We start from the raw sequence: 121,896 nt of genomic DNA, 5'->3' as shown, positions 1-121,896 counted from the left end.
CTTTTTTTAAAAATCAAGCAAAATATCTCTATCGGTGTAGGAAGAGAGAATATCTTGAGAGGAACATTCCATTTCTGGGTTCCTAACTGAGTGGATAAACAGAGACATTAAAAAAAGCCAGCTGTTCTCTTTCATCTATTTGCAGTGCAGCTGGAATGATGCCCACAGAACTTCCATCAACATACTTTCTTTGAAAGCAGCTTGCTAATTGTCTTTCAAGGGATTAATTCCATATACCGGTAGTACATAAAAATTACAAACAGGAACCACTGCCACCTTCTGGTCATGGTCTGCATAGCTCTGAATTATACAAATGCATCTGTATGATAATAACATCATTACAATTATTACACTGATAGGGTACTTTGTAATTTGTTAACACCTGCTATGAATTTACATCAAAGCAGTTGTGGCAGGGATTGCACTAAAAGCACAGAAGAAAGTATTTTTCCTTTTCTCTGGCTTTAAAAATCCTGTTATATCTAAAATTCAAAATATCTAATCTGATATCTATATTTATTATATGCTTATTCTATAGAAGTTATAATTTATTAATATGAATTCCTATGCATAGTAGGGTTGTGAAAGATTCGCAAAGTATTTGGAATGTTTCTAACTACCTATAAGCATAGCATTTCTCTATTATTCATTAAAACAGCCTAATATTTTTGGGTTTCCGTATAAGAAATTTTCAAGAATGCACTTATTAACATTAATGCTATTCTTAAAATAGCATTTTTTCCAGGCTCACATAGAAACCTGAAGAAATAGTTCTGCTTTAATAAAATTCAGAGAAGTATGCAAGATCTGAAGCAATTCTGAATACTTTTATAAATTTGCACTTAAAAAAATAAGCTAGCTGGTTACAATTACTGGTATATATTTTTAAACACTGTACATTATATACTCTTCTGAATAATGCCATGGAAAAGATATAATTTACACTCATCTACTTAAAATACTGTTTATTTGTGATTTAACATTAATTAGCATTACATCTATAAGCAATTTCCAACAACATTTATATATCTTTTTCCACAGGACACAGTTGGCTGGCTCATTCATATGCCAAAGCAAGTAAATAGAGGCATTAGCGAAAAAAGGTGCAAATAGTTCACGGTTGCATTTTTAAAAAATATTTATGCACATTGCATTCATTTAGATATAGATTTTAAAGTTATGAAAAGCATAGTTCACAGGTTACTGTTTCTACATATGTTGTAATACAACACAAAAAATGTAGAACATAAAAAATTAAGCAACTTAGATAGTCCCACTATTTTTTAAGAAAACACACCAATTCCAGTATTTTGAGATATTTAAAATATCATTTCCAGATTTACTTCTGCGCTGCATTGCCACACTTACACAATCAAAGCTCACCAGCCCTGTAACATGCTATACTCAGTTTTTGCATGCCAAATCACATCCTGGCCATATTTAACCATCTATATATGGTAATATATTTCAACCGGCAATCTGGAAGTAACATTAACATTTAAGATATACTTCCTCTTGTGCCTATGGATGTAAAAAGGCCGTAGTTCGTTTTCATGTTTAGTGTGTATTTACAGATTTGTTTTCTTTTTCTATTTAACTCAAAACAAAATAAACTACCAGCAAGAACAAATGGCAGGATCAGCACTTACAAATCAGCACTAATTTGCTCTAAGATTCATTGAGAAGGCAAAATGCAGATTAAAATGATCCTATTACCTCTATTGTAATTTTAAAATATAAAACAGATGTTCCATCAATTTAATAAAAATACCCCCAATTCCATGACATATATTTTATGAAAAATAATCCACAACTACCCCTCATTTTCCTCCATGCCCTTATTCTTTCCATCTCACTTTCCCTTTTCCAGTTTTGTCTCTCTTATGGTTATGGTCTTTTCCAGATGATCAGTTTATAGTGCAACATAAATGCAGCTGCATCCAAGTCATTTCATAGGAACTACATATCGTTGCACTCAAATGGCGATACAGCCCCATTCCAGCAACATGAACTCCTCCCAATTACTGGGCTTACTGCTTTTCAGAGGACTATCCAAAAAAGTGACTACAGGACTGTCACAAGTACTACAGTATACTAATAGTGACATTTTGCTGCCTAGTGAGAATTTTTCATCCCTGGGTTTTGTCATTCTGTAGCCTCACCACCTGTATCTATCTCATATCTTGAGATTTCAACAGAAATTTCTGCAGAAATAATTAAGAAAGGCTAAATGAAACTAGGACACACTTTGAACTGATCTTCTGGAAGATCATATGTTATCAAGATTATTTTTCTTCATTCAATAATATTATGAGAAAAAAATATAGTAAGATTTAGAATTGAATCCAGTAAATTTTTACGCTCTTTATGTCTGATGTCAGAAATTCTGGATTCGTGAATTATATTTAAGTATATTCTATACCAAGCATCCTTGAATACATTCTACTGTTAAATGCTTGGTTTACATGCCTATAATACTTTATATTGAATGGTATACAAAAATTTCAACATATAAAATTCTTTTTCTGTTTTGCCATAGTTAAACGAAGTTATCAATGTTAAGTGTATAAAATCCCCTTTATTGAAAAATAAGGGCTTTCTCCCTGCCCCCAACTGATAGAATAAAAAAAGTTTTCAAAAATTCTATCTTACTAAAATGAATATTTGGCAAAAGTTATTATTGATGAATGCAACCTTCACAGAGTCTGTAAAATTCCAAATGCAATTCCTTTTACAGTTTCCCCTCCTAAAATTATGTGCCGCTATATAATTAGATGACCAAGGTTTGTGAGGGTTTGATTAGAGACACACCACCCTTTGAGGCAGGGACAAAATAAATGCCACAATCAAGATTATTCAAAAAACATCACCCAATTACACAATGTGGCAGTAGGTTAAAAACAAACACTATCTGATTATTCAATAGTGAAATTGCTGAAGACATTTTAATCAACAAAAATCTTCATGAGTAACTTGCTAGATAAGGATATCTGAAATTACTGTGGTATTATAATGGACCAATTGCCAGTGTTAGTTTGTGGTGGAAATACTCAATACTTACAAATTCTCATAATAATTTTGTTTGTACTAATTAAGAGATGAATTCTTCATTTAATTAATTAAAAACCCACTTTCTATGTAATTGTTTCCAGTTCTGTACTTAGGTTAAGGCCCAGTTTCTTGCATAACCCTACTTGACCATTTTAACAACTGAATAGATGTATGACTAAAGTGTCAGTGAAACCTCAGGCCTCCACTTTTTCCTTCTTTTTGTTTTTTTTCAGGAAGGACGGAGTACGGAATTTCTTCTTCTTCTTTGACGGTGATTTGGAAGGAGAGCCTTCAGGAGAAAGGGTCTCTTCAATCTTCTCAGAAGTCTTAATTGTAATCTCTATATTCTCTATAGTACTAGTAGTTAACTGGCTGACTCTCTGGGCCAGATCCTCTTCCACATCATGTACATCTTCTTTGCCATTCATGACAACAACTGGCAGTTCCAAAGAGGTGAGATTAGAATCCTGTAGGTAATTGTCATTATTTTCTGGAGAAGGGAAAAAAGTGATTATTTTATTCTTTCTTGCATTGGTGGTTATTAGAACAGATGGTTGTGTAACATTCTAAACAGGGCTAAATACAATCTTGGATTAGGAATTTTAGAAAATTATGACTTTGTAAAGTTTTGCAATCTGGGCTTCAGTTCCTTTTTTAGCCACCAGTTTTTCCCTTACAAGCTTCACTTTAAAGTGACATTAAGTAATATTAATATACGTTGAGTGTCTGGAATCAGGTTTTAACCAAGTTCCGGATACAATTGGACATACAGAATATACCTCTGACTAGAAGGTACACCTTGTCAAGCAACATCATTATCTGTTTGTTATGTTAGGCTGGCATTAGTAGACCAAGTTGTACTACATAATGCAGGGAACAAAGCATTTTTTCAAACAAACAAACAAACAAAAAGAAACTGTAATTAAAGCTAAAACATAAATTAATGGCTGAAACGTATCTTTTAGGAAGCCTATTCTGAAAGATACGGTAAATGAGATTAGGCCAAAATGACATAATAATTCGTATGTATATTGTATTGGGCTTCACATATTACGAGTTTGACTATATTTTCTATGATCGATTTTTGGGATTAAAGAAATAAGACTGTAAGGAAGGATTTGCAGGCCCACAATATTGTGCATGGCAAATAGCATTTTATACCTTCCAGAGTTGTAATATTGCACATGACATTACATTATATACCTTCTAATTTGTCAGGGACATTTTGTGGGGACTGAGTTTGAGAGTTAATTTGGGAAACAGAGGACCCATCATCTGAGTATAATTCCTGATCAGCATCTGTAGGACAAGAGCCTGAGTTAGTAAAAGCCATGCCAAAATAAGCACAACCCACACACACACAAAAAATATCAGTACATATTAGTACATACAAAAATGCAAACAGTTTGGCCATATTGACCTGATCATGCAAATGTTATAACATTGAATTATATAAACTAATATTATTACCAATCTATGATTATTACATGTAGCGTATATCAAAGATGGATCCAAATAGTTAGAAGAAAGTATTCTGTGAGAACATAGCTTCTTAGGTAACAATATTGTGATTAAAGTAGTCAAAACAATATATACAGTGTTAGTGTTGAAAATGCTAGTGAGAGACAACAGTAAATTAGTAATGCCCATATTATTAAAGAGCCTTATCAGATGCTTTGAATGAAAATGGGTGAAAAAAATGCTAAAATACAAGGATTTTTACCTTTGAATCTTTACGCTTTCAAAAATAAGAAATTGGAAGGTTAGAAGATTGCTTGCTATAACTGCAGGCAACAGAATATACAGCTATCAGACCATTTTGTTCAGGAATGATGTCTTTTGAAGATTAACATACTGGTTCAAGAATATCTAACTTTTATTCTGCTTTTTTATACTTAATTGTACTTATGTGCTTTTATATTAGTAATATACAAAACCAATACAAGTGTACGAGTACCGGTACTTTAATTTATCCAGTCTTATATATTTCTGTATAATCCTATGTAAATTGATAAATTATCTATGTTTATTACACAGTTTTCAGAAAGAGAAAATAGTGTTAAATTTATCCTAAGGTTACTAGAAAAGTATTCCAAAAATGTGGGAATGAAAAACAGACAATTAAAAAGGGAAGGCTGGGTCAAAGGTAATGTTGATTTGATCAGGGTAAATAGAGGAAATTGTAGTAGGTTTCCCTAAACATCTAAATGCAAGCATCATCATGATTTAATGAAGGTAGAAATGAAATGACGGAGAAGTTAGCTGCCAAGAGTTGAGAGAAAATAAACTGTAGGGTAGCCATCTTACCTAGAAATATTTTACAGTGGAAACAAGGTAAAAGTTAAAAAAAATGGACTCAGTTGCTTTAATATACAACTGATATAAGCAATGATCTGGATAATAAGTATGAGAGATTTATAGGTTTACTAATATATTTGACATAATTATTTATATAAAAGGGTAAGTAAGTTACCGAGGTTTGTAAGTTACTGAGGTTTCAGTTAAACTTATTTTTATGATACAATTATTTGTGATTTTTAACTGCACTGATCAAAACTGAATTTAAATCTCTATAAACATGACTGCACTGATGACAAATTAAAGAGATAACCCCCTCTTCCAAATCCTGAATAAATGGGGAAGCGGAGTTTCCTTGCTCCACTTGATATTTGCCTGAAGGAACAAAGGAGCAAAGTACTCCTACATAGGAGGAGGATCCTGGTCCCAACAAAGAAAGACAATTATCTTTTATATACATAGAGAAATCAAAGGAAGATTTGTTAAGAAATGTTAGGAAGAGCTAAATTGTAAAGCCCACAAATTTTTCTATTCATTCAAACATGTCTAGTCTTATTTAATGCCATACTACGTTAGGAAATAAATTCTTGCCAAAACACATTTTATGACTTACAGATTCAGTTTACTTATTATATTATTATGGGAAAAAATGCAAATGCATCTTCTACCAATTCACTGTCAAGAAGATAAGATAATTTCATATATATTGGAATATCCTGGAAACCAGAAATTTCCAACTTCTTGATTTATACTATAAATCAGGGGTGTCAAACTCAATTTCATTGAGGGCCGCATCAGGGGGCCGGGTGGGTATGGCCTGAGTGGGTGTGGCCTACTGGGTGGGCGTGGCTAGAGTGTGTATGGCCTACTGGGTGGGCATGGCCAGTTCTACATCGTTCGTATCAAGGGTGCCTATGGGGGCCTGGGCAGGAGTGGGACAGATCTGAGGGTCTCTGGCAAAAGGAGGGTCTCTGGGCCAGGGCCAAAGCAGTGGGGGCCGTTCCCTCACTGTTTCCAGAGTGGCTTCATGGGCCGCATGAAACCACTTCACGGGCCGGATCTGGCCTTGTGTTTGACATGTCTGCTATAAATCATGCAGATATTAGTCTATTAATCTAATTCATTCACCACTTCTACCCACATGCCCATTTCACATAAGACTCATCCAAAAATGAGAATTCATTTTAAGCACAAATAAAAAAATATAGGGAAGGTAAAGTTGAAGCTGTCAATGAATATTACTCAATTTAAAGCTTTTAATTAAATTAGTAATTCTGAATATTGATTTTTTTGAATTTAAACTAATTCCTTTAAAGCTTAACCTGGAGATGGAAACTCTGAGCCAACACCCACCCTCAGTGCCCTGTTGTCTGCGTTCGATTGTCTGCTTATACTCTTCCAGTTCCTTTTCGGTGAGATGACTGAATGGGTTAGGAGGCGCTGGTGGGGTATGCTCATCTTCTTCAAATTGCATGGGCTGGAAAAAAATTTTTTGTTAAAATGGAGAAGCAAAATTTATTTATATAATTATTTACTTACTGCATTTATATGCTACTGTAATACCTGATACAATATTTAGATATAACATTCATAACATAGACACAGAAATACACACACATACACACACACACACACACTATTCTCAACTGTTCATGCTGTTGGGATAACATCCTACAAAATAAGAATAAAGAAAGAATGACAATGACATTATACATTTTTACGATTTTTTTAAAAAAATGTCTGAAATCTACTTTTAACAACTGGTAAAAACATAAATGCACAATCCTATTTTTAATTAAAACACACTGCTTAAATTAGATGTATATTTATTTATTTATTTATTTGTTTGTTTGTTTTTATATACCGCCCTTCTCCCGAGGGACTCGGGGCGGTGTACAGAGTAAGGTAGGTATACAGTTAAACAATAGTAAAAAACAATAGTAAAAAACAAATGAAACCCCAAGAGCTATCAGGCCAGGCCGGACTGCTGGAACAGGTAAGTTTTTAAGTCGCGCCGGAAGGTGCGAAGGTCGGGGGCCATCCGGATTTCGGTAGGCAAGCAGTTCCAGAGGGTTGGCGCACCCACTGAGAATGCCCTCCCCCTGGGGGCCACCAGCCGGCATTCTTTGAGCGGTGGCACCCTGAGGAGGCCCTCTCTGTGGGAGCGTACAGGACGGAGGGGTGTTGACGTTGGCAGAAGGTGCTCCCGTAGGTAATCCGGACCCATGCTATGTAGGGCTTTGTATGTCATTGTTAGCACCTTGAATTTCACTCGGAAGGCAACTGGAAGCCAGTGCAGCTCACGAAGGAGAGGTGTGATATGGGAGTATCGGGAGGCCCCCAAAAGTGTTCGTGCAGCTGCACTCTGCACCAGTTGAAGCTTCCGAGTGGCTCTCAAGGGCAGCCCCATGTACAGAGCGTTACAGTAGTCAAGGCGGGAGGTCACAAGTGCATGGGTGACTGTACGTAAGGCATCCAGGTCCAGATAAGGTCGTAGTTGGTGCACCAGTCGAACCCGAGTGAAGGCCCCCTTGGTCACAGCTCCTATGTGATCTTCCAAGGATAGCTGTGAGTCTAGGAGGACACCCAGGTTGCGGGCCCTATCAACAGGGGGTAATAACTCATCCCCGATGTTAAGGGATGGAATGTTCTGAGTATCCTGGCATGCCAGTATGTACAGCCATTCAGTCTTGTCCGGGTTGAGTTGAAGCCTGTTCCTCCCCATCCATTCCCGGACTGCTTCCAGGCAACGGGACATCACGTCGAGGGCATCACTGATGCTGTTTGGAGTTGAGATGAAAAGCTGGGTGTCATCAGCATACTGATGGTACCCTACTCCAAAACCACGAATGATCTCACCTAGCGGTTTCATGTAGATGTTGAACAGGAGAGGCGAGAGAACAGACCCCTGAGGGACTCCACAAACGAGAGGCCTCGGAGTCGACCTCTGTCCCCCTGCCAACACCGACTGCGAGCGTCCCAGGAGAAAGGAGGAGAACCACCGCAGAACCGTGGCTCCCACTCCCAATCCCCTGAGGCGCCGCAGCAAGATACCATGGTCGATGGTATCGAAAGCCGCCGAAAGGTCTAATAAGACTAGGACAGAGGAATGGCCCCTGTCCCGGGCCCTCCAGAGATCATTCATCAGAGCGACCAATGCCGTCTCCGTGCTGTAGCCCGGCCTGAAGCCCGATTGGCACGGGTCTAGATAATCCGCTTCCTCCAGGACCTGAGGAAGCTGATGCGCCACCACACTCTCAACAACCTTCGCAAGGAAGCGAAGGTTGGAGACTGGACGAAAGTTATTCAATGAAGCTGGGTCTAAGGTGGGCTTCTTGAGGAGAGGTCTCACCACCGCCTCCTTCAAGGAGGCGGGGAAGTGACCCTCACTCAGAGAAGCAGAGATGACCGCCTGAAACCAGCCTCGTGTCCCCTCTCGAGCTGCATAAGCCAGCCAGGAAGGGCACGGGTCCAGTAAGCATGTGGAGGAGCTCAACCTCCTCATAATCCTGTCCACTTCCTTTGGAGTCACAGGATCAAATTCCTCCCAGATGACGTCGACAAGACTGTCCATGTCCTGTTCCTCAGACTCTGCCCAGTTGGAGTCCAGGCCGGTTCGAATCCGAGCGATTTTGTCCAACAGATATTGACCGAATTCCTCGGCTCGACCCTGTAAGGGTTCCTCCCTCACCTCTTGGTTCAGAAGGGAGCGAGTCACTCTGAACAGGGCAGCCGGGCGATTATCTGCGGACGCGATGAGGGTGGAAAAATAATTGGATCTCGCCACCCTTATCGCTGCGAGATAAGACCTGGTGAGGATTCTTAGTCGCAACCGGTCGGATTCGGATCGACTGGATCTCCAACGGCTCTCTAGGCCCCGTCTCCGACGCTTCATCTCCCGGAGCTCCGCGGTGAACCATGGGGCTCGCTGGGATCTGCGCCGGGTCAGGGGCCGCAGGGTTACCTTTGAGATCCTTATTTTGTGGCCCCCCAAATTTCCTAGATATTAACTGACCCATTTTCTGGTTTGCTTTGTTTTTTATTTTTCCTAGGATATCAAAGAAATAAGATATCTTGATATGCTTACAATCTTAAAGGGCAAAAATAAAATATAGAGTGTTCTTCAGATAAAATGCATAAACTGTCAATATCCCATGTCAATATAATTCTGTTGTCTGCTATAAAAATAAAAGAAAATGAAGGCTGCAAAATGATTGCCCCCATCCAGGGGGCAATGACTGGTTCTCCAAACCACTTTAAGTGTTTGTATATATAGAATTATTTATTCTGTAGAGGAATTGCATGAGTGGTATGTGTGTTTATTTAAAGTATTTGCAAATCTGGCTCTGTTTTTTATTGCAAAAAAATGTTTGGTATTCTAATTACTGAATACAATTAAACAACATATTGTTAAGTCCCAACAATGGATATACTTACAGTTGGCTTTTTATCCACTACAATTCCAGCAAGCAGCTGAGATTGTGGACCTGCAGTCTTTAAGTCATATCGATTTTGTTCTCGGATCTGGAGATTAAAAAAAGTTTTTAAAGTATCTAGTCCCAACAGAAGGCTTTCTGTATTCCTAAGTAATTAATTCATTAATTCAATATCGTGAGGCTTTCTTTCCATCTATTTAAATTCCTAATATTTCTGGGGTAATGTAAACATGCTGATGAATTATCACTTCTGCATTTCTTCTGCTCCAGAGTTTCTGCCATCATTAAGCAGATATTTTCAGTTTGACTAAGTTGAGGCACAAGAGCTTGCATTGCTGCAAGCTGTCATTAACTGTTCTTCTTTGAGAATGGCAAAACTGTCTTCTGTTGGCAACAGAGCATTTGTGAATCTGGACAAAATATTTTAAGCATAAAAGTACTCTGTTATAACTCTTCTGACCACAAAAAAGTAATTCAAACACAGCCTATTTCCCAGAGAAATCTGCATATCTAAACTTCTAAGTTAGTATCTTGGTGATATCCTTTCCAAGTATGACAGCAACCTTTTTTGAACCCAGTCAACAATTTTGGAAGAGTGGTATAGCTCTTTTATTACTACCAGATGTTGAACAAAACACTCTCAGACCCTCTGCGTGAAATTTCATGTTTCTGGCAGAACAATCAAGGGTGGATCTCAAATTTGAAGAACATCAAATAAAGCATTAGAAAAAGCAGCCAGCAATTTACGCTTACAAAGATTTCTTTAAAGTTATTCCTTACTGCCACTCTAAACTATATTAACTATATTGAAGCAAACAATGTGCTACCACGACAGACTTTCTCTTGTGCAAACTACCTGGCTTGTTCTTTGAAAACCAAAGGAAACTTCAAAACAGCATACTCTTAAACCAGAGCAAAAGGAAGTAACATTACAAGACTTCTATATTTTCTTGAAACATAGAAATTCAAAGCAAAAAGGGGTTCCCAGAATAGTAATATGGAGTAGTATTCTGCTGTCCTCCAAGTTATTTTTGAAGCACCAATAAAACTTAATACTAGGCAAACAGGATAACTTAACAAATCTCTGTAGCAATTGTTATTAAGAAGTAAATGTGGTCATGAAACAAAGCATACCTTGTTCCTCTTTTCCAACACATCACTTGGATTTGTATTCAGAGGAACAAACTGATTTGGATCTTCAATTTTTATTGGAGTTCCTCCACTAATCTTGGAGGAATCTTCAGCTTTTATCCACTGGGAAAAGAGAAAAAAAGAGAGAAGATTTTAAGAAAACAGGAAAAGGAAATGAGTGCAGTTTAATGACTAGAGAAGGCAAGGAGATTTTTGAGCAACAAACTTGTTATTTAAATATACAAAAAAAGGAAAATAATCCCAAACCCTAACACTTAAATGGTTAGGGTGATGGTACATATAGTATTTTATCAATAAACTTTTTCTTAAGTATGTTAAGTGTTATGGTCCCTAGTTTGAATAATTTTGTGTAGTTCTGTAAAATATTTAATGTATGATATTAAAATAATAGTTGCTTTGTGCAATATGTAATCAGGAACAATTCTATTAGGAGAGACTAAAATGTACACTTATCAATTAATTTCTTAGATAACTGTGTTCTTAATTTTGTTGTTTCCTTACAGCAGTACTTTATTAAGCTACTGAATTAAAAAATACAAAAATGAAAATGGGTGAATTGTTAAACCACCACCAGGTGGAGCTAATCATATGCTTCCATTGCATTACAATTGAACTGTATAAAGCATATTTTTATTTATGTTTTCTGTACAATACTGAGAAAACAGAGTACCAGGACAGTGGGGATAAAAATATTCTTTGTATCACAATACTGTAAATAAAAAACTATGCAGAAATTATTGAATACTTGTTTATCCTTGACCACAGGCAATCACCTAATTCAGTGGTTTACATGAAATTCTTTCTTTCTTGCCCATATTCCCCAGTTGTTTGTATAGCTCAGTCCTGAGGTCATCTATAGTTGCATTACATGCCAATAGTTCTCTAAAAAGACAAGATAAGAAATACAACAAACTGCCTTATACCAAGAGAGACCTCTGGTTCCTTGTAGTCAGTGGTGGGATTCAAATATGTGAACCACCGGTTCTCTGTGTGGATGCCGGAAGTCCATTCTGGGCCTGGGCAACAAAAAATTAGCTACCATTTCTGCCGAAGTGGTGCAAACTGGCTGAATCCCACCACTGCTTGTAGTTCAAAACTGTTCAGCTAGCTGGCCATACCTAGTTGATGTTGGATGAACTCACAATATTAAGCATGGCCAGATGTAGTTAGTATTCAGACAGGAGACCTTCAGGACATAAAAAAGGGCTGTTACTTAGAAGGCAATGGCAAAGCTCTTATATACTGTTGTGGAGAAGACGATAGGGAAATGTCCATCAAGTCACCAGGAATTAAGACTTGCCCTATATCTTTTAGCTGAGAGTAATCTTTATTGCTCAGAGGTATTCTGGCCTTCAGTTAGGAATCTACCTAGACCCATCTAGGCAGGCAAACTATTGCAATTCTTTGGATAAGCGGTACCTACTGTTGTTTTGGTCCTGGGGCTTGTTTCTCCATTTCGGGATTCTTCAGGAACATCCACTTTCAAATACGTATTTGGTGAGTTTAGCCACCTTGTCTTCTCCCTCTGTTGTTTTTGTGCTAGGAATTTCAGGGGGGAAATTGGGATTGAATCTTCATCGAAGGAAAACGCTGTCACAGTGGCTGGGATTTCAACATCACTCTTGTGCCGGGGTTTCTCCCTCACTAAGGGCTGACGATAAGCATAGCCTGTTCTGTAACCCTGGGAGAAGAAAACGCTCTCGTAAAATTGTAGGAAAAACACCCGTCACCCCTTTGAGGTAGTCCAAGCACCAACATAAGTACTAACGCTACCTTTACTATAGGTTTCTAGTAACAGAATCTTGCAAGACCAAAAACACCTCTCCTTTTTGTTACTTTCCCACTCCCAAGTAGAGAGAATTCCCAACCATCCCTCTTAGGACAGAGTTCGTTTATCAGACAGATTGTTTAAGTTGTAGTTCTTTTTCCTATTTCCCAAGGTCATTCTCACATGTCATTACACATTCTGAAGTTGCACATAAAAAAATAACTGAAATAAAGTGATTAAACTAAACACAAACATTTAAATACAGTTTATCTCATACAGAAATGACACAATTATCCTCTTTTTTTTCCCTTCAGGAGTGCCACTGGAGTTCATGTAATCCCTCAACAATCTCCAAAAATAAATGGAAAAGGCAAAGAGTAGTTTGAGCTCCATTCTTTCCTAGCCAACCAATTTTTCCTCTCATATTGGGGTGGTAGGGATAATGACAAAATCAAAGCCATTCTTAGGTAGACTGTAAGAACACAATGGTGACTTGGAAGCAAGAAAGGATTGATGAAATGACTTGAAATAGGAGTTGGGCAGGGGAAAAAAAAGTACTAGCAAGGAGCTGTGAAAACTAGCTAGGATGAGTGGAAAATAACTAAGGAAGAAAAATAAATTCTAGAAACAGTACTTTTTATGTGGACCAGTTCTTGAAAGCATGAAATTTAAAAGCCTAATCTGGAATGTAAATGGAGCAAATGCTCTTGAAAAAAGAAAATTATTTCATTATTTGAAAAAGAAGATATATATAAAAGAAGATATAATTTGTTTACAAGAAATACATATTAGAAGGTTAAAAATATTTGATTTACACCCATTTTTTATGTCATCGAGAATGAAAGACAAATGGAGTTGTTTCGTATATAAATCCTCAATTACAAACAGAATTGATATTGACTAATGAGTATGGTAAGTATGTTGGGGTGGAAGTTAATTTACATGATGCTAAGAAAGTTAATTTACAGGAACTAGGAACTTATGCCTGAAATGAAGATAAAATAAAAATTTATAAAGGAGTCTTGGATAAATTAATAGATATATTGTATAAAAATTGGTGCATAACAGGACATTAGAGTGGAATGATTTGCCCATAAAAATAAAAATCACCAAAAAAGCAATTTACAGGTTGCATGCTCATGGAGATAGAAAAAATGATAGTTTGAAAGAATTTACATACTTTATGAAAAACCAAAGATATTTTTCAAGAATGATATATTCTCGATTTCTAAGAATTTGGCCATCAGTGTTTACAGAGTAGAGATATTGCAAAAGCGCTTTTCAGATCATAATCCAGTGACTTTAGCACTTAAAAGGAAGACACTGGTTATTATCTATAAATTGCTTCCTAATATAGGGCCAAATTATTTAAGAAATCCTCTGTCTTCCATGCTATCCATCCATTTGGTAACATAGGGCAGACCTATTATGCTGCGAGTTCCCTGAAGCAGGTATTTTTTTTAATACACCACCTGCATTCTGGAATGATAGCTGCTAACTACCCACCCCATCTCAGTATTTATGTATATAGTTTCCATTCTGATGATGTTCCAGAAGGGTGGTTTTTTTTTAAGAAAACCTGGCTAGTCTCCTAGGTCTTGGGGTTGGATATTTAGTGTGTGATTTGGCTGGATGAACTTATTCCAAGTTCTGAGAATTCAGAAATCAGTCTTTTTACACATACCAGGTTATCTAACATCCTCATCAGTGCTTCAAACTCTAGTTCGCCTACTTTCCACTTGAACTGAGACGCCATACTTAATCCAGCTGCTGCAGCTACCTGATGTGTGAAAGGTTTATATTTCTGCAAGTCTAAGATAAGAAGATTGTCTATGCCACCAGCAGCCAAGGCATGTACCTGTGATATAAATGATATAGTAAATATAGAGCCTTCATGAATTTTCCATAATCGAAACATGTATTAGCATTCTTTTGGTATATTAGCATGCAACTTGTACAGAAGGTATCAACTAAATACTTGATTAAGGCCTATGTTATACCCAGGGCTTTTTTTCTAAAAAAAAAAAGGTGCCGGAACTCTCATCTTGTTATTTATTTATATAATTTTATTTACATATTTATTTATATAATTAAACAATTATATATTCAATTCTTAACATACATTTTGTTCCATATATAAATATAAAAGCATGATAGGCTTTGTATTTGTACGATGGCCGATTATCTCAGTGTGCAGAAACGTGGATAACTACAAACAGAAGTTGCAACCCCTCTCCTTTTCACTGCATGGGAGTTCAGACCTGCGATGAACTGGGCTGATAGATCTAGAATCTCATATAATTATTTAGTGACAGCAGTCTATTTTATAACTCTGTAATAATATCAGACACAGGTATGTGATATGCTGTCCAATTCAAAGATTAGTTGTGGATTCAAAGAAATAAGAAATACTGTCAGACTATCTATATGGATTCTTTACTGACCCAGATCTGTGTATTTGCATAGTGTGTTTTATCAGTAACTCTGATCACAAGGAAGGAGATGCATGATTCTGCCTCCTGGCCAAGGATTTAGTTTATGAAAAATGAGCATCTGTAAACTCTAGTCTGGCTCTTAAGGCTCCACTCCATGTGGCTTGGATTTCTGTGTTAGATGGCTGCATTTCAGACACCATTCAATAATCTGATTGATACAGGCCATAAAATTAGAAACTGAACACTCCAGAAGGTAGAGGTCAACCAGTAATTTATTGTAATCTAATGTATTGTAATCTTTGTGGTCAAGTAACAGGCTGTGTGAGGAAAGGAAGGGTGGGACGATGGAAAGGGATCAACCTGCACTGCTGAGCAAGGCAAGAACTACCCTATTTTTCGGACCATAAGATGCACCTGACCATAAGACACACCCAGTTTTTAGAGCAGGAAAACAAGAAAAAAATATTCTGAACCAAATAGTACCGGTATACTAAAACAGGGCTTTTCAACCTTTTCATCCACTGCACCACTTTTAGGACAAGGCAATGTCCGAGTACCACCAGTCGCCTAGTGACTGTTCAGTTACGACAGCACTGAAAAAGTGACTTATGACCATTTTTCACACTTATGACCGTTGCAGCATCCCCAGGGTCATGTGATTTACATTCGGATGCTTGGCAATCGATTCATATTTATGATGGTCACATTGTTCCAGGGTCATGTGATTGCCTTTTGCAACCTTCTGACAAGCAAAGTTAGTGGGGAAACCAGATTCACTTAACAATCATGTTACTAATTTAATTTCTCTCTCTCCCCTTCTCTTTCTCTCCCTCTCTCCCCCTCCCTCTTTCTTTCTCTCTCCTCTGTCCCTCTTTCTCTCTCTCTCCCTATTTTTCTCTTTCCCTCTATTTCTCCCTCTTTCTATCTCCATTTCCCTCCCTTTCTTTCTCCTTCTCTCTCTCCCTTTCTTTCTCTCCCTCTTTCCCTCTCCCTTTCTCTCCCTCTATTTCTCTCCCTTTCTTTCTCCTTCTCTCCCTCCTTCTCCTTCTCTCTCTCCCTCTTTCTCTCTCTCTATTTCTCTCTCTCCCTCCCTCTCCCATTGTCCCTTCCTTCTTTCATTCCTTCCTTTCTTCCTTCCCTCCCTCTTTGTCCTTCCCTCTCCACGTTAGAGCAGTACCTGCGGAGGCGGCCCTGCGGCCCTGCTTTCTCTTGCAGAAAGCAAGCTAAAACGGAGCAAGGGAGATTGCCAGGAACGCGAATCGGCTGATCTCGCGCTCCTGCAATTTCTCCCTCACTCGGTTTCAGCTTCCCTTGCTATAAGAGAAAGCAGGCTGAAACGAGGGAGATTGCAGCAGCGCCAGATCAGCCGATTTGCATTCCTGGCAATCTCCCTCACTCCGTTTCAGCCTGCTTTCTCTTGTAGCAAGGGATCGCGCAAGAACAGCTCCGGCTGCACAACTCAGAGCTCTCCAAGCGTCTGAGCGCTGCTTGGCATTGCCTCGACGCCGCCCAAGGGCTGCTTTTGGGTGGCGTCGAGGTGCTGCCAAGCAGCGTTCAGCCGCTTGGAGAGCTCTGAGTTGTGCAGCCGGAGCTGCTCTTGCGCGATCTGCCGCCGCTGCGCGCACAACCAGACATGATGGCGTTCCATGGGCCGCCCGCTTCACCTCCGGCTGGGCTGTCCAGGGCAGCGGCGAGAACGGCCCACCACTCAGCCGCTTGCGGGCGCCTCCAGGGTGTAGAAGCCCGCAAACATCTTCCCGGACTACAAATAGCGGCCGGGGCAGAAGAGCCGGGGCAGCCGGGAGCCTGGCGGACACTCCTCCACTTGCCTGCCAGGGCCATCGGCACCTCCCGAATGGACGCCCGCCTGCGCCGGCTAGGCCAACACACTCCACGATACCGCCGGCCGGGGCTGGCCCTGGGCAGCGGCTGCATGATGGGGGCTGCAGCGGCGCCCTGCAGCAGCCTGGTCTACAGCAAGCCAAGCCCCCTGCCTTCCCCACCATGCCAAGGAAGCTGGACACCCGCTGGGGGACTTCCTGGACATTGTGGCTATTTATGGACTGCAGGACTGCGAGGTGTCTGACACAGACACCCCGGGCTGCCTCCCTGAGCTCCCTCCCCAGCCCCTGGGGTTCAGCTGCGCTGCCCATTTGGTCCCCCTCTAGCAACAATGCCAGCTGCAGCTCCGTGTCTGGGTTTCATCACACAAGGAAGGCACAGCCGGGAAAGACCAACGTGGATATGGTTCGGAGACACATGCTAACTACCCCCCAGGTCCAGCACCGGGTAGGCCACCAGCTGGCTGACAGGTGAGCATAAGGAAAAAGTGCACATGCACTCTGCAAAACCCACATCCCACTCCTTGCCCTTTCTTCTTTACCCAGTTGAGATGGTGCAAAGTTCCTGACAACTAGCCTTTGCTGCAGACAACTTCTTTGTGCAAAGTTTGCTGGCCGGGTTTTTTGGTGGGCTCAGCAGCAATTGGCTTTCAAAATCCAATAGAGCTCCCTCTATTGGATTTTGAAAGCCAATAGGAATTGCTACACAGCTTGTTGAAAAGTTTTTTTTTTCCCCCCAAAAGGTGCCGGAATGCCGTTCTGAGCGTTCTATGAGAAAAAAAGCCCTGGTTATACCTGTCTCTTAATAATAATAATATTTCATTTTTAATATACTGTTTATTTTTAAAAATTAAAATATAATGACAGTACAAATTGGTCTTTCCTTCACTGCCACAATTTCCTTGAAATAATTGCTTCTAATATCAAGGAATCCATTAAAAACACACATTATCTGCGTATACTTTTTAAATATAATATTTTAAAATATTTAAAGCAGTTCATTTCTCTCTTCTTACCTGCATTTCACAGGCTAATTGCACATTGTAAATGTAGTGAAAGGCCTCTTCTAATGTCTCTCCCAGTGCTACTACCCCATGATTTCTCAAGACCAACACCTAAGAAACAGAGATACTTGTAAGTGGTAGAAACTGCAAAAGTAGTAGAAATTTTTTTAAAAATCCATTAGAATGAAATACCTTACAGCTTGGTCCAAGAACTTTCTGAAGATCAATTCTTTCTTCCTGGTCATCCAGAGATCCATGATAATCATAGTATGCAACATCCCCTAAAATCAGAGCCTCTTGAGAAATGGGAAGTATTCCACACTTCATGGAAGAAACCTGTTTGAAACATTTGAGATTTCTATGGTGGAGGAAATTTGAAAATATGGATATACAAACGTATTTGCCAATATGAGATGTGCGACAATATCTTTCAAGAATTCTACAACTCCTTTAAATCCCAAATAGCAGCCAATGAATTAGATTATGGTACTTGCAGTACAGAACATCTATAGGGGATTTTTTTATCAATAACTGCCATAAAGGAACAAGTCCAATTTTCAATTTCTAAAATATATGAGCCTCTAGGGTTATGTTTCATAGTAGATTTTGTCTCTATAGTATTATATGAATTCTTTCACATATGAATAAAGCTGAAAAATACGAGAAACTAAAAATAAAATGGCATACTTTAAAACCATATAATTCAATTCATTATAGTTAAATAATATATGATAATATAGTAAAAGGAGAATTTCAAGACTGTAAATGAGTAGCAATATAAAGCAGATGATCTAGTAAAGATTTTGAATAACAGTCCAGTGATGACTGTTTGTCTATACCCCACCTCATACCATATCATACCATCAACCTGTTCAATCAATTTATGTTCTACCACAATGCATTATTTTATTTTACTTAAGATTTTTAAATAATTTATAAAATTATTTTATAAATAGTTCAAGGCAGCAATCATATCTAATTGTCTTTCCTGTGCCCATTTCCCCACAACAATAATCCTATGAGATGAGTTGGGCTGAGTAAATGTGACTGGTTGAAGCCTCCAAGCCGGCTTTCATGACTACAGTGGGAATAGAACTAGAGTTTCCTGGTTTCTAGCCTGGTGCCTTAATCACAAGACTAAAACTTGCTGTTTGGTACTGTATTAACAGTAACAACAAAAGTATACAAAAATATATGATAAAAACTGCAAATACTAAAAATAGTTAGCAATTAAAAGCTCAATTAAAGAGGTGTATACGTTAGCTGATCTTTTAAAGGCAAAGGTATTGAGACTTGAATCCAATTTTTATACAACTTCACAATGCCAGACAATCCAGGCCTGAACATAATAAAGGAGACTTTTGATAAATAGTGAGTCATCATCATCTTCCTACTAAGTGAAAGAGACTTACTGCTGCTGTTGCTGGAGTGTGTATATGGATCACACATCGGACATCCGGGCGCATTGAATAAATGGCTGCGTGAGGACTGAATCCTGCAGTGTCAATTCGCAGATTGGTACTTCCTTGGTCAACCACTTCTCCTATGATATTTACTTTTACCTGAACAAAAGTTGAGGGACACAATAGAGTAAAACTCTTTCCAACACATTCCAATTGTCATTGCCAATCGCTAAGCCATAGGCTTTTAGAGTATATCAGGCATGAAAGTGGGAAAGAAGAACAATATGGAAGAAGATGAATATAGATGGTAGATTTTTAAAAATAAGAAAAACCCTAATAGAATTAAAATGTACAAAAATATCCATTTGGTCAAGTACATACCAAATTAGAAGCAGATGCTTCAGAAAATGAAAGGCCTTCTGGAATGATAAGAATATGATCTTGTTCTTTGCTTACTCTTACCTAGAAGTGAAGAGAAAGAAAATTGCAGTGTATATTTAATCTAAAACATACTGTTCATAAAGGTGAGAATTCTGCAATACATTTTAATGTAGTAGAAATGAGTGAATATGTTAACTTCAGGATACTCACTGTGATATATGAATTGGCTAAGTGTGCCCATCCAAATAAGTCTGTAAGCCTGTACAAACTGGCTAATTTACAACGAATATGTTTTTCTCCTTTACCAAATGTAGTGGTATCTATCCCAGGTAGATCATTAATAGGTGTTATCAGTCCAGAGCCTAAAATGATATATAAAAATGACTGAGAAAACTTTCTTCCTAAAAACATATAGGATATGATTACACAAAAACTACTATGGTGCAACTTTCAATTTCTTTCCAACTAAAGTTTCGACTGCTCAATATTATGTTTGAATAATACTAGTTTTCTAACTTTGAGGGGGAAAAGCAACTCTGAAGTCAGAAAGTACTTTGAAACATCATCTGAATCTCAAGTCCCTGGCTATGTATGCCATATGCTTAAAAAAAAGCTAACAGTGATTCATTATGATAAAAAAATTATCAACATGGAGAAAAAGTTATTTCAACTTTTAAACTAATACGGTTAAGTAATAAATAGCAGTGTTAGGGGTATTTGTTATATATAGAACACCAATTCTTTTCATATCATTTACCTCTATATATTTATAAAGAACATTTATCTCTATATTTATAGAGACTTTACCAATATCATATGGGCTGTGCAGTACCCATCAATTACTGCAGGGACAAGGAATAACTTGATAGAAGATCTCTAAAATAAGAAAGCCAGTCTTTTAGCCATTTATTTTGCTGTAACACTTTTACTTACTTAGAGGTGATGAAGAAAATCCTGCAAAAGAACTTGCCATTATGTAGTCTGCAATCTGCTGTAGGGCAAGTAGTCCGGTTGGGTTATTTCCTTTCTTCATCTGCTCTTGAATAAGACATTCCAGATCCTCCCGAAAAGCCTGTAAGATTATATTATCTATTACAACACACAATAGCTACATACCATATACAAAACCAAGAGATTTTGAAGAAAATTTTAAACTAAAAAGAAGGTTAAGTACATAGGGATTGTAGTGACTAATATGAATTGTATGTTGTTTCAGAATATCTATGCTAAAGAATGGAATCATATTAAGAAAGACCTAGGATATAGTTGTACAATGGATCTATGACAATTCGCCATGGCCAACTCATCACAGCCAACTTGCTGCTGGAAAAGAGTTACATTAATATTAAAGAAATGGTGGAATAGAATCATTAAAGAAAGAAAGGATAAAAAAGGAGGGACAAAATGAAACGTGAATGACAAAAATTAAAATATTGTTTAATTTATTTTAAATAATTAAATTGAATTGTTAAATTTTTCTGCGGTGAGTTGTCCTGCGATGAATTGATTGTGGTGAGTTGGCCACAGCAAATTGGCTGCAGCAAGCTATCCCATTCTGAGTACAAAGGTATCTATGAGCTATTGTGTTTCTACAATATGTTGTTAATTGCACTGATGTATGTACATGATGCTGTTACTTTGAAAGACATCAGTTTCTAGATCTTTACTATGTACATGAGTTCTGTGTATGCTGGTTTCTTTTTGTTATAATTAACTGACCAATGAAACATTTTTAAGGCTTCCTAAATCTCAACAAGAGACTACAACACCATGGCACAGGTGAGTACACCTCAAAGCTTAACTAATTAATATAAAGTTTATATTTTCTACACTGTGTGTTTATTTATTGCCCCAATCCCAGAGAACTGTGATTGCATACGAAAGTACCTAATCATAGTACCAAACATTAAGTTAAAAAGAAAGCACACACACACCCAATCACTAAACGTAGAAAGCTCACTGAAACTTCACTTGCTCAGGGAATATAGTAGGGCCTTGGTGGAGCAGTGGGCTAATGCCTCCTTAAGTAACACCAGCTGCCTGCAATTAGTGCAGGTTCGCATCCTACCAGGCTCAAGGTTGACTCAGCCTTCCAACCTTCCGAGGTAGGTAAAATGAGGAGCCAGATTGTTGGGGGCAATTAAGCTGACTTTGTAATAATGCCGCTTGGGGGGTGTATGAAAGCCCTAATAAGCAGGCATATACATAGAATGAAGGCTACTGCTAAGCTTGTAAGCCGCCCTGAGTCTTCGGAGAAGGGCGGGATATAAATGGAATTAAAAAAATAAAAAAAATACAATATGAGTTAAATGTACTCTAAAGCTCAATATCAACATACAGGATGCACACAAAGCTCAAGAAATCAACCCAGGAAACAATTTTCCATTTTAAATGCATCCTGAAAGCTTAATATTAACTGGACACAAGAAGCAATTTTGATATTGAGCTTTAGAGTACATTTAAATGGAGGCTTTTCAATTCCCCTTATCACACAATATGAATATGGTATAGCAAGGTATATTTTTTGCTGTTGCAATATTAGTTTTATTAATGTAAATACAGGCTTAGTTTATGGCTTTTATTTAGGCTAGCAATGGCAGCAAATGTAGTTTTGTAGCACTAATTTGTAATCTGGGGAAAAGAAAGGCAGGAACATTTTTTGCTCTTTGTGTATTGTGTATCTCCAAGTGCAACACATTAAATAAGGATCTCAATGTGAGCACTGTCAAAGTTTACTTTTTGCATAGTTTCCCATACTAAAAGCATAGTTGCTTTGAATTTTTTTTCCACTGAAATGTGTTCAACTCAGAACATACTGCTAGAGTATTTTGGAGGGCTTGTACTCTTGATTTTGAAACAAAACGTATTTGTATTTCATATACCCCTCTATCCTTATCTAAAAGCTAGTAATAAAGAAGCCAACCTCCCACCCATCACGATCCTGTTTCTGTGACACATGTATTCATGTGGCATGAATAAAAATGAATTGTTTAAAATAATAACTAATCTTCCTTTAAAATGAGATGATGTGACATGTATGGCTACATGACCCAAATATCTGCTGACATATGTATGTTGAACCTAAGCACATATTACAACAGCACTACTTCTCAAGTCCTGAGATCAGTGTCTTTGATAATGCTGTATTTTCTCCTTCTCATCTGCTGTCTTTCCACTGCATATGCTATCAGGAATTCTGAGAATGTTAGGTCTGACAGGGCACAATTTTTTTCACTTGATCAAACTAAGTGATTTAGTCTAACTGGACAAACACATTTAAGTTTTTCCCAACACAGGCCTGAGTGAACAACACATTATCTCACTATCCAGAATGCTGCTTGTTTTGCTTTGCTGTTTAATGTTAGCAATTTTTACTTTTTCTGAACAATATGAAAGCATAAACTGATATGGACTGGCGCGCGCGCACACACACACACACACACACACACACAGAGATGTCTAAATTTATAGTGAAGCAGATTATTTTTGAAAAAAATATATAATTTTTCTTCCCTTCAGGTAAAGTAATTACAGCTTATGCTGGGTTTTTCTGGATTTCAGATCCCTGTAAAGTGCACCTTTATATGAATGACACTATAGTTCAGTTGGTCATATTTTTCTATCTAAAGAATATTTCATAAAATGTATTCCACTGACATTAGTTATAATTAAAAAGCACCCTATATTATAATCTTTCTATAAGAAATAGAAATATTCTCAAGAGACAGGTTATAAATATTGCATTATTAACTATATTTACAGAACTCAAGTAATGGAGTAATAAATGGAAATGATGAACAAAATAGTTTAAGATAATAATTATAAATACACAGTGTTACTAAAATGGTAAAAGGAGAGGATAAGAACTTTTGGAGAAACTTCCAGTGAACACCCTGCAAAACTACTACTATAAGGTAGCAGAATTATACCTGAACCCCTTAATTATTTAAATGATTATCAACTCTAAATCATTTATAGTCACTCTTAGAATTTTTGTTAAAATTCAGGGTACCAACATTAACAATAAGCAGTAAAATTGATTTAATTGCTAATTATATTCTTTTATAAAACCTGTGGATCTAGATTTCACATTAAGATGGATTATTTATCTCAATGCTTTTACTTTCTTTCAACCAGCAAAATTATGTTAACAGCATTTCAGGCAGTTTCTAAATACAGAAGTCAAATGCGTGGAATGCCATTCTGCAAGAAAACGTCCCAATGGTTTGTATTTGTCCAAAGATTTCCTTCTCTTCCTTGTGACTAAGCAGCAATCAATTGAAGCGTAGCTGGAAAGCTACTTTTGTGCGGTGTTAATGAAGCAATGCTTAAGAGGAGGGAGGGAGCAAACGTTGAATAAAGGACTGTTTGTTTGGAGATGAAAACTATGCAAATACTGAACAAGCAATCCGCTTGTGAAAAGTTACAATCATGACATAGATTCTCCTATAGTCAATGAGGTCTTTCCTCCTTGTTCAGTCCACTTTTGCTTTTTATATATTTTTTTCATGAACACTTAAACATGCAGGTTTGGAGGGGGGGGAGGGACTTTCCTCTACGCTGAATCCTACTCACAGGACTCTGCAGTATCTGGGTGACTCTCTTTCTTTGTTCCATCATGTTGAAGTCTTGCCTGAGGTCAGGAGACATATTTCTTTCACGGATGTAGTCAGGGTCATTTTCATTGATGCGGTCAAAATATCTCTCTTTGTGAGGCACACTGGAGGGTGGAGGGGTTGTGATTACTCCCTGGCTGATCTCTGTACTCATGCTTTAATCTTCACCTAGAATGTTAAAAAGCCATGAAAAATTTAATAGCACATAAGAACTAGTAATCTAATTGACTTTACATGCATGAATACGTATAATTCCTGGAGCAGAATATCCTTAAAAATAGAATTACTAACATTTTACTTATACCTTTCTGGTAACATTGCCTTAATTTATGCCTAAAATTACTCACAACAGGTAGAAACAGTTCAAAGTCCCAAAGAAAAATGAAGGGGACAAATCAGGCATGTCAAACTCACGATGTCATGTGACGTCGCGTGACGTATCGGGACTTTCCCCCCATTGCCGGCAATGGGGTGGGTGCGGTTTTGGCGTGATGCATTTGGCCCATGTGGCCAGCAATTCGACATGCCTGGGCCAAATATTAGCAATAATAATGCCATCATCAATCCTATATGTATGGAGGTAAGGTGGGTCAAGACTAGCTCCAACAGACCGAGCAAAGCTTGTACTCCTGCATCCAGAAACCTATCCTATTATAAAACCAGATATGGTCCTTGTCAGCTGACACTCAAAAGCTACTCCCCCAGCACACTAGAAAGGACAGGGCATATAAAATGATGTTACAAATCATAATTCAGTCCTGTCTAATACATCTCTATTTCTCTCTTTGTTTTCTGCTATTTCAACAAATGTTTATTGCTGTTTTTATTCAGTCTATAATCTTTAAGGTATGTCAAATATCATAGTTATCCTTAAGGTGACACCCTGGCTGGTAATTTAGGGAAATTATAGTATAGCACTAAAGAAAGGAGCAGTCCCAAAATTAAAAGGGTTATTTTTTTAATGTCTGGCTAGGCCCATTATAGGAAGTTTTGATGAAATCACTTACAATAGTGGTCTCAAAATTCCATTATGTGACTACCATACCAAAAAATGTTGGAAATCTGTAAACGTGGCATCACTGATACATTATATGAATGCTGTAACTTTCATGAAAGCCAATTTTAAGTAAAAAGAGTAACTACAACCATTTCTGAACATAAACTCTAGGCATTTTTCAGTTCTGTTCAGTTTAGATCCTCTCTCACAAAATTAAATTTCAGTGAAAATCATTCGTCTTTCTTTGTGGAGGGCAAAATTTGATGTTTTGGGAGCATCTTCCTTCTGCCTCCTTTCCCTTCCACGTGATTTGAATCCTGCAGGTAACAGGCCTTTTTAACACAAGGCTCTACATTTTTCTTGGGAGCATGAAGCCGAGGCAATGCCGCTTATTAGGCTTAACTTAACCCCTTCCCTCATTCCTTATTACATTTTATATACAATATCTTATTCCTAAAAATTCTCATATGCCAGAAAAATCAGTATTTTTGTTTAATCATTTTTAACTGACAGTAACCTAACTTTGTATGTGTAAAGCTGAGCAATAAAAGGATTCAGTCCCACTCTGTTTGGATATGCTGGCAGCAGGACCATGTTCTGACAGGCCTCTGGCTTTATGTACAGATAGGGGATGAGGATTTGATTTGATGTTAAACTGGTAGCTGGCACACTCAAAACTATTGAGGAGGATCTTACTAGTTTTAGGGGGCGGGGCAGTCAGAAATAATAATTCATCATCTTAGGGAAATCAAGGCACCATAAAGTTGAAAAGCCCTGATCTAAGTTGTAAGAACATTTTCATAGACACTAATCAAGTGCTTTTGGAAAATAACTGTCATGCTACCTTCTGATAATAGTAGCCAACAACTGGAAGATACCACTTTGGAATAGGTTAGTTTAGTCCCTCTTTAAATTCTATTCTCCTTCCCCCCCACCCAATTGTTTTGGTGAAGCATACAATAAGGAACAATTAGAAAAATATATTAATTTTAGATTCCTTGGGAGCCTCTTAGGTTATGTAGGTTTATAAAATATCTTATCCCAAATGTCCTAATATAGATTATTTTAAATGGATATATCTATTAATAGGAATGTTTGCAGACTGCGCTCATATGTTTGTGCTATAGGTGAATGGCAGTGGGTCATGCTGTTTAACCACGAACTCACTGGTGGTTGGCATATTACTGACACAGGAGTGCTGCAGTTCTATTGGAGATTTCATGCATATTTTCTAAACATCAAAAATTAAATGTTTAGGTGAAGTCCTTAGTTTTAACTTCCAGGCTCTCTAGATAGTAAACTCCTTTGTGCCAGTGATGTGGGCGAATATTCTCATATTCTTTTGCTAATGGGCGCTTCTGTTCAGTGATTTACCTTGTGTTAAATAAGTGAATTGGAGCCTTATACCTCCATACAGCCTGAAGAAAATATGAAGAGAATCTATTGTGGCAAAAACAAAAGTTCTTGAATTTTTTGAGTGATATAGCATTTTACTTGCAATGAAGGCCTCTGTTATATGTCAGGATTAAATGTAAATTATTTAAGGAAGCAATCTCCTCTAGCCACTGTTAAGTGATAGAACCAATATGTTTTCAAATTACTGCTGTGTTTTATTTTAAGATTATATCAGAGATAATTAAATTCAGGACAATATGCCTTTCAATTTGGATGAAAGATGATATCCAGTTATAAATAAATGTAAATGAAATTTTCCTTGGTTAAAGTCAAAGGAACTGCATCTGCTCTACATGAAGAACTTACTGATTTCCTGCCTAAAGCCCTGGAAAACTGCTGCCAGGTAATGTTGAAATTGCTGACCTAAATAGACCCAATGGTTTTACTCTTTTTAAAAAACATTTTTATATTATTTAAGAATTGAAAAATTGAAGCATATTATTTTTAATTTTTGGTTTCAATTATTTATAATTCATGCGTTGAATTTGTTTATTTTTAATTTGTTAATTTGTTTATTACTGGTAGAATCTGGGTTTGGATAAATTTCTCACTACTGAGGAAACATATTATCTATTAAAAGTACATTTAATATCTACTTTGTATAATTTATTTCATCCAATAATACAATTTCCATTCCTTTTCTAAAAAGAACTGTATGACAAATCAAGACAGATTCACATGTTTTAGTAGTTATATGTTATATGTCAGTAATAGTAATACTCTATAAATACAAACTGCTCAAATGGTTTCAAAATCTATTACATTTAAGTAGGAAGCATTTTATATTTTCCTAATTTGCTGACCATTATTTTAGACAATCACCCAGTGTTACCAAAAATTTTTGGTTGGTCCTTGAGTTTACACAGGTTACCCAACAGCAGATCATATGAGCATGTGCATATGAAATGAATTATATGATCACAAAATTATGTAATCCATTTCATACTTTCTTCACTCCAGGATGAATGACAGAGAGAAAGGTAAATGGCCATAAGTCACTTTTTTTCAGTGCAGTCGTAACTTCACACGGTCACTAAATCAACTGCTGCAAGTCAAGGACTACCTGAACTTCATGAAACCACTCACTTAAACAAGATAAGCAAAAAAGTATCTGCCAGCAGACTGTTGCATTCTTTAGTAACATCTATTTTCCCTACCTATAATTGGTACAAGAGTAAAAGAGATTCTTGATTTCCTACATAATAGGACTTGTATTGCTAATTATGTCAATTTCAACTAATTTCAGTTAAACCAATAGATTTATCAATAGTCTTTGACTTAGAACCACAGTAGGGACCTGAATTATGGTGTTAAGCAAGCCAATTGTTAAGTGAGTTTTGCCGATTTTATAGCCTTTTTGCCACAATTGTTAAGCAAATCACTACAATTTTTAAGTAAATCACATGATTGTTAAATTAATCTGGCATCATACATTGACTGGGGTGTTTGTTAGAAGCTGGTTGGGAATGTAGCAAATGACAATCACATAGTTCCAGGGCATTGCAACCATCATAAATACATGCCGTGTGCAAAGTGTCCGAATTTTGCATAGATAACCATGGCTATACTGCAAAGGTCATAAGTGGGAGGACTGGTCATAAATGTGAGGAGTGGTCAAGTCATTTTTTTCAGTGCCATTGTAACATTGAATGGTCACTAAATGAATGTTAAATCGGGACTATTTGTATAACTTTAGCATCATAAAGGAATTCCATGTTAATTCCACAAATATATATAGAAGTGCTTCATAAATTCTAGTATCACTTGTTTCTAATAAAAAGTGAAGTGCCTATTTAGTTTTTCTTGAGTATTCTCTACATACAAAGAAGTCCTTCAAACTGGTTTATACAAAACAACTATACTTGTAGTAAAAATGCTTTAAGGCTTGCTTTCAAATATACCTTATAATATTAAATAATACCTTAAATATGCAATAGATACCAGGCTTACATTATCAACATAAATGCCAGGACAGATACAAATTAAGACCAAACATGCATTAAACAAATAGAAACTCAGAATAGGAATATAGTTGTTGTATTCTTAAGAGTAATACTCAAACATCTGGTACTTATGGAATGTGTCCTATAACCTGGGGTTGGGCAATAGTCATTAAATCTGGACTTTATACTATGTAAATTGGATTGGAGAGTGCAGCAGGAAAACCAAATTGTTTGAGTTGCATTGAAAGTTGCATGACATTTAATTAAGTTCCATTCTAGTCAAGCAGCTTCCCTGTTTCAGAAACGAATATGTTATTTGAGAGATCATAGTCAGAATTTAAGATTCAGCACTGAAGTAATATTTTACAATAACTCTCTTCAGCTATTACTTGGAAGAATAATCAATGGGGCATCAATTTAGTTTTATTTTGGGCAATAAAACGTTTTGCATTGTGCCTGTCATTTTTGTGCAGATCTTTACATGAAACATGCCCTCCTATTGTAGATAATTTTATGTTGTTGTTGTTGTTAGCTGCGAAGTCGTGTCCGACCCATCGTGACCCTATGGACAACATTCCTCCAGGCCTTCCTGTCCTCTACCATCTTCTGGAGTCCATTTAAGCTCACGCCTACTGCTTCAGTGACTCCATCCAGCCACCTCATTCTCTGTCGTCCCCTTCTTCTATTGCCCTTGATCTTTCCCAGCATTAGGCTCTTCTCCAGTGAGTCCTTCCTTCTCATTAGGTGGCCAAAGTATTTGAGTTTTAGCTTCAGGATCTGGCCTTCTAAAGAGCAGTCAGGGTTGATCTCCTCTAGGACTGACCGGTTTGATCGCCTTGCAGTCCAAGGGACTCGCAGGAGTCTTCTCCAGCACCATAGTTCAAAGGCTTCAATTCTTTGGCGCTCAGCCTTTCTTATGGTCCAGCTTTCACTGCCATACATTGCAACTGGGAAGACCATAGCCTTGACTATACGCACTTTTGTTGCCAGGGTGATGTCTCTGCTTTTTAGTGTGCTGTCTAGATTTGCCATGGCTTTCCTCCCCAGGAGCAAGCGTCTTTTAATTTCTTGGCTACAGTCCCCATCTGCAGTGATCTTGGAGCCCAGGAAAATAAAATCTGTCACTACCTCCATTTCTTCCCCATCTATTTGCCAGGAATTGAGAGGGCCAGATGCCATGATCTTGGTTTTCTTAATGTTAAGTTTCAACCCAAGTTTTGCACTCTCCTTCTTCACCCGCAACAAGAGGCTCTTTAGTTCTTCTTCACTTTCTGCCATTAGAGTGGTATCATCTGCGTATCTTAGGTTGTTGATATTTCTTCCGGCAATCTTAATTCCAACTTTTGATTCATCTAGATAATTTTATATGGATGCTTAAATTAATGCATATATCATAGCTATCAATTATATGATGTGGCAGCTATACAAGACATGTGAAGATTCAGTTTGTAACTTAAAATACATCAAAGAACTGAAAAATTGCTTTCAGAGATGGCATTTTCCTCTCATTGGATAGGAAGATTCTGCTGCAATGCTGGCAGCATGAGCTGCGTTGTGCTGCTGCACTGAAACTGCTGGCTGCAGTGTTTTTTGGTTTTCATGACCTCACTTATGTTCACTGTTCCTCACTTGGCTTGGATATAAGTAAACATCAGCAGATGGATAGAGAAAAGATGTCTGAACTGGGAAAGACCCAGCTGGGACTTTGAACGTAACATTCCGCATTAAATCCTGCATTTGGCAATATATATATATATTCTATTGCATTATATGCTGCACTGTTTTACTGAGAATTTTAAAATATTTATGTTTTGTTTTAACTTGGTAGCATTCTGAAATATCTAATTATGAAAGCTACAACTACAAATGTGTAGTTATTCTCTGCATTTGCTTTTACCTGGCTACTATAATTGTGTTCATTTGTACATAATTTCTACTAATGGACACTTTAAAAAAAATTATGTGAGCATGGCCCGTTTCTATGGTTCCATTGAGATAACCATGACACAATATTAAAAAAAATGCACAATACATTTGGTCTCAGTTAGACAGTTTTGGAGGCCAAGAGTTTGGCAATGTATAAATATTTCCTTTTAGTTCCTAGTTTCTTTTACACAATCAAGATCAGATTGCTTAATTCTCTACAAAGCTTCCCTTTGGAGCAAAAGGAAAAGTTTTCATTTACAATTAAGAAACACAAACGATGCATTAGGTGTAAATTTACTGTTTGGGTATATGGGATTCATCAAGAATTATATACTTTTTCAAATTACCTTATATCAGGGGTGTCAAACTCAATTTCATTGAGGGCCGCATCAGCATTGCGGTTGCCCTCAGGGGGCTGGGTGGGTATGGCCAGGGTGGGTGTGGCCTACTGGGTGGGTGTGGCTAGAGTGTGTATGGCCTACTGGGTGGGTGTGGCCAGCTCTACATCGTTCGCATCAAGGGTGCCTATGGGGGCCTGGGCAGGAGTGGGACAGATCTGAGGGTCTCTGGCAGAAGGAGGGTCTCTGGGCCAGGGCCAAGGCAGTGGGGCCCATTCCCTCACTGTTTCCAGGATGGCTTCGCGGGCCACATGAAACCACTTCGTGGGCCGGATCTGGCCCCCGGGCCTTGTGTTTGACATGTCTGCCTTATATAATATTAAAAATTCCTCCAACTTTTTTCATCATTTCCAAAAGTGTATAATAACATACTGAGTTAATATAATTGTTGAAAACTTTTTTTGATTTTATGGTACTTTTTATTCTTCCTTAAAAATGTAAGAGTATAAACAGCAAGATAAGTAACTGAAATGATACAGCAACTGGCAGATTTTACAAATGTTTACGTGAACAACTAATCTCAAACAACATTGCTATTCTATTTACATAATTCTTTCTATAGTGAAAGCCCATGTAGTTCTTCGTCTTTATCCACTTCACATAATATTTAACATTGGTCAATTATGTTAACAGTATTATCAAAAGTTCTACCAAAATGCTGCCACCTAGAGTTCATTTGACAGCATCTCATTTTGGAGGCCAGTAGAATCAACTGTCAACACAGCTAGAACTATTAGTAGCAGAGAAAAGACTCCAAATTTTCAGACAGGACTGCTGTGAACACAAGTCAAATTTTCAAATCTTTTAGGAAAGAACTTCCATATTCAAGGTCAAAATGTTGTAAAAAGACAATGGGAGTATTATTTCTTTGCACCAGTCTAGTTTTTTTTCCCTATCTGGGCTTTTCCCTTACTTTAAAAGTGTTCAAACAACTATACCAAATAATTTTAGTGTAAATAATTTCACTAAATATGTGTAGTTCTGTTAATGCCATTTATTCAGAGTCTGGTGCCTCATAAATATCTGATTTGTTCAAGGTCAATAAAGACTGGATCCAAAATTTATAGAAGAATTTTGCCCTTAACATTAATTTTACAATGCACTATAAAAGAAATGAGGCCATTTTCTATTACCATAGTACACGGTAATAAGATTGCAACACTAGTAGTATTGCATAAGTACATAATCTAACACACCACAAGAATCAGTCCTTGAAATCTGTTAAAATGCATCAACATGTAAACAGGCCTACTGATATGTTCTTAGACGGGCTCTCTTCCTCGAGTTACAAAAACTATAAATGTCAGATATTAGATTGGTAGCAAGAAGACATGGTTCTAGTCCAACCTTAGGTAGAAAAGTTTACTAACCCACCCTAAATCACAGGAGAAGAGGTGGCATTATATACATCTCTCTGAGCTCATGAATGAAGAGGTGGATGCTATATAAATCGATGTCTTTGGTTTTATATGTAGCTGATTATAGATATAATTTTTTCTCAAACAAACCAAAGAATACCACAAATATATTTTATGAGCAAGGCTGTCAAAGTTATTGAAGTCTGCTTTCTATAACTCTGAAATCATAAGTTTCATTCACAGTAATATACCATATAAGATTGTACAAGATAACATGAAGTAAGACAGAGTCCACCAAAGCTTACAAACGCCAACAACTAAATAATAAAAATGCAGTTGCTATTAAGAACAACTTTAGTAAAAAAATGATGCAATGCATCTGGGAAAGTGGGCATGCCTGAGAATCCACTGCTCATTTGACATAGCTCCAGTTCCTATTAACAGCTGACCTACTTCATTTCACCTGAAAGTAAACCCCAAGAAAAGATCGTTCATCTCACACACAGTTTAAGATGACAAGAATAAAACACAAACTTCCTGAGAAGCCACTGAATGATGTTCTTTCCTACATTTACCTTCTTTGCCTATAATCAGATGGGCTTTATGAATTATCAAGATCAAAGCACTCTGATGAAACAATAGGACTGACAGAATTTGAAAAACCTGTAGCATAAAATGTAGAAGTTTTATTACTTCTACTGAATATGAATCAGAAATTGAACAAGTCAAAGATTTTATGATTTAACAGATCCATTAGATGGACTGAGCCTTAAAACGGGCCAATTAATATGCAATGGGAATATCAGTGGAAATATTACTGCTACTATGAATATTATACTCACAGGTACAAGACTTTTAAATTATTATATTGGTGTCTAAAGAGATAATTTTTAATTTAAAATGTTGGAAATGAAATAAGGGAGTCTGCTTGGTCTACAAAAATAGTATTATTTTTGCTGGAACTATAATTTATCCAAAGTTAGACTTGCTCCTCATGGACAAGTTTTCAATTCATATTATTTTAGGATTTTTGCTATGAAGCCATTTTAAAAAGTATTAAATTTATTTTTGTCTCTTATATTACAGGAAACGGGACAGGAAACTTGCATGTTAAATGCAATGCTATTTTTAGCTAAATAGGAATTAGCTATTTAAACTTCCTAAAATAAAATTTAGTTGCAAATTACTGATCACATTAACAAAGACATTGAACACTTTAGGACAGTATTCTAAGTAAACGTTGACTCAGTTAGGATGCTTATTTAAAAATTGTATTATTCACCCACAGTTGCCTTGACCAGCTAAAACACTGAAAAAAGCATTTCCTGATAGGAAGTAAATTCCCCTATTTATCACAGGTTTTCTCCAAAAAGCATTTTTCCAGAGAAGGAATGTCACTTAAGTACAAAGTCTGACTCCCAAAAAAGAAGGTTAAAGTTATTGCTATAAATACCTGCTACCTTTCTCTTCATTATCTCATGATATGAGCTGGTTTCATCGGGATCTCTTTGTACAGAATAACAAAATTGAAAAATACATTATAAAATCTTTCTCACCATGAAATTACATAAAATAAATTCATGCACAGGTTTATCTATATTTGAGACTACCACATATTAGTAAACTTTATTTTTATTTCAGCATACATTTTATGTACCGTATATACTTGAGTATAAGCCGACTCGAGTATAAGCCGAGACCCCCAATTTCACCCCCAAAAACTGGAAAAAGTTGTTGACTCGAGTATAAGCCGATCCGCCGTTCTGCAAGCCTCTGCCGCCAGCAGAGGCTCGATCCGCCATTTTGCAAGCCTGAATACACAGGAATACCCTGTGTGGCCGCGGCTCTCGGGGAAGCCCTGGCTGTCAGCTTCCTCGCTCCACGCTGCCATTCGGGGCCCGCGCGTTCCCCGGGCAAATCGCGGCGCCCAGCAGGTGAGGAAACACGCCCGCTCCAGTCGCCCCCCCTTCCCTCAGGAGACGCGAAGCAAGTGACCGCCCGGAGCTTACCGAGGACTTGCTTCGGTGCTTCCAGGATCGCGCGCACCTCTCCCAAGCCGCCGCCGTCCGGAGACCTGCCGACGTTTGGGGAGGTTTGGGGAGGTGCGCGCGCACCTCCCCAAACGTCGGCAGGTCTCCGGACCTCTGCGCCCTGCCTGCCTGCTTCTTTCCGCAGCGGAAAGAAGCAGGCAGGCAGGGCGCGGAGGAACGGAGACCCGGCGACGTTTGGGGAGGTTTGGGCGCCTCCCCAAACGTCGCCGGGTCTCCGTTCCTCCGCGCCCTGCCTGCCTTCTTCTTTCCGCTGCGGAAAGCAGGCAGGCAGGGCGCGGAGGAACGGAGACCTGCCGACGTTTGGGGAGGTTTGGGCGCCTCCCCAAACCTCCCCAAACGTCGCCGGGTCTCCGTTCCTCTGCGCCCTGCCTGCCTGCTTCTTTCCAAAGCGGAAAGAAGCAGGCAGGCAGGGCGCGGAGGAACGGACACCTGCCGACGTTTGGGGAGGAGGCGCCCAAACTTTCCGCTGTGGAAAGAAGCAGGCAGGCAGGGCGCAGAGGAACGGAGACCCGGCGACGTTTGGGGAGGTTTGGGGAGGCGCCCAAACCTCCCCAAACGTAGGCAGGTGTCCGTTCCTCCGCGCCCTGCCTGCCTGCTTCTTTCCGCTGTGGAAAGAAGCAGGCAGGCAGGGCGCGGAGGAACGGAGACCCGGCGACGTTTGGGGAGGTTTGGGGAGGTGCGCGCGCACCTCCCCAAACCTCCCCAAACTTCGGCAGGTCTCCGGACGGCGGTGGCTTGGGAGAGGTGCGCGCAATCCCGGAAGCACCAAAGCCTCGGCCGCGCACAAGTCCTCGGTAAGTTTTTTTTGTTGACTGGAGTATAAGCCGAAGTGGAATTTTTCAGCCCAAAAAGTGGGCTGAAAAATTCGGCTTATACTCAAGTATATACGGTATTTATCAATCCATCAAATTTATATGGCTGCCCATACCACACAAAGTGACTCTGCATGGAGTACAATAAAACCAATCATTAGAATATAAAAAAAACTGTTAAAACAATTAAATTATTAACATGAGTAAAAGCAAGATTTCAAGAAGGGTTAATTAAAATGTTATATGCTGGTGTGGCTACATTTTTCACCAACCAAAGCTTCAGACACTCGTCAGTGGCAATATCATGTGCATTATAGTAGTTCATTTGGAGGATGAGAGTGCGAATAACCATAAACAGAGGCTAATAATCCAGGAATGGGCACAAGTGGCACACAGTATGTGCAAAGGCTCTCTTAGCTATGATTGCCATCAGCTCTTTGAGCTGGAGTCATGAATCCAGAAGGACACCCAGATTGTGAACTGAATCTGTTTGGGGCAGGGCAACCCCTCCAAAGGGATACAATTTGTGATAGATTCGAAAGGTGGTAAAACTCAAAGTCACTCAGTCTCGCCAGAGTTTAAGTGTGGCCTGTTGTTCTGCATTCAGATCCCTATAGGCATTGGGAAGACAACAACATTGCTTAGTTCACCAGGGGACAGGAGTGGAGAAGTATCACTGAGTATTATCAGCACAGTTGATGGTGAAGGTTGATTTTCCTGCAGTAGTTTCATGTATAAGATAAACAGGACACAGCACCAACACATATGGGTCAAGGGTCAGACCTATCACTTCCATCAACAACTTGTACCAGCCCCCTAGGAAGAAAGTGCTCTAGTATAATACAATGTCAACCTTTCCTAATTGCTGAAACCAATCCAGAATGATACCCTGGTCAATGATATCAGAAGCTATCAAGGGTCAAGAAGCACCAGAATAAATGAACTACCCCCATTCTGTCCCTGCCAAAGATCATGCAAAAATGCAACTAATCCAATGTCCAGGCATGAAACTTAATTAAAGGGGTTCCAAGTAATTCATTTCATCAAGAGTCCACTGAAGCTGCTACGTGCCCACCTCTCCACAATCTTCCTTAACAAAGGAGATTGGAAGAAAAGTTGTTGAGTATGGTGGGATCAGAGGTTGGCGAACTAATGTCTCCATAAGTGACAAAGGGATAACCTCAAGGATGAAGTTACTACCTCTCTAACCACTTACATGTCACTCTCTGGGCAGCCTTGCCCAATCAGGAAAAGCTTGGGTCTAAAAAGAATCATAAGAATCTTGTTCCAGGTTCAAACATTCCCAGGTAACAGAGCAAAACTGTGCCCCAAGCATCTCCACAAGGTTTACATCTAATTGGGAACAAATTCAAGCAATTTTTTCCCCAAAAGATGCTATGGCACTATATTACCAAAATATCATTTACATTTAATTAAACTTATTAAGCAAAGTATGATCAATGCTAGCAGAACAGAGTCATTTCACTTTTGATAAAGTTATCTTTTTTTCCTAAATACAAGGACCTGGCAGACAGTCTGATTATTTAATTGCCAGGTTATGTCTAATCTGTAATCAGTAATTTATTCTGTTCTATTGTTAAATAGAAATCATCCTATTTAATGATTAATCATTAAATACTACCTACACTTAAACAATGAAATATGTACTATCATGCTGTGATCATATTACTCCTATGTCTTTTTTTAGAAAAATGTGATGAATGAATGAATGAATGACTACAATTATTACTATTCATGTTTCTGGTGACACTGAACAAATAGTACAGTTATGTCCAGGGTCCCCAAAGTTTTGGCTGCTGTTTCATCCCCATGGTCACGTAATCAAAATTTGGTTGCTGGGAGCCTGCCTTCAATTTCCTCCACCTGTACCTCTCCTGCCTCATCTCTGCCCTTTTGGCCCTCCTGAGCTCTACTGACTTTGCCAGCCATGTGATCCTTCATTCCACCAGCTCCAGCTGACATTTGCCATTTTCTTCCTCCTACCACTGACAATAACTAATCATTTCACTGTAATTAGGATTGGTCAATAAACAAATATACTAATTATTTGTACTGCTTAAAACTATAATTTTTTCAGGAAACAATGGGTTTTCTTATTTTTGAATAATTTCTGAAATCTGACTTTCATTTTTGAGAGTCACTCTCATTTCTTGTTCCACATTTATTTTTGTCTGATATTTGTTTTTTATAGACTTTAGAAATAACTAAAAGCCAATAGAAAGAATATATGTGGTGCAGAGTTAAACTGTGGAGTTCTTGGTTATTTGCTTGGGGATGTTTTATTACTCAACTAGGTAACATCATTAGTGTGAGTGAATGTGAAGTTTTTATATACAATAGCTTCTCCTGACAGTGCTGGTAGGGGCATGGTTTTCTCTTTAGTAGTTCCTTGATTAGGGTGTTGTTTTCTGCTTATTTACTTATGTGTTAATTTCTGCTTGCCCTGTTTCTTCTTAGCTTATCTCTTTTGAGTGATGTGTAAATATGGTATATTTCTATGTGTCTATAGATAGCTGATTTGTCCGAATGCCAAGCTTCCAGGAATTCTCTGGCATTTTTGCATTTGGCTTGGTTTAGGATGCTCAGTTTCTTAGTTGAGACTATGGTTCTGTTTATCTATGTGTTGTGAGATTAAAGAATTTTCATCATGTCTTCTGACTGCTGGTTGGTGTAGATGGACGTTCTTCAAGTGTTCTGCCTGTTTGTCCTACATAATGGCTGTTGCAGAGCTTATACTGTATGTTGTAGATTACTCATGAGTCATTTACATTTAAATATGTGTGAATCAGTATTTGAATTACTACAGCTGAATATATTCATCCTGCTTTGAGTTTTAAATTTTCCCTTCCACAGCTGCAAAGGAAATGGCAAGAGAACAACACAGGCAAGCATAGATTGGCAATTAATTCCATTTATAATGGACCAAATGATTGCACATAGAAGAATCAGCTTAATTCCTTTAGGGGCAGTTGCAACTGAAAACTGATCTTGTGTTTTCAGAGGCACAAGCTGCTTGTAACATGTTAGGAATGTGCACTGATCACATGCAGATGAAGAAATCAAATCCAGATCTGTCTTTGCAATTTTTGTGCTACACATCTTAATTAAGAGACCAAGTTTATCCTCTGTTCACCATTCCCCTTGATAAAAGTGAATAACTCCCAGGTCAATCAGACTATGAATCTAGAGAGGAGAAAGGTGTTTTATTGACAAATGGAAAATATGACATTCTAAAATAAGGTATTAATGTAACACAAAATCCTAGTCAAAACAAATAAATGGCTAAGATAGGTTTCATGAAAGAACTTTGAGGATTACAGTATTCATAAATATCATAAAACTAAACCAAGTAAATTTTAATTGTGATGAACAAGCTTGCAGAAGTGCTTTTCATAGTTTCTAGTCCACATCATAAGTTAAAACAAAGATATTAAGTGGAATCAGAGTTTTAGTAAGCAGTACACTGTTTTTTTAGCAATATAATATTTTGCTAGGAATTTTTTAAATGTAATATGGCTGCTAATACAAAATTGACATGCCAAATGCTTTTCACAGACCTTTCGCTACCACAGAAAGGCGGTGCAGTGGCTCAGCAGTTAAGACCCTGGACTTGTTGGCTGGAAAGCCAGTAGCCCAGGTTCAAGACCCGAGGGCCACATGACGGGATGAACTCCCGTTCTTGCCCCAGCTACTGCCAATCTAGCAGTTCAAAAGCATGCAAATGTGAGTAAATAGGTACAACTTTGGTTCTGTGATGTCATACTGTCCATGATTGTGGAAATGTCTTTGGACAGCACTTGCTCAGTGGCCTTGAAACAAAGATGAGCAACCCCCCCCCGAGTCAGCAACAACTAGCGGAGTAAAATCTGCAGGGACTCCTTTATTTTTTTTACCTCCCTGTTACAGAACCACTGTTGATTTTCTTACCTTCCAGAACTTTATGAATAGAATGGTCTATAGCAGAGGTCCCCAACCTTTTGGGCACCAGGGACCGGTTCCATGGAGAGAGGTTTTCCCGCAGACCGGATGGTGCGTGGTTTTGTGTGCTGCCTGCATCCCGAGGATGGGGCTTTGCTTATTTGTGCGGACCAGTTGCTGGCATGCCACGGCCTGGTACTGGTCCACGGATCAGGGGTTGGGGACCTCTGGTCTATAGTATTGAATTAGATACTGGAAAAGATTTTCCTAACAGCATATGAGCCAGGCATATCTAGTGCATTACAAAAAGAACAACAATACATTTAAGAAACCTCAATATTTCTTTTGAGTAGATTTAATTTAATTTAATTTAATAATTTGATTTCTATACCGCCCTTCTCCCGAAGGACTCAGGGCGGTGAACAGGGCAACACACAATAAAAAACCAGATACAAAAATTAAAAAACCATTAAAAACCAATTAAACATCATGCCCATAAAATCAATACATAATTAAGTTAAAAACTAATTTTAAAAACCCAACCCCATCCCGTCAGACCAGGCCAGCTTGTTCAAAAAAGAATGTTTTAAGATCGCGCCGGAAGGAGCGAAGGTCGGGGGCCGTCCGGAGCTCAACCGGTAAGCTGTTCCAGAGGTCTGGCACGCCCACAGAGAACGCTCTCCCCCTGGGGGTCACCAATCGGCATTCTTTGATCGGCGGCACCCTGAGGAGGCCCTCTCTGTGGGAGCGCACTGGACGGAGGGACATTGACGCCGGTCGCAGGTGTTGCCGTAGGTAATCCGGACCCATGCCATGAAGGGCTTTGTACGTCATAACTAACACCTTGAACCTCACCCGGAGAGCAACCGGTAGCCAATGCAGCTCGCGGAGCAGAGGTGTAACATGGGAGTATCGGGAAACTCCCAAGACGACTCGCGCGGCTGCATTCTGCACCAGCTGGAGTCTCCGGGTGGACCTCAAGGGCAGCCCCATGTAGAGAGCATTACAGTAGTCTAGACGAGAGGTCACGAGCGCATGAGTGACTGTGCGCAAGGCATCCCGGTCTAGATAGGGCCGCAACTGGCGCACCAGGCGAACCTGGGCAAAGGCCCCCCTAGTCACAGCTCCAATATGCTCTTCCAAGGAGAGCTGTGAATCTAGAAGGACCCCCAAGTTGCGGGCCCTATCTACGGGGGGTAATAGCTCACCCCCCATGGCCAATGATGGGATAATCGGAATTTCCCGGGATGCCGGCACGAACAGCCACTCAGTCTTGTCAGGGTTGAGTCGAAGCCTGTTCCTCCCCATCCAGACCCGGACCGCCTCCAGGCAACGGGACATCACGTCGAGGGCATCGCTGGGGTGGTTTGGGGTAGAAATAAAAAGTTGGGTATCATCAGCATATTGGTGATACCCAACTCCAAAACCACGAATGATCTCACCCAGCGGCTTCATATAGATGTTAAACAGGAGAGGCGAGAGAACCGATCCCTGAGGAACTCCACAAATGAGAGGTCTCAGGGTCGATCTCTGCCCCCCTGCCAACACCGACTGCGAACGTCCCAGGAGGTAAGAGGAGAACCACTGGAGAACCGTGCCTCCCACTCCTAACCCCCTGAGACGTCGCAGCAGGATACCATGGTCGATGGTATCAAAAGCCGCTGAGAGGTCTAAAAGGACTAGGACAGAGGAACAACCCCTGTCCCGAGCCCGCCAGAGATCATTCACCAGCGCGACCAATGCCGTCTCCGTGCTGTACCCGGGCCTGAAACCCGATTGGTACGGGTCTAGGTAGTCAGCTTCCTCCAAGAACAAAGGGAGCTGATGCGCCACCACGCTCTCAACAACCTTCGCCAAAAAGCGAAGGTTGGAGACCGGACGATAGTTGTTTAAAATTGCTGGGTCCAAGGCAGGCTTCTTGAGAAGGGGTCTCACCACCGCCTCCTTCAAGGCGGCGGGAAAACTACCCTGACTCAAAGAAGCAGTAATCACTGCCTGGAGCCAGCCTCGTGTCCCATCCCGGGCTGCATAAGTCAGCCAGGAGGGGCACGGGTCCAACAAACACGTGGTGGAGCTCAGCTTCCCCATGATCTTGTCCACTACTTCAGGGGTCACAGGATCGAACTCTTCCCAGATTAAATCGACAAGACCGCCCGTATCCTCTTCGTCAGACTCTGCCCAGTCGGAGTCCAAACCGGTCCGGATCCGAGCGATTTTGTCCGACAGAAATCGACTAAACTCCTCGGCTCGACCCTGCAAGGGTTCCTCCCTCACCTCCTGATTAAGGAGAGAGCGAGTCACCCTAAACAGGGCGGCCGGGCGATTCTCTGCGGACGCAATGAGGGTGGCAAAGTGGTTAGACCTAGCCACCCTCAATGCTGCGAGATAAGTTCTCGTAAACGACCTTAGTCGTAACCGGTCGGATTCGGATCGGCTGGACCTCCAACAGCTCTCTAGGCCCCGTCTCCGACGCTTCATCTCGCAGAGCTCCATGGAGAACCATGGGGCCCGTTGGGATCTGCGTCGGGTCAAGGGTCAAGATCTCTTATATTTTTAAAATTGTAGCAATTTTTCTAAAGTGGAACACTTGGTAACATTGACATAATTTATGTTTAGAGTCAATTTTAGGATCTATTTAGGATCTAAATAGATCCTAAATCTAATCAAATTATATTACAATTTATTGATGCAAATATAGCTTGCACAGTATAAAAGTAGTTCACAACATAAAATACTTTTTTTAATCTTATATATTTCTATCTGTATCAATTTTCTCCTCTGGACTATTGGTGACATATTTAAGTACTGATGTGAAATTTTAACAGAACCAGCAGCTATAAACAATTGTTCACAGAAAAGTGTATGGCAGAAGTAGAATACATTGCAGCAGTTGCTACTTATAAAAGATGAGTGGACTTTCAGTCCTTGGTTCAAAGGCAAAACTGAGAAATAACCAACACAACTTACTGCATTTACAACTTCTAAAATATTTGTTATTTTTGAGAAGTTTATAGATGTAGAATCTAAACTATTACGTAATTTGCAAACATACATACTAAAGACATATGTACAATTATTTCTTTTGATTTACCCTTTTTAAAAGGCGAGCATATTTTTAGCTAAAGTTAATTATTTATATTATTAAATATTTAATTCAAACACAAATATGATGTGACTTGACTTGTTTTCCTTTGTAAGAGAATGTATACTAAGAAATTTAAGCTGAACATTTGTTTGCAATAGGACAGCCCCTTAGAGATTACGTAATTTGGTGCAGGTGAAGAAAAGCTTTCCTCTAGCTTAAGGTTGGCAGCCTGGAGTAGCTAAGGCAAGCATCACAGGAAAGCCAGCATGTTATGCAAATACTGCTATTATTAATACAATTCAAGGGATATACAGTTATCTCTCACCAGCTTTCTGTAGTTATATGTCAGAAGAGTCTATAATTTTTTGAGAGTCTAAATGATTTTCCACAGCATGTTTTCTATCTTGGCAGTCCCATATTCCCTAAAGAGGATGTTGTCAGTAACTCCCATTCAAATCTGCAATGTCTACAACTGCAATAAGAAGAAAAACTTTTACTTCTAGATATTAACTTGAGATGGTCATATATTAGGGAAAATAAATTGGCTATATACTTTTGTTATATATAATTTGGCGGCCCCACTGGAAGGGAAAGGGGGAACCAGGCTGCATGAATGGCAGGCCAGTGCACATGTGCAGCTCCACTTATGTGAGCTAGCACATATGCATGTGCGTGCCAGCCTGCTGCTTGTACAAGTGTAGCTGCGTGCACATGCCTGCTGGCCTGTCTCTCGTGCAGTTCGGTTCCAAATAGGCCATGGCCTGGCAGTGGGCCGTGACCGTGGCCACGGCCTGGTAGAGAGCTATGGTCCAGAGTTGGGGACCCCTGATATAGACAATTTCAAAGAAAAGGTAAATTATTTCATTCAACTGATTTCACTATTTTGTTTTCTAATACTGGTAAAGCAATTTTTCAATCACCCCACCACTATAATGTAATGAGATAGGAACAAATTTGCCAGACCATGCTAACTTAATTACACAGTCAAGCTGTGGATGGAATGTCAGGTTCCCCATCCTACTCTGATCAATATTCCTAAATTTTTATAATTTTAGCCATATTCTATGTTTTACTTTTATTTTTCCCCCTAATTTATTTTAGAGATGATTATTTTAACGTTATTATAGTTGATCTGAAACTTTATAACCTAAAATGAAGTTATAAACATGCAGATAAACAATCCCTCCATCCCAGTTGCCCAAATAAAATGGTTAGTTCTCTTATAAATTATCAGAAGGTTGACATTTAATAAGTTATGGAATGCAGCCTCTTGTTTTGATGTATTCATGAGAAAAGCGATTAGCAGCTGAACTATTAAAAACCAAACCTATTTTAGAATGTAAACCAATTACTAATTGGAATGAAAAACTTGCTGCTGTTTTAAAGAACTAGACTTCAGTAAAAAATATGAATAATATTGTTTATTCCAGAAGTCCCCAACCTTTTGGGCACCAGGGACCAGTTATGTGGAGAGAGGTTTTCCCGTGGACTGGAGGGGGCGTGGTTTTGTGTGTTGCCTGCATCCTGTGGATGGAGCTTTGTCTGCGCAGCCGGTTGCTGGCATGCCACGGACCGGGGACCCCTAGTTTATTCTACAGATATAGCATGGTTGTTCCTGTATATACTTCCCAGTTGAAGCCTACCTTTTAAGCATTTGGATTTTCAAAACAGCCAGAATATGTACCTAGAAAAATATCTGCCTCATAAAGTATGAAGGAATCCTAGGACACCATATAATTCCCAATTTGATATATTTAAATTACAATTACTGAACATTTGCTAGAATTTTCTTTCAACCATTGCTTGTATATATTAGCTGCTTCTAAAAGTATGGACTTATAAAGCAACAGAATATAATAATATTGTTCACTTCTATCATCTGTGGATCTACTGCACTGACATGTATTCCCCAAAGTTGGGGAGCTGTGTCCATGACCTCTTGCAATGGTCTGTTTTTCTTTTTTTAAATCTTGATTCTGATAACATAACTGAACTGAGTGAAAACAAAAACAAAACAAAAAACCCCTATAGCTGAATGTCTATGGAGATTTTCAGTCATCCAAGTCATGGTTGGACTTCGTATTTGCTTGAAGACATTTTGGTTCTCATCCAAGAAGCTTCTTAGGTTCTGAAGAAGTGAAGAAATCTTTTGGATGAGAAACAAAATGTATTCAAGCAAAAACAAAGGAAGTCCAGTTGCTCTTTGAAAAAAGTACCTTTGGGACCCTACAGCTAAGTAAAAGAAAACACTGGCTCTCCCAATACTACTTGATTAAACTTCAATTCACTTTATTATTTATTTATTTATTAGGTGGGTGTGTTGCCCATCTCATCTTATTATGAGACTGTCTTTAAAGGCTACTCAGAAATTGCAGTTGGCACAAAATGCAGTACTTCAGATTTTGAGATTTGTTTTACCTATGGAACACCTATATTTTGTGTCCTGCATTGGTTGCCAATAAATTTCCTTAGATAATTCAAAGTACTTATTTAAACACTTTGGTATCTTAAGAAGTGTCTCTTCATGGTAGAACTGTCCTGACTTTTGTTGCCCTGGATAAGGATGTTTTCTGGATTCCATATACAGCGTGTGAATGGGGAAGAAGGTCTATGTTTTTCCCCCCCCCCATAATAGCCATTGCAAGTTTCTTCTGCAAGGCTGCCAAGACAGAGTGTTTTCATGGTGCCTCTGGCTGTTATTGTTGCTGGGTTAGATGGGGTTGGCACCAATAATGTCTTACTGATTTTGATTTAGGGTTTTTAATTGGGATTGTTTTTACTTGTGATTTTGTATTTTATGAGTATTACATTGCAAACTGCTGTGAGTCATTTAGATTTGGCACTGTATAAACATACCAAATAAACATAATTGTGCTATAAAAATCATATTCAAGCCCAACCTCGTTTTATATATAAATGGGACAGATAAATGAACAAACATGCTCTGCTGCACTAATATGATTCTGAATTAAACAAAAAATGAACAGATGAGTACACTTTTTGATAAGCATTTCCTATGGAATGCTAACTGAAATAAATATTCAAATTTTGAGGTTAATTTTAATGTGAAAACTATGACTTAAATATGTAAAAAGGTTTTTAAAAAATAAAAATTCTATTCATGTGAGACAAACTGCATTCCTCAAGACATTCTGTTGATTCAATAATCCCATACAAACTAACTTAATGAACCAGGAGTGGACTAAAGAGAACTTGGACTCATAGCAGATTGCTTAATAAAATGGTAAACCAGTATGAACATAAAATAATTTCCATCCAAATATTTGGTCTAGCTTCAGTTAGGAAACACAACAACATGGTGAAAGTATTAAACTTATTTTATTCCTTTATTTAACAACATTTCAATCCCAACCCAATCTTAACAGATCTGGGTGGGGGAAAACCTAAAAAATTCTCACATGAACCATAAGCAACAGTAATAATTGCAACTCATTTCCCTTAATTTCTAATAATGACACCCCCAAATCAGTTCAACCCAAAGGCATGGTGAAACAGGACTAGTTTAACCTGCTTTCAAAATACATGCAAGTTATGAATGAAAGTTTCACAAAGTGGGGGGGTTACACAATGGAGATCTTAAAAGTGAAAGATAGTTCTGTAGGGATTTATTATGGATAGGTTGATATGAGCAGCTATATCATATAGAATCAATTGTGATAATTTGGAATTTTTAAAATATGACTAAAGCCCAATCTTAGCTTAATACTGCAACATCATGAAAACCAAAACACAACACTCAAATATTATATTTATATATGGAGAATAAGCAACCTGTGGCTCATACACTTGTAATTCATAAGCTACATGCAGTTTTTTTTTAACTTCTTGAACCTTTCATCCATCTGCCAACATCATACCACTGAATCACAAGAATGTTTTTTGTGTGTCTCAACATGGTAGTAAAATAGGAGTCTTAGGCTTTGGTAAGTTTAACAGCCTCTTTTACTAATCCCCACCATCTAAAAATCCATAAAAAGAATGCCAAACTTTCCAGTCTACCATCTCATATAATATCGTTACTGCAAACATCCATCCATTCTTAGTGGAAGTCTATATATACCCATCTACAGCTTGGGATAGGGCTTTTTCAGTTATAATGCCACAAATGTGAAACTCATTTCCCAGAAGAATACTGCCATTTACACTGGCCTCTAGAAAGGCTTAAAAACACATTTTCAAGTAATCTATATCTAGAGAAGTATTTTTACTTTTATTAATAGATTTATTGCCTTCAGGATGCTTGATTTTGTTACAAACTCAAGACATTTCTAGTTCTGTCTTTTTAATGGGTAATTTAAAAATAATAAACATTTAAATAAATTTGCTGCAGCCCCTAGTAGCCAAATTAAAATAAGTATTTAAAAAAATTAAAAGGTAGGCTGCAATTACTAAAGACTACCCTTTATTCAACCAGTGAAAATATCAGGTTGCCATTAACATTAGAGAACTCTTAGTACAAATAAATCCTAAAATACTAATCAGCAAAGTTTCTGCTCAGTGAATCATACTTATCTGTAACAGTGAGGCAAATTAAATGATTTTTCCCATGTGTGAGTGATCTGATTTCCATAAATTTTATTTTTAAGTTAAATTGATGACATACCTTTCTTATCATTTCAACATGTTTTTCCTTAATGATTTAATGTTTAATAGTGTTCTGTATCTGTTTTTCATGTTGTTTATAGGATTTAAGTTGTTTTCTGACTTTTTCTTTATGTAAGCCACCCAGACTTTTGACAATGAAATAAGCTATAAATTTTCGCAAATAAAATAAACAATGTAGAAAGTATATTATAATAAAAAGCTAAAAGGTACCAGAAATGATAATTTCTGGCTGGGAGGAAACTTAGGAACTGTGAGAAACAGCCAGAAGTAAATTAATCTATTGAACTATAGCTACAAAAACGACAACAATTTCTATTGACATGATATTCTGAGTAAAACAAACTAATGCTAAGAAATGTGTTAATAATTTATTTTATTTTATTCTTTTTAAAATGCTTTTGCGCTAACCTAAAACATCTTAATGTTATCAAAAAGGTGTAATGAGATTGCTAAATTGATAACACATGTTGACAACAGCTTACACAGTTTAATGGGGTAAAGAATAAGACTTTATCTGTTTACTACTTGTTTGCAACAGTCACCTATTTCTATAATAATTCATCACGTTTTTATGAAACTCTTCCCTAATGATGCTAGATTTAATAAACACTATGTTCTCTTTACAGGCATACTGTGTACAGGTAGTTCTCAACTTATGACCACAACAGAGCCCAAAATTTATGTTGCTAAATGAGACATTTGTTAAGTGAGTTTTGCTCCATTTTATGACTTTTCTTACCACATTTGTTAAGTGAATCACTGCAGTTCGAAAATTAGCAACATGGTTGTTAAGTGAATCTGGCTTCACTTACTGACTTTGCTGGTCGAAAGGTTGCAAAAGTGGATCACATTACCCTGAGACATTGCAACCATCATAAATATGAACCAGTTGTCAAGCATGCGAATGTAAATCACTTGACCATGGGGATGCTGCAATTGTCATTAAGAGTGAAAAATGGTCTTAAGTCACTTTATTCAGTGCTGTTGTAACTTCAGTCACTAAATGAACTGTTATAAGACATTTATAATATGTAACTGCATATTCACTGAGTATAAGCTGTAACAAATTTTAAGATTCTGTTGACTATTTTAAAGTCAAAAGAAATACTGTGAACAAACAAAACGTATGTCTCAAGTTTCTCCCCCTTAAATTACACAAAATTAAGTTTCCTTATTTTGAACAGCTATGAATATTAGCAGAGAACAAATAATTTATTTTCCCCAAGCCAGCTTTTGCATTGCAAATATGATTGTCCTTTGAAGAGGCTCAGAAAACCTACATCTCAAAACCTGAAATGTAGTTGTTATCAGGAATAACGGGCCTGGGTGCTAGCCACAGTGGCAGAGTGGCTGGGCCTTACACCTGCTACCCCATAGAGGTGAGAGCTCTATGGGGTATGCCTCACCCAGAGTACGTTCTGGACCACCTCCGGAAGCAGAGACACAACCCATCGTGAGAGGATGAGGAGTGGCCTGCTTCTGGGGGTTCGCCCGGCCAAGTGGCAGTGGCAGGGCGACGATCCAGATACGCACCTACCCGACTCGACCCTCCTGCAATTCACCATCCAGGGGACAGCCTTCCCGGAACCACCTGTGACTATGCTTGTTCAATACTCTAGCATAGCACTGCACGCCCTCAGGGGTTCCCCACTCTCCTGGGTGCGACCCGCCTGCATCACATCCAATCTTGATGACGGGCTCAACCACTGGGCCTCTGAGAGATGGCCGGGCAGGGTCAGGGGCCTCCAGCATAAGCCCAACAAGAAGCCCCTGATTAAGTTTTTAGTTAAGTTTTTTGTGGGGTTAGGGAGGGGGGAGGGAGGAGACTATGGTTGCGCGGGAAAGGCACGCCTTCCAGCCACCATAACGCATGCCAGGCCCACGGCCGTCCGCGACGGCGTACAACGAGGACCAGTCGCCGATAACACCCAGTGGCGTACTGACAAACGTCCCATCCCTAGGATGGTGGGGAATGGCAGAAGGTGCACAGACAGAGGGCCGTATCGTCACCGGGAGTGTCATCTCCGCTCTGTACAGGCGGTGAGACGCTCCGACCCTCTGTTCTCCCCCGGAGGACCCGGGAGCAAAGGTGCGCACCCTCCCATGCTAAGGCTGGTCTACCTGAATGCAAGGTCCGCAGCTAACAAAGCTCACCTCATTCGTGACCTAGTGGAGAGTGAGCATGCGGACCTGGCCTGCATCACGGAAACCTGGCTGGGCCCAGAGGGGGGTGTTCCTCTGGTTGACCTCTGCCCACCAGGTTTCCAGGTACTGCACCAGCCCCGGGCTCATGGGAGGGGCGGGGGAGTGGCAGTTATCATCAGGGAATCCCTTAGCCCGCGAGAGACCACCGTCCCTCAGATGGTCGGGTGTGAGTCTCTCCTACTGAGATTCGGCCCAGGGGCGCAGTTGGGTCTGCTGCTGGCGTACCTACCACCTAATCGTGCAGCGGCGGCCCTACCCGAGCTACTCGATGTCCTCTCAGGGTTGGTGGTTGAATTCCCAAGACTCATGGTCTTGGGCGACTTTAATCTACCGTCCCTGGGAGGATCGTCCGAACTGGCTCGGGAGTTCATGGCTTCCATGACGGCCATGGACCTGTTGCAAATAATTTCTGGGCCGACTCATGAGAGAGGCCACAACCCAGACTTGGTGTTCTTGTCTGGACGGTGGCGTGATGATGTCGGTGGGGGTGCCACAACTATTACGCCCCTGTCATGGACCGATCACCACCTCCTGCGGCTAGACTTCCCCCTTGCCACCCCCCACCGTGGGTGCACGGTGCCAGTCAGATGGTACCGCCCTAGGCGCCTAATGGACCCTGATAAGTTCCAGGCAGCGCTTAGGGACTCGCATGCACCCCCTGCTCACAACTCGGCGGAAGCCTTAGTGGAAGCCTGGGAAAAGGCAGCCACGGAGGCTCTGGACCGAGTTGTACCCTTGCGGCCTCTGACCCGGCGCAGATCCCAGCGAGCCCCATGGTTCACCGAGGAGCTCCGGGAGATGAAGCGTCGGAGACGGGGCCTAGAGAGCCGTTGGAGGTCCAGTCGATCCGAATCCGACCGATTGCGACTAAGAACCCTCACCAGGTCTTATCTCGCTGCGATAAGGGTGGCAAAATCCAACTACTTTTCCACCCTCATCGCGTCCGCAGATAATCGCCCGGCTGCCTTGTTCAGGGTGACTCGCTCCCTATTAAACCAAGAGGTGAGGGAGGAACCCTTGCAGGGTCGAGCCGAGGAATTTGGTCAATATCTGCTGGATAAAATCGCTCGGATCCGAACTGGTCTGGACTCCAACTGGGCTGAGATGGAAGAACAAGACATGGACAGTCTTGTCGACGTCATCTGGGAAGAATTTGATCCTGTAACTCCTAAGGAAGTGGACAGGATTATGAGAAGGTTGAGCTCCTCCACATGCTTACTGGACCCGTGCCCTTCCTGGCTGGCTATGCAGCTCGAGAGGCGACACGAGGCTGGTTCCTAGCGGTCATCTCTGCTTCTCTGAGTGAGGGTCACTTCCCCACCGCCTTGAAGGAGGCGGTGGTGAGACCTCTCCTCAAGAAGCCCACCTTGGACCCATCCTCTTTGAATAACTTTCGTCCAGTCTCCAATCTTCGCTTCCTTGCGAAGGTTGTTGAGAGCGTGGTGGCGCACCAACTGCCTCAGATCCTGGATGAAGCGGTTTATCTAGACCCGTACCAATCGGGTTTCAGGCCGGGCTACAGCACGGAGACGGCATTGGTCGCTCTGATGAATGATCTCTGGAGAGCCTGGGACAGGGGCCATTCCTCTGTCCTAGTCTTATTAGACCTCTCGGCGGCTTTCGATACCATCGACCATGGTATCTTGCTGCGACGCCTCAGGGGACTGGGAGTGGGAGGCACGGTTCTGCGTTGGTTCTCCTCCTTTCTCCAGGGTCGCTCGCAGTCGGTGCTGACAGGGGGACAGAGGTCGACCCCGAGGCCTCTCGCTTGCGGAGTCCCTCAGGGGTCGGTCCTCTCGCCTCTCCTGTTCAACATCTACATGAAACCGCTGGGTGAGATCATTCGCAGTTTTGGAGTAGGGTACCATCAGTATGCTGATGACACCCAGCTTTTTATCTCAACTCCTAACAATATCAGTGATGCCCTAGACGTGATGTCCCGCTGCCTGAAAGCGGTCCGGGAATGGATGGGGAGAAACAGGCTTCAACTGAACCCGGACAAGACTGAATGGCTGTACGTACCGGCAAGCCAGGAGATTCAGAACGTCCCACTGCTTAACATTGGGGACAAGTTACTTCCCCCTGTTGATAGGGCCCGCAACCTGGGTGTCCTCCTAGACTCGCAGCTCTCCCTGGAAGACCACATTGGAGCTGTGACCAAGGGGGCCTTCTCCCGGGTTCGGCTAGTTCGCCAACTACGGCCTTATCTGGACCTGGATTCCTTACGTACAGTCACCCATGCCCTTGTGACATCTCGCCTAGACTATTGTAACGCTCTCTACATGGGGCTGCCCTTGAGATCCACTCGGAAGCTTCAACTGGTGCAAAGTGCGGCGGCACGGACACTCTTGGGAGCCTCCCGATACTCCCATATCACACCTCTCCTCCGTGCGCTGCACTGGCTTCCGGTTGCCTTCCGTGTGAAGTTCAAGGTGCTAACAATGACATTCAAAGCCCTACATGGCATGGGTCCGGACTACCTACGGGAGCACCTTCTGCCGATGTCAGCACCCCACCGTCCTGTGCGCTCCCACAGAGAGGGCCTCCTCAGGGTGCCACCGCTCAAGGAATGTCGGCTGATGGCCCCCAGGGGGAGAGCATTCTCAGTGGGTGCGCCAGCCCTCTGGAACACCTTACCAACCGAAATCCGGATGGCCCCTGACCTCCGTACCTTCCGTCGCGACTTAAAAACTTTCCTATTCCAGCAGGCTGGCCTGGCATGATAACGTTAATTGGGGTCCCAGTTTGTGTTCATTAGTGTTTCTTATTATTTTATTGTTCGGTCTGTATACCTTCCTTCCTCTGTACACCGCCCCGAGTCCCTCGGGAGAAGGGCGGTTTATAAAAACTAATAAATAAATAAATAAATAAATAAATTACTTGTAATATTTCTTTAAAACACAGCATTTCTGAAAATAAACAAGCAAAGAAAACACAATCTGAGTTTCTTATTTTGAAGAAAAATGAGAAAGAATTCAATTGAAAACACGTTTCAAAAACGTTTCACCCTTCCACATTTAAATTACACTAGTACTCACTTCTACATAGTTTTTAGGTAAAACTATGGTTTTTTTACCCAAGAGTATAATCTAAAAGTTTACATTAACCTTATCCATCTCCTTTGTGTACTGTATTAAATTGCTTTAGCTCATGGCCCAGGAATCTGACAAAAAGTGATATAAAAATTTATCTACTGTCAGAAAATTGCCTGTATATGAGGAAGAAGGCAGTTTGTAAGATAAGTACATTATCATAATGCACTTATGTATTATTATACTATACAAACAAATAATTGTAAAAATAACAGCTATTTTGACAGGTTTTAAATGTCTAAGATTTATCTTCAAAAGATTATCTTATAAAACACATATAGGAAATCCTCTCTATTTAGATATAATAAACATCAAGGCATATAATAGCATTAAGATCAGAAATAAAGAAAACTTATTTAACAGGTGTCCCCCCACAATGAACATTTGATTAAAATATTTTTATTATTCTAATGTTCTTCTTGAGGAGATTATTTTCAAAATACATGTGAATGAGAAGACAAAACCTCTTAAGATGGCATCTGCAACCAAACAAGGAAATCTTGTGGCACTGAAGACCACACACAATAATTCAGTATATGCTATAGCAAAATAAGTGTAGCTGAACAAAAGGCCCAATTCACAGCTTAGCTACAGCTAAGACTGGATAAAGTTCAGGGCTGAATATGTGTGTCTCAAAGATTCTTCAGGAAAAAAAATTCTCATGATAGTAAGTATTTGTGTTTTAAGAACCAGCTACCGTCTTGGCCTCAAAAGGTATTATGCAATTCTGATGGATAACACAAATGCCTTTAGGTTAGAGACCAAAACTATTTATCAGTTGATATTCAGTTCACCAAACCTTTCCTTTAAACAAGTGTTCCATGTTTTATATCCAAGGCTTAAAATGAAACATTAAGTAAGCAGAAAGAATAGCATAGTAAAAAAAACTGCAATACTAATATCTTTGTAAATAATACAGCAATTAAAAATCATTTTTAAAAATTTCCCATCCCCAAATTATTTTTTTAATAATTCATACTATTTTCCAATTACGCACTTTATTGCTATTGGTACCACTACATTTTCATGCAAACAAAAGACTAATGGTCCTATTTAAGATTTAAGCTTTAGAAAAGGAGTTTTCAAAAGGTTACAATTAATGTTGCAATAATACATTTCATACAATGCAAATAGAAAGGGCCATGTTGACCCACTGAATGACTTTCCTGGAAAAATGGGATTCCAGGGTACATTGTCTGAACACTGGAGCTTTACAGGATTTAGCTACATTGAAAGTTTGTTTCAATGGAAGAAGTAATGGAAATGCAATATAAAGTTTCAATTGTGGTACTAAGTTGTAAAATCCACATGAATAAGCAGTGCAAACCAAAACTAGAATAACCATAAGCCTAGAAACATTATACTTGGGGTCCGTGCAGCAAAACATGCAAGTTTTCTTGACTGTCCCATTCAAAGAAGAATACAAGTGATTTTGGTATGGAATATTATTAAACTTCCCAAGAGAATCATGGATGGCAAAGTATTCAAAATGATCAAAGAGAACATTGTCCAATGTGAGATAGAAACAATGTTGGTGAACAATTGGATACAGTGAAATGTCTTACTTTTACTATAAAGAATTATTTTATTCCTATTGATGCTTTATTTTTTGAAGTGCTTCTCAACAAAGCCCAGCACCATTAAGAATTGGAATAAAAAAGCTGCAGTAACTTAAATTGAACCTAGGCATTTTTCCCCAAGAAAAACATCCACTTCAACAAGGACTAACTGTATGGAGAAACCTTCCATAATGCTTAATTTCAGTTAATACTTTAATCTGCAGAATTTCATTTCAACCTTTAGCGAAGCAAGATCATATTCCAAACAGAAATGAGCATCTGACACATATTGAAGGATGTCTTACGTTGCTCTTAAGAATTTGGACTGTGTCATGTTTAAGACTCTTATATTGCTATAAATACAACACTATGCTCCAAAGAACACAAGGCTTAGACCTTTAGCCCTGAATAATTTTATTTCAGCAGGCACAGAACAGCTACAAAACTGCATTATGGCTATTAAAAGAATACCAATGTTCAGTGTAGATTCTGTTTATTTTTTTAATAAGCAGTTCATATTTACTGAATAACTTTAGCTTTGGAATAACCATCGATTCATTTTCCTTCAGTACATAATAATAGTAAGGTTTGTAATAATAATAGTAAGGTTTGTTTTTACTTTATCTGTCCAAGTAAAGTGATTCAACAAAGAGGATGGATATGAATTCATTTGTTGGAACATAAATTTCATAAATCCCCAGAACATAGAATTAAGATGTTAAGAAGATATGGACACTTTTTAAAAACTGTTTTTAAAGAACCAGAAAGACCTCCAAACATGGTGTATCTTACATGCATACAGATGATTTCATGAAGCATCATAATTTGTCCAGGACATTATATTTACTTCTGAAAGTCCCTGCCCATAACCTCTCTGTAGATATTGAGTTGGCCATTTTTAAATCAATGTAGGTAACGTAAGTAGTTCCATGTAGTCGATTAGAACACTTTTCTGCATAATGCATTGATCAAAGGTTAATTTGAAAACACCCTACCATGAAATTAGCTAATCAACAAGCTTCCCAAGTTATAGGACAACACTGCTATTTTTTTCTTTCTTTTCTGTTTTTCTTCAACTTTTTTCTTTGCTTACATGTTTTGTTGTTACTGTCTTGATTTCTTTTTTCATTCTTATTTTTCTTAATTTGTTAAGTTTTTAGTTTACAATTTTAATAAAAATTATACATATAAAACATTATACAAAAAAAGAAAAACAATGCCCTTAATATCACATTAAAATATGCTTCTTTAATAAAATCAGATCTGAACTCTAGCCTATATTTCTCTGTAATAATTTTATTTGTAATAATTGTAATAATTTCCCCATCAACATAAAGGTTTATGTGCTGTCCAATAACTATTTTTGTAATATACCATTTTGTACATTAAAAAAATTACATTATCTGTGAATACTTGAAAAAAAACATTAAGGTAAATAAATAGGAGAGGATTTTTAAAGAAAATAATGTACATAATTATTTCTTCTTCATATTACTTAAATTTTAAACCCAATTTTAAATTTGCATAGATCTATATCAATAGTGGTCTCAATGCTATTTGCTTGGCCCAGAGTTGCTGAGAGTTTGACAGCAAACAACAACAACAACAACAACAATAAGAAGAAGAAGTTGGAAGGGACCTTGGAGGTCATCTAGTCCAATCCCCTGCTCAGGCAGGAAACCCAATACCATTTCAGGCAAATGGCTGTCCAGTCTCTTCTTAAAAACTTCCAGTGTTGGAGCATTCACCACTTCTGGAGGCAGGTTGTTCCACTGGTTAATTGTTCTAACTGTTAGGAAGTTTCTCCTTAGTTCTAGGTTGCTTCTCTCCTTGACTAGTTTCCATCCATTGCTTCTTGTCCTGCTTTCAGGTGCTTTGGAGAATAGCTTGTCTCCCTCTTCTTTGTGGTAGCCCCTGAGATATTGGAACACTGCTATCATGTCACCCCTCACCCTTCTCTTCGTTAAACTACACATACCCAATTCCAGCAATTGTTCCCTATGTTTTAGCCTCCAGTCCCCTAATCATCTTTGTTGCTCTTCTCTGTACCCTTTCTAGAGTCTCGACATCTTTTTTACATTGTGGTGACCAAAACTGGATGCAGTATTCCAGGTGTGGCCTTACCAAAGCATTGTAAAGTGGTATTAGTACTTCACTTGATCTCGATTCTATCCCTCTGTTAATGCAGCCTAGCCCTGTGTTGGCTTTTTTGGCAGCTGCAGCACACTGCTGGCTCATATTGAAGTGATTGTCTACTAGGACTCTGAGATCCTTCTCACAGTTACTACTATTGAGCAAGGTACCACCTATGCTATACCTGTGCATTTGATTTTTCCTGCCTAAATGTAGAATCTTACTTTTTTCACCATTGAATTTCATTTTTTTAGATAGTGCCCAGTGTTCGAGTCTGTCCAGATCCTCCTGTATTTTAAGCCTATCTTCTGGAGTATTGGCTATTCCTGCCAGCTTGGTGTTGTCTGCAAATTTGATGAGTTCCCCATCTATCCCCTCATCCAAATCGTTAATGAAGATGTTGAAGAGCACTGGCCCCAGAACAGTTCGATAAATTATTATTAATGGTTACATACTGTAAAATTTGTCCTATCCAAGCTTTCATTATTAATGTTTTCAGACATTCATAATGTTTAATAAATAGCAAAAGCTCTTATGTCACATTCAAGACTAACAGTTTGGCTTCATAGCTTTTAATGTCTACAAACTAGTACTGCTTTACTTTGGAAGTAGCTTCATTGATATTTATTATTATAAATACTAGCAAGACTAGTAAGCATAACAATTCTACAATACAATAATAAAACTAAAGAAGAATTGGAGCTGAGAAAATGCCTTGTTGAAGATCACTGAGTGGATTTATCATAAAGCTTTTAAACTGGGATGTTCTCAATTCACAGTTCAATCTTATTTTAATTTCTTTCTCATATACCCATTTTGTTGAATTCTGTGTCCACTGCATAATTTTAGAGTGAAGCAGGAACAGCTAAGACAATAAAACAGCTATCCAGATCTGATTATGATCCAGGTGTATGGGCTTTTGGCATTGTGAATATGAACATACAGTAATCCTTCCACTCTCTTTAAAATATCTGAAAGAAAATTGAAAATATGCTTTCAATGCCCCTGTATCATTCCAGACTGGCAGAGCTTGGCACAATTCATAAATGGTGAGTTTGAAATAATATTCAAGATACTATCAATATATGCAGGTCTATACCCTATTTCTTTCATACCATCTTGTATTTTGGAAGCTTAATAAGATAGAAAATAGAAAAAGGAAGATCTTGTTATCTATGTTACACTTCAGTGGGACAATATGGAGTTCCAACTTCCCTAGTGTGTCTATGCATTACTGTTATAAGATGCCTCAATAGGATCTATATAGCATTTTGACAGAATTAAAACTCTTAAAAACTTTAAAAGCATTCTTTAGGAATGCACAGAAAGAGAAATTGAATGTATCCATTAACTATCTAAGGACAGATCAAACCAGATCAAACCTCTAGTAAAAGTCATGATTGATTCATTAGCACTCACATCTTACTGTCTGGATTACACCTTCTCTTTCATATGTTATTGCTAATAATAGACAACCTCTTACAAAGTAGACCCTTTGATGTTAAGAGGGAGACCAACACCCTCTTAAAACATAAAAAAATCTTTATTTTATAGATTAGTCTCTATAGGGATAGAGAGCAAGAACATTAAAGTAAGCAAGTAAACAGTAAGGTAAGAGCATCTTAGTCACGATTACTCTTAAGCTGAAGGGTTGATGGACAAAGTTTTTGTAGTCTTATGAAAAAGAGAATATATATTTACAGGTTAAATAAAGTACACAGTCTCTTTAGATTCATTAAGAATTCCATTGTTACTGTGTCCTTCTTGATATATGTATTTATAAACTTGAATGTATACAGATTTACAAGCACATGTAGGATCAAAAGGACTAAAAAGATGTGAGTCAAAGCACAATACTTAAACAGTTCATTTAATGACAGTTTGAAGTTAGAATGGCACTTTAAAAAAATGATTTATGAACATTTTTCACATTTACAACTGTTACAGGATCTCCATGGTCACATGATTAAAATTCAGATGCTTGGCAACTGATTCATATTTATGACAGTTGCAATGTCCTGGGGTCACGTGATCATCTTTTGCACCTTTTGACAAGCAAAGTCAATAGGGAAGCCTGATTCACTTAACAATCATGTTACTAACTTAACAACTGCAATGATTCTCTTAACAAATGTGGCAAGAAAGGTAGTGAAATGGGGCAAAATTCACTTAACAACTGTCTCACTTAGAAACAGAAATTTTGGGCTCAGTTGTGATCATAAGTCGAGGGCTATCTGTATAAAGTGAGAAAATAGAAAATAATTACCAAAGGCACATATTTAGGCTGTGGACTGAATCCAGTAACATCACCAAAAGAATTACACTCAGAATTAGGATACTTCATCTTCAACTCTCTGAGTATTTTTGATAGCCCAGAGTACAAAAATCAATAAAAGTCCCCCTCCCACAACTCAAAGCATAGGAAAACAATATTTCTCTGGAAACATTCTACTCACAAAATAATACATCTGCCTGAATCTATATTTTATTTTTAATCCAAGTGGATTCTATACAAATAATTTGATTTCAGCAAAACTTTTGATAAGGTTTCACATGACATTCTCATTAACAAGCTATTAAAGTTTAGTTTGGCTAGCACTATGGTAAGGTGGGTTACAATTGGCTGGCCAACCATACTTGGGGATCAGGAGTAATGAAGTTAGAGAATAATTAGTGGTGATATGCATGGATCAGTTTTGAGCTCACTATTTTAAACTGTTTTAATAATGAGCTGGCTGATGAATTGATGATCTGATTTTCAAAACCTCAGGTGACACAAAAAGTAAAAATGTATTTATTTATTTATAGGATCTCTACCACTGCCTATCTCATATGAGACAGCTCACAACAACCATTAGAAAGCCCCTCAAAAATAAGAGTAGTTATTGATCAATTATCCTTGTAGCTCATTCCCCATTCTAGCCCAGTGCTGGGGTGGGGGGGGAGATAGCCCTCCAGAAGACCAAAGGGATATGGAATCCCTTGTATTTGAGGTGGGAGCTGTTCCAAAGATATTACATTTAGAGATAAATAACACAGGGTACACATACAAAATACGGAAATCATTCCTTTGAAGCATTGAAGAAAATTTGCATATGTAACCAAAACATGCATCAGCAGTGTTAGGCAATTATTAGAATAGTAAATGCAGTTGAGGAGTGCATCAGAAGACAGACTATCAAAGATGTAGGAAGTTATTCTTCTTCTCTACTTAGCACAGTTGAGTTAAAATTGTGTACAATTTTGGGATGCCATTTCTAGAAGATTATTGAGTGGATGGAGTAAGTTCAGAAGAGAAAATGAGGTAATACAGGAATTTGAGGACAGCCTGATGGACCTTAGTATGTTCCCTCTGAAGAAACTTATGGGAGACTTTATAGCCATGTTCAAATACATAAGAGAAGCTACAGGAAGATGATCATGAACTATTTTTTGTGGCTCCAGAAATTAGCATCAGATAGAAAAGTTATAAGCTGTACAGCACTACAACTGTCTACCTATGAAACTTGTGGGTTCTTCATCTCTGGAAGTTTCTAAGAAGCTGGATAAACAACTCTCATAGATGATTATATGGCTTCCTACATCCTGCAGGGGGTTGGATTAGAAGATCCTTGTGATCCCTTCCAACACTATGATTCTATTATTCTGTGATAAAGGCTACAAAATACAAATGCAGCTTGGATGATGCATCTGCTTCTCAGGGTTTGAGTCAATGTCTTTGTTTTGGTATTAGACTCAGAACTACGGTGATTACAGATTAAAAAAAGAACTAGAACACAACTGTATAGAAATAAAGCAATGGGTATTGTGCATCAGAAAAACTGAAGGACTGTGAGTCACCAGAGGGATAAAATATTAAGCATCCTCATTTTCAACTTTGTCACACAATGTTAAAAGTAATTATAGGCACAAACTACCCTTTAGCCTTCCTTAAGTCAGTGCTTTCCAGATATGTTAGACTATAAATAGTATCTTATTTAAATACAATGGTTATTGGTTGAGAATAATGAGAATAGCCGTCTAATTAATGGTATGAGGTTTGGAAAGGCTAGACTAGTCACTTGTTCTTATCAATTCAAAAAAAGGGAGCAGAATTTATTTATGCAATTTTGAGTATTATGCCTTTTGGGAACAAAGGAAAAGGCAGTTTTAATACAATAGTAACTTTTGATAATAATGGAGGAGCTGAATGAAACTTTATAAACTAATGACTCAAAAAGTGATACGAAAAAAAGTTTTAGTGATTGTTTTCAATTTGATAAATTTGAAGCAATTTTCGTAAGTATTTAGAAAAATTACAGTAAGCCTAAACATGATTAATGTGTAGAGTACATTATCTTGCAAAACACCAACAATGAAAGTAGGGGCTACAGAATCATTTTGAATTTTGAATCAGGTTTTAGACATGATAGGTACATTTTGCTAAGAAAAGATTACCCTTCCAGTGTTCTAAGGAAAATGTGTCACTTTGTGTAAATAAAGCAACAAGGTGATGTAAAATAAAACCAGGATACCCTAGCCTTAGAAATGTGATCTAGATAGCAAGAAAAAAATGCCAAGAAAGAACATCTTAAAAGCTAAAAAAATGTACCAGTTTTAGAGCTGAGAAATAGAATATGACCTTACTAGGCTCCAAGAGATAAAAAAAACAAGTTCAAGGACAGTACCTTCAGAATTCAGGATTACTTTTTTTTACTAAGTAGTGCTCAGAATATAGTATCACAAAAAATTAACATGAAAGCTAGTTTCCACATTCTTGATTGAGATAAAACTAACAACTGATAATGTACTACCCATTTAATCCATCCTGGAGACAGGAAATTTTAGTGTACAACTGTTTTTTAACCTTATCCTCTTAAATTTGCTGTTCAAATAGTTACTAGATTTTACACGTTATTAATTGTTGCATAGAAATAACAGCTCCCTTTAACCTAACAAATGAAAACACTATGTAACTTTCTAATAAATGGTTCTAATAAACTAGGTTCATACTGCTCTGCAATATTATTTCTGTGTAATTTTAATTCCTTTTATTATCAAGACTTTACTGTGCTGCCTTTTCTGAACTGGGATGGGTGCCGAGCAAAACTAAGCCCAAACCCCAGCATACAGTAACACCAAACATGCACCAAACCCCAGCATGCCCAAACAATTTTGAAATACAGAATTCTGAAATCAGTTGAACTAAAAATGATTATCCTACAGTCACTGTATGAGCTTGCGTACTGAGGATGAACTTGAATCTGGTCTATCTAGCTTGGATTAACTCATGTAAGCACTATGCACATTTAGATTTTTTTTAAAGGAACAACTTAGTGCATAGAGGCAATAGTTTTGAGCAACCTCAAAGTTTAAGAACCTTATAAGTGTATAACTATTACATATATCACTATAACAGTATTCTAATCAATGAAAAGGTATACTTATTTCCTCTCAGCTATGACAGCTTAAGTCATTTACATTTATTTTCCAAAAGAGTGAAAGGGACTTCATCCCCTTCCCAATGGAAGAGAAAAGCACCCACCACATAAAATATTCTGCTAAACAGCAGAGCAGTAACTGTTGCTTTCAGTGTTGCTATGCTATGCTATGTTTCATCTGCTTTCTCTGATAAGTAGGAGTGTTTGTTACAGGATAAGAAGGCTCAACTGATAATGGTCAGGATAGAGATGACACCTCTTCCTCAATTCAAGGCAAGGCAAAGAGTCTCTAATCCAGTTTTAGACTGCTTAAAAAAGAATATCCAAATGCTCATACCTAGTCACAGCAATACCGCCTATGTACATTGGTTTCTATTGTTTTAGTACATTCAGTTATAATAACTTACAAAAATTTGTGGAAACTTGTATTATCTGGACACTTTCCTTCCACATAGCTCTGACAAGTTTCCTTGATATTGTTTGCTAATTCTCCAACTAATACCTTAGTTTTATTTCATTTTGTTTCTCAAAATCACCCTGAAGATTTTGACCAAAAAGTCAAAAATGTTTTCAGTAGTGTTATCTCAAACATGGCACTTCCTAATGTTCTAAACAGGCTATGCTATTTGACATAATTTTTAGATCAGCTATATAAGGCATTCCCTATACAGTAACATCCATACCCGGGTGAACTATTTCTTTTGTGCCTCTATATTTACAAAATCAACATTAATATCACATCTGATCCAATGGCAAAAATGTCAGAGGTGCAAAAGTTTTGCATTAGAATCCACACTGCAAGTGATGTTACCTATTTTGGTAATACAATGTCTGTAAGAAAACCACCAAGCTCAGAGAGCACCAGGGACCCCACAATTCACAATGCTGCATCACAGTTGTGAACTCTGCTTCACAAATCCCCCAGAAGAGCAGGATCAATATAAGTCAGAGATGCTGCATATATCATTCTAAGAAAACACTTCTTATATTTGGCAACATTAACAAAAAACTGCTTATACATGTCTAGAAGAGACAATAATATATTTTATACAAACTGTGCAGCTAAAGACAGGACAGTGATACATTTTCCAGAAAATCTACAGCTATATTTCTTAATAATAATTTGCCAAATTACAACAATAAATTGAATTTGGGGCCTTGTGTTGAACAGAATATACAATGACAAATATTTTAATCATATTTTCAATGTGCCCTGATTCACCAAAGGAACCAATTGAGAATCAAGTTATGCTTTCATAATATTAGAAGGTGATTCTCAGTATAGTTGTATGACACGTGGCATAACAAATTAAATTACTCAGTGGTGATAATAAATATCAAAATGACAATATTTCATATTTATATTTGTACAAAATTATGCAATATGCTAATACTATTTTGGCTTGCACAGACTGATCCAAAGTACTTTTTTTTCCTATTTGCTGAAATGTCAATATAGACAGTTCTTGCATAATGCAAGGCTTGACCTACATAAACTGGACTTTTAACCCAAAGGATGAAAAAATGTTGCTCACCATTTGTATATACACCAATTTAAGAATTTTTCCTTGATATCGGAAACTTTCATGTCCTTGCACAAGTTCAAAAACCAAACACAATGCTAAGAGATATTCCAAAAGCAGTCAAAGGTAGTAGTAACAATTAAAACATCTCTGTGTATTGCAAAAAGTCTCAGCCTGCAGCAAATATTTAAATTAATTTTTCAACTATAAGCTCATATGTTATGCATTCAATAATTAGTAATACTAATTATAAAAATAAATCTTCTCCCAGGGCTAGCCATACCTGTTCTTAGTACAGATTTTCCAGCTGGATCATGTTGCAAATATCTTTAAAAGAGTTATGACTCCCACACAAAAGCACTTAATTGGCCAAATAGCTTATGATGAATTATGTCTACTTCATAGATCAGATGGAAAAGTACAAATTATTGGCTCAATAATTTACTGAAAAATATGAAAAAATATTCTCCTCCTTTTTTCTTTTTCCCAATCCTCAATCCCAATCTTAATTGCTGCTATAAAATAGTTTTATATTATGTTTTGGATATCTGCAATTATTTGTTTCTATTTCGATCACTTTATTTTTCAAAGTTTTTTCTTCAAAAACTACATTCTAAGTGAGCAGAATCAAATTGTACCTGGATGAAGAGTACCCCAATTGTTGCTGATCTAGAATTCTAATACTGAAAAGACAAGTACAAATTGATGCAAATACATATCAGTACTTGGTTGCTCTCTCTTCATTTTTACCAAAGGGACATTAGGGGAAATGTAATTGAAAATTGAAAATGACACAAGAGGTCATTTATGCTTTTTAAATTTCAAGGATATATTCCTAAATACATTTAAATGAACATTTTAATATTTTAAGAAAAATACCATGAAGAAAATAATTGGAGAAAACAACAAATGGGAAAGAATTTGGTTTCTGGCTAACTTATTATTGAATTATACTCTCTTGAAAAGGATTTCTGAAATAAGAACTGAAATTGGGTGAGTTTCTGGACTGAAGACCAAATAAAGATAGCTTTATCCATCCTTAACTATAAAAATCTGGCTTAGTCTTCAAAGGAAGAGAATATTACTGTTGCCTCTAGCTGACCCCTAAAATTATCAAATCAAATGCCACAGAGTGAATCTTCGACTTTTCCCAAAGTAGAAGCCATCAGCAGAAGATAACATGCCTTGATATGTACTGATTACAAAAATTGCTAGTTTAAAACTGAAAACTGTATCAACGTAAAACTTCCACAACAAAATAGTCAATACAGGGGTTTTGGGAAGGGGGGGAACCTTTGATGGTCCCAAATCTCCCAACCTTTCCATATGGGTTTTTAAAACACAATTAAAACTTTGGATGCATTAAGATAAGGTATAAGAAAGCAATTTGACACTGCATGATTATGAAACATACAAAGCATCATTTCAATTTTTCTTTTATTTATATGTTAAGATTTATGCGAGTAAAGATTGAAATAGCATGAGATAGTTTTAGCCTTTGATTTTTGAAATAAACTTTATAACATGACAAACTCCCCCTCCCTTTCTGTCAAATATCAGAACTAAAAAATGCTTAGCTCTTGAATAAAATGATTGCTATTGTTTTTTATTCTAGAACTAATAAACCATTCTAAACATAAACAATATACTGTAGTTGAAGGATTGCTTAAACAATCATATATTCATAAAAAAACTGTTAAAACTCTAAGAAAAATAAAAAATAGTAAATTACAAATAATTGCTGAGAAGAATTCTTTATTATCTGAATAAGTGAAATCATTCACATTATAAATACCTATTGTATAGTTACTTTCGCTTGTTGCTAAGCAAACAAAACAGGAGAAGCCACAGAATACAATAAATCTGTTTCCAGCTCAAGGGAAATAAAGATCTCTCATTTCAGGTCAATCTGTCTTACACCCTGCACTAGAATTCAGATAAAGGTTTCAGTTCACCATTATTTTATGGAAACTCAGGATAAAATTTTATATCCAACACAAAGAGAAAAAAAAAATCAAAATGTGCCAGTTTTAATGCTGAAATGTTTTTAGCTTGCTATATCTGTGGGAATATCAGTTTGAAATCAGCCACAACTGAACCAAAGTACAATTGCAAACTGGAGAAAGGTTTTGAACAACTCAGAGCCTTGTAAAGAATGCAGTTTCTTTAACATTACGAAGAGATACTTTATACAAGGCCACGTGTATGACAAGCACCTATTTCATATTCTTTGCACAGCCTAAAATTTATATAGATATAATGAAGCTTCCATTACTGTTCTAAAGATCCCTAGAAATACAGGGAGTGCAGAATTATTAGGCAAATGAGTATTTTGACCACATCATCCTCTTTATGCATGTTGTCTTACTCCAAGCTGTATAGGCTCGAAAGCCTACTACCAATTAAGCATATTAGGTGATGTGCATCTCTGTAATGAGAAGGGGTGTGGTCTAATGACATCAACACCCTGTATCAGGTGTGCATAATTATTAGGCAACTTCCTTTCCTTTGGCAAAATGGGTCAAAAGAAGGACTTGACAGGCTCAGAAAAGTCAAAAATAGTGAGATATCTTGCAGAGGGATGCAGCACTCTTAAAATTGCAAAGCTTCTGAAGCGTGATCATCGAACAATCAAGCGTTTCATTCAAAATAGTCAACAGGGTCGCAAGAAGCGTGTGGAGAAACCAAGGCGCAAAATAACTGCCCATGAACTGAGAAAAGTCAAGCGTGCAGCTGCCAAGATGCCACTTGCCACCAGTTTGGCCATATTTCAGAGCTGCAACATCACTGGAGTGCCCAAAAGCACAAGGTGTGCAATACTCAGAGACATGGCCAAGGTAAGAAAGGCTGAAAGACGACCACCACTGAACAAGACACACAAGCTGAAACGTCAAGACTGGGCCAAGAAATATCTCAAGACTGATTTTTCTAAGGTTTTATGGACTGATGAAATGAGAGTGAGTCTTGATGGGCCAGATGGATGGGCCCGTGGCTGGATTGGTAAAGGGCAGAGAGCTCCAGTCTGACTCAGACGCCAGCAAGGTGGAGGTGGAGTACTGGTTTGGGCTGGTATCATCAAAGATGAGCTTGTGGGGCCTTTTCGGGTTGAGGATGGAGTCAAGCTCAACTCCCAGTCCTACTGCCAGTTTCTGGAAGACACCTTCTTCAAGCAGTGGTACAGGAAGAAGTCTGCATCCTTCAAGAAAAACATGATTTTCATGCAGGACAATGCTCCATCACACGCGTCCAAGTACTCCACAGCGTGGCTGGCAAGAAAGGGTATAAAAGAAGGAAATCTAATGACATGGCCTCCTTGTTCACCTGATCTGAACCCCATTGAGAACCTGTGGTCCATCATCAAATGTGAGATTTACAAGGAGGGAAAACAGTACACCTCTCTGAACAGTGTCTGGGAGGCTGTGGTTGCTGCTGCACACAATGTTGATGGTGAACAGATCATAACACTGACAGAATCCATGGATGGCAGGCTTTTGAGTGTCCTTGCAAAGAAAGGTGGCTATATTGGTCACTGATTTGTTTTTGTTATGTTTTTGAATGTCAGAAATGTATATTTGTGAATGTTGAGATGTTATATTGGTTTCACTGGTAAAAATAAATAATTGAAATGGGTATATATTTGTTTTTTGTTACGTTGCCTAATAATTATGCACAGTAATAGTCACCTGCACACACAGATATCCCCCTAAAATAGCTATAACTAAAAACAAACTAAAAACTACTTCCAAAAATATTCAGCTTTGATATTAATGAGTTTTTTGGGTTCATTGAGAACATGGTTGTTGTTCAATAATAAAATTAATCCTCACAAATACAACTTGCCTAATAATTCTGCACTCCCTGTAAACCAGTGTGATTCTGGTATTTTGCATGTAGGAATGAACACCATGTACTACTTTCCAGTTGGTCTCTAGATTAGAGATCCTGTCTTACTTGCAGTACTATAGCCATGTTTAAGCTTTCATTACAAAGTTATTAGTCCTACTAAATGTATTAATATACTCATAGCTATTTCACTATATTGTGATAATGACACTGTCTAATCTAGTGTGTAAAATAAAAAAATACTATTTTTCAACCTTTAAAAATATTAGAGGCATCTAGCCAAACTTTGTTTTTTTAAATGTAATTATTTTTGTAGCAAAAACAAAACTGCAAAAGCACTTTCTAGAATACTGCCAAGCTAACAATGAAAAATTGCAAGAAATTTTATATATACCGAATCACAGCACTTAAACTACTGTTAATACTATAAGTTTACAATAACATTTATCACTGTCTTACCTGTTATGCTTATTATATACGAAAAATATCCCACTGTATACACTAGCATTGCCTAATGATTTAATATGTATAAGTTTATATGATGTGGTACAGAAAGTCACATTTTTTCCCCAATAGAAGGAAAATCCAGTAGTGATAATAGCTGAAACTTAAACTTGTAAAGACTGGAATCACCCAGTTTTCTAATATCCAGTCCAATTAATTCATTACTGAAGTAAACTTCAACAGTCGTTAAGAGACGAGACTACCAATATACTAGATGCCAAGTGTGAGGAGATAACCGATTAATTAGAAAAATGTAAAAATGTAGGTTAGAAAAATGTAAAGAGTCCCTAGGATTTTACTCTGCTAGTTGTTGCCAACCACAGGGGGTGGTGCTCATCTCCATTTCAAGGCCAATAAGACAGTGCTATCCAAAGATATTTCTGTGGTCATGTGGCCAGCATGACATCACGGAGCACTGTTATCTTCCCATCATAGTGGTATCTATTTATCTACTCACATTTGCATGCTTTCAAACTGCTAGGTTGGCAGGAGGTGGGGTGAAGATGAGAGCTCACACCATTGCGTGGCACTTAGGTTTCGAACCTGTAGCTGACAAGCCCAGTGTCCTAACTGCTGAGCCTCCACAGTGCCCAAAAATGAAAACTGTAAAGTAGTAAAATTAAAGACATAAACAAAATGAAGGTGACAGCAATAGCTGAATTAAAATAGATATATTATATAACAGTCTAAATATTAAAAGGTTAAAAATATGAATACAGTGCTGCTATGCTTAAGAATTTATTTGCAAAACTCAACATTTTTTGGACTGTCCATCTGGTGTTAGTTGGTACTAATACTGAATGAATTACTAAATTAAATAAATATATTGTACTGTGGCATCTGGATTCATAAAATTATGGGAGAAAATATGAGACAGATCAACCATCTAGTTACAAATTCTTTGGGCACTTTTCCAATTCCCCAGAAGAGTTTAACAATCTACATAGTTATTTATGACAGTCAACTTTAATTATTTTTTATACACTATCAGATATATAAAGCCAATGGAGAAACAATGTATCATATGTTTCATAGCTAAGCAGCATTCATTTTTGACTCCATGATGTAAATCATGTAAAAAATTATTTATAGGTGGGTGGGCTAAAAAGTATTGTCTAGCACAGGAGTGTCAAACTGCCGGCCTGTGAGCCGGACACGTCATCCAGAAGCCATGCTCACCCCATTGCTGGCAATGCCAAAACTGTCCCATATGTTGCGCGATGTCACGTGAAGTTGCAAGTTTGACATGTCTGGTCTAGCACAAGGGCTAGGCTAGGCAATCTTTTACATTTTTTACAGCATGAATGGATATACTCACAAAATAATTATACGGCGCGACTGAACAGTCACAAAAGAATTTGCCTTTTGCAAGATGGGCAGCATGCTTGCTCGATAAATAAACAGCTGTTTCGCATAAAATGAACAAGAAATTAGGACTCTCTTGACTATTTTAGTGCACCTTTGTGCAATGGTAAATATATGCACCTTGTTCTGCATCCTATTTTTGTGTTTCAAATTAGATATTCCATATGACCAAGCTAGATCGTTGTATTAATAGTGGCTTGCCCATTTTTTAGAATTTTTCTGTATTGTGGACCTAGAACATGACTCTTGAAAGAAAATAATTATTTTTTTAAAAAATATATATAGTTAAAAGTTAACTACAATAATAAAAGATAATGCCAACTAAAAAGAAAAATAGAATAAAAAGTACAAGAAAGGAGAAATAAAGAGAAAGAGACCTCATTACAACATGTATTGCTCTCTTCACCTCCTCTTCATTAATATATATAAAACTCTTCATTCCATAAACTCAACTGATATAGACAAGCCCAATAAACCTTTCCAATCCAGGTATCAGGAAATAAAATCCAAGCTCATCCTAAAGTAATCACATTAACAAATATAAAATTCATCATTCCATATTTCAACTAAATCTAATACATGTTTTTCCAGTTCAGTTGTCAGCAAGTCTAGAAAGAACTGCCATTCCAAAATAACAAGATAGCCACTGATAAAATAAGCTAACTTTGTTTCTCCTTTTACATAAAACAATCTTGCTCTTTAATTCATTTGAATGATTATTATTCCTTATCTCAAATTTATTCAAAACTTTAACAAGCTTCTTCTGTTAGGGCCAACAGGAAGAAATTATTCCAATTGTTCTCTTGAAGCTACATTTTAATTTCCTTCTAGTTTTTAAAGCCTTGTCCATTTTTTTGTATATCCAGTGATAACTGATAAATGATAACTGTTCTGCAAAATCTGCATAATCATCCCAGATACATTTTGTTGGAAATCTTTTCTTCTGTTAACACCACCTTCTTCTGGTGTAATAGCCACTTCTCACAATATAACTCACATTTATTCAAAATCCCTTTGACATTCCTCAACAATATTTCTCAACACCACTGTAAGTTGCTTATCTTGTTATAATTCCAATATCAGAAATAATTTTTCTTTGTCATGAAAATGCATTTATTCTTTAAAACTAATTTCAAAATATTAGTGTCCTTTGAAGGCTCTGGTTGTGTGGCTGGAGCAAGAATTTCAAATTCCTTCATCTCCCTGTTCTTCCACACAACACAGATCACTGCCTTGCAGTCTCCTCACGAGGAGCAATTGTACGTAGTGCAATGTGGGCATCCTATCTTTCTTCAGAGACGGTTGAAGTATTGCCTTGAAATTCAGGTACCAAGTTTGTGTATGTGTCAGCTCCCCAAGTAGACAGTGCAGGAAGCATGACAAGATGAGCTAATGTAAGGCTACATTAACAAAATCTAACAAGTCTGAAAGTACCAAATCTGCCACTGGCTCTTTGTACTGCCTGATAAATTAGGGTAAATTGTTTCTAACTTTCTTTCTTTTCCCATTACTGAACTGCAGGCTCTTCCCCTTTTATCTGATCATTCCCTAGTATGAGAGATGGTGCCCATGGAGAGCGAGTGAGCGAATTTCTCAGAGTGGACCCAGGGGCAGGGAAGCTCCGAGACTGGAGATTCTTAGTCTTCAACTTTGGGCATCCAGAAAGGGAGGTAGTTTTTCTCTAATCCTATAGTTGTCTTGCAGGATGAGTTGCCTGACATAAGAGTTGTCAGATATGGAGGGGAGCCTCACAGGTGCACTTTCATCTTTACTCCTATTCCCCAGTTCTCCTGAGAACCTGGAAGGAGAGAGCGACCTTAAAGAAGAGGGTGATATGAGACACAGGGCCCATGGAGGGGAGTGGTGTGGAAGACAATGAAGTGGAAGTATCCTAGGAAGGAAGGAGCACATTCCAGAAAGGGGACAGGTCAATGGGCAGCACAGCCCAAGTCTGGATAGAAGACAGAGAGAAAGTATAGCTACTCCCTAAAATCACCCAGGGTCAATATCTGCTAGGGTAAGAGTTGTAAGGGTTTAGTTTGGCAAGACTGTCTATTGGACTTAAGCAATTAAAGAAGAGAACTCTGGATGATATCATGATATCAGAACAGCATCTCTTCCCCATATCTTCCAAGGTCATTTTCATTTTCCATTAGAGCTTGGAGATGGTGGAACTTGTTCCCTGATTTTGGGAGACAAAGCATGTCCTTTGCAAATTGGCTTTGCAAAACACAAATTTTGAAATACTTCAGGCAAAGCAAAAACTATATTTTTGCTATGGGGGTCAAATTTTTATATAGGGTACAGAAACAAAAAGGGAAGTGGTGGCTCAGTGGGTTAGGATGCTGAGTTTGTCAATCAGAAGGTTGGCAGTTTGGCGGGTCGAATCCCGAGTGCTGCGTAACAGTGAGCGCCTGTTACTCGTCCCAGCTTCTGCCAACCTAGCAGTTCAAAAGGACGTAAAAATGCAAGTAGAAAAATAAGGACCACTACAGTGGGAGGGTAACAGCGTTCCGTGCACCTTTGGCACCTAGTCATACCGGCCACATGACCACGGAGACGTCCTCGGACAAGCGCTGGCTCTTCAGCTTTGAAATGGAGATGAGTAGCGGCCCCTAGAGTTGGAAACGACTAGCACGCATGTGCGGGGGAACCTTTACCTTTACCTTACAGAAACAAATTATACATACATTTGATGCATCAGAAAGCAATAAATTAAACAATAAGATGCATTAACCAGACATGAGAATTAAACAATTAATTCTAAGTAACATTTATGAGTGACATCACCTTTCCAATCTAATGTATCTTTCGTAATTCTTGCAAGTTTATTTCAAGCACTTCCAGAATATGCTTTCTATTGTTCAGTTTTTGCACAATAAAAATGAATGATGAAGTTACATGGTTTCCTGAACTTCAAAAGAAGATATGGATGCTATGCTAAAGTGCTAGTGCTAACTTTATTAAAAAGCTAATAATGCACAAAATTCTAGGTACAGGTAGTCCTTGACTTACAATCGTTTAGCGACTATTAAAAGTTACAATGCAGTGTCCCCATGGTCACATGATTAAAATTCAGAAGCTTGGCAACTGGTTCATACAATTTACAATGGCTTGGGGTCATGTGATCACCTCTAGCAACTTTCTGACAACCAAAATCAATGGAGAAGACAGATTCATTTATTTAACAACTGTGTTATTAATTTTGCAACTGGAGTGATTTACTAACAATTGTGGCAAGAAAGGTTGTAAAATGGAGCAAAAATTCAGTGAACAACTGTTTCACTTAGCAACAGAAATTTTGAGCTCAGTTGTGATAATAAATCGAGGACTTCCTGTATCAGAACGAGCCAATCTACTTCTTGGCTCCTTGTTCTTAGCCACAATTGTTAGCTCCACGTCTTTTGTTCCTAGCCAGAATTGTTAGCTCCACATCTTCAGTCTGCCATTTGTTCCCCAGCAGTTTAAGAGAACAGTTATTTTAAAAAGTATTCCAGCAACCACCTTTTACTTATTTTCTGTAGAAAATACAGAAAATAACATTTTTTCAAAATTCTGAAATTAGAAATGTAGGGTGTGTATATATATGTATGTATGTGTGTGTGTGTATGTGTGTGTGTGTACACACACACACACAAATTTAAAAAATTAAACTAGAAAAAAAAAGTTTGGTCTAGTGGTTAAGGTGTTGGCTTAGAAGCTAGGAGCCTGGAGTCCCACCTTAGGCATTAAAGGTTTGGTGACTCTGGGCCAGTCACTCTCTCTTAGCCAAACCCACCTCCCAAGGTTGTTGCTGTGTCGAAAATAGAGAGAAAATAGGAGAAGGAAGTAGTATTAGGTATATTTGCCACCTTGAGTTATTTATAAAAATAATAATGGAGGGATAAGAATAAACATCGATAGGTTTTTAATGCTACAAAAACAAGAGCATCTAAGAACAGAAACAATGCTTCCATATAAATTAGACATTAAGGCTACATCTATATGTTTAGGAGCTTATTTAAACATCAGGGGTGTGTAAAACAGCAATTCAGCAACAAAACATCCATTCTCAAATTAGTCCAATTCAATATGAAAACTCACTGAAACAATAAGAAAAATGAAATGTTATGATAGTGGAATCTTAGCAATTATGTTTGTGAAATATCTGGTTGGGTGTCTGGCAAAATGTCAAAACTCACATAATTGCCACCATAATTATTGCAGGTAATAGAGATCCTGTAATCACTTCTCACAGGTTAGCATAGTTTCACCAGCCTTAAGTAGATTTTGATTGCAATCATTCAGGCAAAGGCTTAACAAATAAAACAAAATTTATTTGCAAACAAGTAGATTATCTATGCACCCCAGGCTTATGTAGTAGCTCTAAAGATGATAATATTTCTTATGTAATAGTAGTACTGTGTAGTATACAGATGTTTTAATAATTTTATATATAATTTTAAAAAATGGACACAAAAAGGTTGACTTCATCTTAAGTCTACTTAGGAAAATTCAAATAGGTATCTTCCTTCTATCTCCTAGTCTAAACAGCAGTCTCTTTTGTTTGTTTGTTTTAAATTATGGGTTATACAAAGCTTCTTTGTATGACTGTTTCTAGCCAGACTCCCTGCCCAACTGTCACTGTTGACTGTCAAGTGCGGCTCCTACTTGCCACTCTTCTCTTCCCCCACATCATTTTCTTCTCTGGACCCACTCATCTATACTCCAAAGCAGAGCTGGAAGAAAATGCAAAAGCTCTCTTGGCCCTCGACTTTGGGCATCACATTTAAAATGACATTTTATCATACGGCCCATATAAATAAATTGTTGAAACAATCCTATATTGCCAAATGTGCCACTGTTTACTTCAGTTATGCACAATCCAGTTAATAAATACCTCTCTAAGTTTGCCACTGTTTCCAAAGAACCAAACGTTCAAGACAAGTTCCTTAAATAGGTACAATGATTTTGTGAGTCTAGAAAGGAAATTTCAGCTGAATGAAAGTTAGTAAGCATTCAATCTGTAAAGAAAGGTAAGAAAGGAAGATAAAAAAGGGGGAAAAAGAAAGATAATATATGGTAATAAAAGAAAGAAAGGTAATAGAGGAAAGGCAATAAAGGAAAGCTTACAAATTTTATTAATCTACAAAGTTTACAAACTCTAAATAATCCAAAATTTACAAACAAGAAAAATATGGAGTATAAACACACACATGTACATGTACAACAAAGAATTGAGCTTCAGTGATATCAAGCTTAATACCTGGCCCAGAATGTTTTCTTTTGCCACATAATGCTACCCTTCTGACATAGAAAACCTCAGCCTGGCACAAGCAAAAATTTTCTTCAGTAACTAACTTATCACGTAAGTGCAAAACAACTACAATCATTCTTTGTTATTCTCTCTATTCCCAACCTAATAAAGATTGGGGGGGGGGGCGCTTAGTTGTGTATAAAATGAGGATTCAGTCTTTAGTTAGAAAATAAATTAAAGCAACTATTAAAAAAATAATTAAAAACACTCTTGCTAATTTCTGAAACAATTTTAACTGGCTTCAGAATTTCAATATTATTATTCTTAAGAACAAAAAACTAAATAAACAATATTAAATTGTATACCACCACAGATAATATCCCAGTTACAAATAATGTACAAGAAAACTTCATATTTAAGAATTTTAATACAATTTCAAATTTTCACAGCTAAAATGCATATAATTTTGCTAGCATTAATTTGCATGGATAATGAAGCAGAAATATGAATAAATGTCCATTATTTTGCTTAAACCTATCAATTGCCAAAATTGACTGATTGTCACTGTTAATTATTCTTTGCTCATAAATATTCTGTCAAGACAATTTGGTGTTATACAAAGGTATGCCAACTTCACACTCCCATTAATAAAGTTTTTTATTATTATTTTCCAGAGCAAATGCAATATCCGCCCTAGAACTTGGCTTACTCAACATTCCCATGGCTGGTTTCAATTGAGTAACCATAGCAAAGGCTTGATATCTTAGTAAAATATCCAGACTTCCAAAAAAGCCTACAGTTTTAAGTAAAAACACAATGGGACTAAGAGCTAAAGTTCTTTTTAAAACACTAGCATTAAAACCACCCTATTTTGCAACTGCATATATTTCAAGGAAGCTTTACAAAATTTGCAATGGAGGGGAAAATATATACAGAATATCTGTTTACTTAACTTTTTTAATTGCTAGAAGGAAGTAGTGTATCATATTTCTCAACTTCCAGATTCCCTAGTTGTGATTATAATTCCCATCAGTATCAGATTAGAAACAAATGGTTTGCTGGATGCAGCTGTATATATTTACACATATATCTAGGGCACAAACTGGGGAAGCCAGCATCAGATCCTCAATCGATAGACACTTGATTAATCTACATTTCAAGTCCATTACTAATAGCTTTTACAAGCACCTCCTTCGTAAAATTCAAGAAAGTATCACAGGAGATAACTATATGATTTAAAACCAAACATTTTATTAACAATACAAAATAGTAGGACTATCTACTTGCTGGTGACCAATAAATCAAAGTTAATTTGAAATTAATCAATTTAGTCTGTCTGTCTGTCTCTCTCTCTCTCCACACACACACACACACATCTATATCTATATATACACACACACACATATATATACATACATATATACATATACATACACATACATACATACATATAATTTCAGATTAACTATATAAGTAAATATATAATTTCAGATTAACTTTGATTTATACCCATTTGGTTATTGCTCCAAGGGCTCCAGTCATGATTAGTATAGTAATAGATTTCTTTTTCCATTAGTGTTGAACAAGTCTTGATATTTCAGCATTTTTTTCCAACTGTTGTTCTTCAATCTTAGCATCACCTGGAATAGCAACGTCAACGAACTTTCTTCTTTTTATATCAGACATGCTATGAACAAGATGCCTGTCTGTTTGGAACTAAACCTCTGGCAAAGTTTCCAATAAATAATTCTGACAACTCAGTTATGATACTGTTTATAATCAGTTTGTGAAATTTTGCTATAGCCATTGATCAATGATCAATTGCTGATTCATTATTGGTATTATTTTCATTTAATTATATATCTGTCACTACACTGGCAAGCGAAAGCTGAACCAGACATAGTATCATAAAATTCCAATGAGTCCAACATCCTGCTCAGTGCAGAATTAGGGTTCTTGTAGCTGTTTATTAACTACTAGAACATACACAGAGAAAGAGATACAGTACTTGAGGAAATAGCTTCACTCTTAAATTGTTCTAATTGTTAGAAAGCCTTGCTTTACTCACTTCAGTTTGATGATGAACTAATGATGATTCTTTTAGTACAGGTAGTCCATTGCTAAGCAAGACTGTTGTTAAGTGAGTTTTGCTCCATTTTACAACCTTTCATACCACAGTTGCTAAGTGAGCTGCTGCAGTTAAGTTAGTAACACAGCTGTTAAGTAAATCTGGCTTCTCCATTGACTATGCTTGTCAAAAGTGATCACATGATCTGAAACACTGCAACTGTCCTCCATCAAGATGCTACAACAGTTGTATGAAAAATGGTCATAAGTCCCTTTTGTCAGTGCTGTTACACCAAATAATCACTAAACAAATTGTAACTCAGTTATAAGTCAAAGACTACCTGTATTTGATTTTATGTATAAGACAGATATTGATGATCATAGATTTTTCTATAGGTTTTTCTCTTAGATAGGAGGAACTTTCTCCAGAATTTGAATAGTACAAGGTATCTCAATAAACAACTCTTTAATTGAAAGTCCTTCAAACCTCTAGGTCACAAATTACTGATGTACAAGATAGGATATTATAGAACAATAGCTCCACTTCACTAAAATCTAATTGTCCTTGAAAAGGTAAAAGGTCTCTTAGGAACTGGAATGAAGTTGTTCTTTCATTTATTTGTATAGAGAAGCAGACTTCTTGCTCTCTTTTTTATATATGAGGAAGTTTTTTAAAAAGTCTGCTATGTAGTCTTGAGAAAGGAGTGGGGATGGATGGACAGAAATTACACAGACTAAAATAACCAAAGTCAAGCAACACTGTAATCATGCCATGATTTTGCCCTCCTTTGTCTCTCCCTCTAATCTTTTTTTTAAACTTTCTCTTACTGTATTTTGATTAAACTTGCTTATATAGATTTATAAGAAGAGAGAATCCTTTCAATTCTTTTGTATTAGGCAAAATCAGATGCTAAATTTTAAATAACACTGAAAGCATAAAACATCAGTATATTTATCACGTCACCCTATTTATTTTCCTACAGTTGCTATACAATTTCCATGTTTTCATTTATGCATTTCACATTTTGCCAGATTAATTTTAAATTATACCTATGTTACTATCAATGTTAATATGCTGGTAATGACCTATAAAGCTCTAAATGGCTTGGGTCCAGATTATCTAAGGGAACACCTGCTGCCGGCATCAACTTCCCATCGTCCTGTGCGCTCCCACAGGGAGGGCCTTCTCAGGGTGCCGGCGGTTAAGGAGTGCCGGCGGGTGATCCCCAGGGGGAGGGCATTCTCTGTGGGCGCGCCTGCCCTTTGGAATGATTTACCGGTGGAACTTCGGACCGCCCCCGATCTGCGTTCATTTCGCCGGGATCTGAAAACCTGGTTTTTTGATCTATCAGGCATGGACTGAAGGGGTTTTAGCTTTTAATATTGTTTTAATTGTTGGGCTTATGTAATTTAATCTATTTTAATTTATACTATTTTTATATTATATTTTACGCTGCCCTGTAAACTGCCCTGAGTCCTTCGGGAATAGGGCGGTATAAAAATTTAATTAAATAAAATAAATTAAATAAATATAAAATTTTAACTACATCAAATTCTAAACATTTAACATGAGTTGCAGAAGTATAACCCATACATGCATGAAGCAACTTATACAATGGCCATAAAATAACGTACAAAACCTACTGGTTTCAATGGAGGAAACAGTGGTTCTCAAGCTTCACCATTGGCTCCCTTTAGATACCTTTTGTGGCAATCGACCATGGCCATGGACCCCCAAGACGTAACTTGATTTAAATCATAACATTTTTTCAAGCCTTCACAGACCCCGAGACATCGCCCCCCCAGGGGTCCGTGGACTACAGGTTGAGAACCACTGCTCTATGCTATTGGCCTTTGAAATGTAGCAATTACCAAACAATTCTCCCCTCACTCTCAATAAAAATACTATTTGTTATCAGAAAACCACTTTAGTAATATCACAATTTATATCAGGTGATCTGGACTGGATTAATCCTAATTTAGTTACAAACAAATTACAGGCTGAAAGTAAACCTGATGCTTAAAATGTATTCCTGGCTGCAAGTAAATATAGGCAAGGAGGGGCACATGTGTTGTTCATCATAGTACTTGCTTATTATGCCAAGAACTTATGAGCAATTGCTTTCATACTTGTCTATTGAATACAAAACCAAATTTTATTAATTCAAAGATTCTTCAAGCAGCCACAGCTTGTTTACGAATATGTAAGACTGACGGGAGGTGGGTAATCAAAAAATAATGCTTCTAATAAATTCCATTTTTTCACTTCCAATGTATTTTGAAAAAAAAACAGATTTTATCATCAATTATAAAAGCTAATTTGCTAACATACAGAGAATAATACAATTTCTACCTGGTGGCTTTTACATTTTGCCAATTTTTTATTTATTAATATTGTGATGAATTGTTTCTGATCTGAAATACATTGTTCTCAGTAAAAACAAAAACTAAAAAGGGGAAAAAAGCTGAATTATGCTACCATATTTGTATCAGTACTTTATCAAAGAAATATCAACAATCTAAGATATGCAGATGATACCACTCTAATGGCAGAAAGTGAAAAGGAACTAAAGAGCATCTTGTTGTGAGTGAAGAAGGAGAGTGCAAAAGTTGGGTTGAAACTAAACATTAAGAAAACCAAGATCATGGCATCCGGCCCTCTCAATTCCTGGCAAATAGATGAGGAAGAAATGGAGGTAGTGACAGATTTTATTTTGCTAGGCTCCAAGATCACTGCAGACGGTGACTGCAGCCAAGAAATTAAGAGACACTTGCTCCTGGGGAGGAAAGCCATGGCAAATCTAGACAGCACACTAAAAAGCAGACATCACCCTGCCAACAAAAGTGCGTATAATCAAGGCTATGGTCTTCCCAGTTGCAATGTATGGCTGTTAATGTTGGACCATAAGAAAGGCTGAGTGCCAAAGAATTGAAGGCTTTGAACTATGGTGCTGGAGAAGACTCCTGCGAGTCCCTTGGACTGCAAGGCGATCAAACCGGTCAGTCCTAGAGGAGATCAACCCTGACTGCTCTTTAGAAGGCCAAATCTGATTTGAGATTCTGAAGTTGAAACTCAAATACTTTGGCCATCTAATGAGAAGGAAGGACTCACTGGAGAAGAGCCTAATGCTGGGAAACGTTGAGGGCAAGAGAAGAATGGGACGACAGAGAATGAGTTGGCTGGATGGAGTCACTGGAGCAGTAGGCGTGAGCCTAAATGGACTCCAGAAGATGGTAGAGGACAGGAAGGCCTGGAGGAATGTTGTCCAGAGGGTCGCGATGGGTCAGACACGACTTCGCAGCTAAGAACAAAATTGTACAAAGCATTGATTCAATGCATTGTGATACTCTATGCTTTTGATTCATTTCAACAAATGAATCAAAAGCTACAAATATTGCCCCTTATCAATACTGTATGTTTTTGCATAAAAAACCCTTCACATCTATATTTTATATCATCTGGGCTTTGTGTTCAAAACTGCAGTTGTAATTATATTTAACTAAGTAAGTAATCTATGCTTAAAAGTTGATTTCTTTAAACAAACTAGTGAAACCAGTTTTTACACAAGTTGTATACAGATAATGATGGTTGGCTAAATAAATCAGGAGATGTATAAAGTGCTAATATCTAATATTTAAAGTTTATCAAACTTTATCAAACCAATATTTTAATGTTAACTAGTTCAGTGTAGTAGTAAAGTGAAGTATTCACTCAGTAATTTAGCTATTTTAATATTTTAGTCACAAAGTAATTTTATAATTTAGGGATTCAGTTTAAAGGCCACATATATTTTTCAATATTCTTTGTATTTAGACTGTAATTTTTATTTGCTTCATTTTGAGTCTCTCAATTTAGTTAGAAATTTCTATGTATCTTTAGCTAAGTTCTGTTAAGTTGTATCTAAGAAATACATATAATTCTAACCAATGGCCACAATAAAGGTGTTTATTCATTCACATACATATTTTCTGTTACCTACAGCCTTTTCACTTCATTATTCCATCAAGCATTATTCCATCTCTATCATATTGTAACTTCATGTAGGTCTGTGCCAGTTGGTAACATAAGTCTTTTCATTTTGTTCCAAAAAACTTCAAAGATCCTTTTAACTGTTTACACATTTGTTTCATAAAATCATTTATCTCCTAAAACTTTTTCCATACAGGATCCATCCTTTCTCTTTCTGTAATAATTTTACTTTCACTTTAATTTTTTCACCTGTTTCTTTTTCTTGTTTCTATGTTCCAGAATTTACCTTTGACACTTCCAAATAATTGTCTGTTCCATATTCAGAACTTCATTTTTCAAAATGCCCTGTATCTTTCAAAAATTAATTCAACTTTCTCTCATGTGGAGAAAGAGAGAGAATGAGAATTGTCTGTATTTTGGAATCTGCAAGATCACACACTGAAATATGAAGAGCTTCAAACAACCTCGCCTGTTTTTTTTTACTCTGATTTGCACTACACTTGAATGAAGTATATAAAAACAATGAGATGCAATTTCTCTAAAGAGGCAGCAGGGATAGGTTCAGTACGGTAACTACTGTAATAAAAAGATGACCAAGTTAAAGAAGGATATTAGTTCCAAGTAAATTCCTAGTGACCACATTGTTCCTGACTGTGCTATACAAGTGATTTGTTGCTGCTTGCTTCCAGGATATTTACAATTCTCAGTCTAACCCACTGTTCTGCAATTGTTAGGTGATCCCCTATACCAGGGGTAGGCAACCTTGGCTCTTTTATGACTTGTGGACTTCAACTCCCAGAATTCCTGAGTCAGCCTGGCTCAGAAATTCTGGGAGTTGAAGTCCACGAGTCATTAAAGAGCCAAGGTTGCCTACCCCTGCCCTATACCATTACCAACCAAATCTGACAGTGGTTATTTTCCAAGATCACCAATCAATAAGGTGCTGCCACCTGTTGAGGCTATGTAAAAAATACACAGTATTTTAAACACAAGGAAGTTAATGTTAAAAATAAACATTATGACATGTAAAAGTATTGCGGTTAGCAATCTTTTCCCTGAAAATTCAAAATGTAAGTCAATTATTAACAGTTATGACAATTATATGCCATTAGCAAGCCAATTTAAACTGAAGAATAAAACATTCAAAGATTATGAAATGTGTTTTACAACATACCAATAAGTTATAGGTTAACTGATGATAATAAAATTTGGAAGTAATTCATGAAAAGTTTTGCACCTTGAATTTGATAATTTATTTCATAACTGTTAATCTTTCTCTTTTTGACTAAAATGCCTTTATAAAATTTCTTTCTCTTTCACCTGCTCATGTCCCAGCGTGACATACTTTTGAAATATCTGACTTCCTCTGCCTTTTCTTCTTCTTTTTTCTCAGCTGTCACTATCAATATCCAAGCAAGGCATATCCTACTGCCTCATATCCCCATTGTTCCCAGTATCATCCCTCCATTCCCTCTTGCATTGGTGGTGGCCAGTTTGTTGAATGCATTTTCCAAACTCAGCAGACTGCATAAGGGTTCAAGTCATTCAAGACAATAATGGACAGTAGTAGTGTCCATTAGTAGTAGTTCCATAAATAAATAAATCTTTTTTGTTATTGCCCTCAAGCAGAAACATGCAAAATTTCTTATATTATGAGAACATGCACAAAATTACACAGGAAGAAAGTATTTTTTCTTCCTGAAAGTTTTATTTTTTTGCAACTGAATTTTCTATTCCCTACAAGGCAAAGGACTATCCCCCAAACCTAATTAAGATTGGAACAATTAACTTATCCATGTCATTGCAGTCAAATTGCCTAAATGATTATTTCCAATTGTGTGATTCTAACATGGCAATTGCAAGTACCAACTTTTAATAATACAAGAAACCCCAGTATTTTATTTGTTCAAGAAATGCACAAACATGATAAATATTATAAGTTCATTTTTATTTGCTAATGGGAATTTTTGTGAAATAATTTCCATCTAATGTGATAAACTGCAATGAGAAAATATATTTATCATTCATACAACCAATGCTTTTTTTGTAAAAGAAAAAGGTGCCGGAACTCACACGTCATACAACCCACCTTGCCTACCCTACAAGGTTCCATCCAAAAAAGGTGCCGGAACTCCGTTCTGAGCATTCTATGAGAAAAAAAGCCCTGCATACAACTATTCACACAACCAATAAAGAATTGTTCTATGAGAGATTCCTTTGTTAAATAGTTGATTTTGGAAAAAAAACCAATTACAATTACACTATTAATTTTGCAAAAATTAAACATTAATGAGCATCAATTTTACAAGTTTAAAAATTCTTTTTTAATATTGGTTAGCGTGATCATTAAATTAATATACTGTTATCATGGGCTTGTTACCTCTCTGTTCTTAATGTTAAGAACAAAATTAAAGTTTTCTCTCTTTTCCCTTTCTCTTGGACAGGTAGTGAGTTTTATGAGGTGGCTAAAGAGAATAGAGTTTGACTTACATTAAACACCCCCTTTTTCCCATTTCTGATTTTAGCTTATGATATGATGGAAGTTACAAATATCCCAGAAAAAGAAGACTACCTATTTCTTAAGCCTATATTTTTCTTCATCAACTGAAACATCAAAACACTCAAACTCAGTTTGATTTTTTTATATTAAAATCTGTTCTAATTTATCAAGCTAATCCAACATTTTATCATTCATAGGCATGTATTTTTCTATGAATATGTAGGTCTTAGAAGTTTATATATACTAACAAGTGTCATGATTTTAAATATTCCCTCAAAATCAAGGTTAAGCATAAAATTGTCAGCCAGCTAACAAGGAACTCACACTTACCCTAGAATTTATGTGGAAATTTGACTAGACCTCTGGCTTCATTTTAGTTTGTATCTACCACCAACTTCAACAATTCTTTTCATTTTCGATTAGACACATTCCTTCAATAAGGAAATTACATTTGGATTTATTTTTATTGTATACTTATATACTTACAATATCGTCCTTCATGTGTATTATTATATCTGACACCTATACCATGAATGAACAGAATGATTGCAAAAGCATAAACATGAAAAGGATACATTATTTTCATATGCAACTTTAATATATTAGGAGAGTACATTTGATTTTGTACTTCAAACATATCCTTACAATTACCACTATTTTATTACAGGCAGGTGATATTGTTAACCAATATTTTGTACAACAGGTTCTTGTGAAACCTGCAGCCAAAATATATCCGAAGATCGTCTAGTAAATTTATTTTCTCTAATAAAATCTCAGGTCAAGTAGTATATACTTTTATTCAGTACTAATATACTTCTTTATATTAGTCACAGGAAGCAGCATATAATTTATATTAGAAAGATGGAAAATGATATTTGTTTTTGAATGTTTAATGTTAGAATTCTATGTGATAACAAAGCTTCACTTTAATTTGCTATTTTGTCTTAAAAAAAGGCAATGCAAACAAGTTCTGTATCACTGTCAAAAAAAGCTTCAAGTCCCCAAATGGTGAACAATGTGGGCTTAAAGAGCTATTTACCATTTTAATTTATAGAAGTCAATCATTATTTATTCTAATACTGGGGTAAGCATGCTAATAACCTAAAAAACTGATATAATGTTTATTCAAGGCAGCTTACAACAGTTAAAAATTTTTTATATTTTTTTCTTCACACAAGAACAAGTGATATTTAAAATCTCAAGTAGTAGGGTACTACTGTGCCCTTATAGCTGACATAATTTCAATATCATAGTCTTTATCTGCAAGTATCTTTCGCAGCTTTTTAGCATATTACATTGCTGAAAATATGAATGACTGCTATAATCTTTTATGACCATAACTTTCCCTAAATATCTAGAATGGATTAATAAGTCACCCTATTGTTTATTTCTTTTTGGTTTAGTAGGAAGTGGAAACTCAGACAATGTGGTTCATTAACCATGATTTATAGCTTGGCATTTTTTGAAATAAACCATTATTTCTTACTCAACAACCTTAAACTATGTTAAGTACAATGTCTAAGTTCAGCCCTGTTTTCTTGCTCTGGCACCTAGAGAACCATATGAATAGACGATAGATCTCCCATTCATTTGTTCTGTCTGCAAACACACATAAGTAGGAGAAAGTCAGAATTTTATTTTACTTTTACTTTCCTTCACAAATAGGCAATTGTTCTCACAGAATTATACTTTCTGTCTCCAATCAAACAGATATGGAGAGTTCATCATTCATCATTTCAATCTATTTTATGTCTTAAATGGCATAAATAACTTTTAAAGCAAATTCACAATGTAAAAAAGTGTGTCAAATCTTAAACATACACATTATACAAAAATAGTACTTTTCATGTATCCTTCTCTGTAATAATAAAGTAAATTATTTAAGATAGTTATGAGTGAATTATTAGTGGAAGAAATTAGCAGTAAAAGTTTTTCCCTTACTCCTTATCTTGAGATCATTCATCACTATGCTATACCTAATTTAAGGACTCTTGATAAAGACTGGCTATCCACAACAAAACCAACTGCATACTGTTTAGTGAGATTGAGACATTGTGGCTGCCCAGTTTCCAAGTCTGAGAAGCAGATACACAACCTGTACTGCATATGGCAACAACTGCATCAAAGTAAGTGTACAGCTTACCAGTGCTGTCAACACTTCTTTAACTGATGAACATATTTTCCAGGGACCGTGTAGCTACTGGGAGAGCACAGGAAAAATGCAGTTTCTCTAACAGCCACTGATTAGCAATTCACTCACCCATGCACAAGCCAAGGCACTTTTCTCCCTTCAGATTAAAAAAGTGTACAACCTTCTCATGATCTGCTGAGTTTGAAGTGCTGCTCATCATTTTCCATTTTTCATGGATAAATATAGCCTGCATGAAGTAATCTATACCCTGATAAACTTCATGTTATATCACTATAAAGTAATTCTTTTGTCCCATTTGTCTTTATGAATGAACTCTGGAAAAAAACATGCACTCTATCAGAGAAACCACTGCTTTTTTTGCTGGTTATACAGTATTAACTTGTTGATTGGTGTGATGGGATATGTTTAGGAAAAGATGGGAGAGTATGGAATATGGTTTGGCCTGGGAGCAAATATTAAAATAAGAATACTGGTAGGGGAAGATATACATTATGAGAAGTTGTATGCCAATATATTACTTCTCCATTACACATTTTTATAAAAAATGTAAGAAGTCATGTGCGGCATGAAGCATAGCAGAATCTAAAGAAACTATCCACTTGCAAACAATAATAGGTTAAGCTTGCACAGTATTATTTGTGAAGATTTCTAAAAAGATCAAGACCTTGACATTTGAATTCTGTATCATGCTAACACATAATACAACTTTAAATCTAAAGATGTTTCAAGTTTTACATTTTACATTTGAATATTTAGAATTTTATAAAGATTAACAACCCCTAAAGCTGAAATATATTTCAGGCATTACATTACAGGTAAGATTCTCAACATCATGAAAAATACATAGTCCATGAAATATAGCTTTAGCTATCTTCGTAAGTTCAAAGATACAGTATACATTACACATCCTGCCTCTTGTGCCTGCTCAGCTGATTAACTATTTTTTCTTATGCTAGTGAAGTAATAAATACTAGTGAGAAACCTGTCAGAAACAGAACAATCACAGAACGATTCATTCCCTCCCAGTTTCCATCAAACAATAGTAGACACCTGCAGAGAAAAGATGAATGTCATATTTTGGCCATCAGCCAATGTCATGGGGTTTGAACATCTGCAGGATTGCATCTGCAACCTAAATAAAAGAATCTGGATTCAGTACAAAAACTGGCAGCTTGAAACTATGACAATCACTGATTCTTTTTAAAAGCAGTTTAAAACAGCAGTTTAAGCTATAAAAATACTTATTTGAAGATGTGCTATTGCTGGCAAGATTCCATGTCATGATGGAAAACCCAAATGCATGATAGATATGAATGTTTTCCTTAGAAACAAGTTCTTCATTCTATGATAAATGTATTGTAATCCAATGGACATACAGTATTACTTTTGGAACACTATGCCATTCATTCCAAGGGTTCCCAAAATTATCCTAATGTGATAGAGATATATTAATATTTCCAACCACTAAAACATAGGGAAGACACTGTTATGAAGGAATCCAAAAATGTTTTCTCAACAATTCTCTATAATCCCCATTTCTAATCTATTTCTAGAGAAATATGACAGTAGTTTGTTCTTAAGGAAGCAAATCAATTTTTACAAAAAACAATAGCAATATAATTCCATGATTTTAGATATCAGATTAAGGTTTTTATCTATTACTTTTCTGAAAATGTACTGACTTATCTGTTTTTTTAAAAAACATTTATGGTTAACAATCATCCATCCTGATTTTAAAAATAGTCAATCAACAAGTTAACAAAAACTATTTATTTCTCTTGTACACCAAGTAGGGCAAGCAATGGAATTAAATGTAAGCTAAACATCTCATATTTAAACCCAACATATTTTATTTCTCTTCAGATAAATGTTTTCAGCTAGGCAGTGTTTTTTCTAATTACCGGTAGAAGCATAATTTATCAAAATGTAGATCATAAAGAAAATAAAGAAATGTGATTTATAGACTTTAGCTTCTGAAAAAGTTGGGGTTTTTTTAGCAGTCAAGCTGTAAAACTATGTGTTTCAAACTTAATTCATTTCTGTACAATAGAGAAAACAATGTTCACACAACACTTCTTCTGGACAAAACTTTACTTTCCATAGCATCTCTCTCTCTCTCCCTCTCTCTCCCTCACACACACACCTTTCAACCTACAGACATATTTGACCTAGTCCTAGGACAATTATAATTTCTGAATTACTGTTTAGGTATATCCCGCTTGTTAAAAGACAATAGCAATAATGTATATCATGGTCCAAAAGACAGTATTTGTAAACAGCAAATTCTTTATCAGAATAAATCACAGTTAAGATGTACACTGTAAGTACAGCACATCACTATATTGCAGGCCTTAATAACATACGATCTTAGAGGCCCTAAAACAACCATTAGCCAAGTACAGGATGAACATTCCATTTTATATTTTCATGTTAAGTGGTAAAGCTACATTACTTGACAATATTTTTATAACATTGAAATATGATATGGACACTGATACTTTCTTACTATTATCAATTTAATAATGATTAAGCTTTTTGTTTTTGCCTGATTGCAAAAATTATCTGGTGATAGCTTTGCAAAATAAAATGCTCTTTTATCCTGTAAATTAAGCCCCTATATTTATTTTCAACTCTGTATGCAAAATTACACTGTATTCCAGAACTTTCTTGAGAACAGGCAACAGAATTTCATTTTTAACGTGTACCAGTGTGCTCACAGTAAAAAATGACAACAATAGTTATCTTATCAATCTTATTTCCCCAATACTGAGAAATACCTTTTTAGGAGACAAGAAGGAAATAAATGAAAACCAGACACTCTTTCTTGCAAAAAATAAACATTTCTTTAAATACAGTCCTTACAAGCTTCGGCATATATAAAAAGCTGAATATTTCTGAAAAGTCACAAAAGACAGCCTCTTAGAAAATTTCACCCAATGTAACATGCTAGCAAATGGACAGTACATGTTAAAAGGGAAATGTATATTATTCAAACACTGAGATCTAGAAAAAGTAAATTGAGAATTTATGAAGCATTTTCACACTACTGTGTTCCAATGCAGAACATTTAACCTATATTACCTACAAAAAATGTAGATGTGCAATTCCATTTGTAATTAGAAGAACTGTAAAATCTAACAAGTTGCACTGATAGATCTGTTGCATAGAATGCTATGTTTATGTGAAAGCTCCATTAGATATAACAGGGCCTACGTTCAAGGAAAGAGGGTGGGACAAGGCTACAAATGATTGGTACAAAAATGTGCTAGCTTCCATTTGGCAATTAGTGGATTTCTCTCTCCTTTGCTAAAAAGGACTTCAGCACCTCAGGCATATATGTGCAGAGCTTTGTTGGCCAATTATATATTCCATAGAAATGAAACATGAATATTACCTAGCATCCTATCTTCCATTATTTAACAGTATAATCCAGAAACAAAAGTGCAGGATAGATCCTACAAAACTAAAAGCATGAATGGTGCATTCTGTACAAATAAGAAGTAAAGCATCAACTGCCACTGTATTCCAGAGTTTCCTGCAGCAGGGCAAAAGAATATCAACACAAAAATCCACCTCACAAAGTAAACATAGAAGACACTGAGCTTTTGGTGCATATGGACCACAGTGAATAATATTCCAATGCCATTTATAAGACACAACACTAATTTGTATTGGCTACATTGGGAGCCACACTAAATGAAACATTGCAGTCCAGTTACAAAAAAAAACACCTTTATGAAGGTGACTCCAAGTGTTATTAGCACATAAACCCTAAATTAGTTTTCAAGGCAGCAGTAGCAATATCCCCAAATCTAAATAGCAACCCCAGTCTTAAACGCCTACACGTTCTTTCATATAATTACTGAAGAGAAAGGACCTAAAATTGAACTCTCCGAAGGTCTGCAAAACAGTATTAAGAATAGCCATTAATCAGAAGCATCTCTACTTAGTTACACCATCTTAAAAACTGTGACAAACTTCGTAGCGAAAAAAAACCTAAGTAAAGGTGACTTCAGAGTGAGTTAAGCAAATGGCTCTTCCTCTGCCGACGATTTATGAACTGCCCCCCCCCCTCTCCCATCCTTTTAAAAAAAAAACCGACCTTATTCAGGAAGGAATACTCAATTAACCAATCCGGCGTATATTCGGCTCTTTTTATTTGCAAATAAGCCTCCCAGCAGCTCCCACTCTTTGCCATGGAAACTCCTACATTCGGTTTTAGTATATCCACATTCCTGACTCTCTCTGCCTTGCGTTATTCGCTGGCCTCATCTTTTTTTTTCTTTTTTTTTTTTGTCAAAGCCATTTCGATGGCTTCCGAGAACCTGTCCCACCCTTAAGACACCCTTCCCTCCAAAAACCAAACAAAACGCAGTGCAAAAATAAACAGCCAACGAGAGCAGAACAGGACTGCCACGTTCAATCCCTCCCTTCGGGTTCCTGGCGAGAACCACGGCGGCAGAACCCAAACCAAGCCAGTCCCACCGCCTGCCCTGCTCCGAAGGCCTCACCTATCTCTCCTTCGCTCGGCTGAAAGGGGCGCAGAGGCTGCTTCGTGTTTCCCTCTTGCTGCCTCTTGCCGCTCTGGCTGGTTCGCCGAGGAGCAGCACCTCCTACGGAGGAGGGCCGGACCCGGCCAAAGCCACGAGGGGGCGGAGTGGGGCCGTTCAGCGGCTGGCAGGAAGGGGCTCGCAGGCCGGACTGAGTGGCAGCGCCCCTTCCGCCCACACCGGTTCCCGACCGGGGATCCTCGTTGCAGACTCGGCCCTGTTTCTCCAAGGAGTGGGGCGGGGCGGACTGGGGAAGGTGCAGCCAGCCAAGGAGACGAAAGGTTTGGGGCTTCAGGACATTCTCCCGCTCCGCAGCCGGAGGAGGGAAGCGGCCCAGAGCCGAGGGTTCTTATCTCCCCGCAGCCGCGGACGACGCCTGAAGGCGGAGACTCTGCGACCAGCGAACCGGAGGGTGGTCCTCTTGGGGCGCGCCGGCCAGCAAAACGCCTGGCTTTTCCCCGCCGCGTCCCTCATTCGCTCATTTCGCCAGTATGTGGAGCCCAGTTCCACGCCCTCTTTCGCCAGATACTCTCTGGTCTTCAGTTACATCGACCAGGGGCGGGGAAATATGTTCGCACATCATTAACGCGGGATGGCTGTCGCAGGTCGGGCATCTCTGCGCCGAACGTTAACCCTCCAGAGGTAGAACGCGCGTTTAAAAAAAACCAAAACAACGGCCGTATACTTTCGATCGTTCAACCACACGTAGCCCTCGCGGTCCATGTTCTCGCTCCGCTGCTCTGATTTCGACTATAACAAAATGGCTAGAGTAATGGCGGGTTCACACATGCAGTTTGGGTCTTCTTTTTTTATTATTTTTTTGCGTTGCACTGCCTAGCTTGCGCTCCGAAATTTGCCAGCGTGCATTTACATCTTGCCCAAGTCCAGCAGGCGAGCACCGTGCCTGCAAACAATCCCATTCCAAAGCAAAGGAATCCATAAAATGGATTTTTCCGTTTAGTCCCGGTAAGTATCTTAAGAACTCTTATTCACCACGCAGCTCTCCGCATCTGCTCGATTCTTTTTTTTCCCCCCGCAGTCATGTCTCAGTGCTGTTTAGTTCAATAACTACCAATGTTGTTGCTTTCCTTTGATAGTCAACTATCCAAATGTGTATTAAAACCTCTCTTTTCTATCAAGTACTATGCATAATCTTAGTCTTCTCAGTATCCTTTAAGTAATTTCAACAAATAGGTTTCAAAAGGGCAACTTCAGTATGTGGCTTGAAAAATCAGTTTGAGTTCATATTAACTTTTCACTGCTTAAATATAGCAGTCCCTGCTTTCAAAAATCAAGCTTCCTTCAGATTAGCCAGTCCTCATATCTGCAATCACCTGCTTCATCTATTCAAGCCACGCCAAAGGTGTGTTTATTCAAAAGTAAGGGTTACTCCCATGAATTCAGTGCAAAGGACTGTAGCCTTAAAAAAACTACACCTGTGCTGTAGAACCTAATTATGTTATTCAGCAGAAATTTCCACTTATTTCAATGCAACTTTGATGACCATTATATACAGTATCTAATAGTAAGTTATGCTTACCTGAATGGGAATTACTTCCAAGTAAATATGTATAGTTTTGTGACATGATAATTGTAAATTTGTATTTAAAGTTCCACATTTCTCAGTATATCGTAAGAGCTTTTTTCTCTATATTTTGAGAAACACAGCTTCTATTTCCCAAGTTTTTCAGCATGTACACACTTAAGATGATTTCTATTTCTTTCAAACTGCCACTCTCCTGATCAGACACACCCACATCATCTTCAAGTACAGTGTATTTACACATATATTTTCCTTCTCCAATATGTAAATGTTTTTTTTATAATTCTATTTTTTCCCCAATGACTAAAGTGATTTTTAGAAAAATATCTCCACAATTGCAGTGTCATTCCCTCAACTCTGTCACATTTATTGTCTTTATAGGCTTTTACATTCAGAACTAGTGTTACTGTTTTAGAATGTGGGGATTTTGCCAACTACATTATGGCAGTAAGTCGTCTGTTATTTGCAGTGATTGAATCTCCCTGGAAAGGAAGAGGTTGCATATTTTTCCATCATTAAAAGGGAATACACAGTTATAATTACTTCCTTCTTGCATGAAAGTTTGTGTTAATTAACTGTAAAAAAGCACTCTTGAGGGCAGAGAAAGGGGAGGTGTCTCTTACCATCAGACTATCAGATAATTATCCAAGTCTGCAACCTTTACATAAAAGCATGCAGCAGATAATGAATGATTCCTGTTGAAGTAATCCTGCTTTTTTTCCCATTCTCATTTTAGAAACTGATAGAAATTCCTTACCAGCTTTCCCAGATTTCCTGTTCGGTGCCTTTTCCTTTTTGTAGGAGTGTTAAATCTCACAATGCTGCAGAGAGTGGAGAGAGAGAGAGAGAGAGAGGGAGGGAGAGAGAGACTGCAGCAGTTCTAAAGCCAAAGGACAGGAAAGTACGTTGCTTCCTAGAGAGGCTCTATATTGCCCCTATGTGCTGGAAGAAGTAAAAGGCATTTTTGCTAAAACTGATTGAGTCATTCCCGCTCAGTTTCCTTCCACCTAGAGTCCAGGAAGGCTTATGAGAAGTACTGTATGGGCAGAATGGTATAATATTAAAATTTAAAAAGAGAAAAGTGAACTAGATCAAGGATATTGTATTTGATGTATGACTACTCAGACTTGAAGTTTCACTTCATTCAGGGAAAGTTAATTTTCTAATAGTGTAGAACACTATCAGAACTGTACCTCAAAAACTCTTCAAGTCTGCATGAGATATTGTTACTCCTAATTAAATGTACATTAAACAAACATGGCAGTACAGGCATAGGGAATGCTGTAATATCAAATGCATATTTATTTCACTGTTACTATTTTACAAGTTACTCAAGATAGCAAACATATACAATATGTATATGTAATTTTCACACATTTTTATATAGCAAGAGTACAAATACATACTTGTATGTCGTGAATAGGACATGGCGCAAGACTAATGGGATCTAGATCAGTTACTGTATGTAGAAAGGAGGGGAATAATAAAGAAGCAAAAGTTATTTCATCCCACTCATTGCAAGATTGCCATTACTTATTAATAATCAACTGCATATATCACTGAACTCCTAACCTTGTAGAAACAGGGACTCATCAACAAGTTTCTCCTGGGATATGGTCAGATGAATCAGTTTTACTTAGTTGAGGACCTTCAGGTACCTTGGAGTCAAACTATGTGGGGCCCTAAAGCAGGGGTGTCAAACTGCCGGTCCGCGGGCCGGAGCGTCACAGAGAAACCGCGTCCATCCCATTTTCGGCAATGGGAAAAAGTTCTGATACATCGCACGATGTCACGTGACGTCGCGAGTTTTACATGCCTGCCCTAAAGGTTACAAGCAGGATTTTAAATTGAATCCCAAACCTAACAGGAAGCCAATGCATAAGCCAGAGCATAGGTGCCATATTCCCATGTTGACAAACTTCAGATAATGTCCAGATTTCTGTGTTCTTGATTACATCTGAAACTTCAAAGAAGAATTTCCCAAACTGTAAAATGTACTTCTCTTGGAGAGAAACAGACAGAGTCCAGAGGATGTGTAAAGAGCCTTTTAATTGTGCATTGTTACAATAAATCTATCTTCCCAAAATATAGTTCTAAGTGATATGTTTGCTTTGATGTTTGGATTTTTAGGAGAGTTATGTACATTAGGATTACCTAAAGGGAGTTATGATAGCAAAAACTTTAGTAATCCCTATTCTAAGTGGTCCAAGTAAATATGATTGGGTTACTGTTGAAAGAACATCTCATTCTATTAGGGTAGTAACTGGTGACCAACTAGAGTTTGACGACCCTCCATCTGTCCAGAAATGGCTATGAGTCCAGGATGCTGCCCCATCAAAGATGAAACCAGAGCACTTAAAACAACCCCAGTGAACAAACAGAAACTGTCTTGCAGGGATTCAACCCATTTGTTTCATATCCAGATCCTGACAGCCTCCAGACACTGACATTAGATACTGACAGCATTTCCCATATGATTGAAGCTGGCACTGTGCAACTGGGTATCATCAGCAACCAACAGATGATCTCTCCCAGCAGTTTCATGTATAGGTTAAAGAGCAGCAGAAGTGTACCAAACTCTGGCATAGCTTAATAGAATGACTGCCTGACTGATCTCTCCATCTGTGCCTTCGCTGCTTGAAATTACCCACAAAACAGTGTCCTTAATTGGCAACGCCTGTTCAAAAGGATACCAGTCAGATCATTTCAAAGGCCATTGAAAGATCTAAAAGATGAGGGACATACTATCTCTATCCAAGTTCGTTCACAAGAACCACCAATGCTATCCATTCCCTGTAAGAGTGTAGAAAAAATAATTTTCTATTCAGTATACAGTAAGACTGCAAATTAATCTTAATGCTAAAATAAAAGGTATGTTCCTTAAAGTTATGCTATTTAAAATATATCCGATTCCCACTTGAATAGACTTAAGTAGTACAGACAGAGATTGCTAAATTTGAGGAATTTATCTGATGATACCATATTTGTACAAATTAGCTTTATATTATTGAAACTATGCTTTCAAATAATAAATGATTACAATTTTCCCAGGTGTGATAAAATAGCATGTTTGGGAGCTTTATTTATTTGTTTGTTTGTTTATTACTACACCGCTAATCCATTCATCTCGCTGAAGTGATTCTAGGCAGCTTTCAGACTTACATTTAAAATATGACTTAAAACCTTAAAACAATAAATAAAACCACACATTTAAAATTCAGTTAAAATTTAATTAACTAAGATGGAAGGAAGGGAGCAAAATGCACATGAAGAGGGACTTGAGTTTGTCTAATCCATTAACCACATCCAAGATGCCAGTCCCTTATTAGAGCCTCAGGCCTGCTGGAGAGCCAGGTCTTCAAGCCCTGTTGGAAGGCCAGAAGGTTAGATGTGAATCAGGATGGGGAAGGATGTTCCAGAGGATGGGTGCCATGGCAGAAAAGGCTCTTTTGAATTGATGTGGTCTGCACCAAGCCTTTTCTATTGCCATGGGTACAAGGGGCCAATCCCATCAGGATGAGTTGGTTTCTCAGATACTCTGGACCTATAAGGCTTTAAAGGTGATAACCAACAGCTTGAATTGGACCTGGAAGCAAACTGGAAACCAGTGTAGGGTTTGGAACAACAATGTAACATTCTGCACCAGCTGAAACTTCTGGATACTCTTCAAAAATGTGTTGCACTAGTGAGATTACAAGGGCTTAAGTTCATGAGTGGAGGGACTGCTGATCCAGGAAAGAGCGCAACTGGTACGCAAGTTGTACAAAGGCACTCCTAGCCACAACTGCCACCAGCTTATTGAGCAGGAGTCACGAATGTAAGTGATCATCCAGATTGCGTACCAGGTCAATTTGGGATAGTGCAATCCCATCCACAACTAAACATGTTAAAGTTCCAGAACCCAGAGCTACATTCACCCAAAGCCACCCAGTCCCAACTATTGTGATTTGTAAAGTGTGGCTTGTGGTGTTACATATTGTAGAAAACTCAGCTAGTTCTGATTAATTCTATCAACTATGCTGTATTTAAACAAACCATAGACTAGTGCAACATATGAACCCAACCATCTGAAATTAACTCAAGTTGATTCTAGAAAATGTTTTATCTAGTCTCCCCATACCCTGTATTATGTTCTTTAGGAAGGCCTAGTGGAATGGCTTTAGAGGTAGCTTTGGGTATCTGAAGGTATTTGCAAGAAGGAAAGGAAATCTTTCTTCCTGTGAACTTCCTTAAATCATGTTAATATCCGAGTTAGATTATTCAGTTACTAGAATAAAACTGATATCCTTTCAATTGAATCTAAATTGAATCTAGAATGATGTTTATTGTACAAATTCATTTAAATATATTAGAATAATTTTCCTGTGATATTGATTTAAATATTTCAAACTTTTAACTGGGCTATGTATATAAACAAGTGATTAAAACTTGAAATTTGTAATTAGTTAAGAACTAATCTTCATTTTAAAAAATTGCTGGTGAATATTCTATAGCTCACTGAAATTCAATAGTTTCTGAATGGAGGCCACCAGATATTAATTTGTTATACTTGTCACCTTCAATTTAAAATATTGAATGCCTTTTTTCAGATAAGCATTCTATGTAAAATACAATATGCAGCATATTAAGAGCCTCTTACGCACCAAATCTACCACATGAGTTGCATCTGCCCTCAGTGTGGAAGGGACTGCCACTCTCGAATTGGCCTTTTTAGCCACACCAGATGCTGCTTTAGGACCTCTTTCCAGAGCACAATACCAAGACTGAAGGATGCCAATGATGAATATCCTACCATAACCACACCGATTCTTAGGATATAATCTAGCCCAGACATGTCAAACACAAGGCCCGGGGGCCAGATCCGGCCCGCGAAGTGGTTTCACATGGCCCACGAAGCGATCCTGGAAACAGTGAGGGAACGGCCCCCACTGCCTTGGCCCTGGCCCAGAGACCCTCCTTCTGCCAGAGACCCTCAGATCTGTCCCATTCCTGCCCAGGCCCCCATAGGCACCCTTGATGCGAATGATGTAGAGCTGGTCATGCCCACCCAGTAGGCCATACACACTCTAGCCACACCCACCCAGTAGGCCACGCCCACCCAGGCCACACCCACCCGGCCCCCTGAGGGCAACCGCAATGCTTATGCGGCCCTCAATGAAATTGAGTTTGACACCCCTGATCTAGCCTATGTGTTGTGTTCGGAATAAATGTTATTGTGCTCCTAAGCTTTTCAGAATGGATAATTTCCAGCTAATAGTAGGCTCGGCTCTGATTGACTGGAAAGCTTGGCATGCCCCCTCCCTTCCAAAGGATGGGAAAAGGCTGCTCTTCCTGCATAGCTATTTCAAGAGGGTTGCAGAGCTGCTATGTTTTCCACACTTTTAATAACCTTGCAGTTGATTCAGTGATAACCTCTTAAATCCAAAGTTTACACTATCCAATAGATGTTCTTTTTATTTCTGAGTGAAACACGGTTCCCTTATTTTTCATTAATTGTTCATAGTACTTGAAATCTTTCCATCTTTTCCCTTTATATTTTCCAGTACCTTTAAGTTGCAATATATTAGAGTTGCTAGTTTGCCCCAATGAACTACCAGTTCTTTTTAATAATGTTTCCATGGACCAAGAGGGGAAAGTTAGAACTAAAAGAACAGCTTGCTCCGTTCTTGATTTGATTCTTGTAACAATGCTACAATAAGGACAGAAGCAAAGATGAGAAATTCAGTATCAAAGGACAATATGTGAGAAGGGAATTTGAAGGGATATATACTGTATGTTCAAATATCTGGGAAAGCCAAGAAATGCCATGGAGAAAACAAGGAGGAAACAATTCCTAAATGAAAAAGAGAGACCATTCCATACAGCAGCCAGCCAGTAGGCTTGTTTTGCCTGCAGATGGGAAAAGTCAGAAGCAGGGAAATGAGCAAACAAGTCTTGTGGTAGCCAAAGTCTGGCTGAGAACTAGCCTAATCCAGTTGCTAATCCACTGCCATGTGAATTGAAATCACCAAAATTGGCATAAGAAGCAGAATTTAGTGTTCATTGCCCATTTCTGCAGTAGAGGCCTTTTAAAATACATCCTTAGGTAATTCAATCAATAATCTTGACCTTGGGGATAATGAAGTCTTATTCCTTCCTCCTTTATTGACTATGTTCCCTTGGCAAGTTTTGTATACAGACCATTTGCCAGATATTATTGGGATATTACATTACATATTTCTGCTAGTGCCTTGTCTATAAGACAATGCTGAATTTGTAGAGCATTTCAATGCTATCGACTGTTAGTCTCTAGCATTAGTATTTTGGAACATCCTGACCCCCTTCCCAAAGGTCCAAACCTTTGGAAGCAATTATGAACACAATCCATTGTCTTTCTCATATTATTAATTTGGACATGTGGGGCAAAATGAAAAAAATCTGGAGGAGGGGAGCAACAAGAATAGTGAAGAGCGATTTTTGGTAGGATCCCTCTGTTCAGAAACATCTAGGTTGATGTGGAATGAAACCTGGTGCAAAATTTCCTCCTTCCCTTACATATCTGGGAGAAATGCTGTGTTTTGGATAAGCTAGTAATATGAATAAGGCAGCATTTTGCTGCTTGTGAGAGGTATTATATATTGTTGGAAAAGGGAGAAAAATAGAGCAACATAGCTGAGACAAAAGACAGGCCAAAATTATAACTGAATACAAACATTGCTGTAATTAAACAATTAAATGCTTTGTGCTTATATACTGTGTAAAGGAAAGCCAGTTTGATGTAGTGGTTAAGCCACTGGAGAAGGTCTGCCTTTGGCATAAACACAGCTGGGTGACCTTGGTCCAGTCTCTCTCTCTCTCTCTGGCAAACCACTTCTAAAATATTTTGCCAAGAAAACTGCAGGAATTTGCCCATGCAATCTCCGAAACAGGAGTGATTTGACAGAAGAGAAAATGTGAAAAGAGAGTCATTATGGTTTGAAAACTTGAGTATGACTGTATATATATATGGGCATCAAGTGGTCCCAGAATCATACACAGTCATATGCTCTTGAAATCTTTTTTATCTGCTATTCCTATTACCAAAACATGGTAATACAATATTAGATGTCATATGTGAGACAAGAAATGTTGACCTAAAACATAACCTTAACAATTTAAAAACAGAATAACCACATTCCTTCCAAACATAACAATGAACATTCATTTTATATAAACAACATAACCCAACCCATAATTCAAAAATATTATTTATTAAATTTATATATCAACTCATATCATAAACATTACTCTGTACAACATTCAGTAAAAAACCATCAAAAGACGCATCTTAACCATTAGTAACAAAATATACACGTAATAAATTGTGGGAAGGTCTTAAGAAAAACCCCTCATATTCAATAAATCCATCTTGCAGGCTCACTCCATCAAAGGATCTCCAGACTGGCTTTAAAAAACTACATCTTGAGCTATTTCTGGAAGGCTAATAGGGTGGGCCAGTCTCACCTGGGAGGACCGATGTAAGGGTGGGTAGGTGGGACTAGTGTATATCAATTCAGCTAAAATCAGTCAAATTCATTACATGTAGTTTGACATGTAATTGTTAAAGCTGACCATGGTTTAGTGTGATGAGTAAATCCAATCACAGTTGAATGAAGAAGGTTGGGAGATAATAGAAGTTTTCATATCCTAGCTTTACATGTTTTAAGACTGAACGAGTGTTTGCATATGGAGGCGTTACTTTTTTAAGGATTTAGGAGTCTGTCAACCATTGAGAAGATGTGCAATTTTCAAATTATGTACCTTCATAACTTTTACTTGGGAAAAAGCTGTCTTTGTTTTGGCAAGAGTGAAATACTACAGAGATTGTGGGTAGTCTCTTGCTCCATTGGAGAAAATTCTTGCCTCATTGCTTCTCTAAGCTTCTGAGCTGCAACTTCCCTAAAAAAAAAAAGGTAAAGTCTCCTTCAGTATCTGGTTGCTTTATATCCATAGCCATCTAGTTTCATTGGCAATAAAACACTATTTGCCTTGGTCCGTGTTTTATAAACTGTCCGTGTTTTATAAACTTCCTAGTTTAGCCTTTGTTAAATACTGGGATCAGTGAGGCATTGAAGAGACAAGAGTGAAAGTAACAGTTCGTTTATTCAGTCAACACAGAAGCGGCTCTAACAGCTGCTTGACATCTATTTATATGGACCGCCGCTAGGCGGCAACCAGTGAGTTTAAAGCGAACATTCCCGCCTAAAACACAAGCTTGCAAAGTCATAGACAGACAGTTAAGGATTTGAACTACAGCAACAGTTAACCATTTATAACTGCCCTTATGAATTTACATTAATACACAACAGCCTTCATTCCCAGGTAATTTTTGTGCTCTTGCGTCTTAAGTGCTAACCAGATCAGACTTTACTTAGCCTTTTTTTTTAAAGTTAGCTACTGGAAAGTTCTTAAAACGAAATGTTGGATTGAATTAATGAATTGTGAAACTGCGAAGAATTCTGTATTTTTTCTTTTTCACTGAGGAAGAACATATATATAAAATTCTAGCTTAGATTAATTATTTCTCTCTTTTTTCTTTTGCATGGACTAAGGAGTTAGTTGGATTATTCCAGTAGAGTGAAAGTGATAGGTATATGGAAGTGCCTTCACGATGCATTCCAGTTTCTGCAACCACTTTAAGCAGTAGCTAAAGTAATGGAGAGGGACAATATTTGTAAGTAAAAACTTATTGCCTCTCTCTATCAGCCTAACCACTGTTGCAGCTTATAAACATGATTAGAGCCATTGAAAAAGATGCTTGGTTGAAAATTAATAGGATAACAACCTTCACAGTTTTCAATAGACTTTTTAATACATGATGAATGATGGTTTAGTAAAAGTAATCTCATTCTATTGCAACTATTCAGACAAAACACTATTTATGAACATATTGTATGCATGTATGTTAGAAATTATTTCATTTTCTTTCTGTATGGAGTTCAGGTAAAAAATTTCGGGCTTAATGAGTAGGAATAGCCTGGGCAGGGTATTGACTGATTTATGTTATGCAAGTTACTATTAATTAAACTGGAGAGGGCACTGCCTGGCTCAATGTATTCTCTGCATAGTAATCCAAGGTCAGAAGGACTGAAGAAGATTTTTAAGTCTACTTCAAATAGCTTTGAAGAAATTGAAGAATAAGGATAGGCCTATGTGTTAGTGTAGACATGTAGTCTTACTGTAAGTTTCTATATGTCTTTTGGGCACCAAGTATTTGAAGCAAGTCCTTTGGATTAATAGCGTTCCTTAACAGAGTTCCCCTAGGTGAGATATGTGTGTATACAACTGAGGTAGAGAAATAGTTTCTAACTTACATCCACATATAATACACAATTCTTATGTGTGTTAATTCCCACATTGTTCTACTTATTCTTCCCTTACCATAATTTTAGATAGGCAGTGATTCAGGGCAATACCTACAAGAGTTATAGAGAGAGGATCTGTTCTCTACTTCCAAAGAGATGGGTTCTGCCTGTTGAACATTTGAGCTACAAGCAGCTGATTATTAAGCTTATTCTGAAAAAGAAAATGCCTCATATTGTCTGATAATTGTTTTTCTTTGTCTCTCTTCTTGGTTTGGGAAAAGTAATGATAGCTGTTAGTTTTTTGGCAGGCTTGGAAATGGAAGATAGTTTCTTAGTATTTCTTTCGAGTTGTACTTACTTGCTATATTCCTTTCCTGTATTTAACATGTCTTGTATATGTAGGTCCTCTGAAGTGTACTCCATAGGAGAGTACAGTAATATCTGAAGAGGAATTACTTTACTTTACTTGCTGCCGGCGTCAACTCCCCTCCGCCCTGTGCGTTCCCACAGAGAGGGCCTCCTCAGGGTGCCTCCAGTCAGAGAATGCCGGCTGGTGGCCCCCAGGGGGAGGGCCTTCTCTGTGGGCGCCCCGGCTTTGTGGAATCAACTGCCGGTGGAGCTCCGGATGGCACCGGATCTCCGCTCCTTCCGACGCGGGTTAAAGACCCACCTGTTTGAACAAGCTGGCCTGGCCTGATGGGGAGTTAATTTGGGTTTTAAATATTTGTATATTTTATAGTTTTATCTTGGGCATTAATTTAATTCTATTTTAACTTTTGTAGTTTTGTATTTTTATCATATGCCCTGTTCACCGCCCTGAGTCCCTCGGGAGAAGGGCGGTATAAAAATTTAATAAAACTAAACTAAAACTAAACTTTAGAAGGCCTTGTGTCCATCACTCAAAGATTAGTTCATTTGTTTGGTGAAGTCCCAACCAAACTACTGTATATTAGGGTTTGATTAGAGATATGAACCTAATCTTTGAGCTCTATTGCTGTTTAATAAAACAGGGTTATAAATAATTATTCAGAAATAAATCCCAAGGTTTAGCGTTAGGAGAGCAGAAGACTGCTGCTTAAGATTTCATGATGGCTAAGTGAAACTTTGTTTTGTATAATGGAACATACAGATAGACTCTCTTGAAAGGAGCAGGAGGAAAATCAGTAGGAACATTCTATGTGTGAAAGGTAAGAGTATCCTAGTGCTTGGGAAAATCTTCACAAGCCTTTCCTAAACGCTTGTTCCTTTTTGTGGAAAGGAAAAAAAAGTATTCAAAGTACTGGAGCAGCAGGCTTCACTTGTTTAGTGCAATTTCTTTCTGTGAATCTGCTATAAAAGATCAGCTCCTTCACATTGTAAGATATAAATCTTATCTGCCTACCCAGCCCTTGGGTAAAGCAGAGATTGGGGGCGGATTTATTCTGAAGGCTTTGTCTATTCTATAAGCAATTTCATGACCATATCTTATCTGTAAATATTAGTCATTTTTTGTAATGCCTTAGTCAGTTTCATAATACCAGATGAAAAACACCTGGCTTGATTTCTCCTACTTATACAAATAGCATGTGTGTTCCTTTGCCATTGTCCCATAAATTAATCTGTTTGTGCCACAGTTTTGAAACACAATGTTTTGCCATCACAATTTTCTAAATACCTATCATAACAATTGTGGAGACAATATATAAGAATATATTAAGAATAAGTTACAAGATTATTGTCTTCTGTGAGCAAAAAGCTTTAGATTCCATCATGGCCAGACAGCTAAGTGAAACATCTTTAAGATAGTAAGAGATTCTACTAAAAGAAAAGCCTTCGGTGTCAGAAAGACTGACAGGTTATTGACTGGTTCCTAGAATAAGGATGTAACTAATAAGATGCAATACCAGTATAGTTCTGTTTCCCATCTCTATTTCCCTGGGTTCTGATCTGCTTCTTTCAACTGTATTCTTAATTCCAGTTCTCTGTCTTTTTATAGAAAGGGAAATCAACTGTGGCAAAGGCTAGCAATATATCCCATAAATTCAGGGTCAGAAGATTGGGATCCTAAGTAACTCTGAGGTTAAGAAGTTGGGGCTGGAAGAAAACAGTAGCAGAATGGATCATCACTAGCTCAGAACCTCCTGTGCCCCAGAATCATTCTAATACGGGGTGTCAAAATCTTGTGTTGTGACATATTGTGACTTTTTTGTCATTGCCGGCAATGGGGTGGGCGCAGTTTCGCTATGATGCATCCGGCCTGTGGGCTGGCAGTTTGACACCCCTGTTCTAATATAAGTGCATGGAAGAGTTTCAGGATACCTTCTGACCAAAGTTTTCTAAAAGTCAGCAATATAGATCATTAATACTTTGAGCATGAAATTATCTTATAAGCCCTAAACTGTTGTATGCATCATCCCTATAGAACAAATGGTTTCCTTTATAGTGCAGAATAGAAGACGAGATGACTTTTCATCTCTGCTCTCTTATTTTTATGTACATAAAAGGGTTAAGGTTGGGATGACCAGAGACCACTCCCTTTGGTACCTCCGTGCAATATTTTTTTTTTAAATTCCATTTATATCCCGCCCTTCTCCGAAGACTCAGGGCAGCTTACAAGCTTAGCAGTATTGTTTCTGGTAGCTCTGGAAAGTTCTCTGCTTTTGTTATATAGAGATATATAGATAATGTATATTGTTGTTGTTAAATCCTATGCCCTTTTATCTCTCCTCTGACATTTATGTGTCTCTCTCTACTTTTGCATGCCTTTTGTTTCATTTTGCCAGTTAACCGTTTTGATGTTTGCTGATGTTTAATAAATAAACATCAAGTTATATTTTTGCTACTTGAACTAAGTGGCATGCATGTTTGCGCTGGTCTGCACATACAGATTGACTGGGAGTGTATTGACTGGGAGTGCAAAGTAATCTGGAAATTCCCCAAAGTAATTTTCTGACAGAAATAACTTAATACATTTACATCTCCAACTTTTGACAAAAATGGAAATATTCCACCCCCTTTCCTATTTTTTCATCATGGCGCCATGTATTGTGATCCCTAAGTCCTCCATAAAGATTAAGTGTAGTCTTAGCCACCAAAATGTGCCCATTACCAAGCTACACTGCAATGATTAAAGATCTTCCCTTCTTCTTCATATTCTAATCATCATCTTGTGAGCTGGAAAAGCATCTGCCACATATTTTTAAATGTAAAGATGTCAATATGCAATTGAAAAAAACTGAACTCACTGTGTAATGTTGAGTCTTTTTCAGTTATCAGGGTTTAGTTTGCAATTTATTTGCAAGTACAATAGTACAATCCTGTTGAGATTGTACTATCCATTTTCCACAGGAGAAATGCAGGCAGCAAAAACTATTGAAAATAAAGCTCTGGGATGCTGAAAATAATAAAGCATATACCATCCTTTATGTAGTACAATTATTCTCCAAATAGTATTACATTTTATATTTTGCGAGAAAAACTAGTTCTCATTTCCTGCTTCTTTCCCTTAGGATAGGAAAGAACATCCTGTTTTACACACACACACACACACACACACACACACACACACACGGGGGGATTGTATCAATCTGAGAGGATATGAAAAGAAAAGGCAATTCTAATCATGGATTTGAATTACATAAATGTAATAAGAACGAAATAGATCTCTTTGAATTTGTTTATAACCCATCACAGATGCTTAGTAAGGAGTTCATATGAGTTCAGCAATGAAAACAGTCCAGTGTTATCTCTGGTAGTGAAGGAAGACAACACCCACAGTTTAGGGTGTGTTTTATACAATATTTCATCTGGAGATTTAATGAGTGAAAAATGCAACTATAGTATGAAAATGAAGCATAAACTGCAGTGAAATACTAGGATGGCTAGTCAAATTCTAATTTTGTAAGTTCCTAGAACAATGGTTCTTAAAATGTTTGATTTTAAGATTTGATTCCCCCTTTACCAGGCTCAAATAATGTCATTACCCTACAAAAATGCAGACTCTGTTGTTCTACATCACCATTTTAGCAGTGGTACTCCCAGGGCTTTTTTTCTCATAGAATGCTCAGAACGGAGTTCCGGCACCTTTTTTTGGATGGAACCTTGTAGGGTAGGCAAGGCAGGTTGTGTGACATGTGTGAGTTCCAGCATCTTTTTCTTTTACAAAAAAAGCACTGGGTACTCCCAAACTGTATCCTCAATTCACAAACAAGGAATTACAATGTGCTCCATTACCCCAAGGATATACCCAAATTACTTCCAGTTTAAGAATTACTGTTTTAGACAGAGTGTTGAAGAACCAGTTCTCCGATTTTCCATGTTTACAAAAAAAAAAAAAGAAAAGAAAAGAAAAGAAAAGAAAAGAAAAGAAAAGGAGGGGGGGGAGGATAAATTGTCCAAGCTTACCCATAAAAAGTCAATCTAAATAAACAAAATAATGAATATGGAATTAATTTTGCCATGTACGTATAGAAGGAAAAAATGATCTGGGTACATCAGAAGCTTTTAGATAATGCATTCACTGTTGTAGCTAGTACAGAAGATGGGAGGGGTTTAGCTGTTGGGAAAATGCACTTTTAGGATTGCTTGTTGGGACTCCACTTTCTGAAACAAATAGTTACGTTACAATAAATGTGAGATAAAGAATAAGTGAAACTTTTAGTAGCAGCAATTGCAATTATAAAATTTAATTTCAAATTGTAAGAGCTAGAAATATAACTTGGAATATAAACCTAATTACTTGTATGGACTATCTAGTACCTTAAATTGACTAATTTATTAAATTAGCCAGATTGAACATTTCCGTCCTTATTGTTCAGATTGGCCACTTATTAAGTAAAACTTAGCTGGCATTTTCCACCAATTATCTTGCGCCTTAAACCTACAATATTGTTTTTGTATTTAACAATTATCAGGATGAAGTTGTTCTCCCCTCGCCTCCCCCCCTCAAAATCAGTAAGTTTTCTTTCCAAAACTCAGATCATCCCTCAAATGTAAAAAAAAAACCCACCCTACATTTCAGATAAATGTAGAATTCTGTATAAGACATTCTTGTAAATGAATGGATTTGTTTCTGCTAATTCTCCTCCTCCTCCCCAATGCATCATTTGACACTAAAAACACAAAATTATAATATTAGCAAAATATGAAGCCAATCATTTGATACTAGGTTACAGTCTCTGTTTTGTCTTATAATACTTCCACCTTGTTTTCACTCCAAAGTCTATCAGTGCTTCCTTTAGTTCACTACTTCTCTGAACACACATTTCTTTCAACTAGTACGTGACTGTACTGTCATGCGCCATCTGTGGTATTCATTTCAGGTCTAGTTTTCTGTGCATCGCCTTGGCAACAAGATTTTACAGCAAGGCACCAGCTTTGAACTTGTCCAGGTCTCTAACAATGCGCACCCAGCAAGTTTTACTCACTAAAACATATCAGGTTGCTGTGACAACTGTTCACAATATACAGTATAATCTCACCTCTTTTGCTTTCTATGCTGTATCTTTTACTGTTAGCTTTGAGATGAACTCAAGCTGCAGAATGTCACTTCTTGGTTCATTAATCTTTTCTAAATGAGATCAGTCTTAAATAGTGAAATGCCTAAAGAATTTGAAAGGAGATAACTACACTGTGTGGTCATAAGTTCAGCTTATGGGAAGAGAAAGTTCTCTCCAGAGGAATGGGAAGAACCAGAGCTAAAAGAATAAATATTTTGGAATCTAATAAATGGAATGTAGTATTTTATATTTTTGATAGCATACTTTTCATTCAGCATATGCATTCAAGGCATTTAAAAACCTTTACATCTTGAATGTACACCAGTGTTGGTTTTTCATTGGATTGTTAATAGATTAGCAATTGAAATCTGCGAATACAGAAAGAAAAACACTAGTTTCTTTCCTTAATTTGGTTTTGAAAGTTACTGTTTCTAGTTGCCTTAATGAATTGTATATATTAAGACAAAAGATCTAAGTTTTCCAGTCAAAATGCTTACTTTTAAACCCTTTCTCCAATGTAAACATACTTTTATTAACTTAACATCTGTCACTTTCTCCTCTTCAGGGCTTTTTTTCTCATAGAACGCTCAGAACGGAGTTCCGGCACCTTTTTGGGATGGAACCTTATAGGGTAGGCAACGTGGGTTGTATGACATGTGTGAGTTCCGGCACCTTTTTCTTTTACAAAAAAAGCACTGCTCCTCTTTATGCTCTTCTGTAATTAAGACAAGTCAGGAGTTACTCAAAATACTTTATACAAAAGTTCCTCAATGTATCTAAAGTATTAAATATGAAAAAGATTCAATCCTGAGATAGAGCATTAGCTTAACTTTATGAATCAACCTAAATCTTTAGATCCATGACTAATGGATAGTAAAATCTGTATGCTAGTTTGTGCCTGTTGCAATTTTTTTATTTTTTGTTTATTTTCCTAGAAAATAAATAAAATGTGCATTCTATAAGTGACCCAAAGAATTTGTGATGAATAGTTTTTTAAAAACTTTATTTATTTTTTAGGAACTACAATTGAGGAATACCAGGAAACACATTTTGGAAAAAAAAATTGCATGCATTTAGCATACTACACTGTTTCTCAGCCCCAGCGAGCTTAAGCTGTATGGACTTCAGCCCTCAGAATTCCCTAGCCAGCATGCTGGGTTGCTTCCTGTGATGCTTCCTTGTAGATTATTCCACTCCATTCCATTATTTGTATTGTATTCTGTTTCTCCCTCCATTGCCAAAGTTTATGATTGATTACCAGAATTCTCAGTATATGGGCTAGTAACCGCTTTCTTGGGCTGTTTGCAGTAGGGTTTTTCTTGCCCTATTTTTTCTGCAAACTTTAGATTTCCCAAATTTTCAGATAATCTTTTCTTATGTAAGGATAGTGAGATTTTTTTTGGATATTTAAGAAGTGGTATTCATTCCAAATATCACCAGTAGATTATGATTGCAATTCAGAATAAGATTTGTACATTTCTACCTGCATTAGAAGTACATAGAAGACATGCAGAAGTCCTGCTTACTTTAGCACAGTGAATAGCCCAAACTTCTTAACTATGTCTCTACTGCATAATTTTTATGGATAAAATTTTATTGATTTAAATTTAGAATGCTGCTCAACTCCAGAGGACTCGATAGCACATAAAATTTTTAAAAAATAGCAAAATAATGAAGAAAACACAATGTATGTCTGAAAGAAAACATTCAAGTAATATAAAATCCTGAATGGAGCTTGCCACCCACCATAGCCCAAGACTTAAGAAATGTGTATCTTTCTTTCTCCTAGGCAGTCAAACTACTGGCCCATGGGCCGGTTTCATGATACCAAAGCTGCGCCCACCCCATTGTCAGCAATGCAAAAAGAGTTGGGATATGTCGTGACATGTCATGTGATGTGGAGAATTTGACACTGCGTGTGTGTATGTATGTATGTGTGTATGTATATGTGTATGTATATGTGTGTGTGTGTGTGTGTGTGTGTGTGTGTGTGTGTGTGTAGTTTCAGTCTTTATTCAAGGGAACACAATTTAAAAGCCAAAATACTGAACAATGAGGAAGTTTGTTTCAAAATGTAACTCAGCAATAAGACAGGATGCAGCATATTTCAAGTGTTGCTTGCGTGTGCAAACAGGAACAGGAAAGAAGCTACAGCTTTTCCTTCTTGCTGAACAAAATTTTTGTTATTCCCAGGCAGGAAACATTCATGCAATGGTATAGTTCATGTAGATTTCACAGATTATATCTATTTTAAACATTTTGAAATATTCTTAATGTCTTGATCTTAATATGCATCTACTTAAAATCAATACAAGGAACATTGTGACTTTGAAACTTAATGATATATAAAGCCATAGGTTTTCTAAATGTGCTTCTGAATATGAAATAGAAAATATATACAATAAAACAAAAGATGGTGGTCCTTGGGATGTAATGTTGACTGGCCTGAATAAAAGGGTTTAATTTTTCAATTAGAATGAAATCTAATCCTTTAGAAACCTGAATATATGAACCAGTAGTTATGAACATTATTTTAAGCTATGGCAGGGAAGGTAATAGATGCATCTGTGATAACTACCTATCATATAAAAAAATGCTATCATCACTATCTCTCATGCATAAATATCACACACGCAGAGATTACCCATAGAGTTTGATTAGATCTTCCTGTACGATTTTTCCCATAACTGTAAGTCTATTGGCCAGTTCTGACCTAATATTTTCCTGGCATGAATGAATAAAGTTCAAAGCCACATGGCTTTTGCAAACAATCCATGGGTAAAAATGGAAAAAAAACATAATAAATAACAGGATGGCGCTGGTTTCTCTGCCGTTCTTTAGATATGTTTGGTCTACAATTCCCCTAATGCTGATTGGAAAAATCTACTGTAGTGCACTGAAACAACTCTGCTCAATGGCAATATGGCTGTGTTGTTTCAAAATTTTGAAAGAGGAAAAGAGTGAATGGTGAAAAATGTAAGAAAGCTGGCATAGAGGCAGCAATTTTGTTGTGTGAAGTGCTAAAACAAACCAAAAAGCTGAACGCACCCATGTGAAACTTAAAATATGTAGCTACAGAAAGGATTATCCTGAGAATGTTCAAGCTTTTATATATTTGATATTTCTGATGAATACATATTTAGCACCAAGAGTACTGAACAGCTGTTTAGCCATGAGTGCTAATCAGCTCTTCACATGTCAGAATTAACAATTTAATAGAGATAATTGGTCTTGAAATCACTGAACAGGCTATTATTAGTAGCATTACAGATGTGCTGTTTCTTATGCAAAATTCCTGACTCCTGGTACATGCTAATATATCCTAAGCAAAATATAACTTAATTTGAATCATAGTTTCTATTTAAGTGAGGTGGAAAGCTCATTAGCAAAGAAAATAAAGTTGATATTAAAATCTTGAATCTGGATTAAGAAGTTGTGAGAATTACATTTCTGGAATATTGATATTTCCTTTGGATTAAACAGCACTGTCTATAATCTTTTTACTATATATCCAGTATAGTATGTTTATTCAGAATGATACACCAGCACCATTGATCTGTTGTGAAAAAGTATGTCCATATGAATAGATAAAACTAACTAAAGGTACAAAAAAAATGGATAATTTTCCAGCCCAGGGTCCCAGTTTGTTGCATTCAAATAAACAAGGATTTCACAACCAACTATGGTGAGAACCGAGCTTGTCAGCTGGAAAGCTGACAGCCTGGGTTCAGGACCCAACTGCACATGACAGGGTGTACTTCCGTCCTTGCCCCAGCAATTGCCCACCTAGCAGTTTCAAAGCATGCAAATGCAAGTAGATAAATAGGTGGGAAGATAACAGCATTCCATGCACCTCAGCGTCTAGTCACGACCCTGGAAATGCCTACAGACAACATTGGCTCCCTTGGGTAAGAAACGGAGATGAGCACCCTCTCCTAGAGTCGGACACAAAATGAACAGAAGAAACCTTTACCTCTATGAGTTTGATAAACCGGACTCATACAAATTTTCCATTTTTATTTTGTTTTATGTGCTCAGGTGAAGTAGGAACATTAAGCATATTGCATATGCAGTATGCTGCTTATTCATTGTGAAATCCAATGTGAGCTTAGCCTATATTTCATTGAACAGTTTATTTCAAAGATATGCTATATCATTGTACAATGTAGAGTAGATTCTAGAAAGCCAAGGATGGTCTTAGAATCTTACTGCTTTGCAAAGAGAAACTATGAAATGCTGCTGTATCTAAGATATTTCATAATATATAATGTTTTGCATATGTTATTATATAATGGCCTTTAGATAGAAAGGCAGGCTATATATTATCAAATAAAATTGAATAAATCTCTATTAAAGAAATGAATAGATAACTTTTTAGTCCAGGTAGGAATAGGTAACATTTTATTGCATTTATTGAAAGTTAATTACAATAGAAAATGGACTAACGTTTTGGTTTAGGTCCCTCCTCCTATACCAGTTTCCCCTTTCTTGGCCTTATGTGCAAGAAGACCATATCATTATATGATAAAATGCTATAAACGCAGGGAGACCTAGTGTGCTGCCATAGTGACTGGATGCCTGTGCTCTGGAACTGAACTGCTTCTTGTATCTGACATCCTCATTTCCTGACAAAGGCCCTCAATGACTTCTTGAATCTTATCTAAGGGCTAATGTTGTTCAAAGGCTGCTGTTTATTGTTATTATTTTATGATAAATGTCCAGCTTGTTTTAAAGAACCTAACAATACAAAAGGAGGTTTTCAAACAGCATATCAAATGTAAGATATATAATATAATAATAAACATTATACAGGAAACTTGAAGAAACGTGAAGCAGGCGATTTCTTTGAGCCATTGTTATTGTTAGAAATTAGGTAATGAGTAAGGTTTGATTTCGTAAATGGAAAGCAATGACTTCCTGGTTAGAACAAATAAACTTAAAATTGCTGTTATAAATTCTGTCCTCCGTTTAATATATAGCACTGGTTCTCAACCTTGGCAATTTTAAGATAGTGGACTTCAACACTCAAAATTCCCTAGCCAGCTAGCCTGGCTGGAGAATTCTAGGACTTGAAGTCCATCCATTTTACAATTGTGAAGGTTGAGAAACACTGATATATAGCATACACAATGAATACACAAAGAACAGACACTAACTCTATATCAGTATGCAGGGCTTTTTTTCTCATAGAACGCTCAGAACGGAGTTCCGGCACCTTTTTTGGATGGAACCTTGTAGGGTAGGCAAGGCGGGTTGTATGACATGTGTGAGTTCCGGCACCTTTTTCTTTTACAAAAAAAGCACTGTCAGTATGTATAAGTATGCTACTCATTAGGAATGGCAGTAGATCTGTTAGTTATTGCCCTCACAGGTAATTGGCCAATTTGGGCCAAAGTGAAACGTTTTTCCTGTGAAATGTGCAAAATATTTTAAAAGTTATTTGGGAATGGACTAAGGAGAAATACAGTACTGATTTACAGTGCAGCTTGATTTCTGCTATGGTTTTATCAGGAGCGAGAGCAGCTTATGATGGAAAGGAAAAGCCTCGGTAAGCCAAATCAAGATTGATTTGTCATCTTAAGGAAGACTCAAACCCATCTAATAAAGTAAGGTGAACCAAGGACATTCCCCAAAGTATTTGCTTCAGCCAATATTTAAGATTGTGTACAGTAACTCAGGCTGCAAAGGAGAGCTGGCCTATTTCTAAGAGAATAAAAGAATTGAGAGTGAAATAAGGAGCTTAGTGTGAACTGCATCTAAGCTGGAAGCATCCCTGTAGATAGGTATCTGCACACCTACATAGCATCAAATCCAAAAGGTTGGCCTTGAATAGTTTAATGGCTGCCATGTTCATTTGCATATGTAATAATGTCGAAGGACGCTTTTGAGGCTATAATAAGGACTTGATTGGCCCAATAAGTAGAAGATTCATTTTTAAAGATAAAATACAAAACAGAAAAACAAATGAACAAACAAACAGAGAATATGTCCAGCACAACCACAAAAAGGGAAGAAGATTGGTGTACAAAAAAGGAGAAAAAGTGTCCCAAATATCAAATAAATTGAGCATTAAACTAGAATCCACCCTGGCTGGATGCTTAAAAGAAAAGAAAACAATAAACTATCCTCCCATTTTACAGATGGATGGATGGATGGATAGATAGATAGATAGATGATAGATAGATAGATAGATAGATAGATGATAGATAGATAGATAGATAGATAATATAAATAGATAAAAAGAACAGTCAACAAATAAAGCTAAAAATTACAATAATCTTCAAATCCCTCTGTTAATCATCTGTTATCGTATTTAGCATTCAGACAGTCCAGAAATGGCTTCCAGTCTCTTATAAAATTATCTAGTGTATTATCTCTGATCAAAGCAGTTAATTTTGTCATCTCTGCTAATTCAGTCAATTTTAAAATCCATTCTTCAACAGTCACTATCTCATTTCTTTTCCAGTATTTGGCACGTACAATCCTCACAGCAGTCACCATGTGAAGGAATACTGATGAGTATAAGATTCAAAATAAATACCTAAATATTTAAAAAGGTCCATTTGCACAAGTGGCACATGGATGCACTAAATCATCTCTGAGATTTCTCCAACTCCATGGAATACTTTTCTCCTGATAGTATGAACAACTCCATTTATTCCTGCATTTCATAACCAAGTATAACCATTGGCAAACCATTGGCATGATTGGTAACCCAATGGTAAAGAATCTGCTTTTGGAGTGGAAAATCCTTTTTTAAATTCATAGCATCTCTAGTACTACCTGTGTTGTATACTGGGTTCTGTGCTTGATTGAAGAGACGACGCGAGTGAGTTCAGCAAAAATCATTCTTTATTTGCTTGCAGGAACTGAACTGGGAAACTGCAAATGCAGCTATTTATGTCCTGGCCTCTAGGTGGCGGCCAATAGGTTTAAAGCAACCTATTGCCGCCCTATAAGCAGCCAATGGCGGCGCTGGAGACGGTTTGTCTGAGGAGTTGGGAGCCGTCAGCCAGCTTCCCTACTTAAGCAACCTTCCAGCAATACACTTTAGTAAGACAAAGCCCAATACATTACACCCCTCCCCCCTAAAATGTACAACAAAAGGAATGATTACAACAATTACAGAGTTTACAGGAATACAAATAGTAGTATGCATAAGTATCCATTGTTCCGTATTTTGCTAATACAGAGGCTCTCCTGGCTAGCAGCAATTCAGTGACAAACACAACATTACAGCACAATTATTTTGGAACAAAATCCTGTACGCATGCAGGAGGTTTGCGAACCCTTGTAGAATGCCTGGGAGAGCCAGGCATCTCCCTGTCTACCATCTTGCCCGCCGGACTGGGTAGACCAGGGTCCTTGAGTCCAAGAGAGTCTGGCTGACTTGAGTTTCTCTGGCTGGCCATTCCAGGTCGGCCCACCCCAGAGTCCATTTCTTCTGCAGAGTTAGCACAGTGGCTGTAGTGTTCTGGTTGACTTTCTCCATCAGGGGACCTATGTTGCACTCCTGGGCTTTGCCCCTCTACGACCACCTCCCCGTTGCTCTGACTGCTAGGGACCTCAGAGCATGTGGATTGTTTGGCCTGGCTGCCGCTTTGAGGTCCGAGGATGGGACCTGGGACAAAGTCCTCATTTTGTGGCCGTTCTGGAAAATGCTTCCTCCGTTGATCGATATGGCAGCGAATGACTCGCCCACCATCTAGGCCTTCTTCGTATGAGAGAGGGCCCGATGTTTTGGTGATTTTCCCTGCCACCCACAAGTTCCCATGCCCATAGTTCTGGGCCACACCCCATCACCCACTTGCAACCCCCTCTGGGGTCTTGGGCGAGAGGCATCTGCTGCCACCCAGTCTGGGTGCAACCTGTCCAGTTTCGTGATTAGTCACCTCCCCCAGCACAGCTCTGCTGGGCTTTTGCCCATTGCCGTACATGGTGTGGTATGCTGGTAGAGCAAAAAGTCGGTCAGTTTGTGATGCCAGTCCCCAGTCATTTTGCGCTTCAGTGATTTTTTTGTGGTATGCACCATTTGTTTGGCTTGCTCATTACTAGATGGATGAAATGGAGCTGATGTCGTGTGCCTAATGAGGTTTGCCCTCAAGAAGGCCTGAAATTCTGCCGCAGTGAATTGGGCCTTATTATCGGACACTACAATGTCCAGTAGCCCGTGCGTTGCAAAGTTTCCTAAGCACCTGGATGGTCCTAGCAATAGTCATATTTGCAATTGGTATAACTTCCAGCCATTTAGAGTGGCTGTCGACCACTATAAGAAATAGTTGTCCCTGAAAGGGCCCAGTGAAGTCGATATGAATCCTCGACCAGGGGTGTGTGTCTCCTCCCATCTATGGACAGGAGCATGCGGCATTTCAGGCCTAGACTGCTGACACGTATAACACCTGTATACTTGAGCTTCAATGGCTTTATCTAACCTTGGCCACCATAAGTAGCTTCGTGCCAATGCTTTCATGCGAACAATACCTGGATGACCTTCCTGAAGCGATTGCAATACCCTGTCCCTTAATGAGGTGGGAACAATGATCCTGCTCCCCCACAGAATACAACCCTTATGAGCTGAGAGCTCGTGTCTACGTGTGAAGTAGCTCTGGAACTCAGGTCCAGGGCTTTTTTCCAGCCACCCCGTGTGGACCCAAGATAGCACTCTGCTTAGAGTCTTGTCTGCCACCGTTTCTGCAGCTATTTCCCCCATGTGGAGGGGAAACTCCGGCAAGTCCTGAATGGACAAAACATGGGCCACTAGGGCCAGATCTGGCTCAATTTGAGGCAGTGGAAGCCTGCTTAGGCCATCTACATGGCCCATATCCTTGCCAGGTTTGTGAATTACGTAGCTTAAAACCGTAGGCCGATAAAAAAATGGACCATCTTAACATTCTAGGGGATAAGATGTGGGGTGTCTGTCTGTCTGTAGTGAATAACCCCAATAGCGGTTTATGGTCTGTGAAGACTGTGAAATCCCTGCCATACAAGCAGTCATGGATTTTTTTTACTCCAGCTACTATGGCCAATGCCTCCTTATCAATTTGTGCGTAATTACGTTCTGCGGAGGACAGTGTCCTGGAATAGAAAGCAATCGGGACTTGAGTCCCATTGCTCTCCAAGTGATTTAGGACAGCCCCTACCCCGTATGGGTACACGTCACATGCAAGGCACACCAGCATCGATTCCTTAAAATGAGTGATCTTCAAACTGGCGGACAGTAGGGCCTTCAATGCCTTGAAGCTGCTTTCGTGAACATTTGTCCATTTCCAAGCAGTATTTTTATCCAAGAGCCGGTGTAACGGCTCTACCACTGCGGCCTTTTTAGGAAGGAATGCATGGTAAAAATTTAGGAGGCCTAGGAATGCCTGAAGCTCTCCCTTCATTTTGGGGGTGGGTGCCATCTGAATGGCTTTCACCTTTGACTCAGCAGGGTGGATGCCGTTGGCATCGATACGGAAACCCAAGAACTCAGTTGAAGGGACTCCAGTGCTACACTTATTCTTCTTAAACTTAAGGCCTGCTTCACGAAGCCTTTGAAGGACGGCTCTGAGCCTCCTTGCCAGCACCTCAGTGGACTCACCGGCGATTAGCACATCATCGAAATAGGGGCAAACCCCCGGAATGCACATGAGCATTGACTCCATAATACCTTGAAAAATGCCAGAGGCTATGCTGACCCCAAATTGCAGGCGTTTTACTTTAAACGCCCCCTGTGGGTTACAATCATCTGTGCCGCAGCTGTGGCCTCATCCACAGGAAGCTGTTGGTAGGCCTGAGCCAAATCTAATTTTGCAAAGACTGTACCCCCTTGCAAGGACGCCAGGATGTGGCTTACTATTGGTACCGGGTACGCATGCTGTTTGAGTGCATGATTAATTGTGCACAGATTCTGACCTCTCCATTGGCTTTTAGTGGCATGACGATTGGGGTTTCCCATTCACTCCCATCTACGGGCTGAAGTACCCCCTGTTCTACGAGTTTATCTAACTCAGCATCTATCTTTAAGAGCAAATGGCACTCTACGAGGTTTAATCCTGACCGGCACTACAGTAGGATCTAGTTTAAATGTTATTGGCGGGCCTGTGTATGTCCCAAGACCTGAGTCAAACACATCTGCGAATTCCTTGGATACTGTTGCTAGGCTTGTGACTTGCGTCTGGTTGATCCCGGTTACTTGGATGCCTAGTGCATCAAACCAATCAAGCCCGATCAGGCTCATTCGCTGACCCCTTACTACGACAAAGTCCAGGTGCCCAGAAAACCCCTTAAATTTGACAGCCAGTGTGGCCTCACCCTTGACTGCGACTGTGGAATTCTGGAAGTCGTTCAGTATAATGTCAGATGGCCTGAGCTTGGCCCATCTCTTGCTGTAATTGCAGATGAAATTAAATGTCTCAAGTGATATAATGGATACGGCTGAGCCCGTGTTCAGCTCCATCCTGCAAGGGACCCCTTGCAGCTCAACCTGAAGTCTAAACTTCGGCTTAATAGGGCAGCGAGCTCCCATGCAACAAATGCTTCTGTGGCTGGAGCAAAACCCTACGCTATACTGCCCCAGGGCCCCGGTACCTCTCCTAATCGGAATGTCGGACTGGTGATTCGATTGCCAGTTCTTCTGGCGACCTCTGCAGACAGATGCGATGTGGCCGGTCTTTCTGCAGGCCTGGCACCTGGCTGTCCGGAACCTACAGTCCATGCGTTGGTGGTGGCCACCACACCCTGGGCACCTAAGGAAGGGATCTGCCTTGTAAGTCGCCTCTTGTTCCTTGTCACTGTGACATTGTTGGTCATTGTGCCTTTGTAGTTTGTCAACTTCAGTGTTGTCTTTGGAATCTTCAGCATGTTCGGTGTCCTTGTGGTGGACGGCTTCCTCGTGCTGTGTAGTTTTGGTGGGCCACATGGCTCGTACGACCCCACCGGCAGCTTTGTCCACCATGATTTCTTTCAGTGCATCTGGGAATGACAGAGTCTCTTTGGCGAAGAGTTTTTGCTGTAACTTTCAATTCCGGAGGCCACAGACAAGCTGGTTCCGGAGCCTCTCCTCTATGATGGAGAAATGGCACAGGCGTGTGGCCTGCCTCAACACCGCGATGAATTCAGATGCTGTTTCACCTTGCTGCTGAACCCTCTGTTCGAACATGTGGCACCAAACAATTACCAACAGCTTGGGCTGGAAATGGTCGCCAAGCCATTTCTTCAAATCCGTGAATGTTACGGACTCCAATAACGTCAGCACAAACAACTTCTCCGCAATGTTGAATGTGGCTGCGCCACAAACACACAGGAGCGTAGCGGCCTTCAGGCTGTCCTCGGCGACTTGATTGGCGCGGAGATAGTTCTCGACCCTGGATAGATACAAAAACCATCTTTCTGGGTGAGCTATGTCAAATTCTTCCAGCTCTCTGACCTTCGCCATCTCGGTTGGTCTTCGTGGCTGGGGCTTGTTGTCTTCTTATCCTGCTCCTCCGTATGCCCAGGGACTGGCCCTCTGGGCGCATGGTTGCTAGCGTGGCTGTACTAGGCTGACCATAGGGGAGGGGAATTGCTTTTCCCACCAGGCGTGTTCTGGCCTCTCCCCTAGTGACTCTCAGCTCTGTTGGAGAAGCAGGATCCCACCTTCGTCGCCAGTGTTGTATACTGGGTTCTGTGCTTGACTGAAGAGATGAGGCAAGTGAGTTCAGCAAGAATCATTCTTTATTTGGGTGCAGAAACTGAACTGGGAAACAGTGCTGTGAATGCAGCTATTTATACCCTGGCCTCTAGGTGGCGGCCAATAGGTTTAAAGCAACCTATTTCCGCCCTAGAAGCAGCCAATGGCGGCGCTGGAGATGGGTTGTCTGAGGAGTTGGGAGCCGCTAGCCAGCTTCCCTGCTTAAGCAACCTTCCAGCAATTAACCCCACGTGATACACTTTAGTCAGACAAAGCCCAATACATTACAACCTGGAAGAGACTTAAATCTAAAATCCTAGTGTTGTGTAGCGGGTTCATTGGCGCAGGAATGGAGATGAGGCAAGTGAGTATAGGAAAACTCATGGTTTATTGCTTGCAAGATCTTAACCGAGAATTGGGCTGTAACCAGCCGCAATATATAGTCTAGCCCCTAGGCGGCAGCCAATAGGTTTGAAGCAACCATTTGCCGCCTAGGGACAGCCAATAGCAGCACTGGAGACTTGTAGTCTGGGTTGCTGGAGAGCCGTTAGCTGCTCCAGCAACCCACATGGTATTACCATTGAGCCGAATACATAACATCTAGAATGCTGCTTCTTCCAAGCAATATAAAGGAAATATAACCTAGTGCAGGGGTTTTCAAACTTGGGCCTTTTATGACTTGTGGATTTCAACTCCCAGAATTCCTCACCCAGGCACACTGGCTGAGGAATTCTGGGAGTTGAAGTCTACAAGTCATAAAAGGACCAAGTTTGAAGACCCTTAACCCAGTTCCTTCTTGGTGTTTTGGAATATAGATCCCATAACACATGCTAGCAATGATTCATGCTAATTGGAGGCAGAAGGAAATTGAGAGCCCAAACATATAAAGATCAGGTTAACAAACTTGTCTACACAACAAATAATAAGAGTAAGAAGAGCAAATTGGTTGACTTTGCATAGGCTAGTTTCTTACATTTTTCTGATATACCAGAGGCATTAGCAACAACAAGAGACAACTGAACTTCGTACATTTTGAATGCATATGGGACAGGATAAGAGCTTTCTCAGATCACAGCTCAAGCCCTGTCTATTTGTACAAACATACTCATACTCCTTTACAGGCTGAGGTATATGGACTCAGGACCTTAATCTCTCTTTTGAAAACAAATCAGTGAGCTTTCAAGCTGATTTTTGAACTTTGAAACTACCTCCTAACCTCATAGTGATAAGACTATAGTAATAATTTATCAGGAAATCAAGAAATATTCTTCTGTAATAATGTTTGATTGTACTTCAGTTCAAATTTATTTTTATTTCAGCCCCTTTACATTTTTCAGTGCTCCTTCCTCTTTCCCAGTGATTTGAGAAAACAATAATGGACATATACATATACACACAAAGATGAAATCCATCTAGCAAAAATAAAAATACTGTACTTTCACTGCTTGCTTTTATTTTCTAGAAAGATTAAATGCCAGATAAGCCATTCATTGCCCAGTGTTCATTTTTAAATTTTAAGCTAGAATTATATTGAGATTCTAAGCTGTATGCCTTGTTTTACATCTGTAGTAGATTTTCTACTTCCCTTCACAACTCTACAGCAGTTCCTAGATACTTCCCACATGTAGGAAGGGCATTTTTTTTCATTGTAAACAGTGTTGATAAATTGTGTGTTTACTTAAAGCGTAACTATAAACCCAATAAAGTAGCCAGCAATAGCCAGATTTTATTTATACAATTTTATACTTAAAAGATCTTGCAGAAGAGAACAGATTAGTGAAGATAGAGCTAGGGAGTGGCATGGGTAACTCAAGTGATCAAAGTTCATTGGTCTGAACAATTCATGCTGTTTTTCCAAAGGTTGTTTGGTGCAGTCTATTGTGGGACATGTACAAAAACGTAATTTTACTATCTTAATATGTAATTATACCTTTGTATGACATAGCAGCAGTTTTGATGGAGAAAATGAACTTTTGCTTTAAAAAACAATATATGTTGGTGCTTTTCAATGGTAAGGTCTATTTCTACAGTTTGTCTGAAATGGGACAAGATACTATTATTCTAAACTCTTTTTAGAGAAGAAACATTTGAATAAAGGAATGGAAATAGCGAGTAATTAAAACAAATGAATGAAAAAGGAAGACTTGAAAGAGGAGTCAGTTATCATGTATTATGCATATGGGAGAATAAGAAACATCTCTAAGGCGCATAGCCTCTTTTTCCCATATTCCCCATTAATTACATTTACATTTTTGCATCGCAGTACAGTCTTTTAAAAACCTTGAACATTATATATATATATATATATATATATATATATATATATATATATATATATATATATATATATATATATATATATATATATATATATATATATATATATATATATATATATATATATATATATATATATATATATATATATATATATATATATATATATGATGACTTTCACAAAGATAGGATATTGGACTTATTTAATTTATAGGAATTCAGAGAGATTGTAAGACATATAAACATACTTATAAAAATGCCTTCTTACTTCCAAACAAGAAGGGGTTTTAACTAGGAAGAGTATCTTTTTTTGTGTTGGTTATGTTTCAGTGAGATCTTATGGAAGGGTTGCTAAGGAACTAGTGCAAAACAAAACAAATATTTTGGCTGAGGATCTTACTTTTTTTCTTTCTTTCTTTCTTTCTTTCTTTCTTTCTTTCTTTCTTTCTTTCTTTCTTTCTTTTTCTTTCTCTCTCTCTCTCTCTCTTTTCTTTTCTTTTCTCTCTCTCTTTCTCAGAAAGAAACACATATAATTTTATTATTTCAATTTGTGGCCCATCCTTTAATTGACAGGGTGCTAAAATAAAAAAATAAATACAAAAACTGAAATAGCAGACAATATAATTACACTTTAAATGAATACATAATTCTTGTGCTGGAACCTGACCCATACTGTCATTCCCACCTTGTGACAGGATGAACAATGCCAAAGTATCAGTATTTTGAAAGCCCAGAACTAACAACTATATTTTATGAATGAGATGTCTGCTTTATTAATGCTTGTTTTGAAATAGATTCTGACTTTGACTCTGACTTTTAGTATATCATTTGGAAAGAAACACTGAAAAAGAAACCAGATTTTTAAAAATTACTGGAGTGATAAAAAATAATCTAATTTTATAATAAAAAGACATTTAAAGGTAAAGTTGGGAAAAATGGTGTAACCAGACATATCCCAGGATATATAATACACATTTACAGCCAGGTGGTACTATTTTACTATGTATACTTTTTGAAAAATGGAAATTGACTGAACTATGTCATCCCATCTCTATATACCTACTCTGAAGCAATTATTTTATTCAATCAATCTTGTTCTTAAAGTTGTATAGATTATACCCGTTATATACTCAGCTCATAAAGGTTTATTTGGAAGCAATTCTGACATTTACATCAGTTAAGCATATCAAATGGATAGCCTGGGTTACCTCAGAACCATAATTTTCTCCTGCAGCTAAAGAAAATGCAATATAACTTACTGTTGTGAATGCTTTCAGATCAAATTAGCTTTTGTCAACTGTGAAAAGTGTTTGTCCCAATGGCACACCATTGAAGCAAAGAATAGGTTTTGTTGACTAGCGGCATTACTTTTTTTAAACCCAATATTAAATATAGATCTTTTCCATTGGCAGGCAGAAACAGGTAAGTTAAGGAAATTAGCAAGAGGTTCACATTTCAGTTGCAGCATTGTTTTGTTTGATGAATGAATAAATCTGGCAACAATGTTCCTTGGACGTGGATGCTGTCATAATTTTAAAATAAGAAGTTTCACATGTTGTAACTTACTACAGAGCATAAGCTCCATATGTAGTCTGTTAAAACATGAGTGTGCACACTCAGAAAAATACCATTTCCATCCATCCCCTAGGTTGGTAAATACAGATGTAGAAATCGAATGGTAAGGTCTTCTGCTATTTCAGTCTGTATTAAAAGATTATAGCAATGGACTGGAGGGGAATGTAGCAAAACTACTGGCTGCTTTTTCATAGAAGGTGTAATCATTCTGTTAAATTGGGTATGTGTAGTTTAATGAAAAGAAGGACAAGGGGTAACATGATAGCAGTGTTCCAATATCTAAGGGAGGGAGGTTGAAGAGGGAGTCCACCTACTCTCCAAAGCAACCGAAAGCAGGACAAGAAGCAATGGATGAAAACTAATCAAGGAGAGAAGCCACCTAAAACTAAGAAGAAATTTCCTGACAGTTAGAACAATTAATCAGTGGAACAACTTGCTCCCAGAAGCTGTGGACAAAACTGGAGGTTTTAAAGAAGAGATTAGACAATCATTTGTCTGAAATGTACAGGGCTTCCTGCTTGAGCAGGTAGTTGAACTAGTAGACCTCCAAAGTCCCTTCCAATGCTGTTATTCTGTTATTCTTTTGAGTTTTATTATTGAAAACTATCATACAAGGAAAATAAGCAGGAGCTTGTTTCCTTTACTTGTTTTTAAATTGAGTTCCTATTCCATGCTAGTAGCTTATCCTTCTTGGCAAGATTGCATTCTTTACATTTTTTATTAAAATATTTTACAAAAAAATCAAAAACTACAGAAATATACAAGAAAGAAAAGATAAAAGGGTAAGAACAAAAGTGAAGAAAAAAAATCTAAAGAAATGACTTCCAATCACTTCCTTCTTCCCATAAACAAATCTTTTTAATCAATAAATTCCAAAATCAGCAGTCAGAAAGATAGTCACAGAAAGTTCATTTTTAACCATTTTCAGCAAAAAGTCTGATCCCCCCCAAGTCTTTT

At 37.9% G+C, this 121,896-nt stretch overlaps 1 protein-coding gene across 7 annotated transcripts; it reads right to left on the bottom strand.

Moving 5' to 3' along the window:
- Positions 1 to 950: 950 nt before the first annotated feature.
- ADD3 (adducin 3) lies at positions 951 to 91,647 on the bottom strand. Of its 7 annotated transcripts, XM_081328300.1 has the most exons (17): positions 89,056 to 89,576; positions 67,712 to 67,857; positions 33,916 to 33,968; positions 24,345 to 24,553; positions 20,703 to 20,841; positions 19,980 to 20,131; positions 19,770 to 19,850; positions 19,398 to 19,547; positions 18,178 to 18,321; positions 17,998 to 18,096; positions 14,390 to 14,563; positions 12,361 to 12,618; positions 10,920 to 11,039; positions 9,787 to 9,873; positions 6,703 to 6,826; positions 4,255 to 4,350; positions 951 to 3,541 (listed from the first exon to the last, which is right to left on the bottom strand). In XM_081328300.1, exons 4-17 carry the CDS (start codon positions 24,537 to 24,539, stop codon positions 3,246 to 3,248), a joined length of 2,115 nt encoding a protein of 704 aa, XP_081184426.1. In that variant the 5' UTR covers positions 24,540 to 24,553; positions 33,916 to 33,968; positions 67,712 to 67,857; positions 89,056 to 89,576; the 3' UTR covers positions 951 to 3,245. The 7 variants fall into 7 exon arrangements, with proteins under 7 accessions (XP_081184426.1, XP_081184425.1, XP_081184428.1 ...); XM_081328299.1 differs by lacking the exon at positions 33,916 to 33,968; XM_081328302.1 differs by lacking the exons at positions 33,916 to 33,968; positions 67,712 to 67,857 and adding an exon at positions 39,274 to 39,556.
- Positions 91,648 to 121,896: the final 30,249 nt, after the last annotated feature.

The sequence above is a fragment of the Vipera berus genome (assembly GCF_964194415.1).
Source record: "Vipera berus genome assembly, chromosome: 5".
NCBI lineage: Eukaryota > Metazoa > Chordata > Lepidosauria > Squamata > Viperidae > Vipera > Vipera berus.
Note: the sequence above shows the minus strand (reverse complement) of the source record. Positions and strands in the feature narration are given on the sequence as shown.

Coding starts and splice junctions, on each gene's coding strand:
- ADD3 (XM_081328301.1), bottom strand. CDS start 24,539: ATGAGTACAGAGATCAGCCAGGGAGTAATCACAACCCCTCCACCCTCC. Junction 19,548..19,769: donor AAGCATCTGCTTCTAATTTG/GTATGTACTTGA, acceptor ACTTTTGTTCAG/GTAAAAGTAAATATCATAGG. Junction 4,351..6,702: donor CAGACAACAGGGCACTGAGG/GTGGGTGTTGGC, acceptor CTTGTCCTACAG/ATGCTGATCAGGAATTATAC.